This window comes from Bufo bufo, chromosome 1 (assembly GCF_905171765.1).
Source record: "Bufo bufo chromosome 1, aBufBuf1.1, whole genome shotgun sequence".
Lineage (NCBI taxonomy): Eukaryota > Metazoa > Chordata > Amphibia > Anura > Bufonidae > Bufo > Bufo bufo.
Genome location: NC_053389.1, coordinates 177,159,207 through 177,303,385, shown reverse-complemented (window position 1 = coordinate 177,303,385; position 144,179 = coordinate 177,159,207). Strand labels below are relative to the sequence as shown.

The 144,179-nt window shown below is 44.6% G+C and overlaps 2 protein-coding genes across 4 annotated transcripts; both read right to left on the bottom strand.

Annotated features, from left to right (window-relative positions):
- Positions 1 to 2,661: 2,661 nt before the first annotated feature.
- Positions 2,662 to 51,377, bottom strand: TNNI3 (troponin I3, cardiac type). 3 transcript variants are annotated; one of them, XM_040432437.1, is made up of 11 exons: positions 51,252 to 51,273; positions 37,158 to 37,281; positions 35,767 to 35,788; positions 34,805 to 34,817; positions 21,163 to 21,324; positions 20,226 to 20,267; positions 17,751 to 17,882; positions 15,716 to 15,805; positions 6,700 to 6,885; positions 5,342 to 5,463; positions 2,662 to 2,757 (listed from the first exon to the last, which is right to left on the bottom strand). In XM_040432437.1, exons 2-10 carry the CDS (start codon positions 37,165 to 37,167, stop codon positions 5,362 to 5,364), a joined length of 759 nt encoding a protein of 252 aa, XP_040288371.1. In that variant the 5' UTR covers positions 37,168 to 37,281; positions 51,252 to 51,273; the 3' UTR covers positions 2,662 to 2,757; positions 5,342 to 5,361. The 3 variants fall into 3 exon arrangements, with proteins under 3 accessions (XP_040288371.1, XP_040288377.1, XP_040288363.1); XM_040432443.1 differs by lacking the exon at positions 37,158 to 37,281 and having other exon boundaries at positions 51,252 to 51,377; XM_040432429.1 differs by lacking the exons at positions 37,158 to 37,281; positions 51,252 to 51,273 and adding an exon at positions 48,026 to 48,151.
- A 12,253-nt stretch (positions 51,378 to 63,630) lies between these two features.
- DNAAF3 (dynein axonemal assembly factor 3) lies at positions 63,631 to 142,357 on the bottom strand. The gene is made up of 12 exons (XM_040432417.1): positions 142,291 to 142,357; positions 142,125 to 142,205; positions 137,517 to 137,656; positions 116,477 to 116,570; positions 112,914 to 113,071; positions 86,539 to 86,715; positions 86,273 to 86,395; positions 75,338 to 75,460; positions 71,834 to 72,053; positions 68,522 to 68,636; positions 66,352 to 66,426; positions 63,631 to 65,909 (listed from the first exon to the last, which is right to left on the bottom strand). The coding sequence occupies exons 2-12, from the start codon at positions 142,198 to 142,200 to the stop codon at positions 65,741 to 65,743; spliced, it is 1,470 nt and encodes a 489-aa protein (XP_040288351.1). The 5' UTR covers positions 142,201 to 142,205; positions 142,291 to 142,357; the 3' UTR covers positions 63,631 to 65,740.
- Positions 142,358 to 144,179: the final 1,822 nt, after the last annotated feature.

The window sequence follows — 144,179 nt, the reverse complement described above, 5'->3', positions numbered from 1 at the left end:
GCCCGTTGCACATGCTGCGGTGAAGAACCGTGCGGCCAAATAGCCAGCAGCTGCCTTTCATTTAATAATTAGGTCCCCACTGTATAGTCCTTCTTTATTGTTGATAGCCGTGTGGTACATTTAATGCACTTTTAAACAGGGGCTGTTGCTGGTATGGAGTTTGGCTGGTTAGGTGGGGGCACAATATCCATATTACTGCTGTTCTGGCCCGCAATCTCCAGCAGGTTATTTGACAGTAAACACATAATATTAATCAGCTCTGGCATACCCACTTCTCCAACCCCAGCGCTCTCCTGCCCTACAGGTAGGAGCCCTTCTTCAGCCGTCTGCTTTTCCTCCTTTTCCACATGATCTAATATTGATGAGAATATGTCATCAGGAACATCCAGCTCCTCCTCTCTCTGCATCTTGATGACTTTTCTAGGACATGGAGACTTTGAAGGATGATTTGAAAGAAGTAAAGCCAGCAAAAGATGAGGATGGACACCATTAAGACCTGGCCCCCGTAAGGGGTGCAGCCTGGATGGTATTGGTTGGCACGCTGGCAGTGGAATAATAAAGGCTTCCATCTTATTGGTATTGAATTACATATCTTGTTGATGTAGGAATAAATAAAAGTGATGCAGTATAAGTCTTTCTGCACTCTCCCTCTCCAATATTCTATTAATCATTTTCAGTAACACTGTCCCTAGCACGTGAGCGCTTGCCACATCTCAGGACAATGGCACAGAATACCGCGTGGGATATGGGTTTTTAATCTAATCTGTCTATAATTTCTATCAGTTTATTTATCTAAATAAAAATGTTGCATAAATGATTATTATGAATGAGTTTGAGATGCGAATCTAGAGGCATAAGAGGTTAGGTTAATGATATGATGGTGATAGCTCTCACACGTTCTCATGTCTCATTTGTTACATACATTAGTGAAAGACTGGCTTCATGAAGAATCTTACTGGAAGTGAAGTGACAAGGGATGAGGTGAGGAGGTGAAGTGATACAAGACATGTAGAATGTGTATCTGCTGGTGGTTATCCCCCTTCTTCTCCTCAGTCAGCTGCTCTGGTGAGACAATGATATATTGTTCCCGCTGACAATGGCTGGCATGTGAGCCATGTACAGGGAGACGGCACTGAAGTCTTTCCATAGACCGGACAGTGAATACATAATGGGATTGTGCGGACATCATGCTCAAGGAATGAGGGGTCTGGACTTTCTTTCACTTATTAATGCCAATGGAATGACCGAGTTCATATAAATGACTACACCTATTACATGCGGGTGTGTCTCAGGAAATCTCTTTTGTAATGCTGAATGGCAAATTCAACTCTGCTTAATCTGTCAGACTCATGTAAACAGGCGTACTTGGGGTGATTAATGCAGCTCTCAAGGGCAACCGCAAAAAAATGAATTTATTTAGTTAACCCTTATTGTGATACCCTTATGTCCTCCCTTGATAACAGGTCATACTTGTATGTACTTATAGTGCAGAACTGATTATAGGTCATAAAATTGGCGTGTGACTGTGAGCTGGTATCTCCATGGACTCAGAGAGTGCTAGTGCTCCGGTGCCCAGCAATGCACCTGAAAAGTCGGGTGTTGGTGTTGGTCTGAGTCAAAGGGGTATTCCAGTTGGTATTTCCTATCCACAGGATAGGGGATAACTTTAAGATCATGAGAACGGGGGCCCCTTAACCCCTGCATCTAACCTGAAATGACTGGAGGGGCTAGTCGCACGTGTGCCCGCCCGCTCCATTAATTTCTATGGGAGTTCTGAAGACAGCCAAGCACTGTACTCACTATTTCCGGAACTCCCATAGAAATAAACGGAGTGGTTGCACGCATGTGCGACCGGCCGCTCTGGTCATTTTAGGAAGAGAAGCAGTAGATTTATTAATGGATTTATGCCGGTGTGAATTCATTCAGAAACATGGTGTTCAAAATGAGTGCCATATTTTTGAAGCACCTGTTTCACTTTTTCTGACGTAGAAGTCGTATTAAGTTGGCGAGGCAAGGTGTGACTTTTTATGAAACTTTTTTTAATTAAAATTTCATCTGCTTAAGAAGAAGAAAAATGTAAAATCATCAGAAATCTGGGGCGTTGCACTTTGAATTCTGCATTTTATGGGAGTGATTAATCCACGCTTACTAGGAATCTGGGTGGAGCAGGCGATCCCATACTAAGTTATGCCATGGGGTCCTATGCGATCTGTGTACGCCCCTGACAGCACTGATTGGATAATATCAGACTGTGCAGGGACACGCCCCCAACTGGTAACACCCAGCTACACCTTTATTGTAAATTTCTGGCAATTCATTCATAAACTTCAAGCAGGAATAATAGCAGAATGGTACAACATAGAGTAATAAGGATCGATGCTCCAGAATTGTTACTACCTGGGGAATGCATGCAGTTATTAAAACAGATAGGTGAACCAGCCCTTTTTAAGAGAATTCTTATAAAACATTTGGTGTATTGGACTTGGATGGAACCAAAGCCTGTCGTTGGTGAAGACCCCTTCCTTGATTTTAATATTCAGTAATTGCAGCATTATACATCATTTTTTCATCATTTTTTTAAATGTTGGCCATTTTTATTTGTGATGAGTAACATACAGCATAGACAGCATGTGGATGTAACATGACTCTCTTCTTATCACCAGCACAAAATACTAAAATGATAAATAGACACAGAATAAAGGAGTAAGGGACTGTGACCGGTGAGACAATCTCCACTTGATATCTGCTACGTGTGACCTGAAACAAACAAGAATCAAAGTATAAGGGTGATGGTGTCAAAGGAAAAAAATTCCTTCCCAACTCCATTCAGGCAATCAGATAACTCCCTGGATCAACGACCCCTCTCTAGTAGCTATAGCCTGTAATATTATCACACTCCAGAAATACATCCAGGCCCCTCTTGAATTCCTTTATTGTACTCACCATCACCACCACCTCAGGCAGAGAGTTCCATAGTCTCACTGCTCTTACCGTAAAGAATCCTCTTCTATGTTTGTGTACAAACCTTCTTTCCTCCAGGCGCAGAGGATGTCCCTTTGTCACAGTCACATTGCTGGGGATAAATAGATGATGGGATAGATCTCTGTACTGTCCTCTGATATATTTATACATAGTAATTAGATCTCCCCTCAGTCGTCTTTTTTCTAAAGTGAATAGCCCTAATTTTGATAATCTTTCAGGGTACTGTATTCCCGCCCATTCCAGTTATTACTTTAGTTGCCCTCCTCTGAACCCTCTCCAGCTCTGCTATGTCTGCCTTGTTCACAGGAGACCAGAACTGTACACAGTACTCCATGTGTGGTCTGACTAATGATTTGTAAAGTGGTAGGACTATGTTCTCATCACGGGCATCTATGCCTTTTTGATGCAACCCATTATCTTATTGGCCTTGGCAGCAGCTGCCTGACACTGTTTTCTACAGCTTAGTTTGCTGTTCACTAAAATTCCTAGGTCTTTTTTCATGTCAGTGTTACCCAGTGTTTTACCATTTAGTATGTACGGGTGACTTGCATTATTCCTTCCCATGTGCATAACCTTACATTTGTCAGTGTTAAACCTCATCTGCCACTTCTCTGCCCAAGCCTCCAATCTATCCAGAACCATCTGTAGCAGTATACCGTCCTCTTCTGTGTCAATTACTTTACACAGTTTAGTGTCATCTGCAATTTTTTTTATTTTACTGTGCAAGCCTTCTACAAGATCATTAATAAAGATATTGAAGAGGATAGGGCCCAGTACTGACCCCTAAAGTACTCCACTAGTGACAATGACCCAATCTGAGTGTGTACCATTAATAACCACCCTCTGTTTTGTATTACTGAGCCAGTTACTTACATACAGATATTTTCTCCCAGTCCGAGCATTCTCATTTTATATACTAACCTTTTATGTGGTACAGTGTCAAATGCTTTGGAGAAGTCCAGATATACGACATCCATTGATTGGCCGCTGTCAAGTCTAAAACTTACCTCCTCATAGAAACTGATTAAATTAGTTTGACACAGATCCCTCATGAAGCCATGCTGATATGGCGTTATTTGCTTATTTTCATTGAGGTGCTCCAAGATAGCATCTCTTAGAAAACCTTCAGTTTACCCACGATGGATGTTAAACTTACCGGCCTATAGTTTCCGGGCTCTGTTTTTGGACCCCTTTTAAATATTGGCACCACATTTGCTATGAACCAATCCTGTGGAACACTCAGTATAGAGTCCTTAAATATCAGAAATAAGGGTCTGGCTATGACATTACTTAATTCTCTTAGGATATGGGGGTGTATGCCATCTGGTCCTGGTGATTTGTCTATTTTAATCTTTTTAAGACGCCGCTGTACTTCTTCCTGGTTCAGACAGGGCACTTTTAATGGGGAATTCACTTGTACACTCTGCATTTCATCTGACAGTTTATTTTCTTCAGTGAATATACTCTGTAAAGGGACGACACCCACTATGTCATAGTCCTCCTCACAGATCACTAATTTGAGTTCCCCAGTTTTATTAGTCAGGATTCTGGCATTAGTATACATACATTTAAGAGGTTTATGTATATTTTTTTACCCTACATCTTTCCTTCTGAACAGTTCTAGTCCCTCCTTCCATTCCTCTCCCAGTCCCATTACCTTGCCCCAGGTCTCTATCTGCACTATCTGTCCCTCCTATAATGTAATTACCCTCCCCCAGTCCCTAGTTTAAAGACTCCTCTAACCTTCTATCCATCTTCTCCCCCAACACAGAGGCCCCTTCCCCATTGAGGTGCAGTCCATCCCTACGATAGAGCCTGTAGCCGAGAGAGAAGTCGGCCCAGTTCTCCAGGAACCCAAACCCCTCCTTCCTATACCAGTTCTTGAGCCACTTGTTAACCACCCTAATCTCCTGCTGCCTTTCTTGTGTGGCTTGTGGTACAAATCATTTTGTACAAAATGATTTGCCAAGCATCTAAAATTTATTAGCGTAGCATTTGCACCAGAATACATTCTATTATTTTGGCATTATTGTACTTTATTTGGTTTGCAGAGTGCTGTTGCATTGTATATTTTTTTGCCTTGGTGCTTTCAGCCATGGCAACGCGCACCTGCGTACTGGATGTGCTGACTGACCTCCAATTTTTCTTTGCAGGTGGTAAAGGCAGTATTTTGGAAAATACTACCTTTGAGGTCCTTGCCCTAAGCTTTTGACCTAAATCCCTAAAATCATTTTTAAGGACGCTCCACCTACCTCTGACTTTGTCATTGGTTCCGATATAGACCATGACTGCTGGATCTTCTCCAGCCCCTCCCAGTAACCTGTAAAAGTAGTACTGTAAAAGTGATAAATGTACATACATGACATCGGTGACGGCTTCCTAACTTTGCACCGCTCCAGATGATTCAAATTTCTTTTTCCTGCCCTGCATTCCACTGAGAGCATCGACGTTCTTTCTCCAGTCTCCAACTTCACGTATTTCCTAAAGAACAGGCCAAGCAGACATTGTGACGGCTACTAATCTATAGCTGTGGAATATCACTGGGGTCAACAAATATTTAAAGGATAACTGTCATATTTTCACTAAAAATTAAATTTTCATATATGTTGTTGCTGCTGTGGTGATAATCCATATTCACTTATTATTTTGTTCACATACTACTTGTTTAATAAGATTCCGTCCATAGCAAACGCTCCTCACAAGACTTCTTTCTGACTATCTTCTCAAGATGGCCGCCGATGCCCTTACCCTGAGGCTAAGACCTCCTCCCTAACTACCCAGAATTCATTCGGCTCATCTCGGGAACGTGCATCCTCACCCCAACCAATCGGCTTTCTCCAGACTTTAACACGCCCTCTTCCTCCTGAGTAGTTGATCGCGAATATTCTTATCATGAATTTTTATTGCGAATATTCTAATCGCTAATTTTTATTGCGAATATCGGCACTATCCCGGTTCTACAGGAGCGCTCACGCAGCGTTCGGGACTGCCCACTACTATGTCGTCCGTCTTCTGTATATAGAACATAGGAGACGGAGAACACCTAGCAAGGCTGTTTTAGCTGTTTTAGCCTAGGGGAGGAAACAACATGCTGCAATTACTAGGTAATTCAATACCTATACAAAAGTAATAACTAGGGAACTAAGGTAAACTTAGTCAGACCAATCCAATTACATAAAAAAAAAAATATGACAGTTACCCTTTAAATGTAGGTCAGTTCAGTGCAAGTATCATCAGAAATGTGCAGAAGTCCGAATTAGATTCTGGAGAACATTACTGCCTGCATGACAACCTCAAGAGCAAAAAATAACTGCCCCCCCTACAGGATGGTGAAATATTCCTGGAGAAATCAGTCATTTAAAGGGGTTGGCCTACAAACAACATGTATTACCTATCCACAGGAAAAGTGCTAAATGTATGATTCCTGCAGTCTAACACTTGCTCCTCTCTTTCAATCACAAAACTGGGGTCCCAGAGTCCACTGCGTTAATGGAGCGCTACGGTACTACTGCTGAATACATTGTCTATGGGACTGTAGAGTACAGTGCTTGGCTTTTGGTAATAGTAGTACGTTCTAATGCTTCATTCACACAAGGAATGTTATATTATTAGGGGGTCAAATCATCCTGATATAAACATTATGTAGGGATGTATGAATGGCCAAAAATGTAATTTTTGGTATTTGGTAGATGTACGTTTGGGCCAAATCTGACTTACTTTGTCGACATCGTCTTTTTTGGCTTGTTTCACTTGCTTGAGATTAGCTCTTAGGTCCATGGCGGCTTTGTGCTTAGTGCCCAAGAGTGCTCGCATCATGGCGTCAGCCGATAGGCGTACTCTTCTTAGTGTTGGCCGTTTGAACTTTCCACGTAGGTCAAAAATCTTTTGATTCAAGTTCTCAATCTGTAAAGTCAAAGGGAGACTGTTAAAATGACACAATTATTGACCCTGATATGGAAGAGGTCTGGATACAGTACTTATTCAAGAATGAAATCTCATCAGAGAGCATGCAAAAAATCCTGTCAACAAATAGTTTTCATATGAATAGTCAGGTATGTAATCAATGGCCGGTTTCTCCGGTAAGGTGTTTTTTGTTTTTTATCAATAGCTGGCTATTCTGGGTAATATAAAGGAGGTCCCAAGCAGGGGTCCCCCCCCCCTCTCACATTCATATGGGTATATAAAAAGGGTTTGCCTTGGTAGCCCAACCCATTCAAAGGGGTTGTCCATCTCAGACATTGTTGGCATGTCGCTAGGATATGCCATCAGTGTCAGACTGACAATATCCAAGGAGCATTTTCAAGTGCATATTCATTTTGGTGCACTCCCCTGTATATACATTTTAATTGAACATTCACTGAGATATGGAATGCAAGTTGCATGAATAGCAGTTCCCGAATATCAACTCAAAGGGTTTTGCCCATCTCGGACATTGATAGCATATCAATCCGATATGCCATCAAAGTCAGGTAGGTGCAGGTCCCTCTGGGACCTAATCCTATCTCCAGAACGGGTCGTCTGAAGTGAAAAAGAGTGCACCGTGCATAAGTAGCCAGCATCCATTCACTGCTATGGGGGTTAAGAAAATATCTGAGCGCTCTCTCAGCTATTTCCAGCAGTCCCATGGAGGTGAATGTAGAGGTGGTCGCACATGTGCAGTGCTCTCTTCATTCATCGCTCGGCTATTTTCGTAACTCCCATAGCAGGGAATGAAGAGCCAAATTTGGTACACAGGTACGCACCAAATTTGGTAAACAGGTACGTCACGCGTCCGGGAAGGTTTTAGACCGGGTCTCAGCACTCTAGGACGTATCGGTCCTGAGATATTCCCAAAAAATGACCCACATTAGCCAATACAAGCCTGCAAGTCTTTCTCTTCAAAACCCAACTGCCATAAACACAGTTTTACTCCAGGTTTCCATAACAATCCAGCCATTTTTCTTTACTGCTTAAAGGGGCAGGCACTGTGGAGGTCACTGTTTTTAAAGGGGTGGGCACAGTGGAGGTCACTGTTATTAAAGGGACGAGCACTGTGGAGGTCACTGTTATTAACTGGGTAGGCACTGTGGAGGTCACTGTTATTAAAGGGGCGGGCGCTATGAAAGTCCCTGTTAAAGGGGCGGGCACTGTGAAAGTCACTGTTAAAGGGGCGGTCACTGTGAAAGTCACTGTTAGGCTACTTTCACACTAGCGTTCGGAGCGGATTCGTCTGATGTTTCATCAGACGGATCCGCTCCGATAATGCAGACGTTCGCATCCGTTCAGAACGGATGCGTCTGCATTAAAACTTAGAAAATTTTCTAAGTGTGAAAGTTGTCTGAGCGGATCCGTTCAGACTTTACATTGTAAGTCAATGGGGAACGGATCCGCTTGAAGATTGAGCCATATGGTGTCATCTTCAAGCGGATCCGTCCCCATTGACTTACATTGTAAGTCTGGACGGATCCGCTCGCCTCCGCACGGCCAGGCGGACACCCGAACGCTGCAAGCAGCGTTCAGGTGTCCGCTCACTGAGCGGAGCGGAGGCTGAGCGCTGGCAGGCGGATGCATTCTCAGTGGATCCGCCTCCACTGAGAATGCATTGGGGCCAGACGGATGCGTTCGGGGCCGCTCGTGAGCCCCTTCAAACGGTGCGCACGAGCGGACACCCGAACGCTAGTGTGAAAGTAGCCTTAAAGGGGCAATCACTGTAAAAGTCACTGTTAAAGTGGCGGTCACTGTAAAAGTCACTTTTAAAGGGGGGGCACTGTGGAGGTCACTGTTAAAGGGGCGGGCACTGTGAAGGTTATTGTTAAAGGGGTGGGCATGTGGAGGTCAATGTTAAAGGGGCGCCACTGTGGAGGTCAATGTTAAAGGGGCGGCCACTGTGGAGGTCAATGTTAAAGGAGTGGGCACTGTGGAGGTCATTGTTAAAGGGGCGGGTACTGTAGAGGTCACTGTTATGGGGTAAACTGTCGATATCTTTTTACAAAACACGGAAACATAAAATGAAATAGAGTAAATATACCCGTGCGAAGTCGGGTCCTTCTGCTAGTATGTTATAATAATGACAACATTTTACAAACAAAACAGAGAAAAGAACAGGCATAGTAATTGTCCAGTCTTATGTAGCTGGAGAGAGCATACTGAGGAAATGACTAGCCTCGTGCCGTCTGACAAGCCCAGAAAAGGAATTTCTTTAGGAAAATAAAAATAAAAAATATTTTCACAACGGAGTGTCTAACAGGAGTTTTCCAGGCCTACAATATTAGGGGGGCTTTATCCTAAGGTAGGCCATAAATATTAAATTGGTGGACGTCCAACTCCTGGCAATAAGCAGCACCACTTCCCCATCAATGTTCGCCAGGCACTGTGCCGTCACTGCCGTACTTTTTGCACTGGCTGTGCCTGGCAATCTGGCATTGCAGCTCAGTCCTAGTCAAGTAAATGGGACTAATCTGCAACACCAGGCACTTCCAACGGGCAATGCGGCACCTACAGGAAGGGAGTACCAGGAGTCAGATCCCCACTGATCTGTTATTGATGGTCTATTCAAAGAAATTAATTAATTGTAATAATAAAAATCCTATGAAATATCTGTGTCTTGAAAAGCTGGGTGACGCCCCATATGACCACTATTAGAACTTCCATGAACTCATGAATTTCTAATCAGCCGTGTGGACAACCCATGTAACTCCTGAACGGGATTGCTGATGACTTGTAAGACGAGGAAATAATTTATATTTTCTGGTGACCTCCAAGCTGCATTATACCAGAATAGCGGTAGAGCAGCCAGGAAGGGGTTAACTGTGCTGCTACATAAGACCATATCTAATGAAACACAAGTCATAGTTTCACTCTGCCAAGGCTTCAGGATGTGGCTTCAGCATGTTAAGAAAGACAAGAGAGGCAAGGTGAAGAAGATAAGAGAAGCACTTCCTATGTCCTTAAAGGGCCAGTTCAGTAAAAGTCACATTAGTGTCACATATAGTAGAAGATAAGGAAGCACAATGCTGTACAATCTGCGCCAAAATGTCTGCCAACCATATGCCTAGGTTAGAAAGTGAAAGTAGCATGGGGGAGGGTAATCTGTTGGTGGCAGGATCCTGCTTCCATAGAAGGTCACTGGTTTGGACCTTTAGACCAGACATCAGCAGTAAAATTCGGTCACCTGCAGTTTGTGCGCAATTTCTTTGTTTCCATATGGGGGAAAGGGGGCAAATTGTGACTTTTCGATTACAGAGAAACACTGAGGTTGTGTGTGGGTCACAGTAATGCTACCATTTTAGTGGGCCACCTAATGTCACCACTGAGCCCTAATCCCCCAAAAAATGGAGCCGCCCAGGTAACCAGCTGTTATTGCCACTCTATCTGCAGATGGCCACACATACATATGGGCCTATAATATCATGCTTTTTATAGGGAATATGGAATGGGGCCATTTATTCCAGATAAATAGTGTGAATAGGATCAGAATAGGACATCTTTTTACACTCAGAAACAACACATTTGAAATGTGCACACTGGGGCCACTATACTGTTAATCACCATGGAGTGCCTAAATTAAAGGGGTTTACCAGGAGGAAAGAATTGATAACCTATCCTCAGGACAGGTCAACAATATCTAATCAGTGAGGGTCCGACTCCCGACACCCCCGCGGCTTAGTGACGTCATGTACATTGGTCACATGGCCTAGACGCAGCTCATCACTATTCAAGTGGAGGGACGTGGGCTACAACACCAAGCACAGCCACTATACAATGTACAGTGCTGTCCTTAGTATGGTTTGAGGAGGCCACAGTGCTCACCAGAGCACCACGGCCTCTTCAGCTGATTGTGGGGGTGCCAGGAATTGAACACCTAGGATCAGATATTGATGGCCTATCCAGAGGATATAGGTCAATATTGTACTCCTGGAAAACTCCTTTAAGGTGAAGAAAGACAAGTCATGTGCTAAAGTAGTCATTCCATTCTAGAATATAGGCTTGTAATTTCTTAAAGTGGAGAGAATTTGTTTCTGTTGATATTTGATCCCAGATTTAAGAAATCCTATTACTTACATTTTCATTACAGTGAACTGTATGCTTCACTGAGAAAGTCCATGTAGACTGAGCTTTTGGGCCACCTAGTGGTCCTTTGTGGTACCTACAAGGTATCATCATGACTAGGAGAAATCTGACCTGAAAAGTCCTTAAAAGGTGTGCAGATCAACTCAGCAGGTATTCATTTGTAAGGGAAAGTGGAAAGTGAAGGGCATTTACTTTTTTATTTCATAAGACAGATCCATGCTTATACCGTGCGACGCTGTAAAGGGGGTGGACAACGTGTGACGCACTTGCCCCCTTAAGTTACAATTATGTGTTGCACTGTGAAGCACTGTACAGATTGTTTTTGTGAGTAATATGTGATGATGTTTAATACCGTATTGTACTTATATTATACTCGCAGAGGCCGGGCACACTTGGCACGTTGCAGTGGAAGCTGGCTAACCATTGTTTTACTGGTGTTGCTATTCCTGACTGTGAACTTTTCTGCAACTGTTCTATTGTTCTTCTGTTGTATATACTCATCAAGTGTGAGAGAAACCATCAAGCTGTGGACCTCTTCTAGAGACTGTAACCATTATGCTTATGTACCAGGTAAAGTGACAGTAACAGTGTTGTGCCTCTGTATGAGACAATAAATCATTCCTAATATGTGTGCCAGATGCCAGTGGGGTAAAGCACCCATTTCACCACTACTGAGTAAAATATAAATTCAGACATAAATGCAGCACTTCTGGATATGTCTGCTCTATGAAAGCCTATGGGTCCTGTAAGTTGCAGTATGTGTCTTGTAATAAAATCCAGTGGCGTAGCTATGGAGGCCGCAGCGGTCGCAATTGTGACCGGGCCCCTAATTCAAGGGGGCCCACAGGATAGATGGAGTGAAGCGGGCCCTCCCAATATTTTGTGTGGCTGCGCTTATTTGTCAGAGCGAGACCTGTGACCTCCGCGGCAGGTCTCGCGGGATCACAGCAGCCAGGAATGACGAGCCTGCCGGCCGCCTCAGCGCTCCAGTGAGGAGAGCCGAACAAACAAGAGTAGGTAGTTTTTTGTTTTGTTTTTTATATAAAAAATGGCGCACACCGGCGTCCGGCTTCATACAAAGGGGGGACATGAATGATGATCAGTGGTGCCGTGAGGCAGTGTGTCTGAATTCAGAAGCCCCCGCACCAGCCATAACAGGGCAGCCAGGGGCAGCAAATAATGAGGGGCCCAGGCTCAAATGAAAATGAAATACTCTGTGGGCAGGGGTAGGGGCAGAGGCTCATGGGGGGGCGGAGGCTCGCGGGAGAGCCCCAATTCAAAGTTTGCCCTGGGGCCCATAGAACTCTAGTTATGCCCCTGATAAAATCCATACATAATTAGCCTAATAAATGCAGCCTTCAGCTGACGAAGGCTGGACGGGCCGAAACGCGTCCATTGTTACATTGTTGCATTATTGCTATGATGAAATAAAGGGTACATCAATTGAAGAATCAACGCCCGCTGGGATATCTTTACTATACTTGAGGATTTTCCTTTCCCATGCGGACGTCCTGTGGGGTTGAAGTGGTGACCACTTCACTACATATTACAGCTAACTTCCAGACTGAGACATTCTTGTGATATCTCAGTAGTTTACCCAAAGGGAGATGGCAGCAAGAACAGTATATGGCTCCTTGATTTCCAACTAATTTGATGACCGCGGGCAGGGGCGTAACTACCATAGCGGCAGACCATGCGACTACTATAAGGCCCAGGGCAAGAGGGGGCCCAGTCTTAGTTGAGATTATCTCCTCTTCTACTGGGGGTGAAAACTCGGTCAGGACTCTACCCTCTAAAGAAACAACTTTTAGCAAATAAGACAGTGGAAAAATGGGCCAAGGGTCATTGAAAAGGGTTTAGGCAGAAACCCATCTGTCCTGTGTGGGGGGCCTGGTTTGATCCTTGCTATGGGGCCCTTACTTCTCTATGTATGCCACTGACATGGGGTACTAGTCATAGACAGTCACCCTTGCCTTTGCAGCTGCACTAGTTGTGTATATGGCATGTCTACCTCTCTACCTAAATAACAGCCATTACTCGGCCAAGTGACACATATACAGTCAGGTCCATAAATATTGGGACATCGACACAATTCTAATAATTTTTGGCTCTATACACCACCACAATGGATTTGAAATGAAACGAAGAAGATGTGCTTTAACTGCAGACTGTCAGCTTTAATTTGAGGGTATTTACATCTAAATCTGGTGAACGGTGTAGGAATTACAACAGTTTGCATATGTGCCTCCCACTTGTTAAGGGACCAAAAGTAATGGGGCAATTGGCTTCTCAGCTGTTCCATGGCCAGGTGTGTGTTATTCCCTCATTATCCCAATTACAATGAGCAGATAAAAGGTCCAGAGTTCATTTCAAGTGTGCTATTTGCATTTGGAATCTGTTGCTGTCAACTCTCAAGATGAGATCCAAAGAGCTGTCACTATCAGTAAAGCAAGCCATCATTAGGCTGAAAAAACTAAACAAACCCATCAGAGAGATAGCCAAAACATTAGGCGTGGCCAAAACAACTGTTTGGAACATTCTTAAAAAGAAGGAATGCTCCGGTGAGCTCAGCAACACCAAAAGACCCGGAAGACCACGGAAAACAACTGTGGTGGATGACCGAATAATTATTTTCCTGGTGAAGAAAACACCCTTCACAACAGTTGGCCAGATCAAGACCACTCTCCAGGAGGTAGGTGTATGTGTGTCAAAGTCAACAATCAAGAGAAGACTTCACCAGAGTGAATACAGAGGGTTCACCACAAGATGTAAACCATTCGTGAGCCTCAAAAACAGGAAGGCCAGATTAGAGTTTGCCAAACGACATCTAAAAAAGCCATCACAGTTCTGGAACAACATTCTATGGACAGATGAGACCAAGATCAACTTGTACCAGAGTGATGGGAAGATAAGAGTATGGAGAAGGAAAGGAACTGCTCATGATCCTAAGCATACCACCTCATCAGTGAAGCATGGTGGTGGTAGTATCATGGCATGGGCATGTATGGCTGCCAATGGAACTGGTTCTCTTGTATTTATTGATGATGTGACTGCTGACAAAAGCAGCAGGATGAATTCTGAAGTGTTTCGGGCAATATTATCTGCTCATATTCAGCCAAATGCTTCAGAACTCATTGGACGGCGCTTCACAGTGCAGATGGGCAATGACCCAAAGCATACTGCAAAAACAACCAAAGAGTTTTTTAAGGGAAAGAAGTGGAATGTTATGCAATGGCCAAGTCAATCCCCTGACCTGAATCCGATTGAGCATGCATTTCACTTGTCCCAAGAACAAGCAGGAACTGAAGACAGTAGCAGTAGAGGCCTGGCAGAGCATCAGCAGGGATGAAACCCAGCGTCTGGTGATGTCTATGCGTTCCAGACTTCAGGATGTAATTGACTGCAAAGGATTTGCAACCAAGTATTAAAAAGTGAAAGTTTGAATTTTTGATTATTATTATGTCCCATTACTTTTGGTCCCTTAACAAGTGGGAGGCACATATGCAAACTGTTGTAATTCCTACACCGTTCATCTGATTTGGATGTAAATACCCTCAAATTAAAGCTGACAGTCTGCAGTTAAAGCACATCTTGTTCGTTTCATTTCAAATCCATTGTGGTGGTGTATAGAGCCAAAAATGTTAGAATTGTGTCGATGTCCCAATATTTATGGACCCGACTGTAGTTGCTAAGTATCAATGCCAGTACTGGAATTGTAGTTTCACAGCAGCTGGAGTGCCTAAGGTTGCTGACTCTGTGCTATAACATCACATTTGTGTTTCAGTCCTTTAATCTGCTGTTACATTAAAAATGGGATTCAGACAAGTGGGCTGCAGTGACATCACAAGTGGGCTTTGGTCAGCTAATCTGCTGTGACATCACAACTAGCTACAGTCAGGTAAGCACAGGGGTGGAGATACCAAATGTACCATCAAATTTCCAGAAATCAAAGAGACCATATCCTGTTCTTGCACAGGGGACCACCTTTCTTTAGATACCATATTGTTCGCTTAAAGAAGAGCTGTCACCTCTCCCGACATGTCCGTTTTAGTAACTGCTTGCATTCTCCGTGCAATAACAATTCTGGAGCATCTATTCTGATCCCTCTATGTTGTACCATTCCTTTATTATTCCTACTAGAAGTTATGAATGAATTGCTAGCAGTCTGCAGCAAGGGTACAGAGGGGGAGGTAACAAGTTGGGGGGGGGGGGGGGGGGTGTCCCTGCACAGTCTGACAGCAGTAGCACTAACTGGGCAGAGTCAGACACTTTCACTACTGGTAACACCCAGCAGTACCTTTACTGCAGTCTGCTGGTAATTTATTTGTAAACTTCTAGCAGGAATAATACAGGAATGGCACAGCACAGAGTGATATGATTAGATGCTCCAGAATTGTTATTACATGCAGGATGCAAATAGTTACTGCTTATATCTCGGCTCTGTGTGGTATGATTATTTATACCCTGTGTGGCAGTGCATCACGTGCCGAGCACCAGCAGAAGGAACCGCACAGGACACCATCTATTAAAAGGCTGGTTAGAGCAGATTTGGATACTGTATGGAGGTATTGTGTGGGTATTTGTAAGGGTACTGAATAGCTGCGTTTTTTTTGCAGATGCCTCAACTGTATGACTCAAATGTGATGGGAAAAGAACTTTAGTTTAATAAAAAGGGAACAAATACCTCATTAATGTTCTTATTGACTTTTGCTTCCATGTCATATCTTTCTTCATCTACAACATCAATCTTGGCATGGAGCTCTCTGCACAGATCCTACAAATAGAAGAGACTTTTATTAGAAACATGGCCGTCATACTTAGGACCTTAAAGGGAATCAGTCATCCCTGGAGCGCTAATAGAAGCAGTACTATTGTCAGGGTTGTACATTTTTATGTTCATACTTCCCTCTTCCTCTATGTAATACATTCATAGGACATATAATGAAGAGGATTTCCTGTGCACTGGCCTATGAGCCCTATCATTGTATTACTGCGGTGCTTTTCAGGCACACACACTATGAACTTAAACTTTTGTGATCCCGACTTAACATGAGAAGTACTGTTAATGTAGTACTGTCCTAATAGTAGCCTAGGGAAGTGACAGACTCCCTTTAAGATCTATTCTGCTGATAAGCATTGAAGAACAAGCAGAAAATGGTAAAACAAAATAAGCAATTGTTAGAGTAGGGCACACATCTGCTATGGGTCCCAGCACTAAACCGCTTCCCCTACTTGCAGTCACTGACCGACACCATCTGCAGCCACCACTAGAGGGAGCCAACTATAAATGTGTGTGCAGTAAGCTCTTCCTAGTGGTGGCTTCCTGCAGCTACAATTGTAATCTTAAATTAAACAAAAATAGCTGCTTTATACAGATATAAAGCAGCGCAGTGGACATAACTTTAATAATGATGTAGTTCATTTCAGGGGCCCGGTCACTGAGTTTTACTATAATTTCTGTGAACACTACTAAGAGGAAGAACTGAAGGAAGGGGGTCATCAGTACTACTTTGTGACAAAATAACCCATTATGTATTTTTGTGTATATGCTTTTTTTGGGCAATACAGATCATTGTAGATAGATCACAATGACTTTGGGCTCAGTATGGGTAACAGGCACAGGTCAGGTCAGGCAGCGGAGGATCAATACAGGTAAACAGGCGCAGGGTCTGGGCTGCATGGCGTCCAAGACTCGGGACTGGTGAATGGAGTAGCGGCTGCCTTGAGCCATCGATATAACAATTCTGAATATTTATTCATAAGACTAACCCTTTAAAAATGTATGGTATATTAGGGTACTGAAATACTTGTATACGGTCTATATATATATATAGTGGGGATTCGCTCTGGTAGATGGGATAAGCGGGTGCAGTACAGAGGCAAATTACAAGTTCGTAATTCAAATGTCCGCGTTTATTCACACAAGGTCAAACAAAAACACTCTTTGCAAGGTTGGTGTTTGTTCACACCGAGTAGAAAGTTTGTGCATAACAAAAACGTCACCTTGTCGGTGGTTCTGCCTCCAGCAGTCCAAATGCAGGCTATAGGTGGCCTGCACTCCCAACACACAGGTCTCAGCTTTTCAGCCCAGCACAGGGCTCAGTTCCCACACCAGCGATTGCCAGAGCTCCTCTGTCAGAGAGAGGTAATCACTCACAGCTGATACTGCCGGCTGTTTTTTTTATAGGCCAGTTAAGACTCGGCCTGGAACGTGGGGAGTAGTCACCCACCCATCACTTTGGCTACTCCCAGTAAGAGCCGTCCCGGATCAGCTATACAGCCATTCTAAGATAGCAAAGCTACCGCTGACACCTGAAAATACCGGCTCTTACTTCACCGAGGCCAGGAACCTCGGTGACACATACCTTCCGTTAACATCGGACCCTTGCGCCTTCCTACAATATATATATATATATCTTGATCTGCTTATTTTATGATCCATCCAATTAATATGGGTACTGTGTTTGGAAACCTACATGCAAGCAGGAAAGCTTGCAGAAAGGCTGTCACAGTTCTCTAATGTAAGGGTCAAAGGGGGTCCAGATCATGATAACTATAGATGATGTCTAATTGTCCGGCTCCAGAAGTATGACATATTTCACACGTGTTGGGTTCATATCACATATCATACAATAACGTCTGTACCTGCATGTGATGTTCTAACAGTTTCCTCGGATACTGTTCCTTGATAACCTGCACTGTAAACCTCTATCCTTTACCTGCAGCTCAGACAAAGACAGTCCAGAAAGTTGTAGGGGCTGACAGTGTTCAGACAAGAACCTCTCCTTCTCCTGGGCCTTCTCTTCTTCCTCATGTTCCATCTCACTCTTCGCAATCTGCAGCATCAGACTCTTAAAAGAACAAAGTGACATTCATGAAAATAATACCAACACACAGAAAGTCTAAAATATTAGTGAACACTTGCACATCATAAGCGCATGGACATGATGTATTTAGTTAGAGGGGCACTAAATCTAAAAAGCTGCGTTTGCCATTGCCACAGCCTGCCTCATAAATATTCAGGTCAGGTCTATTCAAAAAAATCAAAAGATACAATTTGATCCATATAAGTGACTGACGTTATCAGTCGCTGAGCTCCCTTAAACCAATCAGCAGAGATCTTTCTGTAACCACATTTTATAATAAAAAATAACACTGCAATACATTAACAATACATCATAACTATAATGCCGGTTATTGTAGAAACATTTCTTCCCATCTACCCGCACCTCCCAACTTTTAAAAAATCCAAAGAGGGACAAAATGAGCGACACACTTTTTTTTCACACGCCTCTAACTACACCCAATCTATACATGCCCAATTCTGCCCAGTCCCCCACACAGTAGTTAGTCCTCCTTACTGCCCCCACGCCGTAGTTATTCCCCCTTAGTTCCCCCACACAGTAGTTATGCCCCTTAAGTACTCCCACAGTGTAGTTATGCCCTCTTAGTGCTACCACACAGTAGTTATGCCCCTTAGTGCCCCAAACAGTAGTTTTTCCCGCTTAGTGCCCCCACACAGTAGCTATGCCCTCTTAGTGCTCCCACAAAGTAGTTACTCCCCTTAGTTCCCCCCACACGGTAGTTACTCCCCCTTACTTCCCCCACACAGTAGTAACTCCCCCTTAGTTCCCCAACACAGTAGTTATGCCCTCTTAGTGCTTCCACAGAGCTGTTTTGCCTCCTTAGTGCTCCACACAGTGGTTATGCCCCCTTAGTGCCCCCACACAGTAGCTTTACCCTCTTAGTGCCCCCACACAGTAGCTTTACCCCCTTAGTGCCCCCACACAGTAGTTATGCCCTCAGTGCCTCCACACAGTAGTTATGCCCTCTTAGTGCTCCCACACAGTAGTTACTCCCCTTAGTTCCCCCACACTACATTGTGCCTGCTGCTGGGAAGAGCACTGGCTGGGTATATGGTGGAGCAAGGAGCTGACAGCTCCTTTCTTCACCATTGCATTAAACTGTCTGTGTCCTCAGGAGAAAGATGGTGTTATACACTGATTCTGTCTTCTCCACAGAGTCCCCCACTGTCTCTAAGGGCCAGCCATCTAACCTGTTCCTGCTAGATGGCAGGAGCTGCAATCCTGTGGGAGTAAAGCCCATGTCCAGGTGCAACGAGTCCCCGAGGAGCCAGTACAGAGGATGGGAGTGGCAGGGGCCCTAATGAGATGTTATGTCACAGTGTACTCCCTCAGGCTGTTGCTCCCTGGGGGTTTGGTGCAGTGAAAAGGTGGTGTGAAAGGATCAGGCAGACATAGAAAAACAACAAATGTTCTTCTTTACTGAGTGCAATGGATGAGTCACAGTACATCCAGCTGTCGCGTGCAATGTCTCTATTCTCAGATGATGAGGTATGATGGAAGGCAAGCTGGCAGATGATAGCACACTAGAGTAGTCCTTCTCTCTGATTTCCCTTTGCTAACAGCTATAGGCTGGCTCTTGTGGCTATAGGTGCCCACTTGTGAAATGCAGGCTTTTGAGTAAACAGTCCTGAACTGTGATGATGGGTGTCTTAACTGTGTTATCCCCTCACCTGCAGCAGACTATGTTTAGCTATAGTGCTGATCACTCTGCTGTCTATAAACTCTGTAGCTTGTTGAACTTCTGTGGCCTGCGAACCTGCAGCCTCCCTGGAGTAGTGGTTTTCACAGTTGAGCTGGATCACCAGTCCCGAAGGCCCTTGGAGCAGGAGCAGATGGACAAGCTCCCTCACTACAGGCTTCCATTTAAATGGAATGGTACGTTCCATTCCTGATGCCGACTATACCTTATCATTGCTGAAGTAGACAGCAAATACATAACATGACATTAACACAAAATATAACTTGCAATTTTCAGATACCCCCAGGTCTGGGGTAAGGCACAGGCAGTGTATACATATGGCACTTGGTCATTATTAGGTTAAATCAATAGGATGTGAGTGCAAGGCATGGATGTCAAAAGTACTCCAAAGAGACACTCTTTGCAACCAGTCTCCACTCTAAAGATTAGATGAGGGTTTTCTACACCACACAATCCTGTTAAATGGTATGGTAATTAGCCAGAGAGAAGACATATTATTCTGCCATCTAGATAAGTTCCTGGTGGTCCCATGTATGACTCAAAATCTGTAATTCTCAATATTACAGCCTTAAAACACAAAAGGCCTAGTTAAAAAGTTGGCATTCATTCTGATTTATTTTGTTTAGTACCTTCAGCTGCAGTTTCCTAGATGCAGTAATCTTCGGTTTTCGCTGGAAAACACAAAAACATATTGGTAATAAATGACATACCCAACTAATACTGGGGAAAAAGACACAATAAATATATAATAAAGGACTGTATATAAGTTTTTTTTATAAAACCACATTACGTATGTGTGTTGGTAGTTCAATACTCGCCTACTCCCTCAAATCATTACTAGCTTTTCATGTACACAACCTGCCAGGGAGGGTACTTATTTTAGTATGGGCTCTGGTAGTAAGCCACAAGCCACAAACCCAGTTGAATTCACCTACATCAATGGTTGCTCCCCCTTGGTTTTGGTAGCACGTGGTTGAGCTTGGGATATTGCCATTGCCCAGGCTGTTCCATTTCTTTCCTCCTGGGATGGCTATTTAAGCTGTTCTCAGTTTCTATGTTGTTCCTCTTCCCTATCTGGTCCTGGAGGCAACTTGTCAGACTCCTCCTTCTCCCTTTTCACGGGTTTCATGCTAGTTTTTAGCCGGTTGTCAATTGCCTATGGGTTTCTTAACTGTTTACTTAAAAGTTGTAGTGTACATTGCTTTTCTGCTCAAACTATGTTATAGCTGGCTATCTGTAATATGGCGGTGATGTGTGGAGGAGCCTGGATGGCCCACTTATGCATTGGGAGTCCAGCAGTCGTCATACCATTTCCTAGCCTTAAATGTTAATACCTGTGTGCCTTAAATTGGTTCTGTTTTAAATAATTGAAATAAAAGCTGTGCCCAACCATCACCCAGCAAAAGTAGTCTGGTTGTCCTGTGTGTTTATTCTCAAGGAGGGTGCAAATGTTAGTGTTTGGATAGTTACTCCTGCTTGAAATTTTTCCAATGAGTTTAACCAAACTGACATGCAATAGAAAGCATATATTGATACAGAAACCTAACACCTTTCATCTTTCTTTACCTTGACGTGTGGTTCGGTGGCATAGGAGCGATAGTTTGCAGATGACTTCCGCCGGAGTGGTGGTGGAGCTACAACAGGAGGGGGAGGAGGTGCAGGTTTTGGTGGCTCTGGAGCAGGTTCTTCTTCCTCTTCTTCTTCCTCAATATACTCTTCCTCTTCATACTGTTTGAGAGAGAAGATTGTGTTTGGTTTGGTTGTGAAATTCACCACCAGCAGCAACTACTAGGGGAGACCACTGAATATAGGTTTCTAAAGCTCCCATTGAACTCAATAATGAGTCCATCCTCAGAGATTCTCAACTCCCAACTCCAAATATTATTATTTAGTAGGATATTCCAGTAATTTGAAATTATCCCCTATCCACAGGAGAGATCTGTGGGGTCCAACTGCTGTGACCCACCAATCACGAGAAGTAGAGCACCAGAAATGAATGAAATGGCAGGTTGAGCATGCACACTGCCACTCCATTCATCTCTATGAGACCTGCTGGAAATAGCCAAGCAATATACTGTGCTATCTCTGGCAGTCTCATAGAGATGAATGGAGCGGCAGTGCCTTTCAGATTATTTTGGGAGGGAGTCCTGCAGGGTATAAGGCTCCGTTCTCTTGGGGGCCCAGCTGTAGGACTCCCACCTCTCTAATAGTTATCCCTTATTCTGCCGATAGGGGATAACTTCAAATTACCGAAATACCCCTTTAACTCCATAGAAGTAAAGTAGAAGTCAAGATTTGGAACTCAATAATGGGCTACTGGACTCCATGTAACAGTATGGCCTCTTTCAGTGACGTGTCATATACTTCTTCACACCGTACTAGCAGTGTACAAGTGAAGCAGCTGAATGCGTCATCTCCGAGACTTCTTTTCTATGACTCATATGAGCAGAAACCTCCTTATGGTATTTTACATCTTGCTGAACCAGTCAAATGTCAGCTTGGATCTGATGTAAAATTCAATCTCTTCTTTTCCACCTTTCATTAAATCAGTGTAACCAAAAATAGAAATGCATCTTATTAGGGGAAATCACAAGCCAAAATATCAGTGACGGTACTGCTGAATATTGACAGGCGGTAACTCACAAATGTGCAACCACTGTCAGCTCATTGAGACCTTATTACATTAATGAACAGGAAAAATAGAAAGAGTGTGATGAGAAATGCAGTGTGTTGTGGGACCAGTCATTTCTATCAGGCGTACTCTCTCTCCGAATACATTTAAGATTAAAGGGCTTCTGTCACCCCACTAAAGTGATTTTTTTTTTTTGGGCTAGTTAAATTAGTTATATAGCGATATATGAAAATATAATTGTGTTACTTACATTGATCCAGCAGTTTATTCAAAAAACGAAGTTTTATCATATGCAAATTCGGTCTCTACCAGCAAGTAGGGCGGCTACTTGCTGGTAGCTGCTGCAGAAATCCGCCCCCTCCTCTTGTTGATTGACAGGGCCAGCCGGGATCTCCTCCTCCGGCCAGCCCTGTCGGCTTTTCAAAAATCGCGCGCCTGTGTGGATTCGGCGCAGGCGCTCTGAGATGAGGAGGCTCGTCTCCTCAGAACTCCCTCAGTGCGCCTGCGCCGATGACGTCTTCTATTTCGGTGATGTCATCGGCGCAGGCGCACTGAGGGAGTTCTGAGGAGACGAGCCTCCTCATCTCAGAGCGCCTGCGCCGAATCCACACAGGCGCGCGATTTTTGAAAAGCCGACAGGGCTGGCCGGAGGAGGAGATCCCGGCTGGCCCTGTCAATCAACAAGAGGAGGGGGCGGATTTCTGCAGCAGCTACCAGCAAGTAGCCGCCCTACTTGCTGGTAGAGACCGAATTTGCATATGATAAAACTTCGTTTTTTGAATAAACTGCTGGATCAATGTAAGTAACACAATTATATTTTCATATATCGCTATATAACTAATTTAACTAGCCCCAAAAAAAAAAATCACTTTAGTGGGGTGACAGAAGCCCTTTAAACTTTTTATTTTTATTTTTTTAAAGCCACCTCATCACCAAACCATTTTTTGGGCTGTAGGACAAATTTTTTCAATTTTTTATTCTGGAACTAATACATTTTTTATTTTTCCATGTGGCCTTGTTGCAGGACAAGTTGTAATTTCTATATGTACTATTCTGGGGTTATTTCTAGGTTAATGTTACAGGGCTGAGATTCAGCCCTGTTTTGATGTTTAAATTAGACACATGGTTGAGAGAGTAACATCACTTTGCCATGTGGTTCCATAGTCATTACCCCGCCCCTTCCTGTGCTTATATCACAGATACAATGAATTGGGAGAGGCAGGTGTTAATATACCTAGCCACGGGGCATTCCTCCGCGAGACCAGCTTCCTGTGAGGTCTCAGAGGGAGGAAGTGGGACCACCATACATTCTAAGGCTAAGTATCATTTGTCTATATTGTTAGACTATAGGCCAGTTACATAGTGTATGTATACTTTTTTTTTTTTTTGTGTATGTATACTTATATGATATTGAAAGTATTTGTATAATATTGTAGTTAAGTAAGGTGTCTTTTATGTTATATCTGCAAGAGTTGTGTGTTATTCCTGGTGATACCAAGGCATCATACTGTAGCTGTGGTATAAACTCAGAACAATCCCACGAGCTAGGGGGAAAAGGGGAATAATGACCGTTGTCATCTGATAATTGGTAATATTCCACCCTTTTCATACCAGTAACCCCAGATATTGCGGTTGATAACAATGATTGATATTAATAAGCAATATCTATCCTTTTTCAGTTAATATCAGATTTTTTATGGATTTGATTTTGTGGGGGTCATGCAAGAAATAAACATTCTGCAATTTTTTTTAATAGTAAGTGTATAATACATAGAAATGTGCACAAACATCTCTTAGGGCATCCTGCTAGTATTACCTAACAGCCCTGTATAGGAGATAGCCCTGGAGACCTTTGTCTAGTCCCAGAGTGATTTCCATAGTGGAGCCAGTGATCATGAGTTCCCCCTTTGCACAGTGTTATGATCAGGTTTGAATATGGCACTAAGCTGTTTAATGCCGTGATAATGTACAGTCGTGGCCAAAAGTTTTGAGAATTACATAAATATTGGAAATTGGAAAAGTTGCTGCTTAAGTTTTTATAATAGCAATTTGCATATACTCCAGAATGTTATGAAGAGTGATCAGATGAATTGCATAGTCCTTCTTTGCCATGAAAATTAACTTAATCCCAAAAAAACCTTTCCACTGCATTTCATTGCTGTCATTAAAGGACCTGCTGAGATCATTTCAGTAATCGTCTTGTTAACTCAGGTGAGAATGTTGACGAGCACAAGGCTGGAGATCATTATGTCAGGCTGATTGGGTTAAAATTATGCACTTATTTTGTGTTTTTGACCCACACCTGGTTTTGGCTAATAAGCACTGACCGAACACTAACAGTGTGAATACATCCTTACTATTGGTGTTTTTCCTGATCCCGATAGTTGCAGTGGGAGTGCTGCTTACATCAGTCCTGTTGAATTTAAATGGACTGGGATTGCACATGTTTGACCTTTACATAAGCCATACGCCTCCACACTCTAATCATGCAATGTGGAGGATACTATTTGTAGAGACTGGTACCAAGCTTGGCCTCCCTATTCTGTGGATAGGAGATAAGTGAGTTGTGGGAAGAAGGTGCAAGAACTGATTAATTGTGGAGAACTATAGGTTCATTTACTTATAATTCAGATATCTTGAGTTGTGTTTTAATGTGATCATATACACTGCCTGGCCAAAAAAGAGGGTCACACACTCTAATATTTCGTTGGACAGTCTTTAGCTTTGATTACGGCACACATTCGTTGTGGCATCGTTTCCACAAGCTTCTTCAATGTCACAACATTTATTTCTGTCCAGCGTTGCATTAATTTAATCCCCAAGATCTTGTATTGGGAGATTTGGACCACTGCGCAAAGTCCTCACCAGCACAGCCCAAAGATTCTCAATGCGTTTCAGGTCTGGACTCTGTGGTGGCCAATCTATGTGTGAAAATGATGTCCCTTTCTTCCTGAACCACTCTTTCACAATTTGAGCCTGACGAATCCTGGCATTGTCATCTTGGCATATGCCAGTGCCATCAGGGAAGAAAAAAATCCTTTGATGGAATGGTCATTAGTTAGCTGACTTCATTCTTTAGGCACATAACGTTGCTAAACCTAGATGTGACCAACTGGGAGGCTCTTAACTATTTGCTTATTTATGGTTCAATAAGATTTTATTATCTTTTATAATCATAAAGGAAACATCACAAATTGCAGTATAGAAACCACACATACTATTACAGTACGTCATGCAATCGCAAACAGCAGTATAGTGTCAGATAGTGCATAGCTACATCAAGGACATGGTATAAGCATGTAACTTTACTGCAAACAACCAACTGTCATAGTCAGAGGAATCAAAACCCAAGAGGGCTTAATAAGGCCTCAAACATGCTATATAGGCCAATAATTCTAGACAAACAGTGACAGAAAAGGGGGGAGACAAGACGACACACACGAGGAGGGGGGAGGGGAGAAAATCATAGGACATAGCAAGTGAGTAGCTAGGCACTCTTATGGAGGGGAATCAGGGAGAACCCCAGAAGCCACCCAAACCGAGAACGAGGAAGAGGCTCTAAACCTGGACCATGGCTCCCAACCCTTAAGAAACGCCGGAATCTTGTTATGGTCAGAGGCACACATCTCCTCTCTGTGAATCAACACATTCAGTGCAGAGGCCCAGGTAATCCTTCTCAAACTCTCGGTCGACTTCCAATTGCGCGGTATAATTTGTCTCATGGCCAACATAAAAAGCCGTAATGAACCCTTTTTAATATGCGAGATCCGTCCCGGGAAAATAGATAGAAGAGCGATGGAAGGGGAGGATGCTATGGTGGCCCGGAATAGAAAATTATAAAGCTTGAAGACATCTACCCACAGCGGGTTAAGCTTCGGGCATTCCCACCATATATAAGTCATGGTCCCCCTAGCACCCAGGCACCGCCAACATAGCTCAGAAACCGAGGGATAGAAACGATGCAATTTCTCCGGTGTCCGATACCATCTGGTAAGTATTTTATAATTGAGTTCTTGCAAATTATAGCAAAAACACTTTATCTAGCTCACCTTCCTGGTCAATGAATATTCCCGACTCCAGAAACCCTGGGGGTGTGTCCCCGTTGCAGACTGCAAGTAACTTGAAAAGGAATGGTCTCGGATTCAAATAGAGATCCTCTTTAAAAACTTCTTCTTTATTGATACATAGAATAGACAGCAGACACAGCCACTTGGTACACAGAATCAAAGCGTTGACGCGTTTCGGGTACTGGACCCTTAGTCGTAACAATGTTCTTGCAAATTACACGATATAGAAATCTTATGAGAAAGAAGCATGGAACGCCTCCATTGATCCCCAGTAAAGGTCTCACCCAATTCCGTCTCCCAATCCAACATAAACTTGAGTTTGGGGTAGGAATCTCCAGATTGGCTGTCTCCAGTCACCTCAGTGTTCAGCATGGCATAAAGTAGAGAAATAGCATGGCCAGGGGCCGCCTGAGCAACACATAACTTTTCAAACTCCATTAGAGATGTGCGGGACTGCAAACCAGGCATCAGAGAACTAACGAACCCCCTGAGCTGAAAATAGAGGAGCCATCTTCCGGGAGATGGCGGGGGTATGAGTGATAGGTCCTCTAGAGGGCGTATTCCAGTTGAAGAACAGATGTCTCTCAGTCTGACAGTAGATGTGTGATTGACTCGAAAGGCGGGCACCTGTTTAAGTCCCACAGGTAAATCTGGATGATCAGTGAGCATTGAGAGGGGTGCTGGGATCTTGGCTAAATTTAATTTAGGTGCAAACTTAATCCATGAGACGGCTAAAGTAGGGAGGAGCATATCAGATTGGGCATGCGGGAGATTACATAAAGAATTAGGGGGCAGCCAAAATATGCCTGTTGCAAGGTGGGGATTCGTTACATGTTCAATTTCTACCCACATCTTAGTATCCTTGTTATGAAAAAGATCCAAGACGCAGTTCGTAACTGCAGCCCTATAGTATGTCAAAAAGTTAGGTAAACCTGTCCCTCCCTCTAGTTTAGGGCGAGTCAAAAGACTATGGCCAAGCCATGCCTAAAACTGATTCCACACGAATTGAGAAGTCAAGCGCCGGAGGCGAGTAAAGTAGATCAGGGGGATCTTACACTATTTGCTTATTTAAATCCAGATGGTGACCTTTTCTTGGCCAGGCAGTATATATTTATACAGTACAGACCAAAAGTTTGGACACACCTTCTCATTCAAAGAGTTTTCTTTATTTTCATGACTATGAAGGCATCAAAACCATCTCGATTGGGTTCAGGTCCGGTGACTGTGGAGGCCAGGTCATCTGGCGCAGCACCCCATCACTCTCCTTCATGGTCAAATAGCCCTTACTTTCAAATTTTTCCCAATTTTTCGGCTGACTGACTGACCTTCATTTCTTAAAGTAATGATGGCCACTCGTTTTTCTTTACTTAGCTGCTTTTTTCTTGCCATAATACAAATTCTAACAGTCTATTCAGTAGGACTATCAGCTGTGTATCCACCTGACTTCTCCTCAACGCAACTGATGGTCCCAACCCAATTTATAAGGCAAGAAATCCCACTTATTAAACCTGACAGGGCACACCTGTGAAGTGAAAACCATTTTAGGGGACTACCTCTTGAAGCTCGTCAAGAGAATGCCAAGAGTGTGCAAAGCAGTAATCAAAGCAAAAGGTGGCTACTTTGAAGAACCTAGAATATGACATATTTTCAGTTGTTTCACACTTGTTTGTTATGTATATAATTCAACATGTGTTAATTCATAGTTTTGATGCCTTCAGTGTGAATCTACAATTTTCATAGTCAGGAAAATAAAGAAAACTCTTTGAATGAGAAGGTGTGTCCAAACTTTTGGTCTGTACTGTATATATATATATATATATATATATATATATATATATAGTGATCCCTTAAGATATAATGGTTTCAGGATACAATATTTTCAACATACAATGTTCTTTTCGTAAGTTAAACCCAGAACTCAACATACAATGCCTCAGACTGAGATCCAATCAATCAAGGCCACTTCTCTTGTAAAATAGCTCTATTATTTGCCAGTTAGCAGCCATTCCTGACTGTTATATGTAAGGACTTGTTGTATCTGTCTTAGTAATCTGCTTATTTTTCTTAAATCTTTAATTTCTCTTATCTTGGATGACATTTTGGGTATTTGGAACTGATTTCTCAACTTACTATAGTTTCAACATACAATGGTTTTCCTGGAACCAATTAAAATTTTAACTTGAGGGATCACTGTATAATATATATATATATATATATATATATATATATATATATATATATATACAGGGTGGGCCATTTATATGGATACACCTTAATAAAATGGGAATGGTTGGTGATATTAACTTCCTGTTTGTGGCACATTAGTATATGTGAGGGGGGAAACTTTTCAAGATGGGTGGTGACCATGGCGGCCATTTTGAAGTTGGCCATTTTGAATCCAACTTTTGTTTTTTCAATAAGAAGAGGGTCATGTGACACATCAAACTTATTGGGAATTTCACAAGAAAAACAATGGTGTGCTTGGTTCGTAACTTTATTCTTTCATGAGTTATTTACAAGTTTCTGACCACTTAAAAAATGTGTTCAATGTGCTGCCCATTGTGTTGGATTGTCAATGCAACCCTCTTCTCCCACTCTTCACACACTGATAGCAACACCGCAGGAGAAATGCTAGCACAGGCTTCCAGTATCCGTAGTTTCAGGTGCTGCACATCTCATATCTTCACAGCATAGACAATTGCCTTCAGATGATACGAGATGTGCAGCACCTGAAACTACGGATACTGGAAGTCTGTGCTAGTATTTCTCCTGCAGTGTAGCTATCAGTGTGTGAAGAGTGGGAGAAAAGGGTTGCATTGACAATCCAACACAATGGGCAGCACATTGAACACATTTTGTAAGTGGTCAGAAACTTGTAAATAACTCATGAAAGAATAAAGTTACGTTAAAACTAAGCACACCATTGTTTTTCTTGTGAAATTCCCAATAAGTTTGATGTGTCAAATGACCCTCTTCCTATTGTAAAAACAAAAGTTGGATTCAAAATGGCCGACTTCAAAATGGCCACCATGGTCACCACCCATCTTGAAAAGTTTCCCCCCTCACATATACTAATGTGCCACAAACAGGAAGTTAATATCACCAACCATTCCCATTTTATTAAGGTGTATCCATATAAATGGCCCACCCTGTATATACACACACAGTATGTATATATATATATATATACACTGCTCAAAAAAATAAAGGGAACACTTAAACAACACAATGTAACTCCAAGTCAATCACAATTCTGTGAAATCAAACTGTCCACTTAGGAAGCAACACTTTCACATGCTGTTGTGCAAATGGGATAGACAACAGGTGGAAATTATAGGCAATTAGCAAGACACCCCCAATAAAGGAGTGGTTCTGCAGGTGGTGATCACAGACCACTTCTCAGTTCCTATGCTTCCTGGCTGATGTTTTGGTCACTTTTGAATGCTGCCGGTGCTTTCACTCTAGTGGTAGCATGAGACGGAGTCTACAACCCACACAAGTGGCTCAGGTAGTGCAGCTTATCCAGGATGGCACATCAATGCGAGCTGTGGCAAGAAGGTTTGCTGTGTCTGTCAGCGTAGTGTCCAGAGCATGGAGGTGCTACCAGGAGACAGGCCAGTACATCGGGAGACGTGGAGGAGGCCGTAGGAGGGCAACAACTCAGCAGCAGGACTGCTACCTTCGCCTTTGTGCAAGGAGGAACAGGAGGAGCACTGCCAGAGCCCTGCAAAATGACCTCCAGCAGGCCACAAATGTGCATGTGTCTGCTCAAACGGTCAGAAACGGACTCCATGAGGGTGATATGAGGGCCCGACGTCCACAGGTGGGGGTTGTGCTTACAGCCCAACACCGTGCAGGACGTTTGGCATTTGCCAGAGAACACCAAGATTGGCAAATTCGCCACTGGCGCCCTGTGCTCTTCACAGATGAAAGCAGGTTCACACTGAGCACATGTGACAGACGTGACAGAGTCTTGAGACGCCGTGGAGAACGTTCTGCTGCCTGCAACATCCTCCAGCATGACCGGTTTGGCATTGGGTCAGTAATGGTGTGGGGTGGCATTTCTTTGGAGGGCCGCACAGCCCTCCATGTGCTCGCCAGAGGTAGCCTGACTGCCATTAGGTACCGAGATGAGATCCTCAGACCCCTTGTGAGACCATATGCTGGTGCTGTTGGCCCTGAGTTCCTCCTAATGCAAGACAATGCTAGACCTCATGTGGCTGGAGTGTGTCAGCAGTTCCTGCAAGACGAAGGCATTGATGCTATGGACTGGCCCGCCCGTTCCCCAGACCTGAATCCAATTGAGCACATCTGGGACATTATGTCTCGCTCTATCCACCAACGTCACCTTGCACCACAGACTGTCCAGGAGTTGGCAGATGCTTTAGTCCAGGTCTGGGAGGAGATCCCTCAGGAGACCGTCCGCCACCTCATCAGGAGCATGCACAGGCGTTGTAGGGAGGTCATACAGGCACGTGGAGGCCACACACACAACTGAGCCTCATTTTGACTTGTTTTAAGGACATTACATCAAAGTTGGATCAGCCTGTAGTGTGTTTTTCCACTTTAATTTTGAGGGTGAGTCCAAATCCAGACCTCCACAGGTTGAAAATTTGATTTCCATTTTTTTTTTTGTGTGTGATTTTGTTGTCAGCACATTCAACTATGTAAAGAACAAAGTATTTCAGAAGAATATTTAATTAATTCAGATCTAGGATGTGTTATTTTTGTGTTCCCTTTATTTTTTTGAGCAGTGTATATATATATTATTATAATAAAGCAATCCGTCTCCTAAATGCTCAGAGACTATTGCCGCTTCCTAGGATAGAAACTACCACAGACTGAAAGTTACTGCTGCATTCGTGACCCTATGATGATCTCTTGTCTGCAGTGGTGTCTGAATCAGTTTGTATATATATTCATAAGCACTTTCTACTTTGCTCTTGCTATATATATATATATATATATATATATATATATATATATACTGTGAACAGTAATGCTTTTTAGTGCAATGTGTTTCTTTTTTTCTATTGTAATACTTTAATTTAAATGTCAGTTCTTGTTCCTCTGTCCATGACATCTAGGATTGCTCCAAACAACATTTCATTGTATTGTACATTGTATTCATTGTATTGTACAGTGACAATAAAGGCATCTTATCCTATCTTTTATATATATATATATATATATATATATATATATATATATATATAAATATAATAGATGCTCAATCTCCTGTGTTAGGTATTAGGCCTCTTTCACATGACCGTTTTGTTTTCCAGTTTACGGGCTGTTTTTTGCGTTCCGTATACGGAACCATTTATTTCACGGGTTCCGCAAAAAAAAATGGAATGTACTCCGTATGCATTCCGTTTCCGTTTTTTCATTTTGTTGAAAGATAGAACATGTCCTATTATTGCCCGCAAATCACGTTCCGTGGCTCCATTCAAGTCAATGGGTCCGCAAAAAAAACAGAACACATACGGAAATGCATCCGTATGTCTTCCCTATCCGTTCCATTTTTGTGGAACCATCTATTGAAAATTTTATGCCCAGCCCAATTTTTTCTATGTAATTACTGTATACTGTATATGCCATACGGAAAAACGGAACAGAAACGGAAACACAACGGAAACAAAAAAACGGAACAAAGGGTCCGTGAAAAACGGACTGCAAAACACTGAAAAAGCCATACGGTCGTGTGCAGAAGGCCTTACTGTTAGACTTCAAGCTGGACAGGTATCTGTTTTTGTGCAAGGGAAATGTCTGCCTGCCCAGGAATATTCTAAAAAGGGGGTTTCATAAGAGCAAGAGAAAGGGTATTTGACAGTACAGGCCAGCATAACACTGTGATATTTGCAGACTGTCTACAGTATAGCCTGTGGGCATCAAAGTTGACCTACACAGGATTCACTTATTGGGAATCTTATTGGAGTTGAAGGAATGAGACACAAACTACCTACAGCTTCAACGAGAATCTGAACAGGTGGTATATGTGCCCACCTTGACCCCATTCTATTTTTATGGGCTTTAGAGGTCATGTTGGAGATGCAGCACACAGATGGGCACCATGATTCTTACATGGCTGGGTTAATCACAGATTAAACTATTTGGGATACAGTTATTCCCATTTATTAAGTCTATATCAGGTTATGGTTTCTAATACATCCAAGATAACACTATTTTGGTGCACACTCTTAGGAAGTAGAATATGACAGGCCAGCCTCAGGAATCAGGAAGGTTTTTTTCTGTGGACAATCTCTTTAGGTAGATCTTAACATTGGTGAGGATGATAATGATTTATTTTAATTTTATGTTTCTGTTGTCTCTTCCTGGATGTGTGACATCGGTTGTCCATGCCCACCAGCATCTCCTTTTTCCGACAGTTTCCGAAGTACCTGCCCTTCCAGCTGTGTTCGATTTCACTCCGCCCCATTCCTTCCTGGTGCTCTCTCCCTTAGGGGGATGTGACCTCACTCCCCCTGCTTGTTAAAGAGCCAAAGCACACACGGCTAATCTGTCCCCATCTAATGGCAGTGTTCCTTGGGGTATATAGGGCACTTTTCCGTATGGAAACCTATACATTTTTAGCTTGTCTAGTCATGCAAAGGTGTGTTTATCATTTATTCTGACCTCCTGTGCCTGATCTCTGCCTGTTTCCCAGATTGATTCTCTGCTACTTGTCCTAACCCCTGCCTGATCTCTGTATCAACCCTGTGTTGCCTGTCCTGACCTATGGTCTGATTACTGTACTGCACAGTTCTCTGCCTATTCTGACTTCAGCTTGTCCCCTTACACAGTCTCGCCTGTCCCCTTCCAGATGTCCACCTTGACAATACCCTGAAGAGTAGCAATCAGTTCAGTAGGCCCAGACCTGTTACATTACAGGATGATTTCAGGACCTAAACTTGGTAATGTACGTGTATGAACTCATCTTGGATGTTTAAGCAGAATATGTTGTTTAATTCATCGGTCCAAACATTGTAAGATAATTATCAGGCTACATAGAGAGGCGCCCCGGGATCTCACTGCACTTACTATTATCCCTGGGCGCCGCTCCGTTCACCCGCTGTGTCCTCCGGTATCTTCACTGAATTGGTTCTACTAGGCGGAGTCTGCCCTGTTTCACCCTGGGCGTTCCTTCTCCCAGGCTGTGAGCTGTGCGCTGCAATTGGACAGCGCTACAGCCTGGGAGAAGGAACGCCCAGGGTAAAACAGGGCAGACTCCGCCTAGTAGAACCAATTCAGTGAAGATACGGGAGGACACAGCGGCCGAACGGAGTGGTGCTGTCATGCCCCACTCTGACGATGTGCGGAGGTCAGCCAGGATTGCAGCACAAGTCTAGTATTTGTTTTGATGCTGTGCTGGATCCGCCTCGCATCAGGTGCACTGGGTGGAGTCATTAGTTTAAATGGTCTCCAGCTAAGTGCTCTGAGCGGATTATACTGTTCATTATGGTCTGGGAAGATTGGAGGGAAGGTTGGCTGTTTGTTCCTGCTCTCAGCAGATAAGTGTCTTTTCTTGTTTGGTTGTTTATGTCATCTATCCCATCCAGGTTCTGTGCGAGCAGGCTGCTCCTTTCTCCCCACTTCACCATCTCAGGGAGTTCAGGGTTCTGTTAGTATAGGCTGGAGGACACAGCAAATCTACCTTCAAGGTTTGTCTGTGGGCTGAGCATTGCAGGGAAAGAGGTCAGGGATAAACTAGGAGGTGACCCTTCCCCTGTCTCTCGTCCAGAGCCCGGTTGGTGTGTTATCTGTTAAACTGTGCACGTCCGCCGTGACAGGTGCCCATGGATAATAGTAAGTGCAGTGAGATCCCGGGGCACCGCTCTATGTAGCCTGATAATTATCTTACAATGTTTGGACCGATGAAAGGTTCTCTTTAAAGAACACATAAAATAATTGCATGGTCTGTTGCAGACTACCCCTGTAACCCTTCCCATTCCATCCTCATATCATGCCCCCCCTTTCATTTTGGCGTTCTTCCATTTCTCCCCTACTGGCTGCTCAATATATGCCAGAAATCATTTATTTTCAAGGCTCTTTGGTTGTAGAGGGGTTTGGATGACTTGTATGTCTTTCTTTCTGGTACTATGCTGTCTATCTGTTTGCAGTTGGGAAGAGTTTAGCCCCAAATCAAATAGCATCACAGTGGTTCCACCTTCTGTTTGTTTTCCTAAATGTGACACTTGTGTTCTGTGTTTGGGACACTGAGAAGTGCTGGGTGTGCCAAAACTAAATTAACCATGTAACCACTCCTATGGTAGTGGGTCCAACTCAGACCAGCTGTTTCTTTGTGGTTAGTGTGTATGCGGGAAGGGAAATTGGTTGCATTTTGAGTGTACACAGTTGAGTACATGTTCTTTATAATATAGATTTCTCAAAGAGTGGGTTAATTGCTTATTCTTGCTATTATAGAGGAATACTTGGAGAGCTTCAAAACAGACAAATCAGTGACTCTAAGTCATACTGAAGACCAAAGAGAACCACAGAGAATACTTACAGTCACCTCTTCCCTGCAAGAAAAAAGAGAAAACATAAAAATTCAGAGATGCTTAAAGAAGAAGATATCTTAACTATTCCTTAGCCTATCAAAAGAAGAACTCTGGTAGCTATTACATAGGATGTAATCATTGTATAGGATAATTAATTAAAGGGGTTTTTCGAACCAAGGACATAAATGACATTACGTGATGTGGTCCATAACTGCTCAGTGCTAACATTTAAGGGTTTCTATAACCTCCATTAATTTCAATAGAGGAGAAATGTTCATGAGCAGCCACTTATGAAAATGAGGACCAGGTCCCCTTAAGTCTTCATGTGATTGTCTCTTATTAATGTGACTTTTATGACATAAACATTTTATTATTGATACAAAAGTGAAATTACTCCAGCTTTTATGATGCAGAGAATAGTTCATTTCCATCACATACAGATACCGTCTAATATAACGGCACAACATGTCTGCTATAGGACATGTGGTTCTCCGGCTTGTTGTTATCTGCAGCCACCACTAGGGGAACTTGCTACATGCACTGTTATACACATCCCATGGAGTTCACCACTAGCTGTATAAATCCATATGTAGTTAGCGCCTCCTAGTGGTGGCTGAAGTCAGATTATTATCATTTATCAAGTCAGAAACACAGAGCCCCCTTATACAGAAATATTATGTATGCACAATATTGTTTTTACCTTAAAATGGATTAGGGAGCATTAACTTTAATTAAGGTGTAGTACATTTGGTTACACTAAGCCCCCTCAGTGGGACCTATTCTTAATTTTGCTATGGGGGTATATGATTTCCATATATGTGCCTGCCCATAGAGTGTGACTATTATCCTTATTGTTTTAATTTTTTCTCATTGAAATTTTAATAAATTTGTTAAAAAAAAGCTAAGTAAACCACATAAAGTGGTGATCAGAAAATAGATAAAATATTAAGTTGGAATATAAAATACTTACTCATCAGACATCTTGGCTTGATCTAAAAAAATAAATTAAAAAAAGAGAAAAATGAAAAAGATATGACATACTGGTATATTGAAAGTTAACATAATGCTTCTTTGTAAGTTCCTCTTGCTTGAGAGATCTCCTAACAGTATACTAAAAATACTTGGGTTCACTAAAATTAAATTACACCAGGGATCCTGTTCTTTCAGATATAACTTTTTTTATTCATTTATTTTTAAGATTGTTTTGTAAGAAGGCTGCATTGCTAATTTCTCATTTTTAAGGAGTATTCTCAACTCAGTCATTGATGACTTATTACTAGAACATTCCACGAATGTCAGATAAGTGCTGGTCCCACCTCTGGGGCCTGCTCCTATCTCCAGAACGGACCCCCCGAAGTGAAGGAGACTGCATTGTGCAAGTACCGCCACCCTCCTTTTAATGCTATGGGAGTTCCGAAAATAGTTGAGCCAGCGCTCAGCGCTCAGTTATTTCTGGCTGTCCCATAGCAGTAAATAGAGAGGTGGTGATGCATGTGTGATGCGCTCTTCCATTCACTTCTGTGTGAAAATAGCCGAGAGCGCCTGCTTGGTTATTTTTGGAACTTCTGTAAAAGTGAATGGAGAGCACGCCGTGCATGCGCAGTGTGCTCTCTTTCACTTCGAGGGCCCCATTCTGGAGGTTTGTGTCCCAGAGTTGCATCATATGGGTATCCTTTAACTGCTCAAATAAATGAAGTACACTATTCTACTCTGTCTCACCTCAGGTGGGGCGTACACGGACACCAGTTTTGTGTCAAAAACAATAAAATAATACATTTTGAGCCTTTTCTGACTACTTTTAAATTCGCTGATTTCTTTCAATACTTCTCTAAACCATCAAAAATAATATTGTAATCACATATACCATCATTACATTCACACATAGAAAGCTTTATTCGATTCCAACAATGTACATCAGCTTTGATTTCATTTATGTTGAAAGTCAATTATTATGCAGTTTTATCCTTTTTTTTTCTTCTTAGTGTTGTCAGTTTTGGTGATATCTCCTCCTCTATGTGTCACTTACACAGCAGCAGATATGGCTGGTGGCATGAATGTGCTGCTCATAGACGTGTCAAGATAAGTCTTCCACACAGTGAATGACTCTGTTTGTGATACAATGAGGTCCCATCAGCTGCTCTCCAAGTATCAAGCATTACTTCTTGGTCATCCATTCTACACTCCATATTTGGTGTGGATATCTGCGTTAAAGCAGTTAAGAGATAAGAGACATTAACTTTCTGCTGTGGTTCCATCTGCTAAATTTACTTGCATAGCTCACTTGCTGACTTGTACAGCCCATGGGGCACTGATGCCCTTGACATGGCAGAAAAGACGGAGACCAAAACCCATATTACATACCAGTGCTCATGACTTTTATACAGAGGTGACCTTCTATTAAATGCAGTCAGTCTATCTGTTGAGTTTTTCACAATTTGACATTTTCTCTTTTTTCTACATCTAAGCCATCTTGACCAGGCAATTTCTGTAAAAGATGACCATGCCAAGATGGGATCATACAGAAATTCAAGGCTCTTGACATAATTAACTATGACTTTACCCACCTCAGTTCTGTAATACTGAGAATGGGCTACAGTGAAATATGTGTCTTCTATGAACCCCTCATCCAATGAGGGTGCTCAGCATATTGTTGAGTTATATCAGGGCTATAACAGCAGACTAGCTATAATTAAGAAAGGATGGGGTGGGGGAGGGGGGGGGGTACAGTTGCAAAAATGCACTCCTGAGCACCATGTCCTTTGAGTTCTTATCAGACTTTTTCTAGAGATATCTTGTCATCTCATACATTATTATGGGCCATCCTGGTGTCTCCTGAGAAACACTGAGATAACAGCTACAGAGACTGGAAGTTGCACCAGTAGTTAGTCCCATACAATCATACATTTTAGCAAATATTCTTTAAATAAGGTGTCTGGTAAGGATGAGCGAACCAGTTCGGACTGAAAAAGTTCAGTCCAAAGTTTGCCATTTTTCAGACGGCAAAGGAACCCGAATCTTTACGGGTTAATTTCGGGCTAATCCACTAAAACGGCACGTAGCGCCATTTTAGTGCACAGGTTGGCAGTAAAAAAAGCACTAGGGAGGAAGAACAAGGGGTCTTGCCCTGATTGGCTCCTAAGCTGACAGACAGCCTAGATGAGACAATCAGTGCTGCAGCAGGCAGGGAGGTGCCCTAGCAGAACGTCACTCTGTGCTTGGTTGTGAATGAGGGTGGTTGGGTGTTACAATGTCTGCCAGGAAAACGATCTTAGGGAGTCAGGGAAAGTGAAAAATCAATCAGGGACAGTCAGAAATCAATCAGTCAAGCTTATTGCCATGAATAGTGAAGGGAAAAGCTAGGATTTAAAAGAAGAATTGTGTGAGTTGTGTAGGGTTGGGTGATTATGACTATAATGAAAATCTGAAAAAAATGTTTGTTTGCTTTTACTTTTTTCAACCACTTGATAGTCCCATAATCTTTTGATTGCTTCTAAAATACAATACACTATCCCTATAGTGCAATACATTTTAATGTCAGTGCTATACTGACATTGACCAGCAGGCTGTGCCAGAGAGGCGCAGCCTGCTGGAGAACACTCAAGGCAGGCTTGGGGCCTGCACCAAGTCCCAGCCTGCCTATGCACACACATTGGCATCCCGAAATTACACTCCTGCCAGTCTGGGCTGTTAGAGCAGGAGTGCAGCTCTTGTGTCTCCTGTGACTGTACATGATTACTGAAGCAATCCCCACGGTGTGGCAGCAATCTACCTGTGTGTGTTAAGTTGAAATGAAGCGTCAAGCCTCAGTTGTCCATTTTACGTATTTTCAGTTTTCACGCGGTCGCAATTTAATTATTTTTTGGGAGGTGCTCTCAATTGACTTAAACAGCATATATATGTGATTACTGCAGAAATACCCACAGCGTGGCTGCAATGTACCTGTGTGTGTTAAGTTGAAATTGAGCATCATGCCTCAATTGTCTTTTCCATATTTTCAGTCTCCACACAGTTGGAATTTTATTTTTTTTGGGGTATGTTAAATGTAATTAAACCAGCATATATAGGTGATTACTACAAGAGACAAGGTATAAAAGCAATTTACCTGTGTATATTAAGGAGAAATTCAGCATCAAGCCTCAGTCGTCCATTTACTTATTTTCTGTTTCCACGCGGTATAAATTTAAAATTGTTTGGGGGAAATTCCATTTTATTAAGCAGCATATGTACGTGATTACTACACCAATGCTGACATGCAGTCAATGCAATGCTGAGGCCTGCATCATGCCACTAATGCCTGAGGGTCAGTTTGCGTGTACTGACTTTCCACACAGTTGAAATTTATAAATTCATTTTTATTTTTTTTGGGGTGGGGGTAAATTTCTTTAAGGCGCAGCATAAATGTATGTGATTGTTGCATCACTATCAAAATTTTCTCAGTCAAGGCAATGCTGGGGCCTGCAATGTGCCACTAATGCCTACGGGTCAGTTTCTGCATACATACAGTACAGACCAAAAGTTTGGACACACCTTCTCATTCAAAGAGTTTTCTTTATTTTCATGACTATGAAAATTGTAGATTCACACTGAAGGCATCAAAACTATGAATTAACACATGTGGAATTATATACATAACAAACAATTGTGAAACAACTGAAAATATGTCATATTCTAGGTTCTTCAAAGTAGCCACCTTTTGCTTTGATTACTGCTTTGCACACTCTTGGCATTCTCTTGATGAGCTTCAAGAGGTAGTCCCCTGAAATGGTTTTCACTTCACAGGTGTGCCCTGTCAGGTTTAATAAGTGGGATTTCTTGCCTTATAAATGGGGTTGGGACCATCAGTTGCGTTGAGGAGAAGTCAGGCAGATACACAGCTGATAGTCCTACTGAATAGACTGTTAGAATTTGTATTATGGCAAGAAAAAAGCAGCTAAGTAAAGAAAAACGAGTGGCCATCATTAGGCTACTTTCACACTAGCGTTCGGAGCGGATCCGTCTGATGTTTCATCAGACGGATCCGCTCCGATAATGCAGACGTTCGCATCCGTTCAGAACGGATCCGTCTGCATTATAACTTAGAAAATTTTCTAAGTATGAAAGTAGCCTGAGCGGATCCGTTCAGACTTTGCATTGTAAGTCAATGGGGAACGGATCCGCTTGAAGATTGAGCCATATAGTGTCTTCTTCAAGCGGATCCGTCCCCATTGACTTACATTGTAAGTCTGGACGGATCCGCTCGCCTCCGCACGGCCAGGCGGACACCCGAACGCTGCAAGCAGCGTTCAGGTGTCCGCTCACTGAGCGGAGCGGAGGCTGAGCGCTGGCAGGCGGATGCATTCTCAATGGATCCGCCTCCATTGAGAATGCATTGCGGCCGGGCGGCTGCGTTCAGGACCGCTCGTGAGCTCCTTCAAACGGAGCTCACGAGCGGACAGCTGAACGCAGGTGTGAAAGTAGCCTTACTTTAAGAAATGAAGGTCAGTCAGTCAGCCGAAAAATTGGGAAAACTTTGAAAGTAAGGGCTATTTGACCATAAAGGAGAGTGATGGGGTGCTGCGCCAGATGACCTGGCCTCCACAGTCACCGGACCTGAACCCAATCGAGATGGTTTGGGGTGAGCTGGACCGCAGAGTGAAGGCAAAAGGGCCAACAAGTGCTAAGCATCTCTGGGAACTACTTCAAGACTGTTGGAAGACCATTTCAGGGGACTACCTCTTGAAGCTCATCAAGAGAATGCCAAGAGTGTGCAAAGCAGTAATCAAAGCAAAAGGTGGCTACTTTGAAGAACCTAGAATATGACATATTTTCAGTTGTTTCACACTTGTTTGTTATGTATATAATTCCACATGTGTTAATTCATAGTTTTGATGCCTTCATAGTCATGAAAAAAAAAACTCTCGGAATGAGAAGGTGTGTCCAAACTTTTGGTCTGTACTGTACATGATTGAAATCTACAAAAAACATTTTTTTTTTTGGGAGGGGGGTATTGGTGGTGCTGGTGATTAACACAGTTGATTTTATTTTTAGTTTTCACGGTCGAAAGTTAAAAAAAAGTTTTTTGGGGGGGCTAAATTTCATGAGGCAGCATATGTACGTGACTACTCTATTAATACCAAAATTTTCCCACAGTCCAGGCCGGCTGAATGCCATCAATAGACCTCTCCTTGCTTCTGGTGCATCATCTTGCTACTCTTGCTGTCTGTCTGCCATCACGTTGTGTATGGCTGCTGCACGCTGCGGCCTGCATCATGCCACTTTCCAACCATCACGTTCTATACGGCTGCTGCAGCCTGCATCATGCAACTACTGCCAGTTTTTCTACTGCACAGTTGCTGTCTTGTTTCCTTATGGAGTAGACCTGATTGGGAGCTGTGAGCTGGGAACTTGGCATGACCACAATACAGTGGATAGAGCCTTTTGCTGCCAACCCATCCTCTGTGTTATTTCTGAAGCCAGCAACTACTGAGAACAGCTGGTCATTGTGGGTGCCGACTGTCTATTCTGATATTGATGACCTATCTTGAGGATGAGTTAATATCTACATTCCCTTTAAGAATATATTATGCAGTGTATAAGAAAAAATTGCTACATATGTTATTTTACACTGGTAGATCTGGGTGGTAGCAGAGGTTTTATTTTGTTATTATGCTCACCTTGGGTGGAGACAACCTTTAGAATAAAATATTATACTATATTTATATACTATAAATTTAATAACACTGTCGATACAGGTTGCCGTGGACTTGGTGACACGACTATATGTATTGACAACATATTGCAGAGTTTGAAATGATTGTATTTGTGGAAATCAAAAAGCCTGAAGAAAAAAGAGTCGTGTCTTTAATGGATCGATCGTTGTGCTCTTTATGGTGACATTTAACAGACCCTTGCTTTCTAGAGTGTTCCTATGAATGCGATAATTTGCTGATTATTGTGCGGTCTAATAGGCAGGCTGAATTGAGACAAAATCATTTAGTTCAACCTACTGTATTAGGCTTCTTTCACACTGGCGTTAGGATTGGCTGGCAGGGGAACAGCAGTTTCTGTCCGGCCACCTCTCGGCATGTGTGCCATGCTGCAGCTCCGAACTTTCCCCATTACAGTGAATGGGGCCGGGGCGGTCTTCTGGCAGCACACGTGTGCAAACGTTAGTACGGATCCGGCAGGCTGTTCCTCTGCTGCCAGACAATCCTAATGCCAGTGTGAAAAAAGCCTTATCCAGCAGTGCTGAGCCAGAAAAGGGCAAAACAACCTCCATGAGGTGCAAAGAAAAAGGGGGTCAGTCAGCACATCCTAATGCGCAGGGGCACGTTGCTATAGCTGAGAACAACACTGTAAAACAAAACATGCAATGCAACAGCTCTCTGCAAACCAAATAAACTACAAAAATGCATAATTATTATGCATTTTTGTACTTTATTTGGTTTGCAGAGAGCTGTTGCATTGCATGTTTTGTTTTACAACTTCCATGAGGCAATTGTATCATTCTTCATTGTATGAAGTACGCCTACTAGACTTTTATGTCAAGTGGACTTGGACTCCACCTGTGCAGTTGTATAGGAATAGGGACTGTGGACTAAAGTTAAAGGGGATTTCCTGGAAATTGATGACCTATCCTCACAATACATCATCAAAATCGGATTGACGGGGAGGCCAGCACTCAGCATCCCCACAGCGGATGGAACTGAAAACAGAAGGTAATGTTCTCTGTTTAGTTTCCAGCGGAGCTCAGCTTTCATTCACTTGAGTGGCATGACCACTACACAGTGGATGGAACTTTGTGCTTCCAGCTCTATCCACTGTATAGTTTCTGGTGTAGGCAGTTGCCCGAAATAGCTAATTGGTGGGGGTGCCAGATGTATAGCTCCCACCAATGTGATATTGATGTCATATCTTAGTATCAGAAAACCCCTTTAAAATAACAAAAGGGTAGAGTGTAGAGATGAGCGAATCAATTCTATCAAACAAAAAATTCCCCCACAAATTTGGATTCTAACAAACCTGAATTTCTTGTGATTCATTTCAGGTGATTCAGAGAGAGAGAGAGAGAGAGAGAGAGAGAGAGAGAGAGAGAGAGAAAACATCTATTGGCATCAGATAGGCTTAGTGCTCTTTTCTTTTTGGAAGGAAAGTTAATTTGAATATCTTTCCCAGAAACCCAAAGGTATGCAAATAAGCTTTACTTGCAATAACAAAAGAACACTAATCCTATTTGATGCCAACAGATGTAAGATATATATGTTTCCCAGAAACGCAGAGCAGGGTTGGCTGGATTAGAATATTCATTATACTAGATGGTCTTCCTAATGAGAAAGAGCACCTCTAAAGCCACTTAGCTAACCAGGGAAACTTTCTCTTGAGACACTCAGTATTCTTGTCCTTTTTGGATAGACAACTGGTTTGCACGTCTCATTCAGAGAAGTATTACATGTCAGTCAATCTCTCAACATATATATCACAAACCATTACTCTCTATAGGAGTATCAGAAGAAACACATAAGTTATAGGAAATGGTTGATACTCTAAAACTTGGTTATCTCTGCTTTATGGGTGATCCATGACAGAAAGGTCAATAATCTGAGTCTTTGGCTGATACAAGTTATACTTGTACCTTCATATGAAATGAGTCACTGATTTCTGATAAGATGATGTTATAAACCAGTTATGAGAAGTTTCTACTTGTAAAAAACACATCACATCTACAAGGAAAGGTCAATGATTATTGTAATTCTTTCTTAAAAGCACAGCAGAACAGGTATAACCAGTGCACTATATTATTCCTACACTGTGACATCATATGTACATTATACTTGTATTTGACATCACTGTTTGCATAATTTCAGTGTTGTAACATCACTGAGTAGATTATGCTTGTGCTGTGACATCAATGTGTGAACTATGCAGCGATCCAGCAGTTCACTGCTAAAGTGATACAGTTATGGTTCATTACTAAAGTGGCTAAAGCGTTCACTGTGATATTGATTATGATCTAACTACCATGTAAGCCACAAAGGCTATGTATAGGTAGGAAACAGTTAACTGGCGGTTTCATAATTACCATTGCCAGGTAATGGACTTGTCCCATTTTCCCCTGGTTAACGTAGAGAGTCTTCTAGCAAGTGAGCTAGAGAAAAGGCCTGTTTGGCGTTTGTTCCTGCTTAGTAGGCCAAGACATAAAGCTACAGAAAAAAAACAACTTTGCTGAGAACTACCTCTGAGAGAAAGAATCATTGAATTTTGCAAATGGTGAAGGACCCTGCACAAATTTGACTTTAGACGTTACTGGCCTTGATCTGGGTTTATTGCTTCTGTTACCCGCCAGACTCTGAGACAGACTGGCCATCTGATCTAAGACTGCACCCTGTGGCTGGGTTTTGCAGAGAAATATTGAGGAATTGCATGCCTTTGGTCATTTGGGAAGATTGCTGGTTTTCATAGAGAGATTAGGGAGGACTACTACCAACCTTGCCACCTTCTACAGTATATACCACCTTTTTGGGAAACACCCACTCTGTGAAATACAGTGCAGCTTAAAAGTATGTGGACCCTTCATTGGACCCTTCAGAATGTTCGATATTTCTGTATAAATTTGACCTTAAACTACATCAAATTTTCTCACAATTCCTAAATGTAGATACAGAAAACCAAATCAAACAAATGTGTCAAAAATATTAGACTTGGGTGTTTATTTATTGAGAAAAATGATCCAATATCACGTCTGTCAGTAACAAAAGTATGTGAACCTTAGCTTTCCCACTCACATACTTTCGATATTGGATCATTTTTATCAATAAATGACAAAGTCAAATATTTTTTGACTCATTTGTTTGATTGGGTTATCTCTATCTACCTTTAGGACTTGTGTGAAAGTCTAATGTAATTTTAGGCAAAATTTATGCAGAAAATTCTGAAGAGTTCACAAACTTTTAAGCACCACTGTACTTCAGGATTGTGCCTGATGCATGTATATGTACTGTGATCTCTATAATTTATTCACTAAAAGAGAGATTTTATTTTTCTAAAATGGTCTGTGGTTTGCCTGATCACTATCACCTACCTCCTCTTCTCTGCCTTGCACCCAACTGCTCATTCTAATATCAAAGGCACCCCAGCCAACACCAGGCAGGAATCCCAAAAGTCTAGGGTGTGCCCTGAGAGAAAGAAGGGTTACAACCCTCCATTCACTTCCTGTGCGAAGACCACCACTCCCATCCTCTCCACTCCCCGAGCCTCCCCAATGGGCCGACGTGCAGTAACTATCCCTTTCCTGTGACTTCAGTGTACACATTATCCCATTACATCACTGTGCATTTTCCCTGTACTGTGACATCACTATGTGCATTATCTCTAGTGCTAGAACATCAATGTGTGCCTTAGCCCTGTACTTTAGCAAGGCCAATCATAAGCATTTCTGAAAATGTTGCTTAAACTGGTCATGGTAGAATGTGGTCCCAAACGCTGGCGTTAGGATTGTCCGGCAGGCTGTTTCAGCAGAGGAACATCCTGCCGGATCCTAAACGCAGAAAGCTAGAAGCCGTGCTGTATTCCACCTACAGTCAGGTCCATAAATATTGGGACATCGACAAAATTCTAACATTTTTGGCTCCATACACCACCACAATGGATTTGAAATGAAACGAACAAGATGTGCTTTAACTGCAGACTGTCAGCTTTAATTTGAGGGTATTTACATCCAAATCAGGTGAACGGTGTAGGAATTACTACAGTTTGCATATGTGCCTCCCACTTGTTAAGGGACCAAAAGTAATGGGACAATTGGCTTCTCAGCTGTTCCATGGCCAGGTGTGTGTTATTCCCTCATTATTCCAATTACAATGAGCAAATAAAAGGTCCAGAGTTCATTTCAAGTGTGCTATTTGCATTTGGAATCTGTTGCTGTCAACTCTCAAGATGAGATCCAAAGAGCTGTCACTATCAGTGAAGCAAGCCATCATTAGGCTGAAAAAACACAACAAACCCATCAGAGAGATAGCAAAAACATTAGGTGTGGCAAAAACAACAGTTTGGAACATTCTTAAAAAGAAGGAACGCACCGGTGAGCTCAGCAACACCAAAAGACCCGGAAGACCACAGAAAAGAACTGTGGTGGATGATCGAAGAATTCTTTCCCTGGTGAAGAAAACACCCTTCACAACAGTTGGGCAGATCAAGAACACTCTTCAGGAGGTAGGTGTGTGTGTGTCAAAGTCAACAATCAAGAGAAGACGTCACCAGAGTGAATACAGAGGGTTCACCACAAGATGTAAACCATTGGTGAGCCTCAAAAACAGGAAGGCCAGATTAGAGTTTGCCAAATGACATCTAAAAAAAGCCTTCACAGTTCTGGAACAACATCCTATGGACAGATGAGACAAAGATCAACTTGTACCAGAGTGATGGGAAGAGAAGAGTATGGAGAAGGAAAGGAACTGCTCATGATCCTAAGCATACCACCACATAAGTGAAGCATGGTGGTGGTAGTGTCATGGCGTGGGCATTTATGGCTGCCAATGGAACTGGTTCTCTTGTATTTATTGCTGATGTGACTGCTGACAAAAGCAGCAGGATGAATTCTGAAGTGTTTCGGGCAATATTATCTTCTCATATTCAGCCAAATGCTTCAAAACTTATTCGACGGCGCTTCACAGTGCAGATGGACAATGACCCAAAGCATGCTGCAAAAGCAACCAAAGAGTTTTTTAAGGGAAAGAAGTGGAATGTTATGCAATGGCCAAGTCAATCACTTGACCTGAATCCAATTGAGCATGCATTTCACTTGCTGAAGACAAAACTGAAGGGAAAAGGCACCAAGAACAAGTAGGAACTGAAGACAGTTGCAGTAGAGGCCTGGCAGAGCATCACCAGGGATGAAACCCAGCGTCTGGTGATGTCTATGCGTTCCAGACTTCAGGCTGTAATTGACTGCAAAGGATTTGCAACCAAGTATTAAAAAGTGAAAGTTTGATTTATGATTATTATTCTGTCCCATTACTTTTGGTCCCTTAACAAGTGGGAGATCTATATGCAAACTGTTGTAATTCCTACACCGTTCACCTGATTTGGATGTAAATACCCTCAAATTAAAGCTGACAGTCTGCAGTTAAAGCACATCTTTCTCGTTTCATTTCAAATTCATTGTGGTGGTGTATAGAGCCAAAAATTTTAGAATTTTGTTGATGTCCCAATATTTATGGACCTGACTATGATCAATAAGACCAATCTGCACTGTAGTATATTGGGGTATCTGGGCAGGAGCTGGCGGTTTATTATCTCAGCAGTCACATGTGCTAAAGTAGTAAACAAGATTCTACAAAATTTTTCTTATGTGTCACATACAGTAAATAGCTCCACTCTTGTCTACGGGCCATCCTTGGTATTGTAGCGCAGCTCCATATAATTAAGCTATAATATTTGACATAGCCTATAGACAAGAGTGGCGCCGTTTTGAAACACAGTAGAACCCTTTTATCTAATGAGATTTAACCCTGCCATTGTTTCAACATGGTGCATCAAACTCAAAAAACACCCCGAAAATTGAAAAAAATGCCACAAGCCAAAAAACATTTGTCTCCTGCATTTTATTATTCCCATAGACTTTCAGCTAACATCTGGAGTTGGCTTTATTCAGCAAAAAACGCGTGAGTGCAACTTCAGAAAAATACGACAAAAACCCAGACTAAGTCAACATCCACATCAGTTATGGTATTCTGGTAGTCTGTTCTGACCAAAATTACCGTATTGCGCTAAGCCGGATCTGTATTCACCATAATGGGCTCTGTTGGGTTTCCGTCGGGTCTCTGGCTTTCTGCCGGAAAAATACCGTTGCATGTTTTGAGTTGAGCACCAAAATATGGTAATATCCTTTTATTAGCTTCTGGCGTCTGTGGTTGATAATTGGACTTGGACAGTGTCGCTTCATCTCTTCTTTTCTACCCATGTTTTTTTTTTTTTTTATGCCATTGACCCAATAAACGCATCAGAAAACACCACTGTGTTTAATATTACCCATGGACTTCAATGTAATATCTGGTGCTGGCATTGTTTGCTCACAAAATGCAGCAAAAAGTGACAATTAAAAAAATACTGGCTTAGCTATAGCCCTAAATTATATCTATGTTATGTCTCAAGGCCTGTTTAAAAGGTTGAACATTGACCTACAAGATTTCCAACTGGTTGAACCAGAGGCTCAGCTTTTTTCACTTGTTTAGAAAGAGAGCTCATTTGAATACCTTTTCCCCAGAGAAGCATTGCATGGCCTATGAGACTGTTTATAGCTACAAGGTGCTTCCCAAACATCATTCGTAAACTTCTAGTAGGGATAAAAGAGGGGTGGTGCAACATAAGGTCATAAGAATAGATTATCTAAATCAGGAATGTCAGGAGAGCGGAATGTCAGATCCTCTTTGAAAGATAGCAATGTGAAAATTCTACTTACTACTCTAGTCACTAGGTGGCACCCTTATACAAAGCAATCTGTTCAAGGCCTGACCCCATGCTGTATTTTTCCCACATTTTATTTTTATTTTACATTCCTGATTTGTCAGTGATCTACATTTTATACATATTATAAACTAATATTTATTTTTAAATGCTTACTTTTCACACAACTTTGCATAAATAAATAGTACCAAGCAACCATAAGAAATTTTGTAATATGTCTTAGGTTAGATTCACATGTGCATCATAAACATATTCCTGCAGAGGAACAGAATACCAGTGTTTCCCGTATTCGGTAATGGGAACAGACAGTAATCAGGCCGCTAAATGCCAGCTTTTGGCCAGAGAAAGAGTAGCATGAAGGACTTTATGTCCGACTGAAAACCTGCATTTATGCTGAAAACAGCCGAACAGAATACTGGAATTTATGCTGCTTATGTGAACGTAGCCTTATCAGACAGAAATGTCTAGTTCTCATGTTATCGGCCGGTAAACCATCATCCCAGCTGGTACAAGTGGAAGTTGGAGCCGGTACATGTTTTTTACAAAGTTAAAGGGTTTCGGTCATCAGAAAAATCGTTATGTAGCTGACTGATATAAGCGATGTGTTATCAGCAGTACATAACAGTATGATTTATATCTCCCTGCCTTTTAGACTTTTATAAGATGCTAATGAGCCTCTAGGTGCTAGTGGGGCGTTGCTGCAGCACCTAGAGGCTCCGTCTTCTCACCCTATGTCCAGTTGATTGACGTCCTAGTTCTCCTCTGTGCCCGTAAAATCCCGCGCCTGCGCCGTCCCATTTAGTATTCGGCGCAGGCGCAGTGAATGAAGGACGCTCGTATTTTCAATGGAAAAAAAGCGTACATTTTTTTTATGGGATTTTTTTTATTTAATAATTATTATTATATTTTTTTTATGGGATTTTTTTTATTTAATAATTATTATTATATTTTTTTTATAACATAACAGACAGCTTTTTGATTGATATTAAAATGCAATGCATTATCTCTATAGTGCATTGTATTTTATTGTCAGTGCTATTCTGACATTGACCAGCAGGCTGCGCCAGAGAGACTCAGCCTGCTGGAAATTACTCAAGGCTGGTCTGGGGCCTACACGAGACCCCAGCCAGCCATCACACACATCAGCACCTGGGATCACATTTGCCCGGATTGGCACTCCTACCAGTCCGGACTATTAGAGCCGGGCCCCCGCTGCATGGGAGACCCTTTCACCTATTTTTGGAGTTCTGGCTCTTTTTTTGCCTCCTGGATGTTTATAGACGTAAAGCCGACTGCTGATTTTGTGTGTGTGTGTGTGTATATAAAATTATATATATTATAGTGATGCAGTAAAAGGTCTGGTGTGGAAGGGAAGTTATATTCCTCCCAGCATGTGCTGCTGGACTGATTGACAGCCAGGTGATGTCAAGCACCGGACTAGATCTTAGGTGCCGGTCCGGGCTTTGCCGACTCCTAACTGTCTTAAAAGCCAGCTGGACGGCAGCTAAAGAGAGTGCCTGGATGAATGCTTGTGACCTGTTTGGGGAAGACAGGTCAACTACATCCTGGACTTAAGCTTTGGCGTGGACCTGTTGGCAAAGTGTGAACGCACGCCTGGACTGGACTCTTTATGCAGAAACTGCAGCATGGTGTTACTGAGCACCAGGACTTTCAACTAAGGCCTCTTGCGCCCCGTGGCCGTGCTGCGGCCCGCAATGCACGAACACCAACCGTGGGGCAGCCGCAGCGGATCCGCCCTTTCCGCAGAAAAAATAGGACATGTTCGATTTTTTTGCGGAACGGAAGTACGGGACACCCTACGGACGCACTACTTAGTGCTTCTGTAGGGTTCCGTTCAGTGCTTCCGTTCTGCACCTCTGGATTTGCGGACCCATTCAAGTGAATTGGTCCGCATCTGTGATGCGGAATGCCCACGGAACAGCGCCCGTGTATTGCGGATCTGCAAATGTGGTCTGCAATACGGCCACGGAGCGCACACGTTCGTGTGAAAGAGGCCTAAGGTAAAGTTGGTTACTGAGATGTTAAACCTGCTTGTGTGAATAAAACACAAAGAACAGTTTTGGTGCCTGTTCTGCGCCCACTAACCCTGCCTACCAGAGCGAATCCCCACAATGTTATACATGGACACCTAAATATGCAGTCTTATAATTTTATTTCTAATTCTATTCTGGTGTCTAACTTTGCTACATTGAATTTTAGTCTGGGGCTACACAGCGATCTTGTCCTTGACACCCATCGTGTGATGCTGTGTAGCTTCACTTGATGGTGACACAATGGCTGTCGTGGCCAAGATCACCATGTAACCCCAGCTTTATGGATTACTAATCATGAGAAACTGACTCATAGGACTCTATATATACACACACATACAATGAAAAGATTGTTAGAGAGTTAAAATGCCATCACTGCTAATGCTTCCATTTATAACCCAAGAATATTTTTCATCCTGTAGTTTTTAAAGCTAACCAGACAAAGCAAAAACATTTTCACCAGTTTGAAGTATCCAACGGATTCCCATCAGCGTCCGTTCCTAAATGACGGAATCTGCTACTAATTATTCTTGGCAATTAGTCACATTAATAACTGTGGCATTTGTCTAAAAACTCCCCAAAAATAGAAATCTCAGAAGTTGAATGTACTTAATGGTTTCGACTCTGGACTGCTAGGTTTATAGCAAGAAGAGCATAATAATGAAGACAAGAACTTGCTCCACATGATACAACCAATACAATAATCATTAGAGATGTTAAATGGGCAATTAGAATTCTCTGAAAAGTTAGCAGTTTTTTGTAGATTTAGACTGATCCTTAACCATGACTTGCACTGGTCAATAGGATATCTACCGGTCACAGGTTTTAGAATGCAATCAAACATGTACAAAAGTGTTTTCATCTATAGAGAGTCTATGGCCAAACAAAATGTAGTAAGTATTTTAGATTTGCCTCCTCGATCCTTTAAAAGGGCTAATGTTTCATCGTTAGACAATGAACATACCTAAAGTGAGCCGAGGTCCAGGATAATGTGATCAGCCGCTTGCAGTCTTTTCGGGAAAGAAACAGTCTAGACTGTAACCGGGATTGTTATAAAGTGGTAGAGGACTGACCTATTCCTTGTAAGGTATAGCACAGGGGCCGGGAGTCAACACTCTTCAGCTTTTTATCTTGTAGGTCACTTTATCACATTTCATCATGCCAGACATTCCTCTAAAGCGCTGCAGTAGGTGGCATTTAAAATAATGATGCTGCCCTCCTGCATAGACTTATGTTCTAAAAGATGAACTGATGTTTAAAAGATGAACTGGAAATAGTTTGAAACTGTTCAAAAATTTAAAGGGTACCCATCATTTTAAACTCTTTTGACATGTTAAAACTTTTGAATGATGGGTATCAGAATGCGGAAGCGTTCAGCTGAGTGCTGTGACCAGTTTATTTCTGCTTTGCTGTTTTTGGAAAGCCAAGTGTATACGGGATCATAGTAAATCTATGGATCCGTGCACGGCTTTCTGAGCAGAAATGAAGGGCACAGCTCTCCGCTGAGTGCTTCTGCCCAGGGGTGGCTCTGGGAAAAAAATAAAAAGTTAAAATAAAAGTGGCCCTATGTTGTACGTGGGTCCAAATTGACAGAAGGCAGTGCCAACATGAGTAGACGGGGCTTGCAATACTATAGTGCAGCACAAACTAGCACCCCAGCAGAACCAAATACCACCTCTGCTGCAGTATTCAACTGTAATCAGTGTCCTGAGGACTTGAATCCAGGAGGGCACCTGCCGGCCAGGTGTATAAGTACCTGATGCTCCTAGCATTAAAGGGGTTATTCAGGACAGGTTATCATAATATTCATGGGGGTCTGAGTCCCGGCAACCCCCACCTATCAGCTGCTTTAGGGTACATTCATGCGACTATGTGTTTTGCGGTCCACAATTTGTGGATCTGCAAATCAGATACCAGCCGTGTGCATTCCGCATTTTGCGCAATGGAACAGATGTCCCCTAATAGAACAGTCCTATCCTTGTCTGTAATGCAGACAATAATAGGGCATCTTCTATCTTTTTTGCAGAACGGCCATACAGACATATGGAAACGGAATGCACACGTAGTCATTTCAGTTGTTTTTTTTACACCCCATTGAAGTGAATGGTTCTGCATACGGGAACAGACACAGACAAAAAAATATGTTCATGTGCATGAGCCCTTACGGAGCCGCTGCAAACATCGGAGCTCTGGTCTGGACGCCCAGCAGCTCTCCAAGCACAGCACTGTACATATGGTAGTATAGCGGCTGTGCTTTGTATTAAAGCTCAGACCCATTTCCTTCTATGGGACTGAGCTCCTCTAGGCCACATGACCGATGTACACTGATGTCACATGGTCTAGGAAGACGCTGCGGCGCTCACGGAGCTTTGGCCTCTTCTAACAGCTGACCGGCAGGGTCCTAGGAGTCGGACCCCTGCCGATCTGATATACATAGGATAGGTTATCATTATTATGTCCAGGATAACCCCTTTAACTCCAAGTGCATCAGATCACTAGGTGGTATTATTATTAAAGCGCCATTCATTCCATAGCGCTGTACATATTATAAGCGGTGCACATACATAATACAGACAATTGCACTAATCATAAACAAGACGAGTTACAAACTGGTACAGAAGGAGAGAGGGCCCTGCCCGTGAGGGCTTACAATCTATATGGTATGGGAGAAGGACACAGTAGGTGCGGGTGAAGTTGGTTATGGCGGTATAGAGGCAGCAGGGTCACTGGTTGTAGGCTTGTCTGAAGAGGTGGGTTTTCAGGTTTCTTTTGAAGGATTCCACTGTAGGTGAGAGTCTGATATGTTGGGGTAGCGAGTTCCAGAGTATGGGGGATGCACAGGAGAAATCTTGGAGTTGATTGTGGGAAGAGGCGATAAGAGGAGAGAAGAGAAGGAGGTCTTGTGAGGATCGGAGAGTGCGTGTGGGGATGTATCGGGAAAGTAGCTCAGAGATGTAGGGAGGGGACAGGTTATGGACGGCCTTGTATGTATTTGTTAGTACTTTGAAGTGAATTCGCTGGGCAATGGGGAGCCAGTGAAGGGATTGGCAGAGGGGAGAGGCAGAGGAGTAATTGGGTGAGAGGTGGATTAGTCGGGCAGCAGAGTTGAGGATAGATTGGAGGGGTGCGAGAGTGCTAGATGGAAGGCAACAGAGGACAGTGTTGCAGTAGTCTAGGCGGGAGATGAGGGCATTTTCAAGGATTCAAAAGTTAAGGAAAGCACGGATGCGGGAGATGTTTTTGAGTTGAGGGCGGCAGGTGGTGGAAAGGGCTTGGATGTGCGGTCGGAAGGAAAGGGCAGAATCCAAGGTCACTCCAAGGCAGCGGACTTGGTTGACCGGGGAGAGTGTGCAGCCATTGATCGTGATAAATAGGTCTGTTGGAGGGGGGGGGGTTGAGTAAGATGGGGGAAAGATTATGAATTCTGTCTTATCCATGTTAAGTTTTAGAAAGCGAAAAGCGAAGAAGGATGATACAGAAGATAGACATTGTGGGATTCTTGATAGTAAGGTGGTGATGTCTGGACCAGAGAGATAGATTTGTGTGTCGTCAGCGTAGGAGTGATACTGAAGGCCTGGGACAGCTCAGAGTCCCATGGCTAAAAGTGTACATAGAAAAGAGCAGGGGTCCTAGGACAGAGCCTTGCGGGACACCAACCGAGAGGGAATGAGACGAGGAGGTGGTGCGGGAGTAGGAGACGCTAAACGTCCGGTCTGTGAGGTATGATGTGATCCAGGAGAGGGCCAGGTCAGTGATACCAAGAGATGAGAGAGTTTGCAACAGAAGGGAGTGGTGAACAGTGTCGAAGGCAGAGGACAGGTCAAGGAGAAGGAGGACAGAGTATTGTTTCTTGGTTTTGGCTGTCAGTAGGTCATTGGTGACTTTGGTAAGGGCAGTCTCAGTCGAGTGGTGGGGTCGGAAAAAATATAGAGGATAGCACTACTGTAGCTTCAAACGCTTGTTAAGGATCAACCTCAAAACCGATCCCAAATGCCCAGTGCAAAAACAGCCATGATTCTCACGTGTACATATTATTGCATAGACTACATCTCGCTCTACATAACATCAATTCCGTGATATTGAATTCACAATCGCCTAATGGCACATATCGACAGCGTCGCAAGTTGTTATGAAAGAGGAAAAGTGCTGTTCCACAACCACACAAAAAAACAACACAATTTAAGTTTCACTTTAGGACCTGGCCACCATATATGTACTACCAGCACCAATGGGCTGCATCCTTTAGGTCCTAGCGTACAGAGCTAGAGCTCCTATGTAAAACTACATAAAGACTAGGAATTTGTAAGACAACCATTTGGTGCAGGCAGCAGCCAGAAGCAAGTGGCAACCAGTAGAACCTACAGCAGGGATCAGCAACCTCCGGCACTCCAGCTGTTTAGAAACAGCAACTCCCAGGATCCTCCTTTTACTTCTGTAGAAGTTAGAACAGCCGAGCATGTTTGCATGCTGGGAGTTGTAGTTTCACAGCAGCAGGAATGCAGACGGTTGCTGATTCCTGACTTATAGTATCTAGGATTAAACACATTTGTTTTAAGTTTTTTCCAAAACCTCTAAAGATGAGATTCTTTTAGGCACAACATTTGAGAAGTGTTGGCATTAAAAACTTTAAATACAAGTGCATATTGTAATATCACTTTTTTGTTAAAAAAAAGTGAAATTCCCCTTCAACCACCTCAGCCCCCATAGCTTAAACACCCTTAATGACCAGGCCACTTTTTACACTTCTGACCTACACTACTTTCACCGTTTATTGCTCGGTCATGCAACTTACCACCCAAATGAATTTTACCTCCTTTTCTTCTCACTAATAGAGCTTTCATTTGGTGGTATTTCATTGCTGCTGACATTTTTTGTTATTAATCGAAATTTAACGATTTTTTTGCAAAAAAATGACATTTTTCACTTTCAGTTGTAAAATTTTGCAAAAAAAAACGACATCCATATATAAATTTTTCTCTAAATTTATTGTTCTACATGTCTTTGATAAAAAAAAATGTTTAGGTAAAAAAAAAAATGGTTTGGGTAAAAGTTATAGCGTTTACAAACTATGGTACAAAAACGTGAATTTCCGCTTTTTGAAGCAGCTCCGACTTTCTGAGCACCTGTCATGTTTCCTGAGGTTCTACAATGGCCAGACAGTACAAACACCCCACAAATGACCCCATTTCGGAAAGTAGACACCCTAAAGTATTCGCTGATGGGCATAGTGAGTTCATAGAACTTTTTATTTTTTGTCACAAGTTAGCGGAAAATGATTTTATTTTATTTCTTACAAAGTCTCATATTCCACTAACTTGTGACAAAAAATAAAAACTTCCATGAACTCACTATGCCCATCACGAAATACCTTGGGATGTCTTCTTTCCAAAATGGGGTCACTTGTGGGGTAGTTATACTGCCCTGGCATTCTAGGGGCCCTAATGTGTGGTAAGTAGTTTGAAATCAAAATCTGTAAAAAATGACCTGTGAAATCCTAAAGGTGCTCTTTGGAATGTGGGCCCCTTTGCCCACCTAGGCTGCAAAAAAGTGTCACACATGTGGTATTGCCGTACTCAGGAGAAGTTGGGCAATGTGTTTTGGGGTGTCATTTTACATATACCCATGCTGGGTGAGATAAATATCTTGGTCAAATGCCAACTTTGTATAAAAAAATGGGAAAAGTTGTCTTTTGCCAAGATATTTCTCTCACCCAGCATGGGTATATGTAAAATGACACCCCAAAACACATTCCCCAACTTCTCCTGAGTACGGCGATACCACATGTGTGACACTTTTTTGCAGCCTAGATGCGCAAAGGTGCCCAAATTCCTTTTAGGAGGGCATTTTTAGACATTTGGATCCCAGACTTCTCACGCTTTAGGGCCCCTAAAAAGCCAGGGCAGTATAAATACCCCACATGTGACCCCATTTTGGAAAGAAGACACCCCAAGGTATTCAATGAAGGGCATGGCGAGTTCATAGAAAAAAACATTTTTTTGGCACAAGTTAGCGGAAATTTTTTTTTTGGGGTTTTTTCTCACATAGTCTCCCTTTCCGCTAACTTGAGACAAAAATTTCAATCTTTCATGGACTCAATATGCCCCTCAGCGAATACCTTGGGGTGTCTTCTTTCCAAAATGGTGTTATTTGTGGGGTGTTTGTACTGCCCTGGCATTTGAGGGTCTCCGCAATCATTACATGTATGCCCAGCATTAGGAGTTTCTGCTATTCTCCTTATATTGAGCATACGGGTAATGAGATTTTTTTTTTTCCGTTCAGCCTCTGGGCTGAAAGAAAAAATTAATGGCACAGATTTCTTCATTCGCATCGATCAATGTGGATGAAAAAATCTCTGCCAGGACATAGGAGCTCCGCCCAACATCCATACCCACTTAGCTCGTATGCCCTGGCAAACCAGATTTCTCCATTCACATCAATCGATGTGGATGAATAAATCATTGCCGGGATTTTTTTTTATATATACAAAGTGTTTGCCAAAGCATATGAACACCGCCGCCTCCTCAGCTCATATGCCTCGGCAAACGTATCTTTTACTGCAGAGGAGAAATCTCGTCTTGCAGCGCCGCATACACTGACTTTTGTGTAATCTGACAGCAGCGCAATGCTTCTGTCAGAATGCACATCAGTGCTGCAGCTAGTCGATCGGTTGGTCCACCTGGAAGGTAAAAAAAACAAAAGAAAAAAGAAAAAACCAGGCCGCAACGCAATAAGTTTTATTAACTTTATAATAACTTTTGAAAGGAACATATAAACTTTAACTTTTTGAACTGAACGTTAACTTTTTTGCTTACTGGTGTTTTTTTTTTTACCTTTTATAGGACAAACCTCTCCTTCCCCATGGGACAATGTGCAAAGCGCAAATCGCCCAAAGATGCGGCGACGTACATTATGCACTTTATCCCAGGTGAAAGGACAGGTTTGCAGCAGCTGTGAGTGAAAGGGCCCTAATAGCCCTGTGTGCCTGTCCTGTGAGATGCAATCCCTATGCTAAGTGTACCTGTGTGTGGTACTTCCGGAAACACTCTCCAAAGCATAGGGCAGGGTGGTCAGGGCAGTCAGGACAGAAATAGCAGGTGTCACGCCTTATTCCACTCCTGCTACAGACACTACATCTTTTTCGGGGTGACTGTTGGGTTGAGGTACCGGCAACGAAACTAGGGAAATGTTGCTCGTGTAGACGGCTAACTACACTGGTGGATGGGGCCATGGAACCTCCTGGATACAGGAGGTTCTCGATGATCTCTTCCTGAAATTTGAGGAAGGATCGTGTTCTCCCAGCCTTACTGTAGAGAACAAAACTATTATATGCAGCCAATTGAATTAAATATACAGACACCTTCTTATACCAGCGTCTGGTGCGTCGGGTAACTAAATACGGAGACAACATCTGGTCATTGAAGTCCACCCCTCCCATGAGCAAATTATAGTCGTGGACACAGAGGGGCTTTTCAATGACACGGGTTGCTCGCTCAATTTGTATTGTCGTGTCTGCGTGAATGGAGGAGAGCATGTAAACGTCACGCTTGTCTCTCCATTTCACCGCGAGCAGTTCTTAGTTACACAAGGCAGCCCTCTCCCCCCCTTGCAAGACGGGTGGTAACGAGCCGTTGGGGGAAGCCCACGCGACTAGTTCGCGCGGTGCCACAGCAGCCAATCTGTTCTAGGAACAAATGCCTGAAGAGGGCCACACTTGTGTAGAAATTGTCCACATAAAGATGGTACCCCTTGCCAAATAAGGGTGACACCAAGTCCCAGACTGTCTTCCCACTGCTCCCCAGGTAGTCAGGGCAACCGACCGGCTCCAGGGTCTGATTTTTTCCCTCATAGATCCGAAATTTGTGGGTATAGCCTGTGGCCCTTTCACAGAGCTTATACAATTTGACCCCATACCAGGCGCGCTTGCTTGGGATGTATTGTTTGAAGCCAATGCGCCCGGTAAAATGTATTAGGGACTCGTCTACGCAGATGTTTTGCTCAGGGGTATACAAATCTGAAAATTTCTGGTTGAAGTGGTCTATGAGGGGCCGAATTTTGTGGAGCCGGTCAAAAGCTGGGTGGCCTCTGGGACGGGAGGTGGTGTTGTCGCTAAAGTGCAGGAAACACAGGATGGCCTCAAATCGTGCCCTGGACATAGCAGCAGAGAACATGGGCATGTGATGAATCGGGTTCGTGGACCAATATGACCGCAATTCATGCTTTTTGGTTAGACCCATGTTCAGGAGAAGGCCCAGAAATTTTTTTAATTCGGAAACTTGGACTGGTTTCCACCGGAAAGGCTGGGCATAAAAGCTTCCCGGGTTGGCGGATATAAATTGAGTGGCATACCGATTTGTTTCTGCCACGACTAAGTCCAAGAGCTCCGCAGTCAAGAACAGCTCAAAAAATCCCAGGGCCAAACCGATCTGAGCTGTCTCAACCCGAACTCCAGACTGGGCGGTGAAAGGGGGAACTACAGGTGCGGCTGAAGTTGGGGACTGCCAATCAGGATTTGCCAGCATCTCAGGGGGTCTACGGGCCTGTCTGTGCGGTGGCTGCGACGGGGTAACTATTGCACGTGCCACCGTACCAGCTTCAACTGCCCTTCTGGTGCTCGCCACTTCATCATGTTGTACGGCAGTGCTGGTACTAGGTCCAGGGAGGGCTGCGCTGCTGGTGTATGCCTCACCACGTGATCCGACAGCGCCAGCCCCACTCTGCTGCTCTTGAAGCGGATCCTGCGCAACCTGTGGTCTAGCAACACGGGGCCGGGTACGCCTGGTGCTATCAGGGACCTCAACCTCCTCATCCGAACTTTGGGTCAGACTGCCACTGCTTTCTACAGGTTCATATTCTGACCCGCTAGATTCGTCAGAGGAGGGTTCCCATTCCTCATCCGACTGGGTCAGAAGCCTGTAGGCCTCTTCAGAAGAATACCCCCTGTTTGACATTTGGACTACTAAATTTAGGGGTATTCCCTGAGACTACCCAAGAAAAAAAGCAAGCCTGTCTTACAAAGGGGAGGCTAGCGAAGTACCGGAGGCCGCTGCGATTGATAAAAAATATCAAAACAGATTTTTTTTTATCGCCGCAGCGCTTGGAAAGTGATTGTGCAGTGATCAAAAAAAATATATATTTTTTGTCACTGCGGCGGGGCGGGCGTGGGTGAACGCACGTGTGAGTTGACCGATCAGGCCTGATCGGGCAAACACTGCGTTTTGGGTGGAGGGTGAACTAAGGTGACACTAATACTATTATAGATCTGACTGTGATCAGTTTTGATCACTTACAGATACTATAAAAGTACAAATGCTGATTAGTGATACGCTAATCAGCGAATCAGTGACTGCGGTGGGCGCTAAACGATCGCTAAACTACCTAACCAAGGGACCTAAACTATCCTAAAACCTATCAGTCAATACCAGTGAAAAAAAAAAGTGACAGTTTACACTGATCACTTTTTTCCTTTCACTAGGTGATTGACAGGGGCGAGCAAGGGGTGATCAAGGGCTTAATTGGGGTGATCTGGGGCTAAGTGTACTGTTTGTGTGTACTCACTGTGATGTCTGCTCCTCTGCTGGAACCAACCGACGAAAAGGACCAGCAGAGGAGCAGACAAGCCATTTAACACATCATATTTACAAATATAATGTGTTATCTGGCTTCTGATTCGATTTTTTTAAAATCATCAGCTTGCCAGCGACGATCATTGGCTGGCAAGCTGATGACGTGACCCCCCTCTAACTTTTGCCTGCCCGCGATGTGCATGCGCGGGCCGACTTTGAGCGAAATCTCGCGTCTCGCGAGATGACGCATATATGCGTGACTGTGCGCAGAGCTGCCGCCTCCGGAACGCGATCCTGCGTTAGGCGGTCCGGAGGCGGTTAAGGACAACCACAAATATAGGAGAATGATGAATAAAATCTTATACTGGATACTCAAACTATGGAGCAGTTAGTGCTGGACCGATGGTAAACCCTGGCCCAGATTTACTAATCCTATAGATGGCGTAACATTAGACCGTCTGTCTAGACCTGCACCAGATCCATCACAGGGGCTCAGTCTGGATGATAAATGTGGTGCAGGGATAGAGAGACACTCTTCTCTGACTCTACTATTGGTTGGCTTTACTTTGAGACAGATCTTTACACCATAATTGTGCTGAAATTGACGCAAAATGGTGCATCTTAGGCACCACCGCTTTTCAGTGAAGCTCCAATCCCTTTGCAAGCATGTCAGAAAAAGTGGCACTATTCGGGTCATCTAGGGATCTTACACCATTTTAGACATTAGTAAATCTGGGCCAGTGGCTAGGCACTAAATTAGACTTTTAGAGCAGGAAGAATATAGAAATTGGACGGTGGTAAGGCAGCAGACAAGTGTGGTGAACCAAGATTGGCAGACTGGTAAAGAAAGGTTAATGGGACTGTACAGTGTAGAGGTCTTTCTATGGAGAGTTCGAGATGGTTGATGGCTATGATTAAAAGATAACTCTACACTGGTGGCTTGTTTGGCCCAAACCTTACATTGATTTATTGAGTTTGATGGTGATGTGCAATACACAAACCATGCATTACACACAGCCCATAATGATGCCAAGACTACATAACTATTCTTTCCTAACATCCAATTTGCACACTCATACCATCAGTTCTGTGCGTGAAAAAGCATTTATTCTACTCATCAGTACAAGTGTTTGAGGCGGCACTGAGAATATTTGGGACAAATGTGCTACATAAATGAAGGACTGACAAGTCATTTTCTGTGCGGCGTACGTGCTTTAGCTGAAGTTTCTTTCATCATGAGTCAGGAAAAAAAAGTCTTGGAGAAGGCTTCATGCAGAGGAGAATATTTGTGGACAGACAGGTCATCAGGTTCAAGGTCTGTTTATCCAGAACTAATTAGACCTGGTGACGAAAATCTGTAATTCAACCACCTAGAGGGAGGTGGAACAGCCTGTCCATGGTGGCGTAGAGCTGTACAAAATTAAGGGGTCACTTAACCCTCACTTATACAAGTTAATACCAATTACTTGGCAAGTGATCAGATGGGTGCACAGGATTAAAGAGGCACTAACGTTTTTGTACTGTAACAGAGCAAATAATAGTCAATGCATACACACCTTTCATGGCTGTATTTCCACATGGAGCACACAACTCGACAGGCAGAATGCCCTAATGCAGGGATCAGCAACCTCGGGCACGCCAGCTGCTGAATAAGCTACAACTCCCAGCATGCACTCCCATAGAAGTAAAGAGGATTCTGGGTGCTGTAGTCGCTGAACAGCTGCAGGTTGCTGATCCTTGTCCTAATGGATGCCAGATCTACAGGCTGATTTTTGTTCTTCATCCCATGCATTTATTTTTTGACATCTGTATTAAGGAGATTTTCTTTATATTTTACTATACCTCTCCATATACTATCATTATAGTATAACGATCCTTCCACAGAGACCATTAGAGCCAGCATTACAAACTCACCTCCCATTTACTTCTATGACACTAGGGGAGATAACCAAGTGAATGGAGCGGCATCACGCAGGTACACTATGGCTCCATTCACAAGGGGGGGGACCCCCATTCTCGTGATCGGTGGCAGTCCCAGCAATCATACATTTACCACCCATCGTGTCGATAAGGCTTTTTGTTTGCAAGATCCGTTCAGGGCTCTCACAAGCGGTCCAGTACGGATCAGTTTTGCCCTAATGCATTCTGAATGAAAAAGGATCCGTTCAGAATGCATCAGTTTGCCTCCGAACAGTCACCATTTCGCTCTGGAGGCTGCCTGCAGCGTTTTGCTGTCCGCTTGACGAAACTGAGCTAAACGGATCCGTCTCGCACTCACTTTCAATGGTGTTCAAGATGGATCCGTCATGGCTAGAGAAGACATAATACATCCGGATCCGTTCATGACGAGTGCATGCGGTTGTATTATTGTAACGGAAGCATTTTTGCAGATCTATGACGGATCTGCAAATAACGCGAGTGTGAAAGCAGCCTAAGACATAAATGTTGATCGATATGTAAAATATAATTGACTGCACACAGTCTATGAAGGGTTTACATGAAATACTTTTATTACATAAAACTTCAAGAAATCTGTTCCACAAAAAAATAAATAAATAGTGCGATAAATAGGGTTATTGTTAGCAGAACGCTTACAGTAATAGGAGTATTTTCCTCTACGGAAAGATTTCAGGCGGCTCCCGCACACTAGCGGCTGGTCATTTACGGTAACATTACTATACAGTGCAACATAAGAAACAGTCAAACTGACGGCTACAGTGAATCCTGGCTCCACTCAAAACCTGAACACTTAATACCACTAGGAATACTCAGAATAGGTCCTCAATATCCACTCCTGCACCCTCTTTTACAGCTGTTCCCTGCAGCCTCCAACACTGGAACTAGCACTTTGAATGGGAAATGAGCTGCAGTACCCTGGCATGGCCACTACATTGACTGGAGCTGTGCTTCCTGCTCCATTCAAGAGCTAGTTCTGGCGCTGGAGGCGGCAGGGAACAGCCGATTGGTGGAGGTGCGGGGTGTCAGACCCTCACAGATCAGTAATTAATTACCAGTCCAGAGGATAGGTCGTCAATATCAGGAGCCTGAAAAATGCCCTTTAAAGGGGGCTTTCCAGGAGTAGAATATTAATGTCCTCTCCTCAGGATAGGTCCTTAATATCTGATCATAGGGGTCAAACTACCGGCAACCCTGCCAACCAGCTGTTTCAAGAGACCATGGCGCTGCAGCCTCCTCAGAGCTTACCACGCACAGTTTTGTACACTGGCTTGAATAAGAACTGCACATAAGCCACGTGACTGATACTGACCGAAGGGTGAGGGCACACAGTGCAGTTCTGACATGCATCCCGGATGCAGTATTCAATTTAGCCAGTTTAGTAGCCTCGTTAAACCCGGGTGTTCTGCATTGTGGGAATGATTTCATTTCAGCTAGCTACAATTAAAAAAACTGCACTGTGTGCCATCGCCCTAAGAAGAGGCCGCACTGTGTGCCATCGCCCTAAGAAGAGGCCGCACTGAGTGCCATCGCCCTAAGAAGAGGCCGCACTGTGTGCCATCGCCCTAAGAAGAGGCCGCACTGTGTGCCATCGCCCTAAGAAGAGGCCGCACTGTGTGCCATCGCCCTAAGAAGAGGCCGCACTGTGTGCCATCGCCCTAAGAAGAGGCCGCACTGTGTGCCATCGCCCTAAGAAGAGGCCGCACTGTGTGCCATCGCCCTAAGAAGAGGCCGCACTGTGTGCCATCGCCCTAAGAAGAGGCCGCACTGTGTGCCATCGCCCTAAGAGGCCGCACTGTGTGCCATCGCCCTAAGAAGAGGCCGCACTGTGTGCCATCGCCCTAAGAGGAGGCCGCACTGTGTGCCATCGCCCTAAGAGGCTGCACTGCTCACTGGAGTGCCGGGCCTCCTCAAACAGGTGATCGGCAGAAATGCTGGGATTTGGACCCCCACTGATTAGATATGGATGACCTATCCTGATCAGGTCATTATTCTACTCCTGGAGTCAATTTTAATTAATTAATTTATTTTTGTTCTCAAAACAAAGTAAAAAGTTGTTAAGCAGTAAATTCCTGGTACCTAGCAACGTTCTCAAAGCCTTAGAGTTCAATATATAAATTACATTAGAAAGACCTGAAACCTGCAATCCATGTTAAGTAAAAGCAACTTATACCTCTGTATGGTCTGCATTACCTATACTATAATAGCACCTTCCGTGTAAAGACTCCTGTCTCCAGTGGCACCTAAATAATTTAGTGCAGTAATCTAATCTCCAGCCTGTGGCTCTCCAGCTGTAGGCCATCACGGCATACTGAGAGTAAGGGCCCATTTACACAACAGTATTTTTGTTCCGCATCAGATCCGCACTTTTGGTGGATTGAATGCGGATCCATTCATTTCAACAGGGTCGCAAAAATGCGGACAGCACACCATCTGCTGTCTGAATCCGTATGTCCGTTCCCAAAAAAGATAAAACCTGTCCTATGCTTGTCCGTCTTGCAGACAAGAATAGGCAAAACAGACAACATATGGTGTGAATGCACCCTTATACTTTCCCAAAAGCTGGAGAGCCACAAGTTGTAGACCATTGATCCAAAAGCATAAAAGGTAAATGAACATGCTTCATCTATCAAACATTGAACGAAAAAACGTCATGTGTCATAGCCTACAAACAAGCTTGGTTTTAGTTCTTAATTAACAAGCACATACTGTTCTAACGATTTTGTTATGGGGGAGGAGTTCAAGACAAACTGTAAGGATGGCCTGCTATTGCCTCTTTCCACCGATTTGGCCCAGTTGTTGGCCATGTATAGTCCTCTTAAAGGGAGTTTCAAAAACAGTGCCACCCATTTACAGGTTACATCTCAGCCCCGACACAACCTATGGACAGGTGTGGTGCTGTATTTCTAATCCTGGAAATCCCTATATGAACTTGTATCTGTAAAGTGAACCGGTCTGATGGAAAATGTCCTCTCCGTGTACTGGAGGAGCTACAGTTCAGTGACTGCCTACAGGATCAGTGACTGCAGAGACCCTCAGTGATCCCAAAAATGTAGGGTCCTCAGGTTCCAGCTCTGAATGGCAGTCCAATGTGCCATTCACTTCAATGGGACCAATGTAGCCCGTGCTCCCTCAGTCCATAAAAAGTAGACTTACCTGAGCAACTCCGCTCCATTCATAGAGAATTCTCAGAGACCCTCCATTCTTGGGATCACTCTGGGTCTCAGCAGTCAGACCCCTAATGATGCAACATTTATTTACTATCCTGCAGCTAGGTGATAAATACTTTGTGGGAAAATCCCATTAAAGGGGTTCTCCAGGCTTTTATTGATGATGACCTATCCTCAGTATAGGTCATCAATATCAGACCGGTGGGGGCCGACACCCCCGACGATCAGCTGTATGAGGAGACGGCGCGCAGTGTGCACGTGCAGTCTCCCTTCCTGCTGCTGCTTTGCCATAGACATAGCAGCAGGAAGAGAGAGAAGGGAGACGGCACATGCACACACCATCGCCACATACAGCTGATCCTGAGCTTAAAGGGGTTCTCTGGGCTTTTAATGTTGTTGACCTATCCTCAGGATAGGTTATCAATATCAGATCGGAGGAGGTCCGACACCTGGCACCCCTGCCGACCTGATACCAATGACCTATCCTGAGGTTAGGTCATCAATATTAAAAGCCCTTAAAGCTCAGGCTGAGGATGATTTAGACCAAATTATACTGGATATTTTTGCATAAAACTATATCTATCCTCCCATTATCTCCTTTTCTGTAACACGCTGCGTGCAGAACGGACATCATGTTCAAGTTCTGCAGGTTCTTTTGAAGTTCTAAAAAACAAACAAGCAAATATCTTTAGTCTCTATTCAGCTAGTATTACATCTGCACAACAGAGGGTGAGACATCTGGATAGAGCTGTAGATTAGACCGTTTACAATCCTTTCTGGTCTTCTTCACCGTCATCCAAACGTTCAAAAGTGGCAAGGTGATCTCTCTTCCAATCTATGTTTTCAGTGGCTGCAAATCCAGCTTCCTTGGCAACTTTGGCCACAATGGTCACATAGCTTTTTATCTTGTCCACGTGGAGATCCACCATGAACCTATAAACAAAATTCAAGCTCAAAATCCAGTTCCAATGTTCATGCAATTCATTGCTCTTCATGTAAAATCTCACAAGCTATGGACGCATCAAGACTGGATGGTGTTTTTTTTCTGGTTTAAGTTCTGCGGGGACCCAAAATCACTAGGTAGCTCGTCATTTAAAGACAAACATGTGCTTCCCAGTTTGGCAGCTGAGGGTCAATTTCTTGGTCAGAAAAATCCAATCAGTTTCTGGAAGGTGGTAGCACCTGAAGTTACAAGCTTCATGCTGAAGTTCTCCTGCTTGGTTTTAAACTCAGGACCTCAGTGGTGCAAGGTGACAGTACTAACCTCAGAGCCACCAGGTATTCCAGCCATACCTACCTAAGCAAACCTGACCATGATAGATTAGTTACAATAACCAGTTAGACCACACAACCCCAAGACAAGTAAGACACTTACTTTGTTAATTCTAGAATAAGAGTTGCTTTCCTGGCAGATATCAGCTTGTAGTCTGGAGTCAAATGGTGAACCATACTAGAGAAAAGAAACGCATGGGCTCAATATAGACAAGTACAACATGTGCAGCAACTTATATCTGTACAATGATGACATTTATGAAGAGTCAGGCAGCTAAAAAACAACAACCCACAGATCTCCAGCTTTATTCTAAATCCAGGCTTAAGACCAGTCAGCTCTCCTGACGTATGTTTTATTAACCCCTTGAGCCCTGGAGGATTTTTTGTCTGTTTTTATTATATATTTTTTCCAGATCCATAACTTTTAGTTTTTCCGTGTACATAGCAGTCTGAGGGCTTGTTTTTTTGTGGGACAAGTTGTACTTTCTAATGGCACCATTTAAAGTATAACTGTCATATATATTTTTTTGGAGTATTGGATTGTGGTGATTAATATCTCCTTGGTGGCCCTATTTCAACTTTTCACTGTGTATTCAATTACCCCTTAATTCCACAGTTTTGTTTCCTGTACTGCCTATTTTTACCTGTGCTTAATTTAGGTTGCTAAGCATGGTCCGTCTATGTGTTGAAGGACGGAGGACGCAGAAGCAGGCTGCGTGCAAGGTCAGATTACTGACAGCCAGGGACTGTAAGTAAATGATTAAAGCCAGGTCCTCCCCAGCAGCTGATAACAGTGCCTGGGCTGTGTGCACTTCTCCCTGTCCCTGCGCTTGGCAGACGCTCCCTCACTCAGCAGAGCTGGAGAAATCAGAGTTGAATCAGCGCAGACCAGGGAAGGGAGATCTGCCATCTGCTCAGTGTATAAATGAAAGCCACATGTGGTAAGAGGACCCCTTTGTGCTGCAGGAGATTAACCCTTTAGGGGGGAGGGCTCTGGTTACTGACACTTTTGGGGGGCTATTGTTACTGGCTAGTGAGGGCAGGCGGGATTAGCCTCAGGGTGAGGGCAGTGGCGGCCATCTTAACTGAATAGTGAGATTGCAGTTTTATGCAGACTGGTTGCTAAGGGCTGAATCTTATTAAATATGGGGTAAGTCAGTCTAATAGTAACTGATTCTGGAAAATCATGTTATTAGTAACTACATATATGAAAATTGGAATTAGGGTCTAAGTGTGACAGTTATCCTTTAATATTGTGGGACTGGAAAAGAAAACTCCATTCTGCCACAGTTTAAAAAAAATAAAAAAATTTTTTTGCATTGCCATATCCTAATAAAAAAAACAAAAAAAAACCCCCGACCATTTTGATTTTATTCCTGTTACGCAGTGTGGGATAAATATTTTTAGATTTAATAGTAGGGGCTGTTGATTATTTGATTGGGTATTTTTATTTGGGGAAAGAATATAAAAATTTTTATATTTATTTATATATATTTTTTAAATGTTTAACTTTTTTTTTAAAGTGACACTAAGTGACTGTAGCAAGCAATCAGATTGCCCTTTCTATTCAGTAATGGATTTTGATCCATTACTGAATGCCACATTTTTGGATATTCCAATACAGTGATGCCACCTGCATTGGAATATACCAGTAATAAGCCTTGTACAGGCTCAGGCCTATTACCACCAAGGAATGCCTTCCCCGATCTCTGCAAGGGAAAGGTGTTCCGGCCTGGAGAGTGCATTGCTCCAGGTTTTTACGCTCTCAGATAGTGTGGTCACATTTTTACATAGTATCCGAGGGGATAAATGTATGCGATCAGTGCTATCTCTGATCACAGACATTAGCTCCTGGTCTCTGCTGTTTAAAACAACTGAATCCCAGTGGCTATGATGCCCACTGCACTCCCGAGTGGGCGCCATATTTAAACAGACTACTTGCAATCCTCATTAAAAAAAATGAAAATTCTGCAGCAATTTTTCCTTAGAATTTATTCCTCCCAGAAATTATAAAATCAATTGACAGGTTACCAGTTGGGGGTGTGTAACTGCACACTATGCCACTGGTCAAACTGTGCTAGAAGTGGAGGGACACACCTTATTTGCATAGGGAATGCTAACACCCAGCTGCCAATGTAGTCATACATTTCCGAGAAGGGTAAAAAAGGAACTGCATAACACAGAGTTATAAGAGGAGATGCTCAGGAGAGCGAACATAAATGTGCCCACTGTTACACATGGTATACTGATGAAATGCCAGCTCGGTACATTACCTGCAGGAGAAGTAGATCATATTGAACAGCTTGAGAAATTTGCTCCTGTGATGAAGGTCATGCACCCAGCTAAGTGGTAGAAGATGTATTACCACATTGTCTAGCTTGTGATAATCTAGAAAATAAGAAGGGAAAAGACTTGCTAAGTATATACTTGTGTTATGTACTCTTATTCTTCAGTATAGTGATTTAGGTCTTTTTTTTTTAAACTCATTTTATTGAACGAATAATCATAAAAAATACAAATTACATCAGTATACATGGAAATCGATGAGACATTCATGAACAGTACCATATACATACTATTATCAATAAAGGTGAGATAACAATTCACATTTGTAGTACATATACAAATCAAACATATTTGACCTATCACATGTGAGTGGCGGGCACATATCTAGATTATCCCAGCGCTGCATTGAGATCAGCAGAAAATCTAGGAGCAGAGTACATCGTTTGCATGGACGAGCACCAAATTTCCCCACACCTTACCAAATTTCTGGGGGCAACCTCGGTTTTTGAATACAATGTTCTCATAGGACGCGACATTATTCACTAACACTTTACATTGATTGAGAGAAGGGCGTCTCTCACCCATCCAACGGATCGCGATTGCTTTTCGTGCGAGAAACAGTGTCTCTCTCCGGAAAATTCTCACATGGTGAGTCTATACCTCTTCATCAGCTATACCAAACAGACATCTGTGGAGTTAGTGGAGCCGGAAGGTGTATAATTAGAGAGAGAAAACTTGTAATGTCAGACCAGAAGGTTTGTATGTGTGGACAATCCAATATAAGATGCCAAAAAGATGCCCCTTCTGAGTCACACCTGTGACACCTAGAGTGTGATAACCTGCCCATCTTTTGTAACCGGACGGGAGAGAGATAGCTTTGGTTAATACAAAGTTGTATAAATTTGTTATTAATGGACGGGGAAACCCATACAGGAGATTCCAATACGTCACTAACTTCCTCATCTGTAAGACCAGGTATCAGAGTTTTCCATTTGGAGAGTACAGAGAGGGGAGCTTTGTGCATCTTGCTGCTCAGTGAGTGTAAAGAGCGGAGATAAATCCCCTGGGGCCTTGGGAACGTATCACACCGATCAGTGGGTAGTCGGAAATTGCTACTGAAGTACCTCTAAAGTGTGCATCCATAGTATGTCACAATTGTAAATACTTATAAAATGTGGTTCTAGGCAGGTCATGGCGATCTTTCAGTTGTTCAAAAGTGTTAAACACATTATGAGTAAATAGGTCACCCAGAACGGCAATCCCACGATCCCTCCGAAATTGCCTATCCGCCCCAGCTTGGAGAGGGGAACATTGGGTTCTCCCATAAGGGCGCATTGGGGATCATTCCTTAAGAATGCAGCCGTTTACTAGTATCCCAGACCTGAATAGCTAATTTATGTATGGCCAGCAGTGCTCGATGGAAGAGTCGTGGTCGTTTCAGTACTGGCCATAAAGAGATGTTCAAAAATGCAGCTAGCTGTCTTTCTGCCCTATCTAGTTTGTCACCAGGGGAAATCCATGATCTCAGCTGTCTTAATTGTCCCGCTAGGTAATATAAATGTAAGTCAGGGAGGGACATACCTCAATTCCCTCTAGGGCGACACAATACATCTATAGAGAGCTTAGGTCTGCTATTGCCCCAAATAAATGGGGACATTAGCGACTTACAACGCTGGAAAATTGCTTTGGGAACAATAAAGGGTGCATGTTCCAACACGTATAGCCATTTGGGCAGTATAATTAACTTGATCAGATTTATTCGACCCGGCACGGACAGTGGAAGACCTCCCCAAACCTTGAATTTGTCTGCACTATAGTTCAGGAGAGGTTGTATATTAAGGCTATGAAAAGAGGCCGCATCTTTAGTAATATGAATCCCTTACTTAAATTCAGAGACTATAGGTAACTCAGTATTAAGAGAGGATGAGGGTAAGGAGTACAGCGGAAATAGAACAGATTTAGACCAATTTATCCTTAAACCGGAAAATTGACTAAATGCCTCAATAAGAGCAGTAGCTCAGGGCAACGTGGATTCCACATCTGGCATAAAAAGTATCATGTCATCCGCATATAGTCCCTCTCTATCCTCCTGAGCACCTATAGATATTCCCTTAAATTGTGCATCAGACCTAATGCGGATGGCTAAAGGTTCGATCGCTAAAGCGAATAGCAGTGGCGACAATGGGCACCCCTGCCTAGTCCCACGGCCCAGGTCGAAGTTTTCAGAGCACATACCATTCACCAGCTTTTGGCAGTTTATACAATATTGATTTCCATCTAATAAATCCCAAAGCATTCAAGTGCGGCTAGTAGATACGGCCATTCCACCGAATCAAAGGCCTTAGCAGTGTCCAGAGACGCCAAGGCCCATCTTCTCCCCCACTGAAGGCCTATTTGAGTAACCACTTGCACTCTACGAATGTTATCCGTTGTGGACCTACCAGGCAAGAATCCAGATTGATCCAGGTGAACAAGGTTTAGAATAACCCTGTTCAATCGATGTGCTAAAATCTTGGCCAAGATTTTGTAGTCCAAATTCAACAATGATATGGGTCTGTATGATCCACAATCAACTGGATCCTTGCCTGGTTTAAAGGAGTATCACAATGGCAGCCTCATACAGTGAAGGTGGCAAGACACCCTTCGAAAAGGAGTCATGATACATTTGTAGTAGAGGAGGAGCTAATTAGTCAACGTATCTAGAGTACACCTCTAGGGGTAGCCCATCTGGGCCAGGGGACTTCCCGTTCGCCAAGGACTTAATGGCCTCTAATATTTCCTGATCAGTTATAGGACCGTCTAGGGATTGAGCCATCTCATGAGAGAGTTTGGAGTGTTCTAGTTGCAAGTAATTAGAGACCGTCTCTGTAGTATAGTCTACTCGGGTCTCATACAGGTCCTGATAAAATTCCTGGAAACGGTGAGCTATGGCCTCCGGTTCCGTAACCACAATGCCCTCCTTGTCCCGTATACGTAATATAGCAGGAGAGGCCTGATTCTGATGAACAATATGTGCCAACAACCTGCTAGACTGGTTGCAGAGTTCAAAATAAGATTGCTTGGTAAAAAAAAATTTGCGATGGGCCTTCTCATGTAACAAAGTAAGGTATCGTCTACCTATTTGTAACCAGTCGTCTCTATTCTGAGTCGTTGGGTGCGTGACATACAACCTCTCCATCCTAGCGCATTCTGCAGCTAGATCTCAAACACCCCCTCAAGTACGCCTTCAGCGTCTCCCACACTAGTGACTTGTCTTTATAAGAGGCATGGTCGGACAAAAACAGTGATCTATGTCTTACTTGGGGCTTCACCACGCTTTTCATGATCCAGGTCTCCATTAGGTTTCTCACTGGATTCATCTTCTTGGATAGTGGTCTGGGCGACAAAACCATTGGGTGGAAAGGTACTGGCTCCTCCTTCACTGCCATTTTCATGTGGTGTAGGCAGAGAGTATTTCTGTCCGGTCACCAACTCGTGAAACATTGAGGTGATGTTGTATTGAGATAAGTCTTGAGCAGTCTGGGGGACAATAAAAGACATCTGGACTATGGTTGCATCCTTAAGAAATCCCTATGAAATACTTTAGACCTATGTAATGTAAAAATGGTTTACTGGAGAATCCAGAATTCTTGTCTATTCTGTATCCAATGAGAAGACCTGAATGCCAGATTAGCAGAACATTTTGCTTTTGAAAGGCTCATGGAATAGTTGATCCACTGTGTGCAAGACATGGCTGTCAGGGCATGCTGGGAATTGTAGTTTAATAAATCATAGAGGTTGGGTACCACAACCACTACTGCAAATGCAAACTCTATTTAGTACATAAGTCCAGGTCATAAGTTTAAGAGGAAACCACAACTTTTAAAAAGTTGGATAATAGGGCACTTGGACAAGAGCTGTCTTAGTAAGATACCCCCTTTAAGCAATGCCTTTACGCAAGGGCTCATGCACACGACCATTGTTGTTTTGCGATCCGTTGTTCCGTATCTAAATTTTTTCCCCCCTCTGCTATAAGTCCTCTTCCGTTATTCCATAAAACATATCCGTATGGTTTCCGTATGCGATGCGTTCGTTGCGGATTGGAAACGGAAACCGTAACTTAGTCACCAAACACATGAGCAATATGGGGTGGGCATAGCATTTCTACAGTATGGATCCGAAAAATACGGATGTGTTCCGTGTGCATTCCGCATTTTTTGCGGACCCACTGACTTGAATGGGGCCTCAGACCGTGATTTGCAGACAATAGGACATGCAATACTTTTTTACGGAATGCACACAGAGTACCTTCCGTTGTTTTTGCGGATCCATTGAAGTGAATGGTTCCGCATACGATCTGCAAAGAAACCGGAACGGAAGCGAAAGAAAATACGTTCATGTGCATGAGCCCTAATGCTGAGACCACTCATCCAGTCTACAACCAAAACAGAATTTTATTTTTGACAGGAGTGAGACTTAAAAAATTTCCCAAAAGTGTACATTGCCTTTATGCTTGCTTTTACTCAAATTGGGCTAAAAGTAATTTTTTCAATTGGTCTTTACAAACATGGGGTAAAAAAACATAGGGTTAAAAAAAAAAAAAAAATAACAAAAAAACACACAGTCTATTTGCAGACTACCCGTTTATTTTAGCCCAAAATGAGTAAAATTAAATCTAAAAAAAAAAAAAAAAAAAAAAGAAAGAATTGCCCTGAAGGTGTACATAGCCTTTAAAGTGCAAAGAAAAAAGGGGGTCAGTCAGCACATCCAAATGTGCAGGTACACTTCGCCATGGCTGAAAGCACAAAAGCAAAAACACAAACAAAATGCAATAATGCCATCATTAGAGAGGAGTGAATTTCATAATTTTAAATTTGTTCACGCTTCGTTTGGGGGTAAAAGCAGAATTGCGTTATGGATTCCGTTACCACGGACCATAATGCAATTCTATGACTGAATGCATAACTGAATGCCTTTAGAGGCATTCCGTTATTCATTCTGTCATAACAGAAGTCTATGGGCTGCAAAACGAATACGTCCCATTTCAGTTATGCAGGGGAGTCCTCTCCTGCATAACGGAAACGGGACGGATCCGTTTTGCAGCCCATAGACTTCTATTATGACGGAATGAATAACGGAATGCCTCTAAAGGCATTCCGTTATGCATTCAGTCATAGAATTGCATTATGGTCTGTGGTAAAGGAATTCATAACGCAATTCTGCTTTTACCAGCAAACGAAGGGTGAACGAATTTCATAATATGAAATTCACTTATCTCTAGCCATAATAGTTAAAGAAAATATACTGGTGAAAATGCTATGCTTATTATACATTTGTTCAAAATTATTTGTGCCCGTCTACCACGGTCAAGACAATCTCTATAGGACAGGAACCGGCAGACCCAGCATGCATGTGGAACCTGCATTCCCTGTATTTTCTGGTGGCCAATATGGCACCACAACAGGTAGTACTTAATGTAGGTTCCTGTCCTATAGAGATCGCCTTGATATTGGCGGACAGGCAAAACAAATTTTGTACAAAATATATTTGCCAAGAATCTCATATTTATAAAAGGAGCATAGTATTTGCACAAGTATATTCTCTTTAATGATCATGGCATTATTGTATTTTATTTGCGTTTGCAGAGTGACTGTTGCAGTGTGTTTGTTTTTGCTTCATAAGAGCATCTGCCACCATGATCAACCATATTAAACCATGTATACTGCATGTTTAGGCTACTTTCACACTTGCATTCAGAGCGGATCAGTCTGCTGTCTGCACAGACGGATCCGCTCCTATAATGCAGACGTTTGGATCCGTTCAGAACGGATCCGTCTGCATTATAGTTTAGAAAAAATTCTAAGTGTGAAAGTTGTTCAGACGGATCCGTCCAGACTTTACATTGAAAGTCAATGGGGGACGGATCCGTTTAAAAATTGAGCCATATAGTGTCAACTTCAAACGGATCCGTCCCCATTAACTTACATTGTAAGTCTGGACGGATCAGTTTGCCTCCGCAAGCAGCGTTCGGGTGTCCGCTTGCTGAGCGGAGGCTGAACGCTGCCAGACTGATTCATTCTGAGCGGATCCGCATCCACTCAGAATGCATTAGGGCAGTACGGATGCGTTCGGGGCGGCTTGTGAGCCCCTTCAAACGGAGCTCACAAGCGGAGCCCCGAACGCTAGTGTGAAAGTAGCCTTAGATTGCTCCAGCTGAGTGAAAGCCCCTCTTTCTTGCTGCACTGGATGTGCGGTTGCAGAGAAATTACTTTTATTATGCTAATTAGTTGTACACAGCACCACTTCGGCACATGCACAGTTCAGATCTCAGAGCAAGAACAGCCAAATTAGATTAACTGCGTATGCACAGATTGTACCACCGCTGGCGTGCACTCGAGATTCAGGGATCAGCAATGGGGATCAGTTGGGGGGAGGAAGTAAAGAGGTGCTCTGCAGGACTAGGCGTGCCCCTCTGTGCACCTTATTAGCCTAAAAAAGTATAAATTTATCTGCAACTGAACATCCCAAGCAGCAAGAGGGGTTATTGTACTCGGCATGATCAATCCTTTAGGGATTATGGTGACAGATGCTCTTTAAGTACATGTTTTTCTAGAGTTAATGGCAGGTCTGATTGAAATGTGGTCAACATTACAACCTGCATAACTGGTGATGAAATGCCAGATTGGCATACAGAGGGAACCCACATCTTATGCCCATCAGATTCCTTTAAGCAGCGCTTGACCTCTCTACAACAAAATAAAGAAGGTCTGCTGTAACAGAGACTATGCAAGTACAACTGGACCAAAATCTAATCTGTGGCCTACCTTTGTATACACACCATTAGCAGATTTCAACAAGCCCTTTTCTTCAGTTTCGATGCCATATGCGATGTAAGGACTGGTGGTGATATCTCCCCAGTATCCTCGAGCTCGTACCTTCCCGCATCTCTAGGAACCAAGAAGAAGTTTGCTGACAGAGCGCTCAGAGGATTACAAGCCCATCGTGTAGAGGTACTGCTGAAAGTACGGCACTCTTACATGAGTCCATGAACAGGGCAATGAGCAGGAACAAATCAGAAGTCATCCACTCTGTATGGAGATCAACAATTACAACTCATTCCCATACAGATTCATTGGTTGCTGGCAACGCATGCCTGTCCACACAGGGTAATGTGCTGCAAACAATGATTTTAGGTGCCACGTGAAAGATGGGCTCACCAATGAGCAAGCAACTGTTTGGTCATTGGATAATTGGTGCCGTCTTTATACAGGCAATTACTGGGAACAAGTGTCCTTCATAACAGTACAGGTCCTTGGCCCATATAAAAGGGTCCCTAAAGGTGGCCCTTCACTTCAGATTAATAGTCGCACAGTCTGGGTTGTCTTCTGGACACATGAAGGGAGGTGTACTTGCCTCGGCTTCATCTGGAGTCCACTTTTTCCACGAGATGGAGTGAAGGACTTTCAGTGCATGCACAGTGCGCCGATGGAGCTGAGGCAAGGAGGCAAGTATATTTTGCTTCACTGCACATGCCAGGGAGACATGGAGTCAGCCCACTGTCACTATTCACAGGAATGGTACCATTCAGGGGAGGAGGATTCAAATATTTTTTTCACAAAATTCAATATTACACAGTATCTAAAACCATGACATTAAAGCTATTAAAGAACAAAATTAGACAGTGATGGTGGTTTAGAGGATGTAACCAACTGACTGGTTCCCAGTCATCAGAAAATGACCCATTGTTGAAATCACATTTTAATATGTAACATATTATGACATTTTTGGTGTTGTTATTTTTTTCCATGTAAATCACTATATTTGAAACAAAAACCATAAAATCCTGCAGTTTTCACACTGGCCACTAGGCCTAATAACAGGCTCGACTTCTTGGTCTGTACAGATCACTTTACTGCAGTTACCTGCTCATCTGCCATTCTAATCCTGCCTGTAATGATAGCACCTCTGTGTATAGATAAGACGGGAGCCTCCATTCACAATGGGTGATTGTCAAAGCTCATCTATTCTTTCCTTGTACAATGACCTCTCAAATATATCACCAAAAATGTTAACTGCCAGATAACACCACATTTTTTAATTCCTGAACAAGATTAAGGGGGAGGCCATCTTGCCTGTGCTCTTCTTAACAGCATTTAGAAAGAATTAACAAAATTGCTTTATAGTAGCCCCATGGTCAAGAGGGGACAAATGGATAAGCTTTGCCAATTACCTACTGTGAATGGTGGATCCTGTCTTATCGGTCAGTCTAATCTTGCCTGTAATGATATCACCTCTGTGTAAACAGTTGAGTCCATATATATTGGACATGGACATAAAGTCCAGACTTTTAGCTTTCATTTGAGGGTATCTACATTAAAATTGGAAAAAGGGTTTAGGAGTTTCAGCTCCTTCACATGTGGCACCCCGTTTTTAAAGGGACCAAAAGTAATCAGACAATTAACTCAAAGGCTGTTTCATGGGCAGGTGTGGGCAATTATTTCATTTCATTCTCAATTAAGCACATAAAAGGCCTGGAGTTGATTTGAGGTGTGGTGCTAGCATTTTGAAGATTTTGCTGAGAAGTAAACATGCGGTAAAAGGAGCTCTACATGCAGGTGAAATAAGCCATCCTTCATCTGCAGAAACAGAAAAAAAACATCCAAGAAATTGCTACACATTTAGGAGTGGCAAAATCTACAGTTTGGTACATCCTGAGAAAGAAATAAAGCACTGGTGACCTCAACAATGCAAAAAGACCTGGACACCCACGGAAGACAACAGTGGTGGATGATGGCAGAATAATTACCATGGTGAAGAGAAACCCCTTCACAACAGCCAACCAAGTGAACAACACTCTCCAGGATATAGGCGTATCAATATCCAAATCTAAAGACAAGACTGCATGAAGGTAAATACAGAAGGTTCACTGCACGGTGCAGGCCACTCATCAGCCTCAAGAATAAGAAGGCTAGATTGGACTTTGCTAAAAAAAAATTATATATATATATATATATATATATATATATATATATATATATATATATATATATATAATAAATAAAAATAATAATAATAAATATTTATTATTATTTTATATTAATAATCTTAAAAATAAATTTAAAAAAAAGCACACTTCTGGAAGAATATTCTTTGGACAGATGAAACCAAGATCAACCTCTACCAGAATGATGGAAAGAAAAAAGTAATGGCGAAGGCCTGGTACAGCTCATGATCCAAACCATACCACGTCATCTGTAAAACACGGCGGAGGCAGTGATGGCTTGGGCATGCATGGCTGCCAGTGGCACTGGGTCCCTAGTGTTTATGGATGATGGGACACAGGACAGAAGCAGCCGGATGAATTCTGGGGTTTTCAGAGACATACTGTGTGCTCAAATCCAGCCAAACTGATTGTCCATCTGTATTTTGAAACGCCGACCAATGACCCAAAACATAAAGCCAAAGCAACCCAGGAGTTTATTAAAGCAAAGTGGGATATTCTAGAATGGCCAAGTCAGTCACCTGATCTGAACCCGATAGAGCATTTCACTTGTTAAAGACTAAACTTCAGACAGAAAGGCCCACAAAGAAACAGCAACTGAAAACAGCTGCAGTAAAGGCCTGGAAACACAGCGTCTGGTGATGTCCATGAGTTCAAGACTTCAGGCAGTCATTGCCAACAAAGGGTTTTCAACCAAGTATTAGAAAGTAACATTTTATTTACAAATGATTTAATTTGTCCAATTACTTTTCAGCCCCTGAAATGAAGGGATGGAGTTTAAAAGATGCTTTAGTTCCTCACATTTTGTGCAATCATTTTGTTCAACCCACTGAATTAAAGCTGAAAGTCTGAACTTCAACTGCATCCGACTTGTTTTGTTCAAAATCCATTGTGGTAAAGTACAGAACAAAAATTTGAAAAATGTTGTCTGTCCAACTATATATGGACCTAACTGTAGTTAAGACAAACACAGAAATGAAGTGGCAATTCTGGAGGAGCTGCTCAGCCCCTGACACTGTGGCGTGTCTTTTATTGGGGGAGCAGCCCGACCGCATGTGGACCGCAGTAATCGACTAACCCCAGCAAAATATGCATACAATGGAGGATGTCGACGCGGTCCACATGCACCACAAGAAGCAAACTACACAGAATGTAGCAAATAAACATATGAAACACAGAGAGGAAATGCACCAAACAGAAATGCTACTGACTATACTGGGAAGTCATAAATGCAGGTATTAAAAGCTGAGACTTTCGCCAATATGTTCCAGTCAGGAAAATATCGGAGCCCATCAATGCACCACGTCACGGTCACTCAGCATGGCAAAGGGTCCTAGCCGCTACTCTAACTATGGTGTGAACACGGTCTGGGGGTGATATAATTCAGCTCACAGCCAAGCCTCCACACAAAGGCCCAGCATGAATACTGTGGTAGTACAATGTGAATGAGCCCAGGCTGTGAGCCACACCTACACCTAACTGTAGATAAGCAGGTAACTGCAGTGAAGTGATCTGTGCAAACCAAGAAGTGGTGGCTATTATTAGGCTTAGGGCTCATGCACATAACTGTATGTCCTCCAAGACATGCGGTCCGTGAGCGGGCCATATGTCCCGGAGCGGCATTGATCATGCGCACGGGAGCGCACAGCATCATGGGTTACTATGATGCTGTGCGCATCGGGCCGCCCGCCGGACTATTGTCCTGCACTCATATGATCTTATGAGTGCGGGACAATAGCTCTATGGGCGGCCCGATGCAGACAGCATCATAGTAACCCATGATGCTGTGCGCTCCCGTGCGCATGATCAATGCCGCTCCGGGACATATGGCCTGCTCACGGACCGTACGTCTCGGAGGGCATAAGGTAGTGTGCATGAGCCCTTAGAGCAGCGGTTCTCAACCTAGGGGTCGCGACCCCTTTGGGGGTCGATCGGCCCTTTCTGGGGGGGTCGCCTGAGGCTTCCTATTGTGGGTCGCCCGCACAACGGCAGCGGCCCCTTATCCTCGCGCACAGGAAGTGATGTCCTGTCACTGCCTGTGCTTGAAGGAGCCTGACGTCTGGACGGGTAAGTCGCCTGTCTGCTGAGGTCCGAGTTTTTTCGTTAATGACATCGCCGCTGAGCACCACTGCCACCAATGATTTAATTGAGCCTGGCTAATTTTTTTTAATTATTTGGCTGAGCAAGGCTTAATTTATTTGGGGGGACATGAAGCACCGCTGATTTATTTATTTGGGGGACCCTGAGCACCATTGATTTATTTATTTGGGGGGGGGACCTGAAGCACCGCTGATTTATTTATTTGGGGGACCCTGAGCACCATTGATTTATTTATTTGGGGGAAACCTGATGCACCACTGATTTATTTATTTGGGGGTACCCTGAGCACCGCTGATTTATTTATTTGGGGGACCCGGAGCACTTCTGATTTATTTATTTGGGGGGGGACTTGAAGCACCACTGATTTATTTATTTGAGGGGTACCCTGAGCACCACTGATTTTTTTTTTTTTTTTGGGGGGGGGGGGTACTGTGAGCACCACTGAGTTATTTATTTGAGGGGTACTGTGCGCACCACTGATTTATTTTTTAGGGGGTATTTGTTGTTTATTATTTATTTTAAAGTTATTTATTTGGTTTACAAATATTTTGTATTTATGCTAAAGTTCTGTGGTTATGAATGAATTAGGGGTGCACCGAAATTTCGGCAGCCGAAAATATCGGCCGAAAATGTACCTAATCCATTTCGGCCGATATTGTTACATATCGGCCGAAAATATGGGGTGTGGGATTTGTCACCCACCATCTGCGGGCGGGCGCCGGGCGGTTTACTGCATCTTTATTTCACCTTGACGCTCCAGTAAGAACTCTGCAGGCAGAGCGGAGGGCGGCGTAACGTCACTTACTCACGTGACGCGCCTGCTCCGCCTCCTTCATTCATAAAGTGGGCGGAGCAGGTGCGTCACGTGAGTAAGTGACGTTACGCCGCCCTCCGCTCTGCCTGCAGAGTTCTTACTGGAGCGTGACGATTGTAAGGTAAAATAAAGATGCAGTGAGTGATGCTGTGAGCAGCAGGGCCGGGGCTGTTATGGGTAGGGGGATCGGTCTATGGCACTGCTATGGGGAGGGGGGATCTGTGCACTGTTATGGGGAAAGGGATCTGTGCACTGTTATGCCCATAACAGTGCACATATCCCCCCCCCTCCATAACAGCGCCACCCACAGATCCCCCTCTCCATAACAGCGCCACCCACACATCCCCCTCTCCATAACAGCGCCACCCACACATCCCCCTCTCCATAACAGCGCCACCCACAGATCCCCCTCTCCATAACAGCGCCACCCACAGATCCCCCTCTCCATAACAGCGCCACCCACAGATCCCCCTCTCCATAACAGCGCCACCCACAGATCCCCCTCTCCATAACAGCGCCACCCACAGATCCCCCTCTCCATAACAGCGCCACCCACAGATCCCCCTCTCCATAACAGCGCCACCCACAGATCCCCCTCTCCATAACAGCGCCACCCACAGATCCCCCTCTCCATAACAGCGCCACCCACAGATCCCCCTCTCCATAACAGCGCCACCCACAGATCCCCCTCTCCATAACAGCGCCACCCACAGATCCCCCTCTCCATAACAGCGCCAATCATTAAAAAAAAAGTATTTTAAAAGTATTTGGGCAAAAAGGCAGTTTCGGTTTCGGTTTTCGGTCAAGGGCATCCTGAATTTTCGGTTTCGGACCAGAATTTTCATTTCGGTGCACCCCTAGAATGAATACTTGTGTATTTGAATTAACATTTGGTGTATTGGTGTCTGTGCGTGTTTTTGGTGGGACATCATAACAGTAGCAAAATTAGTTATGACGTAGCAAGGAAAAAAATTTAATGGTTGGGGGTCACCACAACATGAGGAACTGTATTAAGGGGTCACGGCTTTAGAAAGGTTGAGAACCACTGCCTTAGAGGCTAGTGTGAAAATGTCAGGATTTTATGTTCTTTGTTTAGCTATAGATCTTGACATGGAAAATTAAAAATATCAAATTCTTTAGAAATATGTTAAACATACAAACATGGTTTAAACAATAGGTCATTTTCTGATGACACATTTCCTTTAATAACAGTTCAAGCAAGATGTCCGCCCCCATAATCATGTTCAGAAAAATAAATAAAAAATCTGCAATCTGAAAGTAAAAGGAGATTAGAACAAAAAGGATGTGTGTTACTATATGGTTTTAACTGGCAGAAAAAAAAGTTTTGGGGGTGACCCATTTACTGTAAACAAGTCTGCACACGTGTAAAAGGGCTCAGACGGAATCCGTACGTATTCCAGCGAGCAGACGGGAACAGCCTGCAGTCTGTATACTGACATCCAGTAATCATTCAAATGAATGCAAAGTGGAATATATTTAGTGCAGCAGATAAACGAGCTGCAGTGTCTTAATGTGCCCCTGAAGAGTCGCTGAAGGGTCCTGATAATCAGCCTCATTTTCCCAGTCAATGAAGATAATTTGGTCTCTGGGAAGATCCAGGTCTCCTAGAAAACGCCATCTAATCACAAAACTGATTAGGACTCCAGAACTACAAGAGGCTATTACTGCTCTGAAAAGGGGCCGGAATGGATTGAAAGTAACAAAGACGACTAAAACGGCCATTAAAGGGAGTGGCTCTGCTAGATTTTTCTTATAAATTAAAGCCACCGACATATTCCTTTTTTTCTATTTTTTTTTATTGCAATTCTAAGGGCAGCCAACTTGCTTGAACTGCTCCTCTGAATAGCCATCCAGGAACTTGCTTTACAGCAGACACATGGACAGAATGAGCCATGGGTATGATCTGTGTCATGTACAAGGACTATGCAGGGGGAAGGAAGGAGAAGAAGTGAGCCATCATCTATGGTCAATGGTGTGATCCACTTCCAGCGTTCTAAGAGAGGTGCTACCTTGACAGCAGACATGCAGTACCGTATGTGAAACCAATGCAGCCGCATAGGTATCCTGCAAGCAAAGATGTCCACTGCTACTTACAACTAGCATGGAGGGGATTCTGGAGCACCATGAATGAGGTGTTCTATGGCTAGTACTCCACCATCAGCAAATTAGTACTTGGAAATCAAGGAGCCCATACACTGTTCTTGTTGTCACTAAGGTTTCATTTAGTGTGACATCACAATGGGCGGGGTTGCAGTCAGCCACGCTGCAGTGACATCACAAGTGGGCTTTCACCCAGTTGGGTTGCAGTGGAAAAAAAATCCACAGGGAAGGGGGAGGGGTTGTTTCATCCAGCCAGTTTGTAGTGACATTTCCCTGGGCGGCTGTGACATCACACATGGGTTTCACTCCGCCAAGATGCAGCGACATCACAAGTATCACAAGTGGGTTTCAGTCTGGTAAACAGCCGTCAGCTTCTGTGACATCACATAAGTGTTAAAGTCACCTGCTACCTTTCATTGCAATCCTGCCAGATTATGAGATGAGAGGACTAATGTGATCTCTACAGAACAGGAAGGGTCAGCCTATTATGAGGCTCAGTGGTCATCATTCTGGACTATGCAAAATAACCGTGGAGCCCGAGTTATGGGTCTTCAACACAGTGAAAGTCAGATATCCCTCAAAGGAAGGAAAACCAAGCAAAGGGGTGTCCTCATTATAGAGATCACCAGATCCACCATATTAAACGGGTTAACCCATAACTAATGTAAAAAATTAAAATCAGACATCATATAGTACATGAAACTCTTTCTAACACAGCTAGAACCAGCCCTGTACCACATATGGATCCAGAGATCTCCCCATTCATTGCTCTGCTAGATTTATATCAGCTCAGGGGGCGTGTCGTTTCTGCTGCAGCTAAGGGGGCGTGTCCATGCTCTCCCTCAGGAGGCAGTCGAAGGATGAAACTGAGCATGTGCAACCTTCTCCGTGAGCATGTCATAGAAATAAGAAAAAAAAAAAAATGCAGGTGGCGCTATACAGATACATTTTATTGAATAACTCAGTGGCTATGCTACATTTTTTATTACATGCAATTACAAAAGTATTCAGATCTAGGCACTGGTTTGAAAACTGTAAAATATTTTTCGTGGGACAACCCCTTTAAGTGGCTCCTATGTCAAGATCCTGTTCTTTTACAATTCTGAAGGAAGTGACAGAGGAAGACCTAAGCCAGTCATCCATCCACAGACAGCTGTTTCGGGGTGTTGCTTCTCAGTGAGGAGTAGGATTCTGGCTAACATCATTCTGGACTCTCCTCTAAGTGCCAAAACAAACAGCATCTTTGTATACACGGCTCCGATTCAGGCAGACTCAAGCAACCTTGTATTACTTGGTCAGCCATTCATCCGAGTGGCTGCCATATACTACTTCATGTTTCATGTAGGAGTCGCTGGAGAGAACTTGCTTGGACTGACTGTCTTCCACCAGCAAAAGATGCAGCATTTTTAAAGGGAATGAGCATATTCTGGAGAAACCACCTGTAGAGTGAGCTTTAGCGTAGAGTAGGCCATTATCCCTGCCATGGTTGTTTGAGACATCCTGCTTCACTTAGTTTTTGGCGCAGAAATAATGCCACAACTGACTGCACTGACGACAACTACAAGCAGAGCCGGCGTCATACCCGGGCAAGTGCCGGGACCTAATGCTCCTGGGGGGGGGGCCCACTGAGCTGCTATGAGCACTTCCATCAATACAGATGGAAGCTCTCATTGCTGTCATTTTACTTATGCAGTACCCCTTTGGTGGGCCCTCTGAGTCACATGAGGCCGGCTGCTGCAGAGACTCTACACAGGACATGCTGACTGAGGAGAGAGACCGGCAGGGCTGGAGCAGAAGTGTGAACACAGGTTGTCAGAGAGTCTGCACTGTGAGGGCTGGAGCAGAAGTGTGAACACAGGTTGTCAGAGAGTCTGCACTGTGAGGGCTGGAGCAGAAGTGTGAACACAGGTTGTCAGTGAGTCTGCACTGTGACTGTCTCTTCTCTGTGGTCTCCTTTCTTCCCTCATATATCCAGAGCTCCTGTTCCACCCTCCTATCTCTGCCCTGCACAGACCTCCTGCCACTACTTGTTGTATGAATCCCCCTCAGAGCCCCTTCCACCTACTTGCTGTGTCCACCCCTCCTGTCCATCCAGGGCCCCTGTCTCACTCCTCTGCCTCATTATGGTGGCATCTAAACCGCATTCACCATAAGGACCTTCTAACGTCACAGGGTCATGTGACTATTCCCCCCACCCAGTACTGTGCCCCTCTATACCCTGCATTGTGCCCTCTTACCACACCCTGTACAGTTCCCCTAGTCATTCCCTGTATTGTGCCCTCTTATACCCTTTTATCTGGTCATTGTATGGAGGTGTTATCAATGTATGGCGGTGGTATCTAATAAATGGATGGCCATAACTGTATCCCTTTCCCTGCCCACGCCATCCTTTTTTAGACCCAGCATGAGTGGGAAAAGATACAGATTGCGGTGCTAAGGACCTTTGCGCCACATCTGTGTCAGAAATATGCCTAATATAGACGTATTTCTATATAATAAATGACCCCCTAATTGTATTATTATTCGGGTTAGGGCTAATATCTTTATATTATATAGATTCTAGAGTATTATACTGTGCCGTGTATTTCCCAGTAGAAAATGATCCTTGGGAAACCCAGTCCTCATCCCTGACCACCAGGACCAGGTAGCGCTCTGTCAGTACATGGCGGCCTCCCCTCTCCACCACGCTGCTCTGCTGTGTACTGGCGCTTATTCTGACACTAAGGCTGGTTTCACATCCCATTTGTGCTATCCATTTAATCCATACCAAAAATGTATACATTAACAGATACCTCAGACTGATGCCGTACAGTGGCATCCGTTCACCATACAGTTCCATGGTAGAATTTTTTTTTTTTTTATACGTTAACGTATGTATTTTTTGTGGAGTGCTGCACATTTGTATACATCAAACCGATAGGAAAAACATTATGTGAACCCACTGGGGGGACAGGGGCATACTAAAATTTGCTGTGGGGCCCAGTCAGTTCTAGCTACATCACTGCACAGCTCCTTCTCTCCTCCAGGCCCGGGCCAGCGGTGACGTCATGACGTGTGTCTCACTGCTGCAGTGGGCCTGAGGAGAGAAGGAGCGCAGGGAGATGTGGTTAGTGAATGACAGGACCGCCGGCTTCCCTGCGCTCCAGCAATGATAGGTATGCGAGGGGGCCACTGGGGGGTCATTACACTGTGAGGGCCCCTTACACAATATAATGACCCTCAGTGCCCCCCATTTAGTATAATGATCCCTATTGACCCTCCATTTAGTATAATGACCACCAGAGCCCCCATTCAATATAATGACCCCCAGTGCCCCCTCCATACAGTATAACCCCCAGTGTGGGGGCGACTGGGGGTCATTATTCTGAATGGAGGGCCACTGTGGGGTCATTATACTGTGAGGGCCCTTTACATAGTATAATGACCCCCAGTGTCCCCCATTCAATATAATGACCCCCAGTTCCCCCTCCATACAGTATTCTCCCAGTGTGGGGGGCGACTGGGGGTTATTATTCTGAATGGAGGGCCGCTGTGGGGTCATTATACTGTGTGGGGCCACTAGTGGTCATTATACAGTATGGAAGCCACAGGGGGACATGTAAAAAAATGCCTCAAGGGGGCCCACTGGGATTTATCGCCCAAGGGCCAACATGAGCCTGGAGCCGGCCCTGACTACAAGGCACTACATGAAACCAGCACTGATAATATTAATGGCATACTTACATGTGTCACAGTCATATGAGAAGCCAGAGTTTTATTAGGGACATCATAGATTCCTTCACGTATCATAAATGCAACACCTTTCTCTCTCCAGCGATTGTAATCCGTGGCGCTGATCATTGCTGCCTGCAAGACATTGCTTGGTCACTTAACTACATGAAGCAACAAAGGAATGGGCACATCTAGAACTCAAAATGTCAATTCCACTTCCACACTAATGGGATGAATGGAACTAGACTGAAGCTGAGCTAATAAAACTAGATACTCACTCCTCGGTCATGCAGTTTCATATTTAAATCCCAGTCATAAGCTCCTCTCCTGGAGTCGTAGCGTTTGCCCAAAAACTGACGGTTCTTTACGTCCCAGTATCGGTCAATGGGGAAGAGCTTAGGTTCGGGTGTCCGCCAGAACTTAAAGATGTATTCCAGTTCATCCCTTTCTTTAAACTGCGAAGTCAAGAGGAATAAATGTCTTATAAAACATAAGCATTGAAAAGTTGAGAAGTTAGGGCCTTTTAACCTGGGCCGATGGAGAAGGCAATGATCTGGAAAAAGCCAGGCAATGATCGAGAATGAGGAACGTTCATATTCCCGATCATTGCCTCCTTGTTTGCTCATTTACAGTGATGCTTGAAAGTTTGTGAACCCTTCAGTACTTTCTACTTTTCTTTATAAAATTTGACTTAAAACTGTCAGATTTACTTAATTTTCCTAAAAGTAGATAAAGATAACCAAATCAAAAGAAAGGAGTCAAAATATTAGACCTGGTCATTTATTTATTGAGGAAAATAATCCAATATCACATGCCTGAGTGCTAAAAGTATGTGATTATTTAGGCCTCTTTCACATGGGCGTCATGTTTTAGGGCCGGATAAGATGCGGGTGCGTCGCGGGAAAATGCACAATTTTTCCGCGCGAGTGCAAAACATTTTAATGCGTTTTGCACACGCGTGAGAAAAATCAGCATGTTTGGTACCCGAACTTGTTCACAGAAGTACAGGTTTGGGATCGGTGTTATGGTTATAAGGGAAAATAAATAGCATTCTTAATACAGAATGCTTAGTAAAATAGGGCTGGAGGGGTTAAAAAAAAATAATAATTAACTCACCTTAAGCCACTTGTTCGCGCAGCCCGGCTTCTCTTTCTTCAGGACCTGGTAAAGGACCTTTGATGACATCACTGCGCACATCACATGGTCCATCACTTGATCAATCACAATGGTGACTGACCATGTGATGAGTGCAGTGACGTCACCACAGGTCCTTTTCCTACTGCACAGCAAAGATGAAGACAGAAGAGAAGCCGGGCTGCGCGAACAAGTGGATTAAGGGGAGTGAAATTATTTTTTTATTTTTAACCCCTCCAGCCCTATTTTACTAAGCATTCTGTATTAAGAATGCTATTTGACCTTATAACAATGTTATAAAGATCAGGTCCCCATCCCGATCGTCTCCTAGCAACCGTGCGTGAAAAAAATAAAATAAAAAAATAAATAAATAAAAATTTGCACCGCATCCGCACTTGCTTGCGATTTTCACTTCTATGGGGCCTGCGTTGTGTGAAAAACGCACAGTAGAGCATGCTGCGATTTTCACGCAACGCACAAGCGATGCGTGAAAATCACCGCTCATGTGCACAGCCCCATAGAAATGAATGGGTCCGGATTTAGTGCGGGTGCAATGCGTTCACCTCACACATTGCACCCACGCAGAAATCTCGCCCGTGTGAAAGAGGCCTTAGGATTAGCAGATAATTTGAAGGTGAAATTAGAGTTAGGAGTTTTATATCAATGGGATGACAATCATGTGTGAGATCTACCAACTATCAAGCGTCAAGTCTTATCGCTCATCTTCACAAAACATTTGTGGAAGTGTATCATGGCACAATCAAAGGAGATTTTTAAAGACCTCAGAAGAAGAGTTGTTCAGGGCCGGCGCTTCCATATAGGCAAGGGGGGCAATTGCCCCCAGGCCCCCGAGTCCTTAGGGGCCCCCAAGCCCACCACCCGACACCGGCAGGTCACAGGGAGATAAGCGCTTCCATTGTGGAAGCGCTCATCTCCATAGTCATCTGTATCGCCGTCCTCAGGACAGGGATACAGATGGCTGTGCTGTGGGGCAGGGGAGGGAGAGGAGTCTCCCTTCCCTGTTCCACTGATAGGCGGCGCGATGACGTCATCGCGCCACCTGAGCCGTACAGCGTGGGACACAGGCCGGAAGAGGCCTGCATCGCATCGCTGTGTGATGGAGGTAAGCATAAGTGTTTATTTATTTTTTAAATAACGGACTGTTACTGCCACATGGGGGGAGCGGGAGGCACTTGATACTGGCACATGGGGGTGTGGGTGGGGGGGTTTGGCACTGGATACTGGCACATGGGGGGGGTTGGCACTTGATACTGGCACATGGGGGGGTTGGCACTTGATACTGGCACATGGGGGGTTGGCACTTGATACTGGCATATGGGGGGCATGGAGAGGCACTTGTTACTGGCACATGGGGGGCATGGAGAGGCACTTGTTACTGGCACATGGGGGGGAAGAGAGGCACTTGTTACTGGCACATGGTGGGTGGAAGAGAGGCACTACTGGCACATTATTATGGGGCACTATGGGGGCTTCTACTGATGCCACAAAGAAGGGGTATTTTATATGGGGGGCTCTGTGTGGTACTAGTATTATCTGTTTCTGCAGTATAGTATTGGGGAGCACAGTGGCACAGTATTGGGGGTAGTAGGATGATTTGTCCAGAAGATGGGAGGATGATGGAAAAGTAAGCTCAGATTTTTTATTTTTTTGTCAAACTGCAGAGACGGAAAATGGTGACAAAATGGTGGTCTTGTCTGAAGGTCTGAAAGGAGAAGATGAGGACAGAGAACATGTACATCAAAGGAGACATCACTGGATGTAAGAGGTATGGGGCGCTGTATTTCTGTAGTGATGGGGGGAGACGTTAAAGTCAGCAAGTGTCATGTGGGGGGGGGGGGGGGGGCCCTTATTGTTTTTCGCCCCAGGGCCCCATTTCACCTAGAACCGGCCCTGGAGTTGTTGATACACATTAGGCTGGGAAAGATTACAAAACCATCTGTAAAGAGTTTGAACTACACCAATCCACAGACAGATTGTGTACAAATGGGGGAAATTCATTATTACCCTCCCCAGGAGTGGCCGATCAATAAAGATCATGCCAAGAGCAAGGTGTGTAACAGTCCCAAGGAAGCCTCTAAGCAATTGAAGACCTCTCACATTAGCGAAGGTTAAGGTCCTTGAGTCAACCATCAGGAGGACGCTGAACACAGTTGTGGATGGCAGGATTGCAAGGAGAAAGACAGAAGGCTATTGGAACAATGGTTTTGTGGACAGATGAGACCAAAAGAGACCAAAAAGTTCTATGCTTTGAGAAAGGAAACCACCGTATTCCAGCATAAAACGTCATCCCATCTGTGAAACACAGTGGTGGTGGCAATAGTATAATGGTTTGGGCCTGTTTTTCTGCATCTGGGCCAAGGCGGCTTGCCATCATTGATGGAACAATGAATTCTGAATTATACCAGCAAATTCTAAAGGAAAACATCAAAACATCTGCTCGTGAGCAGACTCAAAAGAATGTGCGTCATGCAGGAAGACTACAATCCTAAATACACAAGACATTATACCAAAAGATAATACTGATGAACTATCCTCAGGATAGGTCCGGATCAGCTGTTTGAGAAGGCACCGATGCTCTGGTGAGCGCTGTGGCCTTCTTCGTGCTCACCAAGCACAGCGCCGTACATTGTATAGCGGCTGTGCTTGTTGTCGCAGGTCAGCCCCATTCAGTTCAATCTGACGGAGCTGCGCTTAGGCCACGTGACTGATAAATGTGCAGTCACTCAGCCTAGGAAAAGCTCAGAAAAGGCTGTGGCACTACTGTGAGCACCGCTGCCTTCTCAAACAGCTGATTGGTGAGGCCCCGGGTGTCAGACCCTGACCGTTCAGATACTGATGACCTATCCAGAGTATACAGTCAGGTCCATAAATATTGGGACATCTACACAATTCTAACATTTTTGGCTCTATACACCACCACAATGGATTTAAAGTGAAACGAACAAGATGTGCTTTAACTGCAGACTGTCAGCTTTAATTTGAGGGTATTTACATCCAAATCAGGTGAACGGTGTAGGAATTACAACAGTTTGCATATGTGCCTCCTACTTGTTAAGGGACCAAAAGAAATGGGACAGAATAATAATCGTAAATCAAACTTTCACTTTTTAATACTTGGTTGCAAATCCTTTGCAGTCAATTACAGCCTGAAGTCTGGAACACAGACATCACCAGACACTGGGTTTTATCCCTGGTGATGCTCTGCCAGGCCTCTACTGCAACTGTCTTCAGTTCCTGCTTGTTCTTGTGGCATTTTCCCTTCAGTTTTGTCTTCAGCAAGTAAAATGCATGCTCAATCGGATTCAGGTCAGGTGATTGACTTGGCCATTGCATAACATTCCACTTCTTTCCCTTAAAAAACTCTTTGGTTGCTTTTGCAGTATGCTTTGGGTCATTGTCCATTTGCACTGTGAAGCGCCATCCAATGAGTTCTGAAACATTTGGCTGAATATGAGCAGATAATATTGCCCGAAACACTTCAGAATTCATCCTGCTGCTTTTGTCAGCAGTCACATTATCAATAAATACAAGAGTACCAGTTCCATTGGCAGCCATACATGCCCACACCATGACACTACCACCACCATGCTTCACTGATGAGGTGGTATGCTTAGGATCATGAGCAGTTCCTTTCCTTCTCCATACTCTTCTCTTCCCACCACTCTGGTACAAGTTGATCTTGGTCTCATCTGTCCATAGGATGTTGTTCCAGAACTGTGAAGGCTTTTTTAGATGTCGTTTGGCAAACTCTAATCTGGCCTTCCTGTTTTTGAGGCTCACCAATGGTTTACATCTTGTGGTAAACCCTCTGTATTTTCTCTGGTGAAGTCTTCTATTGATTGTTGACTTTGACACACATACACCTACCTCCTGGAGAGTGTTCTTGATCTGCCCAACTGTGGTGAAGGGTGTTTTCTTCACCAGGGAAATAATTGTTCCCTAATAAGAATGTTCCAAACAGTTGTTTTGGCCACGCCTAATGTTTTTGCTATCTCTCTGATTTATATTTTTTTTTTTTCAGCCTAATGATGGCTTGCTTCACTGATAGTGACAGATGGCCGATTATTGATTCCGCTACTACGGACCACAACGGAATTCGGAATCCATATCGGGATTCTCCGCTAACCGGAAGCCGAACTTTAGACGCCGAACTTAAAACAGAAGTTCGCTCAACACTAGTTATCAATACTGTACTCCCGGAAAAGGACTATAAAGAAGAACTATCACTTCTCCCGTCTAGTTCATTATCCACTGCCATTCCCCAGAAGAATAAATGCTCCCAAATTACAAGGGGGATGCAAATACTAAATCAGACATGTCAGGAGAGGGGACAGGTCCTCCTCAAATGTATCTTTGAGTAACCTTTTAGTAGCCAAACTGTATGATTACTAAAAAATAATTTGCAAAGTGCATTCATACAAAAACAGAAAAAAATAAAAAAGCAAACACAATGGAGAAGATTTATGAACCTGCCTGAAAGACAGACTGTCCATAGCAACCAATCACAGCTTTCATTTTGTATTTGACTCTTGAAAAAATTTTTAATAAAGCTGCGTTGTAATTGGTTGCCATGGGCGGCAAAGTCTCTTTTAGACAGTTTTCCGAATAAATCATAAAAGGACTACATTCCACAGGTAGGTCCACACCTTCTGGATTTGCTGATGATTTTACCTGCAGACTTCTGGGGGTAACATCCACAGCAATATCCATTAGCAGTTACAAGTCTCATCAATATGCTGCAGACTGCCCTGTAGTGCGGGTGTTCTCATCTGCAGCATGTCAATTGCTGTGGTTGATTTTCCCCCCTTCTGAATGGATTGGGGTGAATTCTGCTGTGGTTATGCCATGGAAAAACTGCTTGTAAATCACTGTTCGGTACTTCCTGAATTATCGAGTTACAACAGTGACACCTACTGGCATCGGTCAGCGGGGTCCGTCGTGGTCATTCTTCATCAGTTGCAATGGAATGGCTGACCATTACAGTTTTATCTGTTTATGTAATAGGAAATCATACAAATTTCTAATATGTACACATTTAAAATTCTGCCTACATACCTCTGATATCAGGCAGTGGCCCCCATATGCAGTATATGATATAGCCCATGTATCAGTCCTGTGTAATGTACCCATGGCATCAGTTATGTGACACATCATATAATCCCTGATATTCAGTAGATAAGTGGTACATGACATACATGCGCTGGGTCAGCACACAGCACACACCCATGTGATAAATAAATAGGACTAGCGGTGGAAGAGTGATTTTATTGTGGTTATTACAGCTAGTACATTACTGTGTATTAGCCTGCCTCTAGGAGATTATAGAAAATGGCTGCCTGTCTGTAGGTGATGTTTTCATGTTAATATTTAGTGTTAAAACAAAAAACAAACACACACCTGCTTCTACATGGGCACCAACTGACAGGTGGATATAGGTCTGATCAAAATTTTAAAAACCGCAGCGCACGGTAGCTGCTTGTGGACTGATATTCCAGTTGATTACATTTATGTAGAGAATAGAATGTTGAACAATTTTCTAATATACAAAGGGGAGGGATTTATGAAAACTGGTGTTAAGTAGAACTGGCTTAGTTTCACATAGCAACCAATCAGATTTTACCTTTCATTTTCCAAAGGAGCTGTAAAAAAGAAAAGGTGGAATCGGATTGGTTTCATAAATCCCTCCCCTTTGTATATTAGAAAATTGTTCAACATTCTATTCTCTACATAAATAATCAACTGGCATAGCAGTCCAGAAGCAGCTTCCGTGCGCTGCGGTTTGAGTCTACATCCCATTGCTCCCAGTTATCAGCCATCTCTGGCTGGATGACATGCTGCTCCCATATGGTTCGCTCTAAGAAAATGTTAGGCATTTCCCTTCTTTAGACAAGGTGACAAATACAAACATCAAGCTTTGGTTCTTGTACTATGCATGTGTACAGTATACCCCGTGTCTAGGCCCTGCATGTCTACAGGAGACCCCATGTCTAGGCCTTGCATGTGTACAGGATACCCCCGTGTCTAGGCCTTGCATGTGTACAGGATACCCCCGTGTCTAGGCCTTGCATGTGTACAGGATACCCCCGTGTCTAGGCCTTGCATGTGTACAGGATACCCCCGTGTCTAGGCCTTGCATGTGTACAGGATACCCCCGTGTCTAGGCCTTGCATGTGTACAGGATACCCCCGTGTCTAGGCCTTGCATGTGTACAGGATACCCCCGTGTCTAGGCCCTGCATGTGTACAGGATACCCCCCGTGTCTAGGCCCTGCATGTGTACAGGATACCCCCGTGTCTAGGCCCTGCATGTGTACAGTATACCCAGTGTCTAGGCCCTGCATGTGTACAGTATACCCAGTGTCTAGGCCTTGCATGTGTACAGGATACAGTGTCTAGGCCCTGCATGTGTACAGTATACCCAGTGTCTAGGCCCTGCATGTGTACAGTATACCCAGTGTCTAGGCCCTGCATGTGTACAGTATACCCAGTGTCTAGGCCCTGCATGTGTACAGGATACCCCCGTGTCTAGGCCCTGCATGTGTACAGGATACCCCCGTGTCTAGGCCTTGCATGTGTACAGGATACCCCCGTGTCTAGGCCCTGCATGTGTACAGGATACCCCCGTGTCTAGGCCCTGCATGTGTACAGGATACCCCCGTGTCTAGGCCTTGCATGTGTACAGGATACCCCCGTGTCTAGGCCCTGCATGTGTACAGGATACCCCCGTGTCTAGGCCCTGCATGTGTACAGGATACCCCCGTGTCTAGGCCCTGCATGTGTACAGTATACCCAGTGTCTAGGCCCTGCATGTGTACAGTATACCCAGTGTCTAGGCCCTGCATGTGTACAGTATACCCAGTGTCTAGGCCCTGCATGTGTACAGTATACCCAGTGTCTAGGCCCTGCATGTGTACAGTATACCCAGTGTCTAGGCCCTACATGTGTACAGGATACCGTGTGTAGCCAAAATATAAGTTTTTGTGAGGAATGCATGTTCTTTAGGAGTCCAAGGACTCAATCCACACGAGTCTTCTATTCCTGTCCATAGCCTCTTCCTCAAATGCACCAAATGTTTTCAACACCCCACGATATTTCACCCACCCCTGCAGACTCTGAAGGTGCAGCACTGAAAATTAGGCTAGGTTATGTTCAGAATAGGGTCCACCCAGGCTGCCATTGATGGTTTTCTTCCAGTTTAAAAAATAAAAAAACAACACCTCACATCAGTCTTTTTTTTAAACAATGCAAGCCATACACCAGTGTGAACAGAGATCCCCTGACATGTTTCAGTACTTGTGTTCCCCATGAAATAACAGTCCTTTTTTAGAACTCTTCACCATTTTGTTCCTGTTATGCCTCATGAATTGTGTCATTTAGGCAGACATGCTGATCATCCGTTGTAGGGCCACACTCTAGTGACAAAGGTAATGATATCAACTAGTGGTCTATTTCTTCACACATTTCCAGGAGGAATATTAGAAGAATGGCTCAAAACAAAGCTAAGAAAGTTCTCCAGCATTGTTATTTAATGAGGAATTATAAATTGAATATTTACTAAAGTTGACGAGGTAGGTGAAGTGACTAAACAAAACATAAATTACTAAAAAGGGCCAGACAGAGAAAAATAGCAAACTCTGGTAATTTTCCATTGCAGGCTCCATTTCAGTCAGCTGAGAGGTCTCCCATACACAGCAGAGAGGGGAGATCCTGCAGCATTGAGGACATTACAGAGAAGTACTACCGTATTTTTCGCCCCATAAGACGCACTTTTCCCCCCCAAAAGGGAAAAGTGCCCCTGCGTCTTATGGTGCGAATGCTGCCAATTTACATCGCAGTCTGCGATGCTGCAGCACCGCAGACTGCGATGTATTAGTGAGGAAGTAGGAGGGTCTGTAGTAGGCGGGGAGAGCGGCGGGTAGTGCAGGCACTGTACTCTGGCCCGCCGCTCAGTATGTTCTGTATTATACCTAGTGTTAATCATAATATCTAAACTGTGCTCCCCATCTGTACCGTACTTACCGGTACGGTACAGATGGGGAGCAAGGGGAGCGCAGTTTAGATATTATGATTAACACTAGGTATAATACAGTACATACTGAGCGGTGGGCCAGAGTACAGTGCCTGCACTGCCCGGCCGCTCTCCCCGCCTACTACAGCCCCTCCTTAGGGATCTATGGATGGGATAATGATGATGGGGGGGGTCTGTGGATGGCATTATGATGGGGGGGGGGGGGGTCTTTGGATGGCATTATGATGGGGGGGGGGTCTTTGGATGGCATTATGATGGGGGGGGGGTCTTTGGATGGCATTATGATGGGGGGGGGGTCTTTGGATGGCATTATGATGGGGGGGGGGGGTCTTTGGATGGCATTATGATGGGGGGGGGGGGGATCTGTGGATGACACATAGCAGTGTCATCCACATATCCCCCCCACCATCATAATGCCATCCACAGACACCACCCCCCCATCATGCCATCCACAGCTCCCCCCCATAACAGTGCCATCCACAAATCCCCCACCCCATAACAGTGCATCATCCACAGATCCCCATAATGGTGTAATGCACAGACCGCCAATAGTTCAAACCCACCAAAAGCACACCTTTTGGTTAAAAATAATTTTTTTCTTATTTTCCTCCTCAAAAACCTAGGTGCGTCTTATAGGGCGAAAAATACGGTAATCAGTGTAGTTGTGAATCCAGCACTGGGGCGAGACAAAAAACAAAAACAAAAAACACGCATCTCTGAGCCTCTCTTTAGGCAGCTGGCTCCCTTTCACCACTTTAGGGCTTATGCACACAAACTTATTTTCTTTCCGTGTCCGTTCCGTTTATTTTGCGATCCGTATGCGGAACCATTCACTTCAATGGGTCCGAAAAAACAAACACACTGAAGTTATTCCGTGTGCATTCCGTTTCCGCATGTACGTATTTCCGTTCCGCAAAAAAATAAAAATAGAACATGTCCTATTATTATCCGCATTACGGACAAGGATAGTACTGTTCTATTAGGGGCCAGCTGTTCTGTTCCTGAAAATACGGAATGCACACAGACGTCATCCGTATTTTTTGAGGACCGCAAAATACATACGGTCATGTGCATGAGCCCTTAGACTTCTACAGGTAGCAGCCGTAATCTGATCCGTCTTGTCCCTTCCTCTAGCAAGACTGGTTTTGGATGTGAATTGTGGATAAATATAAATCTGATAATGGGGTATTTTTTTTTTTCTAGTACAGAATATTACAAAGTTTCATAGTCGCCTATCCTATTGATTTATGGAAAGTTTGTTGAAACTACAATGACTATTTCAGGGATGGCGAGTGCTACAGATGCTGATTGATGCAGAGCACAATTATTCCAAGGTGCTAGGAATTTATGATTTTCGTGGATGTTAGAAGTTCAGAACACTTATGCCCTTTTCACACGAGTGAGTATTCCGCGCGGGTTCAATGCGTGATGCTAACGCATTGCGCCCCCACATTAATTTCAATGGGTCTGTGTACATGAGCGTAGGTTCATGCATCACTTGTGCGTTTAGTGAAAATTGCAGCATGTTCTATATTCTGAGTTTTTCACGTAATGCTGGCAAGCAAAAGCGGATGCAATGCGTTTTTTCACGGATGGTTGCTTAGAGATGTTGTTTGTAAACAATCAGTTTTAGATCACACGCGTGAAAAATGCATCAATGCGCATTTCACCCGCGCGATAAAAACTGTATGAACTTGCGAAATAGAGCATTTTTCACTGAACGCATCCGGACCTAACCCGCTCGCCTGCAAGGGGCCTTAATGTAGCATTCCTCAGAATAATAAAAAAAACTCCCCCCTACACTTTGTATGAAGCAGCCAATATCTGCAAGCCTTTGCCATGTGGCAAGGTTCTCAAATAACTTCATTGGCATTACTTCTAATAATCAAACGTAATCTTTCACAAAAATAAGGCAGGTACAAATTTCCAGCCATTAGGGCAGGCATCCTCAAACTGCGGCCCTCCAGCTGTTGTAAAACTACAACTCCCACAATGCCCTGCTGTAGGCTGATACCTGTAGTCTGTTCGGGCATGCTGGGAGTTGTAGTTTTGCAACAGCTGGAGGGCCGCAGTTTGAGGATGCCTGATTTAGGGGATAATGAAGGAACATAGAGCTACTAGCTACATGAGGACAAACATTTTGTTCCTGCCTTGGACAACCCCCGAGCCCTATGATACAAAAGGAGTTACCCGATTTGACTCTTTCTCCAGGCCTTGCTCCTATATATACTTAGACTATACTTTGAGGCAGATTTACGCTCTAAGAACACACACACACACACACACACATACACAACATCCCTTGTCTTTGTTGTCAATAGCAACAAGTCACCGTGCAGCTTTTTTTTTGGAGCACTATAAGAAATAAATCCTGCATCATAATGTGTTGCTATGGGCAATGTCCATAAGACCATTCACATTGGTGCTGCTGTTTTTTTGGGTTGGAAAATACAAGATTACACTCACCGGTAATCACTTTTCCATGAGCCCATGACAGCACCCTTGAGAGAGCCTGCCTCTATCCAGGACAGAAAACAAGAACTTCCGTGGAGAGCTTCTTAAAGGAGGGACCCGGCCTCTATCCACCAGTTATTTGCGAGAAACTTGTCCTATAATTTATACAAAAATCCAACAACTTTCTTTTTTTTTTTTTTGGGAGGGAATAATAGCGGGTGCTGTCATGGGCTAATGGAAAAGTGATTACCGGTGAGTGTAATCTTGTATTTCCCTTATGCCCATGACAGCACCCTTGAGAGATGACAAGAATAGAAACTAGACTTAGGGAGGGATAACAGCCTGCAAGACTTTCCTTCCAAAGGATAACTGATCCTTGCCGCCTAGATCCAGCTTGTAATGATGGAAAAAGGTAGTAGGTGATTTCCAAGTAGCGGCCCTACAGATTTGTTCTAGGGAAGCTTCAGCTCTTTCTGCCCAGGAAGTGGAGACTGACCTAGTGGAGTGTGCCCCATACCCTAAAAGGGCAGGGCTGCGCTACTGAGGAGTAGGCCAAGGAAATAGCTGCCACAATTCATCTAGAAAGAGTTCTGGAAGTAACCTTATCGCCTTTATTCTTCCCAGCAAACTGCACAAAGAGCCTAGAAGACTTTCTCCAGGGTCCAGTCAGCTCCAAATATCTTAGAAGGCATCTCCTGACATCTAAACAGTGCAATTTCATTTCTTTCTCATTATTCGGCTTTTGGCATAAGGAGGGTAGGACTAGGTCTTGTGATCTATGAAAAAAGGAGACTACTTTAGGAAGAAAAGAGGGGTCTGGTTTGAGAATTGCTCTGTCATCCAAGATTTTAGTGTAAGGAGGTAAAGTAGAAAGGGCAGATATTTCGCTTACTCGTCTGGCCGAGGTGATAGCCACCAGAAAAGCAGTTTTGAAGGATAATATATCTTTGCTGGTAGGTCTAGCAGAGGTTCAAATGGTGGCTCCATCATACTGGACAAAACTAGGTTGAGGTCCCATGGAGGAGCGGATGTTCTGGGTATTTGTCTAGTACGATTGACTGCTTTAAAAAAAATCTTATCCAAGTATGATTGGCTAAGGGGGGAGTCAAAATATGCACTAAGGGCTGAAACGTGAACTTTTAGAGTTCCGATTCTCAGTTTTTTGTCTAGGCTGCTTTGCAGAAAATCGAGAACCACAGGCATTGGAGGGGGGTCCAAAGGGTCTATTGGGACACCAGAGAATTTTAAGAAGTTCTTCCATACTCTTAAGTAAATGGACGAAGTAGTGTCCTTTCTACACGACAGGGGAGTATTGATCACATCTCCGGACAGGCCCTTCTTTTCTAGTATGGCCCTTTCAGATACCAGGCAGCAAGGTGTAGGGTGCTTATTTCCGGATGGTAAACTGGCCCCTGATGCAGCAAGTCCTGCGTGTCTGGCAGAATCCATGGTTCCATTTTTGAAAGTTTGCGTAGCCAGGTGAACCATGACCTTCTGGGCCAGAAGGGGCGATCAGGATTAGTCTCATCCTGTGCCGCCTCAGTTTCTGTAGGACCCTTGGAATAAGCCTTATTGGTGGGAAGGGATATAGAAGGTTGTCTGGCCAGGTTTGGGAGAAGGCGTCTAAGCCTGTTAGCGAATCCTCCGGATTTAGAGAAAAGAGATGACATTTCCGATTTTCTTTGTTTGCAAACATGTCAATCAAGGGTTTGCCCCAGAGATGTATTATCTGATTTAATACTGTCTGATTCAGAAACCATTCTCCTTGATGTAGGAGATTTTGGCTTAGAAAATCTGCTTTTCCGTTTTCTGCACCTCTTTTATGAAGCTGACTGAAGGGATGATTATAGAGAAGATCTCTTCTGTAAGTGACATGAGGACTTCGGACCTTGTCCCGCCTTGCCTATTTAAAATAGGACACTACTGTAGTACCGCTCTTAACTCTTGTGTTTTGAGAGTCTCTTTTCTCTTGAGGAGACCATTCTCCCTGAGCGACTTCTACCTAGCAGTAAGCACCCCAACCCATGGGACTGGCATCTGTTGTAATTGAGATCTGCTCCTGCATATCCCAGAGGAGACCTTGAGATAGGTTTGATGGATCTAACCACCACTGCAGGGACTGGATAACGTGGGATGGAAGATGCAGTTGGGCCTCCAAGGGGGATAGGGACCCCTGCCATTCTTTCAGAATTTGCCATTGGAGTTTCCAAGAATGTAGTAATGCCCATTTGACTGCAGGGATTGTGGACGTCATCCTGCCCAACACTGCTATCCCTTGCTGATTGTTCTGTGTCTTGATGTAATTAAAGATTGTACACCTTCCAGAATTTTGGAGACTTTGCTCTGGGGAAGCAGGCAGCGTTGGTTTATAGAGTCCAGAATTAGGCCTAGGAACACACAGCTTTTTGATGGAGTTAAGTTTGATATCTCCCAATTTATCTGCCATCCTAGCTTCCCTAATATTTTGATTACTTCTGAGAGGTTGGGAGGACAGGATGCTTGCTGATTCTGCCACAACCAATATGTCATCTAGGTAGGGTATCGCTAGGATATCCTTCTCTCTTTTATGAGCCATCACCTCCGCCATTAGCTTGGTGAACAGCCTGGGTGCCTGGGATACCCCAAAAGGAAGCGCTCTGTATTGAAAATGATGGCTCTCTCCGTCCATGAGAAATCGCTACCCTCAGGAACCTCTGGGAGTCTGAGTGGATCGGGATGTGATAATATGCATCCTTTATGTCGAGAGTTGACATCACACATTTCGGAAAAAGCTGTTTTATTGTGGATTGTATCGATTCCATTCGGAACTTCTAGTACGTGAGGAACTGGTTTAGCTGTCTTAGGCCTCATGCACACGACCGTTGTGTGCCGTTGTTCCGTTTTCCGTGATTTTCTGAGGACCCATTGACTTTCAATGGGTCCGTTGAAAACTCGGAAAATGCACCGTTGTTCATCCGCGGCCGTGATCCGTGTTTCCTGTCCATCAAAAAAATATGACCTGTCCTATTTTTTTGACGGACAACGGTTCACGGACCCATTCAAGTCAAAGGGTCCGTGAAAAAACACGGAAGCGCACAAGAGTGGCATCCGCGTCCGTGATCCGTAGGCTACTTTCACACAGACTGATCGCAGATCCGTCTGCATAAAAGATTTTTCAGAGCTGAGTTTTCACGAAGTGAAAACTCAGATCCGACAGTATATTCTAACACAGAGGCGTTCCCATAGTGATGGGGACGCTTCAAGTTAGACTATACTAAGAACTGTGTACATGACTGCCCCCTGCTGCCTGGCAGCACCCGATCTCTTACAGGGGGCTGTGATCCGCACAATTAACCCCTCAGGTGCCGCACCTGAGGGGTTAATTGTGCGTATCATAGCCCCCTGTAAGAGATCAGGTGTTGCCAGGCAGCAGGGGGGTACACCCCTCCTCCCCTGTATTACTGTACATTCATTGGTGGCCAGTGGGCCCCCCCTCCTAATTAAAATCCTCCCCCCCCCCCCTAATTAAAATCCTCCCCCCCCCTAATTAAAATCCTCCCCCCCCCCCTAATTAAAATCCCCCCCCCCCCCTCCTAATTAAAATCCTCCCCCCCCCCCCTAATTAAAATCCTCCCCCCCCCCCCTAATTAAAATCCCCCCCCCCCCTCCTAATTAAAATCCTCCCCCCCCCCCCCCCTAATTAAAATCCTCCCCCCCCCCCCCCCCATCACTGGTGGCAGCGGAGAGTTCCGATTGGAGTCAAGGTTTAATCGCTGGGGCTCCGATTGGTAACCATGGCAACCAGGACGCTACTGCAGTCCTGGTTGCCATGGTTACTTAGCAATTTTTAGAAGCATTATACTTACCTGCAATGTCTGTGACCGGCCGGGCGCTCCTCCTACTGGTAAGTGACAGGTCTGTGCTATAAGCAATGCGCCGCACAGACCTTTCACTTACCAGTAGGAGGAGCGCCCGGCCCGTCACAGACAGCGAAGGTAAGTATAATGCTTCTAAAATTGCTAAGTAACCATGGCAACCTGGACTGCAGTAGCATCCTGGTTGCCATGGTTACCGATCGAGTCCCAGCGATTAAACTGGGACTCCGTTCGGAACTCTCCGCTGCCACCAATAAGAAAGGGGGGGGGGAATTTTAATTAGGAGGGGGAGGGGGGGGCCCACTGGCCACCAATGAAAGAACAGTAATACAGGGGAGGGAGGGGCACCTGAGGGTTTAATTGTGCGGATCACAGCCCCCTGTAAGAGATCGGGTGCTGCCAGGCAGGAGGGGGCAGTCATGTACACAGTTCGTAGTATATTCTAACTTGAAGCGTCCCCATCACTATGGGAACGCCTCTGTGTTAGAATATACTGTCGGATATGAGTTTTCACGATCTAACTCAAATCCGATGGTATATTCTATGGTGATGGGGATGCTTCAAGTTAAAATATACCATCGGATTGGAGAAAACTCCGATCCGATGGTATAATAGGGACTCCTGACTTTACATTGAAAGTCAATGGGGGACGGATCTGTTTGCAATTGCACCATATTGTGTCAACGTCAAACAGATCCGTCTCCATTGACTTGCATTGTAAATCAGGACGGATCCGTTTGGCTCCGCACAGCCAGGCAGACACCAAAACGACTTTTTCCTTCATGTCCGTGGATCCTCCAAAAATCAAGGAAGACCCACGGAAGAAAAAACGAATCACGGACCTACGGACCCAGTTTTTGCGGAACGAAAAAAAAAGCGGTCGTGTGCATGAGGCCTTAGGTTTATTATCATCCTGAGGGTTCCATCTGGTTTGGGAACCAGAAAAAAGGGAATAGAACCCCTTCCCCCTTTCTGATTCTGGAACCTCTATTAGGACTTTTTTCGCCAATAGGGAAAACACTTCTTGTTTTAAGGCCTGGTTTCTTAAAGAGTTACCGTCGAGTTTCATAATTTTTATCCTTTCCGGTGGGGAAGAGGCAAATTCTAGACAGAATCCGTCTATTACCCCTAGAATCCAAGGGCTTGCGGAAATAGATTCCCAAGCCTGAAGGAAGGGAGAGAACCTTCCCCCCCACAGGACTGGCACCGTCATTGTTGTGTAGACTTGGAACGGTTACTGGACTGGGAGCTGAAAAGGAGACCTTTTTCTTTCCCATTTCTGTTATCCCTCCAGTATCTGTCTTTTATCTCGGAAATTATTCTTTGTTTTTACGAAGACTGGCGGTTATTTGTGGGTCTGCTGGAGGGGAACCCTTTTTTGTCATCTGCGACCTTTTCTAAAAAGGTAGTCAAGGACAGATCCGAATAAAAAGTCGCCCTGGCACGGTACAGCACATAATTTGTTCTTTGACCCAGTGTCTCCTGACCATCCTTTTAACCAAACCGCTCTTCTGGCGGAGTTAGCTAAAGCCGCAGATCTAGCGCTTAATTTTAAGGCATCTGCAGATGCATCTGACGGCCTTTAGGATTGTGGAGAAAACCTCTAGCAGCTGTTCCCTTGGGGTTTTGTCTTCTATATGCGTTTCTAGGTCCTGTAACCATATTTAAAGGGATCTTGCTGTGGAAGTAGCGGCAATGTTAGGTTTAAATGCCTGGGTGGAGGCTTCCCAGGCGTTTTTAAGAAACAATTCTGCCCTTCTGTCCATAGGGTCCTTTAGGCCCCCCAGGTCCTCAAATCGTAACGCTGATTTTTTGGACATCTTGGCTATCGGCGCATCTATTTTTGGTGGTCTATCCCAGTTAGAGCATTCCCCTTCAAACGGATATTTTTCATCAGTTTTTTTCCATTCTTTTTGTATTAGAAACTTTACATTCTCATTTATTGGGAAAACCCTAGATTTCTTGTGACCCAAGTCACCGAACATGATCTGCTGAACTGTCCTCTGCTCTTTGGTCTCGTCCACCTTTATTGTAGCCCTAATGGCTTTAAGTAAGGAGTCTGTGTCCTCATGCGAGAATAGCTTTTTTATATTCTAGGGACAAACAGAAAAAAAGACCCTCTTAGTATAAAATATAAAAAGGGTTGGGGATTAACCCCCTTACCCCACCAGGAGTACCGATCTGGAATCATAGTTGTCCTGGTTTTCAGTGCGCTGATCACCCTCTTCTTCCATGGTAAGGTCCAGCGATGGAGGGTTTTCCATATATGGGGTCTGCAGAAGTCCTCTGGCTGGCACCCTTCCACCTGCGCACTGAGCGGAGTTAAATACTCCCGGTTCAGTCCTCACCACCATCCACTCTGCGGCCTGCAGCGCTGACTTCCGGGACGCTGTGCGTTCCAAACACCGTAAGTCGCGCACGCGTCACTTCCGGTTCTCACTGCGCACCTGCCCCCTCTGTAATCCTACCAGGGATGCTGCATGCCAGGGAGAACAGGCCCCGAACACCGCCAGGAGGATACAGCGTGACAGCGGTACCGCCGGAACTGCCAGCAGATGATAATATGGCGACAGCTAGGACCGGGAAGGGTGTTCGTCCAGACTTAGGGCGGCTCCAAGAGGAGACTTACGCCGCACCAGGTAAACCCTATGGTTAAATTCAAAAACACCGGCGGGGCCCTGCAGCCATTTAAAGCTCTCCAGAGAAGCGTCCTATCCATAGGACAGGAAACAGGAACTGGTGGATAGAGGCCGGGTCCCTCCTTAAGAAGCTCTCCACGGAAGTTCCCGTTTCCTGTCCTGGATAGAGGCGGGCTCTCTCAAGGGTGCTGTCATGGGCATAAGGGAAAACAAGAATAAACATTTGTAATGCACTTTCTAACACAAGAGACATGGATGGTTTTGGAGCAGGGGAATCAGTGGCTGCCATGTAGGCGCTTAACCCCCACTAGGGTTAGGTTCATACAAAGCAGATTTAACTCTTAAGGGCCCTTTACACAGGCCGAGAATCCGCCAGATAATCACTAACAAGCGTTCATAGGAATACTCATTAGCGATTATCTGGCAGTGTAAAAGTGCTGCCAATTACCTGACGAGTTAGCGAAACGCTTGCTTATCAGGTCATAAGTCATTTCTGACAAAAATAATCACTTGCGGCAGCAGATCATGCTGTCTAAACAAGCTCTGCTGCTGGCAAACAATGAGTCTATGAGGACGAGTGGTGGCATTAGTGATCGCTCCTCCCCGTACTATAGAGGAGATTGCTGCATGTAATAGCAGAGGTCTCCTTCATTGACAAGCAGGCACTGAGTCACACTTTGCTGCCCCGGGGATCCGGCCGTGTGCATGCCCCATTTTCCTAATAAAACTGCCTATTCTTGTCCACAAAAGGGAGACATGTTCTGTTATGTGCGGAACTGCCACACGGATGCAGACAGTACATGGATAATATCCGGATGCTGTCCATTTATTTTATTTTTTTAACGGACCCACAGAAACAAATGGGTCTGTGGGCAATCTGCAAAAAGTACCTAAGAATCCGATGTGGACGCAAACAGTCATGTGTCCGAGTCCTAACCAGCTGCAGGACACTGATGGAACCGCTAACCTGACAAACTACTCAAACACTTTGCACATACACATAAAGGCCTCATACTTTGTGTTACTCCTGATAGTCCTTCATTAGCAACAATGAGCCAAGAACGCCTCCTTCAGGAAAAAATAAAAATAAAAAAAAATGTAGATTCCACTTACGAGCATTATGGAGTTATTCACCAACCGCTGTAATGACACCAATAAGCTGTCTGAGTACCAGTCTTTAACTATTTTACCTCTAATTTCCATGAAAAGGCTTTTAGGAAGGAGCCGCTGATCCATTTTCATATGCCAGACATGCTAGGAAACAAATCGTGTCCCATTTGATGAAAGCCTCTTTTGTCCATTCTTATGAGAAGATGAAAGCGGCCTCCGGAATAATAAAGCTAAACTGGAGAGGCAGAAATTACCTAATCAGCGGCTGCGGAGCCATCACAATAGTGAGAAGAAGTCGAGCTCATGTTTTTTTGGAGCAATCAATATATGGAAATTAATGGAAATCTACACAGAGCCAAGAAATGAGGCGTCACATTCTACTTCTCTCAATTTTCACCAACTCCCAGACCTGTTTTCTTTGAGGGTCATAATGGGGAGCTTTCTGCAATAAACCATTAAGAATCAGGGGTGTCGTTGGGGTGAAAGTATCCCCAAGTACTATCCTGTGGTCGTGAGACATATTTATGTCTCCATCTATCCATCTCTATATTTTACATTTACATGTGTTCTTCGACAAGACACCCTTGTCAATATGACAAACCTTAGCAGATGGACATAATAGAAGGGGTTCCCAAGGGGGTTACCTCCCCTTCTATCATCCAGTGTGAAGAGTCACCAAGAAATAGCATCCCGCCTTCTGACGTTTTGCCAAGCCATATTATTACATGGTCATCCCATCATCCAGAATGGAAAGCAGCTAAGAAATAGTGGCTCCTCTTCTAACCGACTTGGCCCAGTATTGTACAGTAATCGGGCTGATTCATGGTACGACAGCCATCGCAGTCAGGTTCTATAGGTAGCGTTAGAAATGAATGGGATCGCCATGCCAGTCACAAGAAATTCAGCAGTGTTGGATTTCTTGAGATGGGGTAGGTGATCCCATTCACTTCTATAGGATCACTGCTATTCAGCGAACCTGGCTTTGGCGGCTGTCGTGCAACCAGTGTAGCCCTACCCTCACAAGACAAATGCTTAGTCGGGGAAGCATGGCTCATGTGTCGGCTGTGGCTCCCCTGAGCTGAACTGACTGCATCATAGTGATTTATGAGGCAGGGAGTTCCTATCTGATTGGCAGTCTACTGTACCGTACTCACATCATCATGTGAGTACAGTATAATAGATCCATGAACAGACCATCATAAATCACTAGGACGCAGTAAGTTTGGGTCTGGGGAGCCGCAATCGGTCTGAGCGGACACATGGACCGAGCACAGTTGTGTGAATCAGCCTTTACATGGTCATCCAGTCATTTAAGATTTCCCCCGGCTGCGACCACTGTAGGAGTTAACACCTTGCTTGCTGTAACTTCCCCTGTTGATACCAGAGTTTCTGATCTGACTTGTGGCGATCAGATGATTGCTGGGATGACTTCATTATACCAACAGGTTCGTGCACGAGATATCCCTTTAAAAGAAAGCCCAAAGGCTCGTTGAACTTGTGTTTTGTAGACTTCTAGGACATTTTTAGCATAGTATCGAGTGATCTCTCAGTCTTGGAAATATTGCTCTACATTCAGTTTGGCGGCAGACTTACAAACATGCATTTTCTTTTCCAGAACATCACAGATGCACGCAGTACTGACATTCGGTAAGCTTCCCGACATGGCTTTGCCAAGAGGCATCTGCATCAGTGATGGGATTCTGAGAATGATATGGCCGACAACCTGCAGCATCTCGCAAAGAAAGCAACATGTCAAGAGTTATCCAAAGGTGAAATGGGCAGCTCCACTCTATGGAGGACAAGCACCTCTTTAGAGGTAGAACAAACTGCGTGGAAGGCGATAAAATAATCTACAGATGCCACATCAGACTGTCCATTCATCCAGCAGGGTCCTGTAATTACACCAGTCATACCTACATGGGTGAATTACAGTTACACCTCTGATCCTCTGGGTTAGGGCTTCTCCAACCAGGGTTCCAGGTGTTTCATAGAACCAGATTAGGGAGGTCAGCAAGAGAGAAAGCGGTCACTAAAACATCGATAAGGCAGTAGTAGGGGATACCCAGGAGAAGGTAACTGCACCGGTTCTGGTCAGCCCAGCACTGCAGATGTGAAACCGTTCCTGTACGGTATGACCGCATGATCTGCACCCATTCACTGTCCAGCACTGAAGATTACTTGTGCATTAACCCCTTAAAGGGCTTTTCTGAGTCACAGATGGATATGGATGACCTATCCCTAAGGGTAATCAACATCAGGACAGTGGGGGTCCCATTCCCGGCACCCCCACCAAGCAGCCGTCGACACTGGAACAGAGCCAGCAGCACAGTGCCATTCTTAGTGTAGTGGTCATGCTGGGTTACTGCAGCTCAGCTCCTGTTCACTGGAATGGGAGCCGAGCTGCACTACGCCGACCAGGCCACTACACAGTATGGTTACTTTTCAGGTAGACCAGTGAGGGGTCCGGGTCACCACCGATGTCGATGCCTATACAGAGGCTAGGTCATTAATAGCTGAAAGGTGGACAACCCCTTTAAAGAGGACCAATTCTGGAGCAGGTGTGTCTGACTGTCCAATCAGTGCTGCTGGTGTCGGACTGTGCAGGGACACACCCCCAATGGTAACACCCAGCTGTACCTTTACTACAAGCTGATGGCTATTCAGAAAAGTCTAGTAGAAAAAATAAAGGAATGGCACAACATAGAGCTATTAGAATGGCTCCTCCAGAATCATTACATGGAGAATGCAAGTACTTACTAAACAGTCATGTCAGGAGGGGCGACAGCTCAAACAAAAAAGGCCATGTCTGTAACTGCATTTCGAAAGCCATAAGTTTGTTTTTTTGTTGACGTATGAGGGCTTTTTTTTTGCAAGATCAGCTTTATTTTTTCATGGCATCATTTTAGGGTGTAGATATAAAAATGTTTTTTTTTTTTTTTCACGCCATCACCTCAAAAACACGTCTGCAACTCTGCTATTGTTTTTTGGGCGGTTTCTTCACATTCACCATGTGGTTTTTAATATATATATATATATATATATATATATATATATATATATATATATATACATATACATATACATATACATACACACACACAGGCCATGTGAACTCAGTGCTGTGGATACAGACCCATTGACTTGAATCTTGAATGGGTCTGCAATCCGCAAAATACGGCAAAAGAAAGGACATGTCCTATCTTTTGCGGATTGTGGACCCATTCAAGTCAATGGATACACACCACAATATATGGCATTCACACTGCTGACCGCTATTTGCAGTCCACAACACGGGCGCGGCGAATGGTGAATGAGCCCTAAAACACACATTGAGGTCCATTGCACGTTCCACTAGAGCAGCGGTTCTCAACCTAGGGGTCGCGACCCCTTTGGGGGTCGATCGGCCCTTTCCAGGGGGTCGCCGGTGCTTGTTTTGCGGCTGAGTAACTCAGAAGATCCGATGGTATATTCTAACCCCCAGGCGTTCCCATGGTAACGGGGACGCTTGCCTGGGGGTTAGAATATACAGGGCCACGCCGCTCACAGCAGTATATTTATAAACTAATCAGTAACTACTTTAACTTTAATCATTGCTCATTGCTGAGCTCTTTACTTGGATTATAATTTATTTGGCTATGGGATATCTTATCTTACTTTGTCTTAGCTCCGGTAATAGCAGGCAGTGCGGGGGGCGGCGCTCACTCACTGACGTCACGCGCCTGCTCCTCCCACTAGGCGGCGCAGGCGCGTGACGTCAGTGAGTGAGCGCCCCCGCACTGCCTGCTATTACCGGAGCTAAGACAAAGTAAGATAAGATATCCCATAGCCAAATAAATTATAATCAAAGTAAAGAGCTCAGCAATGAGCAAAGTTAAAGTAGTTACTGATTAGTTTATAAATATACTGCTGTGAGCGTCGGGGAGGGAGATCTGTGGATGGCAGTGCCATCCACAGATCCGCCTACAGTGCCATCCACAGATCCCCCCCCCCCCCCCCCTAAACAGTGCCATCCACAGATCCCCCCCTCCCCTAAACAGTGCCATCCACAGATCCCCCCCCTCCCCTAAACAGTGCCATCCACAGATCCCCCCCCTCCCCTAAACAGTGCCATCCACAGATCCCCCCCCCCCCTCCCCTAAACAGTGCCATCCACCCTCCCCTAAACAGTGCCATCCACCCTCCCCTAAACAGTGCCATCCACAGATCCCCCCCCTCCCCTAAACAGTGCCATCCACAGATCCCCCCCCTCCCCTAAACAGTGCCATCCACAGATCCCCCCCCCCTCCCCTAAACAGTGCCATCCACCCTCCCCTAAACAGTGCCATCCACCCTCCCCTAAACAGTGCCATCCACCCTCCCCTAAACAGTGCCATCCACAGATCCCCCCCTCCCCTAAACAGTGCCATCCACAGATCCCCCCCCTCCCCTAAACAGTGCCATCCACAGATCCCCCCCCTCCCCTAAACAGTGCCATCCACAGATCCCCCCTCCCCTAAACAGTGCCATCCACAGATCCCCCCTCCCCTAAACAGTGCCATCCACAGATCCCCCCTCCCCTAAACAGTGCCATCCACAGATCCCCCCTCCCCTAAACAGTGCCATCCACAGATCCCCCCTCCCCTAAACAGTGCCATCCACAGATCCCCCCTCCCCTAAACAGTGCCATCCACAGATCCCCCTCCCCTAAACAGTGCCATCCACAGATCCCCCTCCCCTAAACAGTGCCATCCACAGATCCCCCTCCCCTAAACAGTGCCATCCACAGATCCCCCCCTCCCCTAAACAGTGCCATCCACAGATCCCCCCCCCTCCCCTAAACAGTGCCATCCACAGATCCCCCCCCCCCTCCCCTAAACAGTGCCATCCACAGATCCCCCCCCCCCCCCTCCCCTAAACAGTGCCATCCACAGATCCCCCCCCTCCCCTAAACAGTGCCATCCACAGATCCCCCCCTCCCCTAAACAGTGCCATCCACAGATCCCCCCCCTCCCCTAAACAGTGCCATCCACAGATCCCCCCTCCCCTAAACAGTGCCATCATGGCACTGTTTAGGGGAGGATGGGGGGGGAGATCTGTGGATGGCACTGTTTAGGGGGGAGATCTGTGGATGGCACTGTTTAGGGGGGGGGGGGGGGGGGATCTGTGGATGTCTTTGTGATTAATTACTCTGCTTTAATTATGTTCAATTTGTAGCAATAAAAATACATCCTGCATATCAGATATTTACATTACAATTCATAACAGTAGCAAAATTAGTTATGACGTAGCAAGGAAAAAAATGTAATGGTTGGGGGGTCACCACAACATGAGGAACTGTATTAAAGGGTCACGGCTTTAGAAAGGTTGAGAACCACTGCACTAGAGGGAGCTTAGTAGCCTTCTACATTCTGTATAAATAGGTTTCAATGTACACAGTTTGAAATGGTCCATCTAGTGGTAGCAGCGAACCAGCATCAAATCATTTAGATTTTAGTGTTCAAAGTCTGACATTCAATGTAAAGGATCCTATACAAAGCTAGAGGTTTTTTTCCAAATGTAAAACTAGGAAAGGAATTGTGCTTATATTTTGAGTAGCGGGATATATAGATATATATAATGCCTGCAAAGACAAGTGATTAATACAAATAAGGAGCTGAAAAAGATTCTCAAATGAACCACGAGGGAGCGGCATTTCCATGCATTCATTTAGAATACATTATCTAGAACAATGGAGACGTTCATTTCAGGATCACTTTATTACAGAACGCCTTGATGTATTAAGCTACATAGAGAAATGTACCCGCCGGAGTGACCACTGTGTTCCCCAGTTATTCATATTATCCCCCACCAGCCATGCCTATACTACAGGATATCCAGCAGTCTACACCTGCATACCAGCACCTTGCACTACAGTCACACAAACACGATGGGGGGAGATTTATCATAGCCTGGCGGTGTACGCCTCGTCAGAAATTCACAAATTCTGATATCTATCACAGCCGGACGCGTAGATTTCAGTTTTCTTCCATGCCAGAAGACTGGAGTAGAAGGGAAGTGTAGTAGGGCGGCTGGAGACGCTCCCTAAGTGGCGAAGCTGGCAGAGAAACGCCACAAAATTATGTGCGCAAGTGGCGGTTAGAAGGTCGCAAATGTGCAGTTTGAAAATGTGAAAGATTTAAATCCACAAATTACAAGTTTTATGTATAGATTGTAAGTTTTACAGAATCTTTTCCCACAAAACTATACATCAATCTGCTCTGCTCCTCCTGCTCTATAATATCCTGCCTGCAGACTGCATTTTACAGTGACTGGTTCTCTTTAAAGGGCTATTGTGGTTTTAGCAAATAAAACTTCACAGAATAATTCACAGACAGATCTATTTTTTACAGGAAAAATGGCACCTATTTTTACAGACTGTCCAGACAGTTGGCAAGCCTGAGTATGTTCTGTTTAAAGGGAACAGGACAAAGTTGCAAAACCAGTAACCACCACTAAGAAAAGTTATACATCTGGAGTATGAACCAGTGTAAAACCCCACGTAGACAAATAAGAGACTGCAGTACTTGCCCAAGCGCTGCAGACCCTTCAACCAAGTGATTGGCAGGGCTGCAGAGAATTGCAACCCCATCAGTCTAAGGGCCCATTCACACGGTCGTATGAATGGGTGTGGACCCATTCTCCAATTTTGCGCAACGGGTGCAAACCCATTCATTTCAATGGGGCCGCAAAAGATGCAGACAGCCAAAAAATATAAAAAATAATGCAACACAGATGTCCTCCATAGTTTTTATGGATCCACGTTTTGTGGAGCGCAAAATACATACGGTCATGTGAATGCACCCTTATGCCTCATTCACACATCAGTGATTGTGAACCAAAACCAGGTGCAGCTCTAAACACAGAATGGGTGCAGATCTTTCCGTTCTACCTTATGTGTCTGTAGCCTTCACTCCTGGTTTTGGCTCGCAATCCCTGATGGAATCACCGACCAAAACACTGACATGTGAATGAGGCTTTATATTGGCTTATCCCAAGGATCTGCCATCATTTAAAAACCTGTATAACCCTTTTAAAGTGAACCCGTCACCATGAAAAATGAGCAGATTGATATACATTAGTTTTATGGAAAAAGTTTCATTATAACTTTAAATTCCTGCTCTCCATGGGCTTTGAAGTCCAAGAGGCGGTCCCATCAGAGGGAAGGCTGTCAATCACTATGGCTGTGTATACAGAGATGGCTGTCAATCACTGATAGGACCGCCTCCTGGACTTCAAAGCCCCGAATGAACAGGAATATAAATGAGTGAAATATAAAGTTATACTGAATCTTTACCCACATTGATATATATCAATCTGCTCAGCTTCTCCTGCTCTAGTACATGCTGCCTGCAGCTCAGACACCATCGTGACAGGTTCCATATAACACAGACCTACCTTAAGTGAAGTCATATTCAGGAACGGGAGGACACCCTGTTGGTACTCGGGATCGGTGATGCATTTAATGAACAGCGCACACTGGTCTTGTAGGTATGCTGCAGTCTTACTACGGACCATACTGTTGCCAAACAGCTCAAGAAACATCTCACACTTCTCTAAAAAGAAAAAAGACAGCATTTTTGAGAATTACAGAAAATAAACATTTATTGGTGTGACTAGTGTGAGATATAATATAATATATCTCCAGACTATAGCCTGCATTCTACACTGCTACTCCCTCAACTCAGGACTTCATTAGATAAAAGAGATGTATTGGTTCTAGATTTATGCTAATGAGTTTCTCTACAATTATGGCCACCTACCTATGGACATGTGCAGTCAGTGAAGACCAGAGCCATGCAGGAGTGCCGTGCTTTCAGCAATGATGCCGACGCTAGCCCTTGGAAATTGGCTCTCAGTGCTTGATCTGGTTTTGGACCACGATATCATTGGCTATTGCACTTTGATCTCAACAGGATGCTGCCGAGACCTGTGCGAGAGCAGTGTCTTCAGCCCTTGCCATGGTAACCAGGGTCTCTGCCCACCATGCAGTCCTTGACCCCCACGGTGCCAGCGGGTCCCAGCACTTGATGTGCTCTTCCACTCTCAGCTAGGAGGAGCGCAGCTGCTTGGAGGATTGTTAGGATGATATGTTCTCCTCCTGTTACTGCCCTCTCTCTGGCCCAGATGCTCCGCTGCCACCCACATAGATTCCAGAGTACGTTCACAAATCATGCATTCATATTGGAATGAAAGATTTTGCTGACACACTGACACCAATGCCTTAGGCCTCATGCACACGAACGTATATTCTTTCAGTGTCTGTTCTGTTTTTTTTGCGGACCGTATACGAAATCATTCTTATCAATGGGTCCACAAAAAACAAAAACGGAAGTTACTCCGTGTGCATTCAGTTTCCGTATGTCCGTTCCGCAAAAAATTAGAACCTGTCCCATTATTGTCCGCATTAAGGACAAGGATAGTACTGTTCTATTAGGGGCCAGCTGTTCCATTCCGCAAAATACGGAGTGCACACGGACGTCATCCGTAATTTTTGCGGATCGCAAAATACATACGGTCCTGTGCATGAGGCCTTATTCTGCATTCACAATGCTGGACCACTTATGACTACTTGTTCCAGTATATTTATCAGACCAGTTTGTCCCCAGTGTTAGCAGGTTTTTCTTTTTCATTCACACAGGCACAAAAATCTAAATGAGATATCTAGCTCTGTCAATCATGGAGGAGGGAGCAGTGCTCCAAGGGCTCAGTCCAGCCCCTTGGTGTTAGAACCCGCTCATTTACATATTGATACAAATGTAGATCTCTTGGCATTGGTTCTACCTACAGATATAACAAAGGTATTGTTTTAATCAGCACGACCAACTCGACTAGGCAGTATGCTTGGTTTAATAGAGTTGATCATGTATTCCCATCTGGGACATTGAGGGTGTATCACAAGGATGTGCCATCAATGTAATATGGGTGTGGGACCCACTCCTACTGCATCTCCAGTACAGGGCCCCTGAAGCAACAGTGGATTAACATAGGGGGGTTTGGGTCGGTAGCCCAGGCAGACATCGCTGGGGGGCCCCAATGCAGACCTGAACACCCACATACTGCGGCGGGGCACGGGAGCGCATAGTTCCTAGTAGGCCTATGTGGTAGTATAATCCCGGCGCAGGCATGCATGATATCATCGCGCGCCTGTGCCATGATGCAGGACAAAGTTTACGCACCTGCCTCACCAACACCGACACAGGTAAGTATTCGCTTTTAGTGTTTTTTTTTTTTCTGTGTGTGCCAACTTTGGGGGTCACAGGGGGACATGGGGGCAAATCACTGTGGTGGGCGCTGCTATTAGGGGACACTATACAGGCATTATTACCTGGAGCACAATATAGGGTGCCATTACTGGGGGCACTCTATGGGACATTATAACTGCTGTAGACACTAAAGGGACCTTTGGGATAATTAATCAAATTGGTGTAAAGTAGAACTGGCTTAGTAGCCCATAACCGAATCCACCTTTCGTTTGACAGCGCCTTTGGAAAATGAAAGGTGGAATCTGATTGGTTGCTAGGAGCACCTAAGCCAGTTCTTCTTTACACCAGTTTGATAAATGACCCCAATTATGAGAAATCTAACATGTCTGTGTAACAAACTGTGGAGACGAGATGCAACTGAAAGAAAGACTTTGGCGTTCTGGGTCAAACGGAGAAGGTCTACATGACAGGAGATGCCACTGGAAGTAACAGGTATGTGGTGCTGTATTCCCCTATATGTAGAGCTGGCTCACTACTGTGACCGGCGTCTCATCTTCCCCTCCAAGTCTTTTTTTTTATCATAATCATATGTATTTAAAATTTGGCAACTAAAACTTTAATTTGTAGATGTCCCCTGCAGTCCTATGTCACAGCCCAGATAACAGTGATAACTGTGTGCAGATAAGGTAGTAGATGTTCCCTGCAGTCCTATCAAACAACCCACATGACACAACAGTTCACTGTGTTATGCGGGGTGTTACATAGGACTGCAGGTAACATCTATGACATCTGTACTCCTGGCACCCCCACCAATCAGCTGTTTGAGGAGACCGCGATGTTCCAGTGAGCGCCACAGCCTCTTTGCTCCTTACAAAGCACAACTCTGTCCATTTGATAGCACTGCGCAGCTCAGCCCCAATCACTTAGATGGAACTGAGCTGCACCTAGGCCATGTAACGATGAATGTGATGTCATATGGCCTAGGAAGGGACTGTGGCGCACACGAAGCACCGCAGCCTCTTCATACAGATTTTTTTTTTTTTTTAACTAAAATGGAGGGAGGGGCCCGAGTTGGGTAGACAGCCCCGGGCCTATCATGCACTTAATCCACCCCTGCCAGGAAGTCAAGAGCACACCCCGCATGCGCTGCTTGCTATCCATTCATTCCTATGAGACTCCTGCACATGTTCTGTGTTTCTTCCTTCAACTGCCTCCTGAGCTGTGATAGGCAGCGCTGAGACACGCCTCCTGAGCTGTGATAGGGAGAGCACAGACACGCCCCCTGAGCTGCAGCAGAAGAGACACTCCCCCGAGCGGTCAGCTTGATATAAATCTAGCAGAACAATGAATGGGGAGATCTCTGGATCCATGTGAGGTACAGGGCTGGTTCTAGCTTTGTTAGAAAGATTGTCATGTATTATCATTTAACATTAGTCACAGGATAACCCCTTTAAGTGTAATAATGGTGGGTTTGCGTGCCCACTGGGCCCCGGAAGGGACTTTTACGGTGTACATTTTTTTAACTGATTTCACAGAAGAAAAAAAAAAAAGGAGGCACCCTGCCAAGGTTATATCAAAAGTATACATTTGCATGCATATCCACATTTGAAGCCTATGGCACTATAAGGGATATGTCCAGACATATACAGAATTATAAACCTGGCAGTCACAAAGTGTGCTCTTAGCAGGTATATAGCAAGTGCCTTCTAAATGTGCACAGACAGAATGGTAACTCCGAGTACATAGCAATTTTACCTTGCAAACCCATTTGTTCTGGATTTTCCAGGGCCAAAGTCAAAAACAGCAGTTGTCGAGCAAGAAGCTCCAGGTCACTTTCAATGATGAAGAACTAGAAAGAGAAAACAGAGGACATTTAGTGCAACCTTTCCAAGGCTTTAGTATGCCGTTATTAGAGGGCTGCAATAAGTAAAACCGCACTACAGCTGGATGGTAGTGCTAGAACAGATCGCTATGTGATATTTGCACTACAGCCAGTGGGAGAATTTCCACCTACGCCAGTTTTCTGATGTAAAAAAGTTTCAAACCCTGTATTTGTGACTTTAAATGCCATTGCACCTAAATCTAGGCGCAAGTGGCATTTCTACACCATCCATGCCACTTTCTGAGAGGGCGAGCATGGCAAGGGCAGGGTCAGCAGGCCAGTCTCTTTTTAAAATTTGTTTTATTGAAGTTTAACAAGTAAGTCAAGTTACAGTAGGACAAAGCAGGGGTAAATCCCACGCAGGGGATACAGTGTCATCATGATTTATCTCTAGAATCTTGCATCAGACATGGAGAGAGATCCATTCTAGATCAGAGAGAAGTGAACAACAAATATAATGAAGCAGCAATCCAGAGCACGAGATCCGCACATTATTATACAGCAGGCGTATGAACTATAATCAGCCACAGAATACATGCATGCATGGTGTAAAGTTAAAGATGAGCACCACTCCCCCCACACCTTGTGAAACTTTTGTGGGCATTTTCTGTGAATAAAAAGATTTTTGTGAAACTCAGCTGTAAAAGCTCTTTATCGCGTGGTTCATTGGGGGACACAGGACCGTGGGTATAGCTTGCTGCTGCCACTAGGAGGAGACACTAGGCTGAAAAAAGACTTAGCTCCTCCCATGCAGGCTATACCCCCTCCAGCCTGGAGAGAGCATGTCAGTAGGAGCAGTAGAAAACATGTGCCAAGTAAAAGAGAATGCAACAAACGCCGGCGGAAGCGAACCCGCTAAACACCGGACCGGCAACCAGACATCACTATCAACAATAATAAATATTGGGTGGGTGCTGTCTCCCCCAATGAACCACACGAGAAAGATTTTACAGGTGAGTTTCACAAAAATCTAGTTTTATCGCTAGTATTCATTGGGGGACACTGGACCGTGGTACGTCCTAAAGCAGTCCACAGGGAGGGAAAAAAATCCACGCTCATGGAGAATGCTTAATGCACCGCTGCCTGAGAGACCCGGCGGTCCGAAGCAGCACTGGCGATGCCTAGGAAGCAACTGGCAAAAAAAACTTGGTGAATGTGCGCCAGGAAGACCAAGGCGCTGCCTTATACAACCGCGAATCCACCTGGAACACCCCTTGGAGACCTTCCAAGGACCTCCAGGAATGACCAGGTAAAAATCCGCACGGCGGAAAGAGCTAGTCCTGGACAAGCAAACCTCCGAGCTCGAATTCATTCTGATTGAGAGCTCACTCCTCCGAGTGCGAGGGAGAAGGAAAAAGGGAAAACAATGTCCTGTCGAAAAGGAAGGCGGTGACTACCTTCAGCAAAAAAGAAGGTAATGGGCGGAGAACTGCCTTATGTGGGTATCTGACAAGAAAAACGTACGTACAAGAAAAGGCGCTCCCAACTCCCAAATTCGTTGGGTGGAAAAGCCCACCCCCAGGAATGCCACCTTCCCAGAAATAAAAAGAGGGGAAGAAGATTTGCAGAGAGGGGTCATGTTCCTCACTGAAACGCCACCAAACGACCCATCAGTCGTCTGGACGAAACCAGGTACCTGGCCCTAACTCTGGATGCAGAACCAAAATCCCAGGCCACAGGATACACCTCTGCTAAAGAGAGACGCTCCACAGAAGTGGTCGATTGGCAGACCGATGCCCCAGAGCCGAAGAGGCTTGCGGGGGAGACTGAAAAGCTGGTTGATAACCCACGGAGAAAAACACCTAATCAGACACGCTTCACCGCAGGCCAAGGAACCAACACATGTGAGATAGGTAGAGTAAAGCCAGTGCGAGAACCGCCGACGGTGAGGAGCTCCGTCAGTGACCATATATTGACAGCGTGGTAACTCCGCTCGACAAAAATTTCGACCAGACCAAGATAAGAGAAATACCCCTGCTGGATGGAGTGCGATGACTACGTCCAATGCCTCACCCGTACCAGAGAACACTGGTCAGATCGAGAAAAAAAAAAAAAAAATGATGAGGGGAGTCCAGAGCAGTGCCAATTATGGCTACTGGTCAGGTAGATAGAAGGGAGAGACCAGCAACAAGCGGCTCGAGTTGGAAGAAGAAATAGAAAAGGTGTTCCGTTCCAGGAACGAAACTTCCATCAGCGGTGGTAAGGCATGACAGGACCCCCGCTCCACCTGGCGTGGCGAGTCTCGTAGTCTACCCATGGAATGGGTAGTAAAAAAGGTATGATCACCATCGGACTGACATGACAGACATTACTCATGTCGTAAGAGATGATTGTAGATACAGGTAGCACACCCAGGATCAAAAGGATTCACCTGTAGAAGAAGGGTGTGGAGGAGTCACAGTCCACCAGCCGGGACCGGAACCAATACCCCGTGCCAATGCAGATGAGGGGAAAGTAGTAACGTAGGAGCCACCAAGGCTTGCAGGGTGGCCGTGAACCCGGAGCCAGAAAAGGAAAAGATGGAAGGAGAGAAAAAGTCATTCAAATGGCTCATTCCCCATCTGGGACTAGCACTACATAGAAAAAGCCACAGGATGATAGTGGCGGTGCCATCCTCCGCCTAAGGAGGAACCCATGCAAGGGGAACCACAAGTCTATTGCTAGCATCATATTCCAGCTGAGGAGGGGGCCACACGGCAGAGGCCACCGAATGCGGCACTAGAAGAATCCGCCACCAAACGAAGGAGCTGTGGAGGATGGACCCTAGTATGTTGTGACCACGTAAAGACCCCTCATGTCATTGTAGTCACAGCATGTCCCGTCAAAGCTGAGGGGAAGGTCTGAGGACTTGCCGTATAAGCCATGGAACCCTACTGCCTCAGTTAAGTAGAGCTAGCCTAAAACACCCCACCAGACAAGGGCGCCGAACAGGAGCAACCGCCAAGCTAGCGTCAGGGAAGAACCCCTACCTGAGGGGGGACACCCCACTGCAACAGCTACAACACTTAGTATCAGGGTAAAAAGTGCACATGGAGGAGAACACACTGTAGAACTTAAACCAGAGTGTCAGCATAACCACTTTCCCAGATAAGGAGTGGAGCTAGAGAATACAGAGTCAGTGCGACCCTTGACTCGCTGGAGCGGAATCACAATATTATGTGCAATGGCGTACGCCCTTCACATTGTGGAGGACAAATACCATGACCAAATGAGATGTGGGTCTCTAGGATACTGAAGTGTTGCCGGGCAACTCCCTGAGAGGACAGAGGGTGACATATTCAAGCCTCAAACCAGTACCAGCAAGAAAAAAAAAAGGCCACAATGGGGAGATTGCCACGGTATCCACTGGAGGCATCCATAGTTACCAGATGAAGAGTCCAGGGCACCAAAAGAAGCTAAGGCATGTAGAGCCCTGGCACAGTGGAGGTGCAGCATCTCAAGATGCTTAGTTATCCACCAGTTAGCGATCACTAACGAAAGGGTAAAATAACCTCCAGTAGTAGTGCAATATTCCGCTTAAGGAAGGGGGTAGGGCAACCGTCAGAACCATATCCAACGGTACTGGACGTACCCCATCAATGGAGTTTGACAATGACTACGTCAAGCACTGCCGCAGTGGTAGTGCAACCACTCCGCCATAAAGTGGGAACAACGCATACGGCAAGAACTGTATCCCGAGGAAGTGCAAGCACCCCACCTAAGGAAAGGGGTGATTCATACTGCAGGAACTGAATCCAATGGCAGAGAGATTATGCCACTTAAGGAAAAGGGTAATGCATATCGCGAGTCCAGTACCCGGTCAGAGTGAAATTACTCCACCTAGAGAGGGGTAATGCATACGGGAAACACTGTGCCCTAACGCCACCTATGGAAGAGGCTAATGCATACGGTAAGTATTGTACCCGTGGAAATGCAAATCCGCCACCTACAGAAGGGGAAACGCCTACTGCCGGCGCTGAAGCCGCCAGTGCTAGTGCCGTTATTCCACCTATGGAAGGAGGTAATATCTAAGGCAAGTACTGTATCCAGTAATAGTGCAAATACTCCGCCTAAGGAAGTGAGTAATGCATACGACAAATACTGTTGCCTACCGTGAACGCAAACTTGGAAGATTGCGCTGGGTAATGAAAGAGTCCGAATCAGTGATCCCCCCCCCCCCCCCCCCCCTCGGACAGAACTTCTCCAGGGAGGAAGGGTGCGTCTGAGCGTGACCCTGGGGAGGAAGGTTAGGGGTGCGGAAGTGACCAAGGAGGAAATACGTCCTGCTCTGGTCCGCTTGTGTGCAATCTTGATTTAGAGTCTTGTCCATGGCAGCCGCAGACTGCCCTGTTGGGATTTCTCAACCAAACTACCCGGGGGGTGGAATGGGAACTCACCGGACTGCGTAGGCGGTGTCTTATCAACCAAACGACCCCGGAGGGTGGGTTGAGAAGGTCTGGAGATCCTCCATTGGACTGAGCAGGCGGTGCTTTATCAACCAAACTACCCCAGAGGGTGAGTGGGAAGGTCCAGAGATGCTCCACTGGAGTGCTCAGGCAGTGCTCATCAACCAAGCAACCCCGGAGGGTGATTGGGAAGGTCTGGGGCCCACCATTGGATTGCGCCGTAGGTGCTTATCAACCAAAGGACCCCTGAGGGTGATTGGGAAGGACCGGAGATGCTCCACTGGAGTGCGCAGGCGGTGCTCATCAACCACACAACGTCGGAGGGTGAGTGGGAAGGTCCTGCGCAGTCGGTGCTCATCAATCAAGCAACTCAGGATGGTGGATTGGAAAACCAAGAGGTCCTCCTCTATACGGGTGCACTTTAGTTTTCATTATATTTATTTTAAAATGGATGCCCAGCCTCAAGTGGGCAAGAGGCAGGGAAGGGTTAAAATGCGCAGCAATAAAACCCCTTGCACCGCAGATAGTATAATCCTGTGCCAGCCTCAAAGCGGTGGCTGGCCAGGAAGGGTTAACCTCCTGGAGGACCGGGGGAGGGGGGAGGCTAGGCGGGAAGCATTCGCGCCAGACCGCGCGCCCCCCCCCCCCCTTCACATAACCGGACGAGAGCTGCACGGCCGACCAGGACGGCCGGAGTGACTTGGGGCTGCTGGGACCGGAAACAGAAGGGAGTTAGGCTCAAGTGAAGCCAGGGTCCGGTCGTCCTGTGCGGGCTTTAACCCTTCTGGAGCGGCGCACATAGAGTCTGCTTGCCTAGAAGGGTGGATAAAAGCACTGGGGAGCGGGAAGCCTCCTCCGCTCCCCTCCCTGCATGACCGCTGGCAGTAAGGTCCGGGCCGCAGCAGCGCGGACGGCCGCCCGCTGTGTCCGGACAGTGTCTGTGGGACGTGGCCATTAACCCCCTATGCGCAGTGAGGGGTAGTGGAGGGATGCCCTCAGAAATCCTGGGCACAAAAGTTTTTTGTGGGATCCCGATAGAGAGAGAGATAGATAGATAGAGAGAACCCGGTACTTGTCAAAGAGTGAGGCAGGGAGAGGGTTAAACCTACTTACCTAGTCCCGTGTACTCACCCCATCTTCCTCCTCTTCACCCTCCCTAGTGGACCGGCAGGTCACCTTTTCCAGCAGGGTCACCTCCCCAGCTGCTGGCACAGAGTGGCAGGAGTCTGGCATGGCAGGAGGGTCTTCTTTGGTGGACCTAGGTGACCCCTTGGCTGGCGGGAAGCAGGGGAGCGAGGCTGCCCTGGTCCTCCTTTTTCTTCTGTGGGGAGGTAAGCGGTGGATTTTCTCACCGGTCTTGCTCCCTGGGATAACAGGGAGGCTGAGCAACTCTGTTTCCCAACCTAAAAAGGAAAAATATATAAAAAAAATAAAATAAAAAAAAAAAAGGGAATTAATTATTATGAAAGCCGCCCTGCATAAGGAAGGGAGGTCTGCCTCCTACGACACTAAGCTAAAAACTGACATGCTCTCTCCAGGCTGGAGGGGGTATAGCCTGCAGGGGAGGAGCCAAGTCTTTTTTCAGCCTAGTGTCGCCTCCTAGTGGCAGCAGCAAGCTATACCCACGGTCCTGTGTCCCCCAAAGAATACCAGCGAGAAATACAATTTTTTTCCATACTCACAGCGTGGTTGACCAGCGATTTCCATTGGCCTAGTGTGGGTGCTCTATCAGCCATCCACCTCAAGGTAATGGCTTTTCTAGCGAAGAATAGAGTCTCGCTCAAGAATACCCTGTGATGATGTCCCCAAATCTCATCTAATATGCCCAGAACACAAACTTTAGGGCAAAGCGGTACTGCTTAGGGAACCATAGTTGTCAATACCTCAATCACTGCTCTCCAGAAGCCTTTTAAGTACATGCAATCCAACATGAGGTGCCAAAAATCAGCGTTGTCCTCTAAGCATCTATTGTGTGGTAGTCTGCCGATTCTGTGTAGTCTAGTGGGCATAAGGTAACTTCTGTGCAAAATAAACAGCTGAATCAGGCTGTTATTAATTGATGGAGAGACCTTCACAGGAGCCATCAAGGCTCTCCACTTACCCTCGACAGCAAGAGGGTTCAACAGCATTCGATTATTGAGCAGGTGGTATAAAGCACAGAAATGATACCCCTCGGGCCCTGTGATCTTAGAACACCTATTAAAGGGCATCGTGAAATGTTTCGTTCTCTTTCGCCGAACTGAGCCGTTAACGCGTGTCTCAGTTGCAGATATCTAAAGAAAAAGTTACGAGGTAACTCGAATTTCTCCTGCATCTGCGAGAAGGAACGCAGAGTGCCCTCAACATATAGGTCTCGTAGGGCGAGGACACCATGGGATTTCAACAGATTCACTCCTTCCAATTCTCTCAGATGGTCAAACATAGGATTATCCCATATTGGAATATCATCCGGGAGATCTCTGAATGATTGCATCTTGGCAGCACTCCATACCTGGTGAGCCAATTTATGTATAGGGAGCAGGCGTGTAGGGACAGAACGTGACTCTTCCAATAATGGCCACAGGGAGGACATGTGTAAATATTCCCTAAGATAATATTCTGCATTTGGAAATTCTGATGCCGAGATCCAAGAAGTTAAGAATTTCAATTGACCGGCCAGGTAATATAAGAAGAAAAATTTAAAAAATAAAATAAAATAAAATCAGGCAGGGCAGCGCCCCCCTCTAGCTTAGATCTCTGCAGGACTTTAAGGGAAAGTTTCCGTCTAGAGACTCCCCATATAAAATTAGCCACCAATGAATGAATGCGACCAAAGAATCCCTGCGGTACCGGTGTGCATGCATGTGCCAGTAGGTATAAACCCTTAGGCAAAAGGATCATTTTGACCAGGTTTAATCTCCCCATGGTTGATAACGGTAGGGACTTCCACGTTCTGAATTTATCAGTAAACAGGGGTGCTATATTTAAGGAATATATGACAGTTGGGGATCCCTGGTGATCACAATTCCCAGATACTTGAAGCGGTCTACAACCGGTAAGTTTCAGTATTGTGAGGGCCACGTATGTGCCCATAGGGGCACGATTGCTGATTTCGTCCAATTTATATGCAAACCTGAGTACTCCCCAAATCTTTCTATTATTTCAATTGCTCTAGGGAGCGTAGTCTCTGGTTCATCCATAAAGAGAAGGAGATCATCCGCATATAATCCCACTTTATCTATTCTATCTCCAATGCCAACACCTATAAAGACCTGATCCTGCCTGATTCTGAGGGCGAGATGTTCTATCGCTATGGCAAATAGTAGCGGCGACAGGGGGCAACCTTGCCTAGTGCCTCTCTGGAGCTCAAAAGACTCTGAATGAGACCCATTTACTAATATGCTTTGGGAGGTTGGTATAGTATCTCCACCCACTTTGAAAACTTAGGGCCAAAGCTCTGTAACACTTCTGTAACACTCCACTGAGTCAAAAGCCTTGGCTGTATCCAGCGATGCCAGGGCCCAGTGCTCATCTCCTGCCATTCCTATCTGCGCGATGGCCTGCGCTCTTCTTGTGACATTTTGTTTTTATTGAAAATTTTTCATATATCAGGCATACAAATCATTTATGTCGATATACATTTCTTTTCCGATGTATACATAAAACGGTAGACATAATATAGAGTACATATCATTCATAATCATGCACAGAAAACAATAAATATATTTGCATGTTATTGTGTACCAGGATATTATATCTTGAAATTTAAGATTACACTTACCGGTAATCACTTTTCCATAAGCCCATGACAGCACCCTTGAGAGAGACCGCCTCCATCCAGGACAGGAAACAGGAACTTTCGTGGAGAGCTCATAAGGAGGAGCATGGGCCCAAGACCACCAGTTAATCGCAAGAACTTGTCCTAGACCACACTCTTACACACATTTTTTTTTTTTATATATATACAGTACAGACCAAAAGTTTGGACACACCTTCTCATTCAAAGAGTTTTCTTTATTTTCATGACTATGAAAATTGTAGATTCACACTGAAGGCATCAAAACTATGGCATCCACACATGTGGAATTATATACATAACAAACAAGTGTGAAACAACTGAAAATATGTCATATGCTAGGTTCTTCAAAGTAGCCACCTTTTGCTTTGATTACTGCTTTGCACACTCTTGGCATTCTCTTGATGAGCTTCAAGAGGTAGTCCCCTGAAATGGTTTTCACTTCACAGGTGTGCTCTGTCAGGTTTAATAAGTGGGATTTCTTGCCTTATAAATGGGGTTGGGACCATCAGTTGCGTTGAGGAGAAGTCAGGTGGATACACAGCTGATAGTCCTACTGAATAGACTGTTAGAATTTGTATTATGGCAAGAAAAAAGCAGCTAAGTAAAGAAAAACGATTGGCCATCATTACTTTAAGAAATGAAGGTCAGTCAGTCAGCCGAAAAATTAAGAAAATGTTGAACGTAAGGGCTATTTGACCATGAAGGAGAGTGATGGGGTGCTGCGCCAGATTACCTGGCCTCCACAGTCACCGGACCTGAACCCAATCGAGATGGTTTGGGGTGAGCTGGACCGCAGAGTGAAGGCAAAAGGGCCAACAAGTGCTAAGCATCTCTGGGAACTCCTTCAAGACTGTTGGAAGACCATTTCAGGGGACTACCTCTTGAAGCTCATCAAGAGAATGCCAAGAGTGTGCAAAGCAGTAATCAAAGCAAAAGGTGGCTACTTTGAAGAACCTAGAATATGACATATTTTCAGTTGTTTCACACTTGTTTGTTATGTAAATAATTCCACATGTGTTAATTCATAGTTTTGATGCCTTCATAGTCATGAAAATAAAGAAAACTCTTTGAATAAGAAGGTGTGTCCAAACTTTTGGTCTGTACTATATATATATATATATATATATATATATATATATATATATATATATATATATATATATATATATATATCTTTTTTTTTTAATTAGTATTAATTCTATATAGGGTGGGAATAAACCCGGGTGCTGTCATGGGCTTATGGAAAAGTGATTACCGGTAAGTGTAATCTTAAATTTCCCTTACGCCCATGACAGCACCCTTGACAGACGAATAGAATAGAAACCCCTTTATTTTTTAGGGTGGGACTACTGCCTGGAGGACTTTCCTACCGAAGGCTAGTTGTTCTCTAGTGCCTAGGTCTAATCTGTAGTGACGAAAGAAGGTGCCGGGCGACTGCCATGTGGCTGCTCTACAAATCTGTTCTAAGGTAGCGTCGGCCCTTTCTGCCCAAGTGGTGGAAACTGATCTTGTGGAATGAGCACCAAAGCCCCCCGGGGGAGCCTTTCCAGTTGAAGAATAGGCCAAATTAATGGCTCTCACGATCCATCTGGAAAGGGTTTTAGTAGAGGCTGGGAGACCCTTATTTTTCCCACTAAATTGAATGAAAAGTTTTGAGGTTTTCCTCCACTGACTAGTAACCTCCAGATAATGGGATAGACATCTTTTTACATCTAAACAATGGAGTTTTTCCTCTTTTTCATTTCTCGGATTTTGACACAGGGAAGGAAGGATAATGTCCTGTGTTCTGTGAAACATAGAAACCACTTTCGGTAAGAAGGAAGGGTCTGGTTTAATGAGTACCCTATCATCTAGGATGTTAGTGTAAGGTGGCGAAGTAGAAAAAGCCGAAATCTCACCAACCCTCCTTGCTGAGGTAATTGCCACAAGAAAAGCTGTTTTGAAGGACAAGATTTTTATGGGTAACTCTTTAAGTGGCTCAAAGGGAGGCTCCGTGAGGCTAGTGAGGACCAAGTTGAGGTCCCAAGGGGGAACTGAAGGTCCAGATATAGGTCTAAGCCTGCTGATGGCTTTAAAAAAATCTTCTGACCCACGGGCGATTGGCGATGGGAGAATCAAAGAATGCACTCAAAGCGGATACCTGTACCTTAAGAGTACTTGGCCTCAAATTCTTTTCATGACCGGCTTGCAGAAAATCTAAAACCTTACACATAGGTGGGGGATTTAAAGGATTCACCGGATCTTTAGCAAACTTTTGGAAGGTGTTCCAAATCCTGAGATAAATGGAAGAAGTGATGTCCTTTCTGCAGGATAGTAAAGTGGAAACTACTTTCTTGGAGAGTCCTCTACTTTCTAGGATTTCCCCCTCAAGAGCCATGCTGTTAAGTGTAACTGCCTCACATTCGGATGGTTGACCGGTCCTTGGGACAGAAGGTCTTGCCTCTCCGGGAGAATCCAAGGGTCTGTCAAGGATAGCTTCCTCAACCAAGTGAACCAGGTTCTTCTGGGCCAGAATGGAGCAATTAAGATCACTGTCGTTCTTTCTTGTCTCAACTTCTGTAAGAATCTTGGAAGAAGTCTTAACGGAGGAAAGGCGTAGAGGAGCTGAAGGGAGAAGGCATCTATCCCTGTTGGTGAATCTCTCGCGCTGAGGGAAAAGAAAAGATGACACTTTCTGTTTTCTCTGGTAGCAAATAAGTCCAGATGAGGGCGACCCCAAAGTTGAATTATTTGATCGAAGACCATTTGATTCAAGCACCATTCCCCCTGGTCTAGTGTATTTCTGCTTAAGAAATCTGCCACCTTGTTTTCTGTACCTTTTAGATGTACTGCCATAAGGGACGGAACAGAAGGAATTATAAGGGAAAAGATATCAGTTGTTAACTGCATAAGATTTTCTGATCTGGTTCCTCCTTGCTTGTTCAAGTAGGAGACAACTGTGGCGTTGGCCGAAAAAACTTTTATAGCTTTTCCCTGAAGTAGAGGAAGAAATTCTTTTAAGGCGAGAAAAACCGCTCTCAGTTCCCTCATGTTTTGGGAGTCTAGACTCTGCTCTCTTTCCCAAACACCTTGCCTTAAGTACCCTAGGTAACAGGCCCCCCAACCGGAAGGACTTGCGTCGGTGGTAAGGGTAACAAAATTTTGTTGGATCCAAGGGAGCCCCTGGGACAGGTTTACAGGATTCAGCCACCAGCGAAGGGACTGGATCACTTGGGGGGTGAGTGTGAGGCGTGTATCTAATGGGCGGAGGGTACCCTGCCATTCCTTCAGAATTTGCTACTGTAGGGGTCTGGAGTGAAGATGGCTCCAACTGACTGCTGGTATAGTGGAAGTCATTCTGCCCAAGACCGCCATTGCTTGTCTGATAGTAGGGTTTTTTGTAGATATCAGGGACTGAACCTGTTGTATTAATCTCTGAATCTTGTCTTGGGGTAGGATACAAAGTAGTTTCTTTGAGTCCAGCATCATTCCTAGAAAGACACGAACTTGGGAAGGTATTAGATGTGATTTCTCCCAGTTTATTTGCCAGCCGAGGTCTTCTAGGATCTGCACTACTTTTTTGAGGTGTACTTCGAGAAGGGATTCTGACTCTGCTACCACCAGGAGATCGTCTAGGTAAGGAATCACTAGAATGTCTCTTTCTCTTATATGAGCCATGACTTCTGCCATGACTTTCGTGAAAAGTCTGGGAGCTTGAGAAATCCCAAAGGGAAGGGCTGTATATTGTAGGTGCTGAATGTGACTTCCTATTGAAACAGCGACTGAGGAATTTTTGACAGTCTGCCTGAATAGGGATGTGATAGTACGCATCTCTTATATCTATCGTAGCCATGAAACAGCCCCCGAAAAGATGTTTTAAAACTGATTGGATCGACTCCATTCTGAATTTTTTGTAAGAGAGATACTGATTTAGATCTTTTAGATTTATGATGGTTCTGAATGTTCCATCTGGTTTGGGAACCAGAAAAAGGGAAGAGTAGAAGCCCCTGCCTCTCTCCGCCTCTGGCACCGGAATTAGAACATTTTTTTGAAGTAAGGATGCAATCTCCTGTTGTAAAGCTAGATTTTTGCCCGAATTTTCTCGAAAATTTGTAATTTTGAATCTGTCCGGTGGGTGAGAGACAAACTCTAGACAAAACCCTTCTCTTATCACGCTTAAAATCCAGGGGCTTGAGGAGATTTTTTCCCAAGCGTAAGGGAAGAGAGAAAGTCTGCCACCCATTGCTGTGATGGTTTAGAGGTTGAGGAGGACTGGGAACTGAAGAGGAAACCCTTACTTTTCCTATTCTTGTTGTCTGCTCTGAAGTCTTTCCTCTGGCCCCTAAAAAACTGCAATTAGACTTACCGGTAATTCCGTTTCCTTGAATCCACCATGACGGCCCACATTGAGATTGACCCTTGACCTCTGTAGGGGCAGGAACACATAGAGAGTTTAAATTCCCCCCACCCCTCCATGGTGGATTCAAGGAAACGGAATTACCGGTAAGTCTAATTGCGGTTTTTCCATTTCATCCACCATGACGGCCCACATTGAGATGTATCAAATGACTACATGGGTGGGGATATGGCCTGTATAATCTTCCGACCGAAAAGAGCCTCATTCGAGTCCGGAAGATTAAGGCGATAGTGTCTAACAAAGGTGTTTGTGCTAGCCCAGGTTGCAGCCCTACAAATCTGGTCTAGTGAGACGCCTCTTTTTTCAGCCCAAGAGGAGGCAGTGGCCCTAGTGGAGTGGGCTTTAATATTGCCGGGACTGGGCTTGCCCTGTATCCTGTAGCAACACTCGATGGTGGACCTGATCCATCTAGCTATGGAGGATTTGGCTAGCTTCTTCCCTTTATTTTTTCCAGAGAATTGAACTAGTAGATTATTATCTATTCTAAGAGCCCTGGTAGCCTCCAGGTATTGAATTACTGTATCCTTAACGTCTAAGAGATACATGTTATCATCAGACCCTGCAACTTCGGACCTAGAGATAGAAGGTAGAAAAATTTCCTGTTCCTGGTGGAAGGAGGAGACTACTTTAGGGAGGAACCCAGGGTCGAGCGTTAGGCGGATGTGATCATTACAAATTTGGAGATATGGTTCCCTGCAGGATAGGGCCTGAAGTTCTCCAATACGTCTTGCTGAAGTAATTGCTATCAGGAAAGCAGTCTTCAGAGAAAGGTGTTTTAAGGAGATCTCTGATAACGGCACGAACGGAGGCTTTGTTAGGCCTTCTAGGACAGTGTTCAAGTCCCAAGTTGGAGCTCTAGATTTAAGGGTGGGTCTTAACCTTGAAGCTGCTCTAATAAATCTCCTGACCCATCTGTGATTGGCTAAGCTGCAGTCGTAGAAGGTACTGAGGGCTGATATTTGTACTTTCAGAGTACTAGGTCTCAGACCTAATTCCAGTCCGCTCTGGAGGAAGTCCAGGATCTTGTTTATGGGGGGAGAGGAGGTGTCCGGGTGATCAATTCCTAACCAAGAACAGTATCTTTTCCAGATCTTTAAATAGATGGAAGATGTCACTTTTTTTCTACTGGCCTTGAGCGTGAGAATCACCTTATCTGACAGGCCTCTGTTCTTTAAGGTTTCGCTCTCAGGATCCAGGCTGCCAGTCTGAAGATTCCTGGGTCTGGATGCAGAAGTGGGCCCTGGACTAAGATGTCTCTCTGAAAAGGAATTTCCCAGGGATCCTCCAGCGATAGCTGTTTTAGAGTAGAGAACCAGCTCCTCTTTGGCCACAGGGGGGCTATTAGGATGAGAGTAGTTGGTTCTCCTAGAAGCTTCTGGATGACTTGCGGTAGTAGTGGTATCGGGGGAAATGCATAAGCTAGTCTCCAACTCCACTGAATTGATAGGGCGTCTATTGCCCACGGACCGTCCTCCTGGTTTAGGGAGCAAAAGCATTCTACCTGCGTATTCTTTCTTGAAGCGAATAAGTCTACTTCCAGATGACCCCATCTTTTTGAGATCCTCTGGAAGATCTTTCGGTTCAGGGACCATTCCCCTGGATTTTTTCCCTGCTCAGGTAGTCTGCTACTGTGTTTTCGCAGCCCTTTAAATGGATGGCGGAGAGCGACACGGTGTTGTCTTCTGCCCAGGAGAAGATTCTCATTGCTACAGCACCCAACAGGCATGACCTTGTCCCTCCTTGGTGTCGTAGGTATGCCACAGCTGTGGTATTGTCGGATAGAATTTTTAAATGAAGACCCCTCAGTAGGTCCTCTCCTTTTGTTAAAGCTTCGAGGACAGCGTACAGCTCTCTGTAATTGGAGGATCTTTTTCTTATGTCTTCTGGCCAAGTACCCTGTAGAAGGTGGTCTCCTATTTTTGCTCCCCAGCCTTCGAGACTTGCGTCTGTTATTACCTGAACGGCCGGATAGTTTCGCCACTGTAGACCTCCAAGCAGCCTTCTTTCTTTCCACCAGCTTAGATCTGATTTTACGGACTGAGGAATCCATACATCTTTGTCTAGGTTTATCTGTCTTCCATCCCATACACTTAGAATCCAATTCTGGATTACCCTTGTGTGGCTTTGGCACTAGGCAACCGAGGGGATGCAGGCAGTTAGACTTCCGAGAAGACTCATGGACCGTCTGATGGAGCATCTGTGAGAACTCTGAAATATTCGGATCTTTTCTATTAATGCTACTGTTTTGTCCTGGGGGAGAAAGGTCTTTAACAGGGCTGAGTCCAGTTCTACGCCTAGGAATCTTATTCTTCTGGATGGAATCAGCGTGGATTTTTTTATATTTATGATCCAACCCAGACTTTCTAGGAACTCTGAGAATCTCCGAGTTGCAGACAGATTTTCGGCTTCTGTATTGCCAAGAATAAGGAAGTCGTCTAGGTATGGGATAATTGTTATGCCTTCCTGACGAAGATAGGCCACCATTTCCACTACCACCTTTGTGAAGACCCTGGGGGCCGAGGAGATGCCGAAAGGGAGGGCAACATACTGAAAATGGTGGATCAAGCCGTCCGGCCCCTTTAGGGAGAATCTTAAGTACTTTTGAGAAAGATGATGGATAGGGATATGGTAGTATGCATCTTTGAGGTCGATTGACGACAAACGCTCCTTTCTGTATTAGGGGAATAGTGGATGTGATGGTTTCCATCCTGAATTTCCTGTATAAGATGGATCTGTTTAGAGGTTTTAGGTTTATGATGGTTCGCAGGGATTGGTCTGGTTTCTTTACTAGGAAGAGGGTGGAGTAGAAGCCTTTCCTTTGTTCTAGTTGCGGGACCCTCTGAATTACCCCTAGATCTAAGAGGTCTCGGACGCCCTGCCATATTTTTGGAAGCTCTGTTTTGCTCTGGGATGAGATGCAGAATCTTCTTGGGGGGATTGATGTGAATTCTATTTTGTAGCCTTGAGAGACTACGTTTAGGACCCAGGGATTTGAGGTGATCTGCTCCCAAGATGGTAAAAACCCCTTCAGTCTCCCCCCTACTCTGGCGTCATTGCTGTTTTTTTTGTCGGTTTTGGGGATTGAGGATGAAGCCTCTTCCTCTTCCCCCTTTGGGATAGCTCCATCTGCCCGTTTTTCCTTTCCCCCTGTAGGATCTTTGTTGGGGCTGGAACTGACGAAAGGGCTTCTTTCTAGACTCCTTGTCCTCCGGAAATCCCTTTTTCTTATCCGACGCTCCCTCTAGAATTTTATCTAGAGTGGGCCCAAAGACAAACTCCCCAGAAAATGGGATAGAACAGAGTTTGGCTTTGGATGCCTTGTCCCCTGACCATGCTTTCATCCATAATGCTCGCCTGGCTGCGTTAGAGAGAGCAGCGTCTTTGGCTGAGAAGCGGATGGATTCCGCGGAGGCATCCGCTAAGAATGCTGTGGCGGAACAAAGGAGTGGAATAGACTCCCTGATTTCTTCTCTAGGGGTCTTATTTTTTAGGTGTTCGTCCAACTCCCCCAGCCATATATACATAGCCCTGGCTACTGAAGTTGCTGCAATGTTTGCTTTTATCCCAAACATTGCTGATTCCCAGGATCTTTTTAGGAGCCCGTCTGCTTTTCTGTCCATTGGATCACCCAATTGGGAGGAATCCTCAAAAGGAAGAGCGGTTTTCTTTACAACCTTCGCAACCTGTATGTCGACTTTGGGGGTCTGATTATATATTTTGCTTTCTGCTGGGTCAAAGCAGAGTCGGTTCCTGAACTCCTTGGGGACACCTAATCTCTTCTCAGGATCTGCCCATTCCTCCATTATCATTTCCCGTATATTCTCGTTTATAGGGAAGACGATGGAAGTCTTGGATCTAAGGCCGCCAAACATTTCATCTTGAACGGTCCGGGGTCTAGGGGTATCCTCGATTCCCATTGTGGACCTGACTGCTCTGAGTAAATCTTCCATCTCGTCTGTGGAGAAAAAATATTTTTTGTCCTCCTCCAAAATTTCCCCCTCGGACAAGGGGTCCTCAGCAGGAATCTGTCTGGATGTGACGGAAGCTTCCTCTACATCCTCGCCCTCAGATGAGGAGACGACCGACAGTTTGCGTTTCTTGGGAGGGTTAGGGACACTAGCAGGAACAGACATAGTGGCCAAAGAAGATTTGATTTCGTCCGTAATAAAAGTTTTCATTTCGGACAGAATATCTGGTTGCTCTTCCTTCCATATTTCGGCAGTGCAAGGCTTGCACAGCCTCTTTTTGTAATTTTCAGGTAGCCTTCTTGAGCATGCACAGCACTTTGAGAGCTTTGCTTTAGTTTTAGATTCTTTGCTGCCCTGGAGGAAGCAACCAGATATACCGTATTCAGAATTGTAACAGAAGTAAAATTAAAAATACAATTCCCCCCCAGAGGGGACTCACTGTACTGATGGCCGAAGGGTCAGAGCCTTCCTGGCGAGGAGTAGGTGCTTCAGACATCGCGGTGTAGCAGTCAAAGGCTGACACCGCGGTCTTTTTAAATTCTGTCCCGGCGTCTGACGTCATCAAGCAGCGCCCTCAACTGATAGCGTAAGCCTGCGCCGCACCAGCTTGTAGAAAAAGGTACGTGCGCCGCCCGGCCCGCCCTTAATGCGCTTCATGCGCCGCACCACTCCTGCTGCCGGTCACCTGTAAGGAAGGATGCCAAGTGCCGCGCGCGAGGCGCCTTGTGAAGCCGGCACCCCCGACTATTACCCAGAAGAGGGAAGGAAGTCTGAGGTAGGGAAGGACCGCAGGCCTCAGCATAAGCTAAGACGAGGGTCCTCGTTGCTCCAAGCTGGCCAGCCTTAGCCCCTGCCGTGGGAGGCCAGCAGGAGATTCCTGTAAAAGAATAAAGCTTACTACCCTCCAGGAAGGAGGGCTCTCTCTACATGTTGGCCCCTGTAGGGGCAGGAAAGCACTGAGGAGGTGGAGGGGTGGGGGGAATTTAAACTCTCTATGTGTTCCTGCCCCTACAGAGGTCAAGGGTCAATCTCAATGTGGGCCGTCATGGTGGATGAAATGGAAAAAATCCTTCTTGTTTTTGCGAAAAAAAACTTTGTTTTTTCAGGGGTCTGGAGACAGGGAATCCTTTTTTATTGTCCGAAGCTTTATCCAAAAGGTCGTCCAAGACGGACCCAAAAAGATAATCGCCCTGACAAGGAATTGCACAAAGCTTATTTTTTGATCCAGTGTCTCCCGACCATCCTTTTAGCCAAATAGCTCGTCTGGCTGAATTAGAAAGAGCAGCTGACCTAGCATTTAATTTTAAAGCATCTGCCGAGGCATCAGAGATAAAGTCTACTGCTTTAAGTAGAGTGGGAAAAACGGCTAACAATTGATCTCTCGGGGTTTTATTCTGAATGTGGGATTCTAATTCTTCTAGCCATAATTTCAGAGACCTAGCAGTGGATGTGGAGGCAATATTTGGTTTGAACGCTTGAGCTGAGGTCTCCCAAACTTTTTTAAGGTAAACCTCTGCTCGTTTATCCATAGGGTCTTTAAGAGTACCCAAGTCTTCAAACGGTAGAGCCGATTTTTTTGAGCTTTTTGCAACCGGTGCATCCAACTTAGGAGGCCTGTCCCAATTTACTGAGTCTGCCTCATCAAAAGGATACTTCCTTTTCACATTTTTAGGGACAAAAATTTTTTTATCGGGTCTTTCCCATTCCTTCTGTATCAAGAATTTTATATTCTCGTTTACGGGAAAAACTCTAGATTTTTTCTGCCCGAGGTCACCAAACATGATATCCTGAACGGATTTTGGGTCTTTGGATTCATCTAGCTTCATGGTCGCACGAACCGCCTTTAATAAAGCTTCCGTATCATCCGGGGAAAAAAGTGGCCTGCCCGTGGATTCTTCATCCTGGGACGAGTCTGGGCTATCTAGGATTTCTCCTGTATCACTATCTTCTAAGGGATCCGAGTCAGATTTATTAGCTGTGCCTGATCTGGTTCCAAGGGAGCTTGAGGCTACAGAGGGGAAGCTCTTTTTGAAATCTTTCAAAGAATCCGAGACCTCTGTCTTCACCATCTCCCTAATACTCTGCAGAAGGGATGGGGACTCCTCCTCCACTAGTTTCTCAATGCAACGTTGACATAGTTTTTTCGACCAAGAGGGGGCAAGCTTCTTTTTACAGACGGCACATTCCTTCCCTCTGGTTTTTGAAATTGCCTTTCTAGGGCCCTCTTTTATAGTCTAAAAAGCAAGAAAGAAAAGAGGGAAAGGAGATTTAGCCTGACTAAAGAAAACAAGTGATGGGGAATGATCCCCCTTACCCCACCAGGAGTACCAGTCTGCACTCATGACCCTCCTGCTGATCGGCGCGTTGGGCACTCTCCTCTTCCATGCTGCTGTGGGATAGAGTGACTCTCAGGATCCAAAAAATCTGGTTTCCTACTAGGCTGGCTGGGCTGCTGCTGACCGTGCGCCTCCTGTGGGTCCGATTCCCTCGGTCGGGTCCTGCTGAAACTATCTGCGGCCATAAGTAGGAGAAGCACTTCCTACTTCCGTAACACACGCTACATGCGTTCCAAATACCGGAAGTCTCGACGCCGAGAACCGGATCTCGCTTGGATCGCGAGATTTTGTCTCCCCAGAGAAGGGTGGTGAGGAGGAGGCCCCGGCCCGCCTGAACACTGTCAGGAGGGACCGGCGTGTCGGACGCACCTCTCAGTGCGGCCGGGACTGCAGAGTAGCAGCAGCGCGGTGTAAGCCAGACCCCAGCAGCAAGCGCCAGACTCCGGCCGGCGGCTCCTAGAGGAGACTTACGCCGGAACAGGTAACCCCACTTCGAAATAATTCTCAGGGGCCCTGCAGCCTAACCTTCTTCTTTTCTCCACGAACAGTCTCTGTCTAGGACAGGAAACAGGAACTGGTGGTCTTGGGCCCATGCTCCTCCTTATGAGCTCTCCACGAAAGTTCCTGTTTCCTGTCCAGGATGGAGGCGGTCTCTCTCAAGGGTGCTGTCATGGGCATAAGGGAAAGACTCTATTACTAGTTTAAAAGATGCATTTTGGCTTCTGAGGCCTATAACTCCCTCTCTTTGCCTATGACCACTATCCAGAAGAGTATAAATATCGTCTCTCCAATCAAGAGACCGATCTCTACCATATACAATATAATAAATAATTCTGATTTGCCTCCTTCCTACCTTTCCAAATGGGCTTCTGAGTTAGGGATCACTTTCAACGAAAGCGAAACGAGAGATATCATCCTGAATGCCAGATCAAAGGCCTGCGCTCTTCTAATGTTATCAGATGTCGATCTACCCGGTAGAAATCCTGACTGATCTTTATGTACTATAGTGGTGATTACCTTGTTTAATCTAGTAGCCTCGTAAGTATTTTATAATCTCGGTTCAGAAGCGAAATTGGTCTATATGACCCACACTCCAAAAGGGTCTTGGTCTGGCTTCAGGATCACCACTATAGTAGCATCATACATGGACTCTGACAGCTGATGCCGTTGCTGAGTAGCTAGATATAGTTTAAGAAGTTGGGGCCCCAGTACATCAGCATATTTAGAATACACTTCTACCGGAATACCGTCCGGGCCAGGCGCTTTACCAGCCGGCAGCTCCTTTGCCATTTGGATTTCTTCTAGTGAGATGTCAGCCTCTAATAGGTTCCTGTCCTCTTCGCTAAGCTGGGGATGTACTACCTCCATTAAATAAGTCCCTAACTCTTGTGCTGTGTATTGAACTGCGGACTTCTAAAGGTCTCGGTAGAACCCCTTGAAGCATTCCAATATACCCTCGACCGATTCTATACATTTGTGTCCTTTTACACCAGTTTTCTGTTGTAAAAGACTAAAATCTACAGCAACTCGGAGCTGCAGCAGATATCAGTTTAGGTCCACAGACTGCCAGAGGATGCACCTAATTACGATGAGGCCTGCACCTTGTTATATGGCTATGGATATCGTTGGGGGCATTTTTTTATGTTACCACTTTGTACTCATTTGGAGCTAAAAATAATTTTTTTCTTCAATTGGTCTTTATTAAAAGATATTCAGCCCCTTTCTCTGTACAGCCTTGAGATACTCTAGTTACAGGCTCTATGTTTATAATGTCTCCAGTCAGGCAGCTCAGCTGATGGCTCCTTATCCCTTATCTCATGACCTCAAACACTCATCATACCTCAGATCTAATCTGATAAGAATATGGGTTAAATAAGCGTTTATGAGCATTTAGCAGTTGAAAGATGAGGGATTTACATAGCCCTCAGTTAATGGCTCAAAGTGAAAGAACGATGCTTAAAGCAAGGCTAAAACCTGCTGAAAATGTGGGGAGATAACTTCTAATATATTCTGTTCAGAGATCAGAAAACACTGACCAAAAGGCACTTACATTAAGCCTTCTCTGTGGCCAGCGACGTGCCTGACAGATAGTTTTGAGAAGATGTCTCCCATCGCCACATCCCACCAGAAGAATATTCAGCTCAGGTATATCATCACAGGTCGATAAATGTTGAAGTGTAGTGTGAAGACCTAAAAAAAAAAAAAAAAAAAAAAAAAAAAAAAAAGATATAAAATGAACATCGGCTGACCATCATATGCGTATGGTGGTGTCCAAACTCTCACCCTATGGCAAATGTCAGGGGGAGGGAAGGGTTGGGTAGTTGGCTTCAAACATGTTCAACCCTTTGTTCTCAAGGGAGATTAGCTTTAACCCCCCCTTCACTCGTTTGAGAGGACATGCATGTTCGGCCAAGCCGAGCATGCAAGTGTATGGGGGAGGTTGGGAGTTCCGTAAAGGCCAGCTTAACTCCTTCAGGCGGTATACTTGCAGTAATGCACTATTCATTTAGCAACACTATAAATCAGAACATAGCAATGCAATAAAGAGCAAAATAAATTCCACATCCCTGCAGAAATAATGCATTTGAGGCAGTGACTAATCTCAGGGCTGGAATACATTTCAACAAAGTTTGCACGACTAGAACTCTGACCCAAGTGAGACATTTTAGCCTCTTGGCGATGGTTAAGAGGAGATAAGGAGCGCGGATGCACATACTGCAGAACGGTCAATAATTGTACATCTCCTAATTTTTGACAGCCAGTATTTACTGTCTGGTAAAACAATGGGACATGTGAATACACCCATAGCGCTCAGTTGTTCTGAAAACGGCCATATGACAGCTGTTAAAATAAAATAATAAGTCCATCCCACAGCTATCTCATTCTCGAGTGAACACAGCCTTAGGGGTTACCTTCAGAGGTGCAGCCTACCGCCATGCCATATACACGAGATGTCATACGGAGGTTTCGCTGCATTATGGATGTAATGACCCCTAATATAACACCAAACACAGCGAGTCCCCGCGGGTCATACTGCTGAGCCACAGGGTACTGTGTGTGCGGCCGCACAGCTTCCTATACCCTTCTCTGCCATCTGCGAGATGCCTTCTTCTAACAGATCACAATGAAGCAGCCAAGTTCACATGTACGGTGAAATCACCCGATCGGCATATGCCAGAAACAGCCAGCGCCTGATCCCATTGACTATAATCGGGCCTCTGGCATGGTCACTGGCATTGTGCCAGACTAAAGCTGCTGCGTGCAGGGGTTTTTGGTTTTTCTTTTTGTCAGAATCTCTTCAACAGAGGCTCCTGCACAAATCTCCGCCACAGAGGTGAACCTAGCCCAAGGCTGTTCTTCCATTTTTGACCCTATAGAACAGTTGCAGGGGTTTTTCCTAAATTTCATGAGTACAAGGTAACAGCAGCAACATGCCGCTTTCAAGAGCTATTCGTTGTAGATTCCAGAGTCTGGTGGGAAACCGGACAAGGTCAACCACAGCAGATTACAGCGGTCCGGCGGTCATACAACCACAGGACCTCTTCATGCACATTTATTTCTTTATTCATTTACTTTAGGCACTTATATAGTGCTGACATATTCCGCAGCGCTTTACAGACATTAGCATCAAGCTGTCCCCAATGGGAAACCGGAGGAAACCCATACAAACACGGGGAGAACATAGGGGCACAATCCACAATGAAAATCATATCTACATGGAAATTCAACTTCGCAGCTACTGTATTCCGCTGTGGATTGTCGTGTGTACGTACCCTAACAGTAGACAGACACGCAGCCGTTTCCTTCAGGCCTCATGCACATGGCCGGCGGTAGCCCGTATTGCGGTCCGCAGTATGTGGCCACCAGCCGTGTCCTCCCCGCATCACAGATGCAGTCCATATCTGGAGCTGCGTTGCGGAAGGGAGGCATGGAACGGCCGTGTGCATGAGCCCTAACTGTGTGCCATCTGCATTTTCATTTCTATGGTGTTTTTGTGCATCAGTTTTTACAGAATATATCCTATTCTTGTCCCTAAGGCAGCCGAGAAAAATACAACATAAGGCCTCTTTCACAATACAGTATGTGGATTTCAGTGTTTTGCGTTCCGTTTTTCACGGATCCGTTGTTCCGTTTTTTTTGTTTCCGTATGGCATATACAGTATACAGTAATTACATAGAGAAAATTGGACTGGGCATAACATTTTCAATAGATGGTTCCGCAAAAAACAGAACGGAAACGGAAGACATACGGATGCATTTCCGTATGCATTCCGTTTTTTTTTTGCTGACCCATTGACTTTAATGGAGCCACGGAACGTGATTTGCGGCCAAATATAGGACATGTTCTATCTTTCAACGGAACGGAAAAACGGAAACTGAATGCATACGGAGTACATTCCGTTTTTTTTGCGGAACCATTGAAATGAATGGTTCCGTATACGGAACGCAAAAAACAGTCCGCAAAATAAAACGGTAGTGTGAAAGAGGCCTAAGCCAGGAAGGTATCTGTATTTTGCGGATCTGAAACAAACGGCTGTGTGCATGATTGTCTGCACTCATTGGGATGTATCATAATACAGTACCAATACACCGCTACAGGGTATTCCAGTCCTCCATAGGCATCCAATGCCTTGTGCGCCATTTACTACTAGTCTTTTACCCGAGAACTGTCTGGCGGTGTTATCCAGGCTGCTTACTTCAATGCCACAGTTTTTTTTTTGAATACCGCATGACTGTTATTTGAGCACAATAGAGAATACCATTAGGCTAAATGCACACGATCAGGATTGCGTGCGGAAAATCTACACCGTAGGTCATGTACATTGTATTCTATGAGAATTTGAAATTCTCAATGCACACAATGACGATTTTTTCAGTGCGGATTTTGACCTGCGGTGCGGATTTTAAAATCCCCAGCATGTCAATTTTATTTTTCCTGACCGGATTTTCTCCATTCACGTAGTAAAATCCGCACCAATTGACAGCACGGATTTGCCTGCAAACACCTGTGGATTTCAGCGCGGATTCTCCGCACATGAATCCTGAACGTGTGCATGTACTCTAAGGCCCCTTTCACACGGGCAAGATTTCCGCGCGGGTGCAATGCGTGAGGTGAACGCATTGCACCCGCACTGAATCCGGACCCATTTATTTCTATGGGGCTGTGCACATGAGCAGTGATTTTCACGCATCACTTGTGCGTTGCGTGAAAATCGCAGCATGCTCCTCTTTGTGCGTTTTTCACGTAACGCAGGCCCCATAGAAATAAATGGGGTTGCGTGAAAATTGCAAGCAAGTGCGGATGCGGTGTGATTTTCACGCACGGTTCCTAGGTGACGATCGGGATGGAGACCTGATCATTATTATTTTCCCTTATAACATGGTTATAAGGGAAAATAATAGCATTCTGAATACAGAATGCATAGTACAATTGGGCTGGAGGGGTTAAAATATAATATATTCTGATCTTTTACCATGGTGATGGATCATTTGACGGACCATGTGATGAGCGTAGTGACGTCATCAAAGGTCCTATTCCTCCTACAAGAAGACAGAAGAGATGCCGGCTGCGCAAACAAGTGGATTAAGGTGAGTTAAATATTATTTTTTTTAACCCCTCCAGCCCTATTGTAATAAGGGGAAATAATACAATCTACACAACCTTGAACTTCTGTGAAGAAGTTCGGGTCTGGGTACCACATTCAGTTTTTTATCACGCACGTGCAAAACGCATTGCACCCGCGCGATATTAACTGAACGGAACGCAATCAAAACTGACGGCAATTGCGTACCTACTCGCGCGGGTTTGCCACAATGCACCGGGACGCATCCGGACACGCTCGTCTGCAAGGGGCCCAAGGGAGCATCACAAAAGTGACTGCACTGGACGCTATCCAGTCCCCAAACTATACACTGCCAAAGGCCCCATTCACACGCCATCTGTTCACGCTGGAATTTTGGTGCAGATTTCAAATTCACCTCCCATTGTTTTTAATAGAAGGCAGTGACGGGGGCGGTTTAAAGCCATGATCACTCCACGAAAGGACATGCTATTTTCCTAATGCAAAGAGGGAAGGGCACGTCCTTTCTTGGAGTGGTGTAAAGACAGCTGCTGCATTGGATGTACCTCTAATGGAGCTAAACCATAAACGGGTCTGCTGCCTTCAATTGTAAAACTGCTGCGAATGTAGAGGTGGCCTTTGCAAAATCCTCCATGTGAACTGGGCTCAATACGGATCAGTCTTCAGATAACTCAGCCTGAAGCTTCAGTGGGCGTCCAAGTGCCCATACCCCCAACAATATAAACCTCGATCTGGTCAGAAAATGATAGGGATGCTGATTTAGATCACCTTCTCAATTCAAACAAGGGAATTAACATTAACTGAAAGCAAGCAGAGATCTTGAAATCATGAGGACTTTTAACAGGAGGTATACTAGAACGCTGTTGAAATTTAATTTTCACAAATCTGGAAAACCAGAAAGGGGCGCGAACCAATGTAGGCGTATTTCAGGTCTGCCCAGCTGGCACATGCCAGGTTAGAAAGCAGGCACCACAGGCTGGTGGACAGAAGTACATCCATATTGGACATGTGGCTGACTCCACATAAACCCCCACCTAACACATCATGAGCCCCGACGCTGGAAAAGACGCACTTACACTGCATCTGAAGATCTAACGCAGGGCTGAACCCCCACAAGGTCGGGTACACCTCTCCAGCACCTGCAGCAGCCATGGACCCTGGAAATAAACACAAAACACATCACACACGAGGAGGATCGCGCACACTTCAGCCTGCGCTGTCGCGACACGTGCAGATACTTACTGCACCGATGTAAACTGAAGGCGACCAAACAATCGCAACTTCAATCAGTCGTTTAAATTGATAAAGGAACCCCGCTACAAGTAAGGCATGTCAGAGAAGGGACTGTCCAATAGAAGCCGACAACTGCGTGATTGATGCTATAGGCAACCAATAAAAAGCCAAAGATGTGCAAGAGGCGGGCCAGAAGCGGCGGAGCCAGCTAGCAGGTTAGGTTGTGCTGATTGCGAAGCTTTGCAGTTGCTATGGTGATGGGAACGCGGAATGTTTTGCACCTGTAGTTTCTAGGGAGCGGGCGGAGCGCGGAGGCCGCGGTGTGCTGTCATCTAATGTGCGCTGACACCCTGATAACTACCGTCCTGTGTGAAGGGTGTTTTCAAAGAACCGCGAGGCCATTTTTTCAGACCGTTTGGCCCCAATGATTCTGTTCTGGCGTTTAGTTGCTTACTGAAAAAAACGTCATAGAAACCGCAGGGTGGGTTCACACATGGGTTTCTAATGACATCGCACTTTTCAACGTTTTTAGTGGCGTTTTTTTGCCACCTGTGGTTTAGGTGCGTTTCCACCTCCAGATGTTAGCTGAAGGGCTATGGGAAATACGAAGCGCAGGACACACAGGAGCTTTTTTTTTTTTTGCTACTGGTGGTTTTATTAACTCCTTAGTGACCAGTCTGTTTGGGCCTTACTGAAGTGTTTTTTCTTCCTTTTTTTTCATCGTTGCCTCCCAAGAGCTATAACTTTTTATTTTTCAGTCTATGGGGGCTTGTAGTTTTTAATGGTGTCATTTCAGGGTACACATAACTTTCTGATTAACTTTTATTAAGGGTTCATGCACGCGAATGTGTTCCGGCTGTGCCCATGCTGCACCGCAATGCATGGGCACCAACCGCGTGCCAGCTGTTTGCGGACAAGGACCCATTCACTTGAATGGGGTCCGCGATTCGCATTCAATGGTCTTCTCCGCACATAAGTATTGCATGCACTACTTTTTTGCGTTGTGGAGGCACAGACAGAAAACTTACGGAAGCACTCCCTAGTGCTTCCGATCCGTGCCTCCGTTCAAACCGTATCTTCAAGTGAATGGGTCTGCATCCGTTATACGGTGCGCACACGGCCGATGCCCGTATATTGTGGGCCGCATAAGCCCTAACTCTTTTTGGGAGGGAGATTGGGAAAACAGCAATACTGTCACTGAGTTTTTACTTAATAAATTGTGCGTTCATTTTTTGGCATAAATAACATCTTATTTTTTTAATGTTTTACTACTTTTATGCAATAAAACCCCTTTTTTTTAAAAGAAGAAAATCTTTGCATTGCTGCATAATATTATGAAGAGAACATAATAAGTGGCCCCCAGTGTGTCCTTCGACTGGCATTTTTTTCCCGATAGAGGTTATACAAAAAAACACAGAGAGCTCCAGCAGGCTACGTTTTTTAAAAGAAGCCAAAACAACACTTAATGAACAAGAATGCCAGCAGAAAAAAATAAAAAAAATTGCTTGCGTGTCCTTCAGCTAAGTGTGGATCCATTGAAGTCAATGGGTCTGTAAAAAAAAAATGCGGATGCCACACAGACCGCTTCCATTTTTTGCGGATCTGTTTGCATTGTTTTGGGTCACCTTATTTTGGCCACATTATTTGTGGTTTTTAGGAGTTTTTTTTTTTGCAAACAGGGTGCCCACTAGTTTTTTTTCATGGCGTTTTCTACTATAGAGAATATGAAAAATGCCTGAAAAATGGCAAAAGCTATAGTACGCTTCCATTTGAAAATACACCATAAAGCCAAAACACGTCACCTAATTAACAAAACCATCTGGAGATAAATAATTTCCTATAGACTTTCAACTATGGAGCTGGCACCAAAAAACTCCACTAATAACTCAAAAGTGCAG

Bases quoted from the DNA above. Each gene is read 5' to 3' on its own strand.
- TNNI3 (XM_040432429.1), bottom strand. From the start codon at position 48,137: ATGTTGCACCACCCCTCTTTTATCCCTACTAGAAGTTTACGAATGATG. The intron at 20,268-21,162 runs GTAAAGAAAGAT...TGTGTTTTCCAG, and splicing joins CCACCGAACCACACGTCAAG to CGAAAACCGAAGATTACTGC. The intron at 6,886-15,715 runs GTATTTGTTCCC...TTGACTTTACAG, and splicing joins TCAATAAGAACATTAATGAG to ATTGAGAACTTGAATCAAAA.
- DNAAF3 (XM_040432417.1), bottom strand. From the start codon at position 142,200: ATGGCTGCTGCAGGTGCTGGAGAGGTGTACCCGACCTTGTGGGGGTTC. The intron at 113,072-116,476 runs GTAAAATTGCTA...TTTTCTTTTTAG, and splicing joins AGAACAAATGGGTTTGCAAG to AGAAGTGTGAGATGTTTCTT. The intron at 86,716-112,913 runs GTAGGTCTGTGT...TTGACTTCGCAG, and splicing joins TGAATATGACTTCACTTAAG to TTTAAAGAAAGGGATGAACT.